Below are 141,798 nucleotides of genomic sequence, written 5' to 3'. Positions count from 1 at the left end.
TGTGGTCAGACCCCAGGCCCAGACTCCACCACCCTCATTGGGTTTGGTCTTTGGGGCAGAGGTGGGGTGAAAGGGTGGAGTGGATGGGCACCAGGCCCCGCCTGGGAATCTGCATCCTCTTTGCCAAGGGGCTTCAGGATGTTGCCCTGGGCACAGAGAGGCAGGGACGAGGGAGCCCAGAGAGTTGTGGGGCTCAGGTTTGCTCTCCCTGGTCAGATGGCAGATGGCATCCAAGGCACCTGGGTTTGTTCCATGTCGATGCCCCATTAAAGAAAACCTCACAGCTGTTCAGAGCAGGGGAGAACACAGCTGTGGGAGAAATAGCCTTGGCCCAGGCTATCTGGGTGGTGGGGGGCACTGGAGAAGGACCTGGGTTACAGGTCAAACCGAGTTGATTCCGACTCACGGCCATCCTTGAGGACAGGGCAGGACCCCCTGCAGGTTTCAGAGACTGTAACTCTTGGCGGGAGAAGACCGCCTCCTGTTTCTCTGATGGTATCAAACTGCTGACCTTGCAGTTAGCCATCAACCTCACAGTTGAAGGTGGTGACCTGTGAAATCAGCTCCGAGCTTCCTGACAAGCAAAGCAAAGAGGGAGAACGCTGCCCGCACCCCCCACCCCAGCAGGGAGTGCTTTTAAAGAGTTTTGGGTCCTGGGCAGCAGCTTAGGGGATACTGTTCAGTATCCATGCTCCAGAAATCCCTGCTACCCCCATCTCCAGGGAAGCCCCCGCCATGAGGAAGAGGGAGGGGCTACCTGCCCCAGCCCCTTTGGGTTCCTCTCGTCCACCCAGACTGCTCCCACACAGTTCACCCGACTCACCAGCCCTGAGTCAGGAAGAAGGGTGGTCGCCACTGTCCGGGAGGCAGCGGATCTGTGGCTCAGCCCCAGACCTCGCCGGGCAGGGCTTGGACCTTTCCCTGAAGTTCACACTATGCTGCTGACCACATGCTGCTGCTGACCACATGCTGCTGCTGACCTCTGCCTCTGGTGGGGCATAGCCCCAGAAAGTCTGGGCAGCTTCCTGGCCCTAGAGGGGAGGAGAGGAGCCAGGCAGCCCCTGGGCAGTGCCCGGGCGCCCTCGGGTTGGGGCTGAAGCGGCACGTTTGGATGGAGGACTGACAGGCACCTGCCCACCTCACCCCTTGCCTCTTTTCTTCCAGGTCCCGCCCCTGCTCCGGCTGTCTCCAGGAATGACTGGAGCCCCCTCCATGGCGCCCACCCCCAGGTAAGTGTGGCTTTGAAAGTGGTGGCCCACCACTCCTTCCTGGCTGGAACATGCACGTGTAACATGCATGTACACAGCACACACATACTCACCCCACGTACATGCATGCTATGCATGCTCTCGTCTACGGGACCCTGGGAGGCCAGGGTGCTTCTGGGAGATGGCAAGCCGGACCTGCTCCAGCGAGCACTTCCCCATACCTGGTGGCCCATGCCGGTGCAAAGGCTGCCCCCCACAGCCAGCCTGTCAGACCCGTTAGAGGATCCAGGCCTCCTGAGCATCCTGTGCCAGGTGGGGGGCACCAAGCTCATGGTTGGGGCAGACTCTTTTCACGGGGACCCCTGGAGTCTGCCCAGGGACCCGCTGTCCTCCAGGCCATTACCCTCATGGGTCGGTTATGTGCACCCCCCATGCTGATAGCAGTTGCCGGGTGGGGTGGGTGCCCAGGGTGCGGGAGCCAGCAGTGCTCACCCTGTGCTCCCTGGGGGGCTGAGTGAGCTTGCAGGAAATCCATGCATGTCGCTGGGCAGAGGACAAAAGGGGTCAGAGCTCCTGCCCCACACGTCACCCACCTGCTCCAAGCTGCTCCCGACTGCCAGGCAGGGGTGGTCTGGGACTTGCAACCTCTTCTGTGCTTGCCTAGAGGCAGAAGTTCACAGAGCTGCCCACGCTCTCTGCTCTGTCCCCCACTGGACACCAGCTTGGGCAGGGGCACCCTTGAAGATGCCCCCAGAAGAAGAGGCCTGATTTAAACCAACTGGACACTGTCCTTCGGCACAGTGGACCCTGAACCTTTCCCTGCCTGCCATGTGTACCTCGTCCTCACACCTCAGAGAGGCGGAATGCGATTAATGGCTGTGCAGTCCTCCGACCGCACCACCTACACTCGACCTGGCCTTCCAGGGCCTCCTCGGGGGCTCAGGCCCTGTGGGGCTGGCACAGAGAGGGCCCTGGGTCGGCTGCGTAGAGATACCCAGTCCATGGGCCCCAGAGACTGGTTACTGTGTGTCCTCCCAGCTGGGCCCCTGGGAGTTCGACCTTGTTCGCCCTGCCGACTGGAGCCTCGCTCCCTGTTGTACCCACACCATGGCCCAGCTGCCCGTGCCAGCATGGAAGGGCCTGGGTGCCCAGTGGGCCTGGGCAGATGAAGGAGTCAGGTGATACCAGGCCATGATGCCTTGGGAAGGCCACTGAACCCCGGGGGCAGGGGTGGCAGGGGAGCTCAGAGGACCTTGCCTCTCTTGGGGACTGAGTGACATTGGACTAGGTCCCTGACCTCTTGCTCCTAAAGCCCAAGGGGGGTAAAAACCCCATGGTGTAACCCCGAGCAGGTAGCCAAACCTCTCTGGGCCCCACTGTTGTGTGGGCAGGTCCGGAGGCTGGCCCTCTGTGGGTGTCTGCCCCAGCCTGGTCAGCGTAGGCAGTGTGCACCTAGGCACCAGATGATATCAGGCAGGTGCGATTCGAACCCAGGCCTGGAACTGAGGAGAAGGTGAGCCTGGGAGAGGCCCCGGCGAGGTTGCTGTTATGCTTGGGGTGGCCAGGGCTACATCTGAGGCAGGGACGGTGGCCCCCCTTCTCTGCCCCCTTCTGAAGACCTGCCTCAAAATGGCTTGGGCTCTTCTCACCCTCTGGCTCTGGTTTCTGACACAGGCCCTGCCAGCAACGCTGTCCAGCGGTGCCCAGACAGTGGCACGGCGATGTCCACCCACAGCAGTTCCCGTCCACGACAGCACCACCCACATCTGTACCCTGAGGCGTGTGATGTGAGTATTGTTCCTCCCTGGCCCGTGTGCCCAGCCCTGTGAGCACGAGGACGGGAGGGACGACCCTGGGCCTGTGGCCTGCACTGACCGCGGTTTCCCTGTAGTTTCAGACCCTGGGGGGTCAGGCGTCCGGTTCACGTTGGGGGAGCTGTGGGTCAGCCTGGTGAGACAGCATCAGAGGCCGGGAGGTGGCCACTCCCTCTCGGGGATGGCCCACTGTGTGTCTGTCTGCCGTGCAGGTGTTCCTGGGAGTGTTTGTCAAGTGCCCACTGGGTGCTGGCCTCCACTCGGGGGATGCTGGGATAGCAGAGCCCTGCTCTGGCCTGGAGCGTGTGAGGCGGGGCCTCTTGGGAGGGGCCGAGAGGGAGGGCTGAGTGGGGGTTGGCGTCTAATGACCCATGGGTCCAGGGGTCCTTCTAGAGAGGGAGGGGCTGTGTGTGCCCGGAGACAGCAGGGCTGGTGCTAGCGGGGGGTGCTGTGTGCTGCGGAGCTCGAGAGCCAGCGGGGATGGCAGCGTCTCCTTGGTGGCCTCTGTGGTTGAGGTGCTGGCTTGGCCTGGCCGGACCCGCCTGCTGTCCACTGGCTAGTGTGCGAGGGTGCAGCCCACCCTGACCCCCCTGTTCTGAAGGTAGCTCATGCCTCAGGCAGATGAAGACCCCTGTCCAGACCACTGGGCCCCGAGGTTCTAGGGGCAGACCTTGACTAGTGGTGGCCTCCTCAGAGGGGTGGGGGTGTTTCAAGGCTACTGCTGGGGGAGGAGGTAGCCTGGACTTTCCTCTGAGGCACTCCGGGGGTGGGGGGGGGCGGCTGAAACCTTCAAGTTATCCATGGGCACCGAGAACAGGACCTGGTTGCCCAGGGGGTTGACCCCGCGCCCACTCCCTCCATCCCCCGGGGTCAGAGCAGGACTTGGGTCTGGAGTCTTCGACAGACCCGCCGACAGCCACCCTATGACATCTCTCCAGGTGGGGTGAGCCCCAGCTGCAGCCCGCCCCACCTGGCCCCTCACCCACCCAGGCCCCCTCCCCACCCCTCCGAGGGCTGCTGGCTTTGCGGGAGCTTGGGTAAGGACCCCTCCCGCTCCCTCTCAGGCCAAGCCTGCCACGCCTCCAGGAGGGCCGGCGGCCACGTGTCCAGGCGGACTCCCCCCGCGACGTGGCTCCTCAGCTGCCTGCCCACTCCGCCTGGCTTTGTTGCCGATAGCACGACAAAATGGCCGACGCAGCCCTCCGCCATTTTGTGGCCCGGACTGGGCAGGCCGCTGGGAGTGGGGAGGGAGACCACTACCCACCCCATCCCCCGCCCACTGCCGGGCGGTCTGGACGGAGCCCAGAGCAGGCCCTCACCCCAGCCCGACCTTGGCCCCGGCTGCCTTTGTCTTGGCACCAGAAGCACTTGGCATGGCTGCCCGGGAGTGCTGGCCCCTCACCCAGCTCTGCCATGCCTGGCCCTGCCCTGCCCACCAGTCTGCCCTGCCCACCAGCCTGCCCTGTCCTGCATACCAGCCTGCCTGGCCCTGCCCACCTGCCTGCCCTGCCCAGCCCTGAGGACCAGGCCGTCGGACCCTGCTTCCTCAGGTACTTACCCTACTTGAGGAGACTACTGGGCTCAGAGTCTCCCTGGCTTCCTGCCGCACAGAAATACAGTGTGGACCTGGGTCGCTGTCCCAGCCGCCCTGTACCTTCCCGTCCCCTGCAGAGCCCACGAGCCGACTGCCTCAGTGCCCCACCCTCAGAGCAGTGCCTGGGATCTGGCATCCAGAGCCCTGGTTCCTCTCATTCTTGGTTGGAAAAGCTTGCCCTCCACCAGCCCTGCCAGCTGCACATCACCGAGGGGAAGAAGAGCGCCGGAGAGGACTCGGAGGACAGACCGCACCGAGGAGCACCGTGGTCTGTGGGGCCAGTGCCGGGCCAAGTGAGGCTAGTCCCATCGTGCGCCACAAGGGCACCCCACCCGCAGGTGGGAGAACCCACACACCCACCTTGCAAGCAACAAGCAACATGCCCAGGTTGCCCCAGGGTGTCAGGACTAAGGGACACTTGGTAGAACACCCCCCCCACCACTACCACCATGGTATCCGCACACCAGCATTGCTCAGGAAGATGTGCTCACGAGCTGATATGCAGAGGACAGAGGCACAGATGACCTGAGCCACGGTATCTCCAGTTGCCACCCAGACGCGTGAAAGGCAGACCTTGAGTAGGGAAGACCGACGAAGAGTTGGTGCGTGTGAAAGATGGGGCCGGAGAAGGATATCAAAAATACTGTGGGCTGCCGGGAGAGCCAACACGTCTGCCTGGGAAGAAGGCTCTGTGCACTCCGGGTGGAGCTCTTGCCCCAGAGGATGCGGAGGGCACCTGGTGGACTGGTCAGCCGGCCTGGGCCCTCTCTCTGCAGGCAGGGGTCTGTTCCTCGCCATCACAGGGACCCATTGGAAGAAGGCTCTGGGTCTAGAGGAGCACAATCAGGCCTCAGGAGCTCAGGGTCCCCTTCGCCGATCACCTGCAGGACCCATGTCAAGCCCCTATGGCCTGGATGTACCCCAGGACCTGCCTGGATGCCTTCTCTGTGTTTACCAGAGAGCACATTCTGTGGCCTCCAGCCAGGTCAGGATGGGGGAGATGAGCCCATCTGTCTGGCCAGTGCTACTCCACATGCAGGCCGGCCCTTGGCATCTGGGGCCCCCAGCATCAGCAGAAGGGCCACCCCTGGGAGGATGCTGCTAGGGGGACAGAAGCCTGGGACAGTTCTCAGGACCTGACCGCAGCTGTCCCTCTCCATCCCCTCTCCTGACGGACACGTGACCCAGACTGCAGCTTGAGTTGAGAATGTTCCAGAATTGTCCAAGGTCGAGACTGTTGCCTGATGCTGGAAGGCCAGCCAGAGATGCCCTCGGCTCCGAGCTCCAAGCCCCAAGCCAGTCCTTCCCCGTGACCCTGCAGCGCTCAAGAGGGGCCCTGCCATGGTGAATGTGCTCAGCTGCTGCTGGCAGGCTGCTCGGCGGTCTCAGCCTGCCCCAGGGCACCTGGGAAGAGAGGCCTGGTGACCAACTTCTGAGAAACCAGCCGTTGAAAACCCAGTTCTGCTCCGAGGCACACGCGGGCTCCTGGAGGCAGAGCCCCCTGTTGGCAGTGGGGGCTGGGGATGGGAGGGGTGGTAAATAGCAGCGAATCAGTGATACCCTCCTGATTCAGTGACACCCTCCTGAATCAGTGACACCCACAAACAGCCCCACTGCACTCAGGGCTCCAAACTCACACATCTGTAGCCAAGACCCTGGGGACCTGCCCGGGGGCACAGCCCCATGCCAGATGCCCACTGCCCTGTGCCAGGTGCCCTGGAGACTGTGGCCCAAGGCTGGCCCCTTGTGGTGGACAGAGGCCACTGGGCAGTGAAAGGGAAAGTAGGGGGGGACACAGCCTCCCTCCCAGCCCACATGCATGGTACAGCTAGCCAGGAAGGGTACTGGTGAGGGGACCCCAGAACTGACGTGGGGCGCCCCTTCCTCACCTGATGTGGAGGACCCCCGGCTGCAGAACCAGCGCTTGACCTTGGTGGGGTAGCAGCTGCTCCAGGCTCCGAGGGGTGCTTGTCTCTGGCTGGATCTGGGGTGCCCACCAGAAGTGCTTACCCTGGCCCCACCCTGCCTGGCACACCATGGGTGCATGTCTCGTCCTTGCGCCCGCGCACATGTCTTCTTAACGTTACAGGCGCCCCGCTCCCCCGGATGCACCACTCCCTCCCCCGTTTGTTTTCCCAGACTACACTGCTGGCACGGCTAGCTGAGCAGAAACACTGAGTGCTTTATGGGGGGAAACTCAATCGGGGGGCAGGGGGTGGGAGGGGGCGTCCGCACCCAGTGGCCCTGAGCCAAGCGTGAGGTGACTGTGGGGTGACGCCGTCTGTCTGCCCCACTCGCCCAGACATCCGCCAGACCCTGAAAGGGCCACCTGCCCACAGGACACTCCCCACCCCCCCCACACACCTGGCCCCACCGCCCTCCCCCACATTGCCACTCCCTGCCCAGCCAGTGCTCTGCTCGCGGGCAGCTGGCAGCTGCAGATGGCAGAGCGTCTGGTGACTGCTCACTCGCCGGCGGCCCTGCTGAGGGCAGGGAATAGAGGGGGTACTCTCAGGCCACGTTACTGTCCACGCCCCTCAAACCAGCTGGGAAGGGGGCCTGTGGTCTGTCCTAGGCTCCTGCCACCTCCCATGAAAGGGGTCTCCCATGGGGTGAGGCTTTAGGAGTGGTCTCCTGTTCTCCAGAGCACCTGACCTGCTGGGAAAGAAAGCAGGGATCTGGGGCCCCTCCTTTGGCTGGGCTGTGGTGGGGGTAAGGGGCTGTGAGGACCACAGCACCGGGACTTGCTGCTTGCAGGACCCGGCAGCAAAGGTGTCCCCAGAACCCCTGGGAGAGGGCCACCTGGGCCCAGGTTCCCCTACTCTTCAACTTCCCCCCTGCCCGGCAGGCACCTGGGAGACACCCTCTGTCTGCCCAGAGCCTGTGACCCACAGGCACGTGCTACCGTCCCTGTGCTCCATCAGGCTGGACAGAGAGAGAAGGGAGGTGGCTGGTGGGAGGATAGAGATGCGGGGTAATCCCAGGCCAGACCCGGGCTGCTCCGGCATTCAGGGGTCTGGTCGTTCAATGACGGTGAAGGGCACAGAGTTGGCGGGGTGGGGATCCCACAAGGGCTGGCTGGGCCAGCTGGGAGTGACCATGGCTACTTCCAGGGGCTGCTCCTGGCCACCACTGTGTTGTCTCCACAGGGTTCCAGCAGCCCAGGAGCAGTGTCCCATTGGTGGGACACAAGGTCGGGGCTGCACCCCACTCAGCACCCATGGGTTCAGTGCTCATTTCTCTCATGCCCACCCTGTGGGCCATGCCCTCCCTCCTACATGAACTCGTCTCCTGTCCCCTCCGTGGCCTGAGTGGGAAGGCATGCCAGGATATGCCAGGGGAGGTGGGCAGCAGCAGGGGTGGGCTTTGAGATCCAAGAGCCAGCCCGTGCTGACCCCAGGTGGGGCGCTGGCTCCTTTAAGCCCCACCCCCATCAGCCTGGGGCCTGGGAAAACCCCAGCCTCTCCTCCCCCAGGGCTCAGGCCAGGGACCCAGCTGCCTGACCCTCAGGTGCAAAGCCATGTCTGCTTCATCTCTGGTCCTGTGCTACCCAATGCCAGTCCAGGGCCGGCTGCTGTCAGGCGAGAGGCTGGGTCAGAGGCCAGGAGGGTTGGTCTGACAACCCTTCTGAGGCTAACACTGTCGCCTCTCTTTCTAAACCTACCCCGCAGGTCGAGAGCCTTCGTCTGCGGGCAGCTCACCACCACCCAGCGGCCACCTCCGCCCAGCCAAGCCACCGGCAGCCAGCTGGCCTCCCTTCCTGACCTGCCTCTGGTCACCATCACGGGGGACAGCAGTGAGAGCACAGCTTGGTGAGACGGGTGTCCCCAATCCTCACTCAGGGAAGTAGGGAGCCACGGGGTCTACAGAGAGAGGGGTGTGGCTATAGCCTAATCCCAGCCTGCCCATCCGCAGGCCCCACCACAGGCATAGAGGTCTCCCCTGTCGCCGGAAACCCTTGAATCAGGCCACACCCTTGCCCCCTTGAACTTACATCCTGGGGACCTTGGGACCCTGATGGTCTGTAGACCAAATGGTTCCACAGGGACACATTGTGGCCTCAGGAGGCGTGGTCCTAGAGGAAGAGGCAGATCCATTCCTTCCCCAGTGAGAGACACCCCCCCATCCCACCCCAGAGCCACAAGCCCCTGAGACAGCCCCACTTTCCCCTGAGCCACCAGCCTGCCCCTGAGAGACCTTGGACAACAACGCAGCGGTGAAATGGCAGCAGTAAGACGCTGCACATGGTGAGTGCAGTCCACAGGAGGGGCCCCCTCCTGACACCCCACCCCACTGAACTGGAAAGACTTGTGACCCCCATGGTCTCTCTCCCTGCCTCTGCCCTGCCCAGTTCCCTCCCCTTTGCATGGGTCCTGACCAGTGGTGTGGCCCGCAGCACCCCCCACCCTGACCTGGACCCTCCCCTCCCGGGGACAGCACTGCTGCCTGGGGGACAGGTCTGGGGGTGGTCAGGTACAGGTAGGGACACCCAGGAGAACTCCAGCTCTGGTTAAGGGCAGCCCAGTGAGCACCTGGCTGTGCCAGCCCCACATCTCAGCCTGGAAATCACAGCCCAGTGGGCTGGAGGGGCTCCCAGGTCAACCACAGGCAGGTCACCGCCCAATAGCACCTCAGCATGCTATGTGGGGAGCCTGGGGCCTGGTGGAGGGGTGGGGCCAGCCAGTGGGGCCCAGGGGCTGTCAGGAGTCAGACTGGGGACCCTCAGACCTTTGATGGTCTAGGTACTTCCCTGGGTGGGGTGTGGGCACAGCCTGGACGGGAGCTGGATCCTCCACGGAATGAGATTGACAGCTGAGTGCCCCATGGTGCCCCTCAGCAAAGTGCTAGAACCTTCCCCCTGATGGAGGCAGGGCCACAGGAGGCACATGGCCTCTTCCCCACGCCCCGTTGCTGCTGGCCAGCTCAGCCAGAGGTCTTGGGGGTGGGGGCTGGCCTGGCCTCTGCCCAGAGCATGATTCTGGGCCCCAGGGACCTCAGAGTACTCAGGCCCCTGCCAGGCCACCCAGGCTGATAGGGACCTCCCCCCAGCCCACTGCTCCCCAATGCCTGGCCTCCAGAGGGGCATTCTGGGGCCCCCCTCCATGGCGCCTCTGCTGCCTGCCACCCGCGCCCCTGAGGATGGTCTGGAGCGGACGTCGCCGGCGAGACGGACTGCCCTTTGGGGTGAGGTAGTAGGTTGTATAGTTTGGGGCGCTGCCCTGCTTTCGGATAACTATACAACGTACTGTCTTTCCTGAAGCGGCAGTAAGAGCGGCGGGGGACAGAGCAGCGGGGGACCCGGTGGGAGGGGCTCATGCGAGGGCGCGGGCAGTCAGACGCCCGAGAGCCTCTAGCTGCTGCTTGCAGTGAGGCTGTGGGCTCGTCCCTGGGCCTTGGTTTCCTCGTCTGTGAAATGGACACGTGAGAGGGCACTTTGTCTCTCCCTCTCCGCCTGCCACACTGAAGGCGGCTGGGAGGGGGGGCACCAGGCCTTGCGTAACCTATAGCTCTGACCTACTGCCCCCTCCCCAACTTCATACCCAGGCCCAGGGGAGGGCAGGGAGGTGGAACCTCATAGCACTTGCTCGTCCCATTCCCCACCAACCCTGCCCAGGAGAGGGCATGGGCCCCATGTCACAAAGGGTGGGCCATCCGAGCCGGCTGGCTGCCCCTCCTACGAGGTGGCATCTCCATCTTCCTCCCTGCCACTCGCACCCCCTGCACCTGCCCAGCCCTCCAGCCCAGCTCCAGGGCCACCTGAGGGCACCGAGCAGAGGCCTGGGCTGGGCGTGGTGGTAGGGGTGAGCCGGGCGCTGTCCCCGCAGCCGGGCACCACGGGGTGAGGTAGTAGGTTGTGTGGTTTCAGGGCAGTGATGTTGCCCCCTCGGAAGATAACTATACAGCCTACTGCCTTCCCTGAGGCGGCCAGTGATACGTCCCCGGGGGTCCGGGTGCCCCTCGCCACCCACAGTGTCCTAGACCTGGGGGGGCCAACCCCAGCTTCGGGCGGGCAGGGCGCCGCTGGGTCTGTCTGTGAGGCAATAAAATTTGTTCCCACCTGATATTGGAATTAGTGTGCATCTTCTTTCTGAAAGCCCGGGGCTGGGCGGCAGTGGGTATGGGAGGGGGGCAGGCCTTGTCTGCTGTGTGACAGTGTAGTTTCTGAGTGACCCGTGTACCAGCCTGGCATTGCAGGCTGTCCTGCTGGGCTTGGCCTAGCCTCTGACTCCCTCCTGCCCTCCCCACCCCTGGGGGACCATGGTATGCAGAGACCAGGCTTGCGGGAGGGGAGGGGCTGGATCCCACAGAGTTGCTCCCTGATGGTGTCCCCAGCCTGAGCAGCAGCTGGTGTGTTGCAGGACAGAGCCCGATGGGACCTGACAGCCCTGGCTGTGCCCAGTCCCCCCGAGACCACCACCAACTCAAAAAACCTCAGCCACCATCAAGTGTCTGCTGACTCACAGAAACCCCATGGGACAGGGCAGAGCTGCCCGTGGGGGCCCAAGACCGTCCCTCTATAGGAGTAGACAGCCCCGTCTTTCTCCCTGCCAAGTGGCTGGTGGTCTCAAACCGCTGACCTTTCAGGCCACTCCCAACGCCTCCCTACAAGGGTCTCTCCTGAAGACGGACCGCCACCCCCAATGCCACCTACATCTTTCCTGGGAGGCCTCAGCTAACAGACTGTCCCTTCCCACAGAGGTGGTATCCCAGCCTGGTGGGCAGAGGTCTGCCCATGAGGACATCTGGAGGGGAGGTGGCAGTGGCACAGCCAGGGCCCCTGTCCCTGGTGCCCACCCTGCATCCTGCCTGTGGGCCCTCAGAGGTAGGAGGTGGGTCTTAGAGGAGCCAGCCACTGAAGGACCCACTGCCACTGACAGTATGAGCCACGCAGTCCATGTGGGCTGAGGAGGGTACCCAGGTGAGGTGGGGGCTCACTTGTCGACACTGGGCCTGCTGGAGAGGGACCAGAGGGGCGTGTGGCCCAGCTAGGGCGGGGGGGGGGGGGGCAGGGACCGGCTGAGCTGACCCTCCTGGCCATGTGCACAGTAAGCAACCCTCTTCTCTGGCCTTGGCCCTGCTTCCCACTGCCTGCAGCCACCTCTCCATGTGTCCCTCCTGAAGGCCACCCAGCTGCATATCCAACCCTGAGGTCTGTCTTTCACTGTCCTCCCTGGTTTCTGCAGACCCCGTGCCCTGCCCTCAACCCTCCATACCTGCACACCCAGGGCTCGCTGCGGTGCAGGAGAGGGGCCGAGGGGCAGGAAGGGCTTTCAGAGCTGGACTCAATGCTTTGCAGGAGTTAGCCCAAGACAAGGAGGGCTGGCCTGGCTGTGGGACACTCCACGGCCCCTCTCTCTTCTCAGGGCTGGGCAATATGCCAGGCCCACCTCTACCTGCACAGCCTCCCTATGCCCCTCTGCATCGCTCTCACTCACCCCACACGCTGGCTGCGACACCCCAGGATTCAACCTTCTCCCTGAGTGGCGTGGGAAGGGACAGCCGATGGCACAATAGCAGTGACAGCCCAGAGCTGGGGGGGCGAGGTGGGGCTGGAGCCAGCGTGGCTGTCAGGGCCGTGGGTAAAGGGTCCCCTCCCTCCCATCCCTAGAGAAGGGTGTCAGACACTGCCACCCCAAGGTGGGCCTCAAGAGCTTGGGAGGGTCAGGGGTACCCACGAGCTGGTTGGCAGCAACATACCCAAGGGTTCCATCCCAGCCAGACTCCATCATGTCAGTTCCTCCCAAACAACCCACTGGCTATGCGACCTCCCTGACGGGGAGGCCCAGAGGGGTCACGGGACAGGGCCTGGATTTGGGGTGACCAGCATCAGTTTCCCCACCTCAGTGAGGGTCACAGGATCCTTACATCAGAGCCCTGGTGGCACCTCTGTTAAGCACTCGACTGCCAACAGAAAGTTGGCGGCAACTTGGCACCCAGTGGTATCCTCACCTTGTAGACTGGCGGTGGTCTCCAGCCAGCCATTTCCCACCCACGGGGACCCCACGTGACTTGGTAGAACCGCCCTCTGGGCGCCTGAGGCTGAGCCCTGCGGGGACAGACCCAGGTTTGTGTCCCATGGAGTCTCTGGGCCGATTCCAACTGCCCCCCTTGTGGCAGCGTGTCACCAGGGAGCAGGTCACTCATAGCGAGTTGCATGCGAGAGAATAACCCCTCGTTACCCACCAGCAACAGCTGCAGCGCTGGGGACTTACGGAGACCACCCGCCACCCATCACAGTGCCGGGGCACCCGAGAGAGGGCAGGTGCGTGCACCAGCCTGGGCCGCAGTCCTGCCCTGTGCACCCCTGCTGCCCTGTCCAGGAAGTGGCTGCAGCCCCGCTGAGGCCTCTGGGCCAAGAGGGAAGTGGTGAGGCTGCAGAGAGGGGGTTCCTGGCAGGTAGGAGCCCTCCCCCCGCCCCAACAGCACCCCCGTGACCTTGGGGTCACCCCCAGGTGGTGAGCTTGTCAGGCAGACAGGAGACACAGGATGTGGGAGACTCAACTTGAGGACGACTCAGCCGTGTGTGTGTGTGTGTGTGTGTGTGTGTGTGTGAATGCATGTATGTGTTAGGAGAGTATGTGTGTGTATGTGTGCGTTGTGTATATGTATGCGAGGGAATGTGTAGAAGAATTTGTGTGACAAGGACAGGATGAGCCATTCAGGGTTCCGTACAGCACCGAAGAAACACGCAACTTTCCTCCAGTTCTTTCATGCTCCCCTGCCCCCACTATCATGACCCCAGTTCTACCTTACAAACCCGGCTCGACTGGAGCATGCACACTGGTGCAGATAAGAGCTCTCGACAACCAGAATCCAGGACAGATGAACCCGTCAGGAACAACATTGAGAGTAGCAATACCATGAGGGTAGGGGAAGGTGAGAGGAGAAGGGGGGACCAGATCACAATGATCAGTGTACACCCCGCCCCCGGGGGGATGAACAACAGAAACATGGGTGAAGGGAGACAGTGGATGATGTAGAATATGAAAATTAAGATAATTTATAAATTATTAAGGCTTCATGACAGGGGGAGGGTCGGGGAGGGAGGGGAAAAAGAGGAGCTGATACCAACGACTCAAGTAGATAGGAAATGTTTTGGAAATCATGATGCCAACCTATGTACAATTGTGCTTGATTCGATTGATGTATATATGGATTGTTGTAAGAGCCCCCAATAAAACGAGTTATTAAACATTTTAAAGTGTGTGTGCATGTGTGTGGGTGAGTGTGTATCTTCATGTGCATGTGTGCACTGTGTGCGCATGTGCGGGCGTTTGTGCATCTGTGTATCAGTGTGAGCGTGCATGTATGTATGAGTGTGCATGTGTGCGCGTGTGTGCACAGTATGTATGTGTGTGAGTGTTCGTGGGTGGGTGCCTGTGTGTGCATGTGCACGTTCGTGCATGCGTGTACATGTGTGCGTGCGTGCGTGTGTAGTGGGGCAGAGCTTCCCAGGGTCCACGGGCTCTAGGGGAGGGTCTTCGTGATATGGCAGTGGGGTGTCCAGGGTGGCGCCTTTGAGAGGGTGTGCCCAGTCACCTGTGACCCTGCACCCCCAGCGGCTACTGCTGGGCCTCCAGGCAGAGACGCTCACCACAGAGCCCAGTCAGACTGATCTGACTGAGAGGTACCCAGGGCTCAGGCCTTTCAGGAGCCCCCCGCGGGCACACAGGCAGGGGCAGGGCACTGGGGTGGGCACAGGGGGGGGGCACGGGGTCTAGAGTCACAGCCTGGGAGGTTCTGACCTCTCAAAAGCAAAAGGACAAACACCAAATAATTTCACAAGTAAAATAATGACCTCAACTCGGGATCTGCTCGTCCTTACACCAGCCTCGTGACAAACCACGCTGCGTGGAGCGGAGGCCCCGGGCTGAAGAAGCCAACACCCTCGCCTCCCTGGGAGGGTGACCTCTGAGGTCCCAGAGGGAGGCCTTCCGCCCCCACCCTCAGGCCGTGCACTTCATAACAGCGACATCGTGTGGCAGCAGAAGCCATGGCAGCCGTGAGCCGCCGGCCCTTGGCCTGGAAGGGGGCAGCTTCTCTGCTGTCGAGGAAGGGGCAGCCCTTCTGCCTCCCAATCACCTGGGGGAGGTCCTGGAGCAGGTGAACCCTCTGAAAAGTTGGGGGCTCTCCTGGGATAGCTCCCCACACTGAGCCACTGGGCCAGGTAGACCGGGTTCACCTTTGAGACAAGGATCTGAGTGCCCAGCCGGCTCCCTCCAAAGGGGGCCAGGCCAGAGGGGATTGGGTTGATGACCCACTGTCTGCCCCCTCAGGCCTCCCTCCACCTGTCACACCCAGCAAACCTACAGGAACCCTGTGGAACTGGCCACGTCACCATCACTTGGCCCCAGGCACTGTCCCCTGGGTTAGGACGGTGAGGACCAGGTCATCTGCTCGCCAGGAGAAAGGGTACTGAGTGAAAGGAGACTCCAAGCACCCTTGGCTGCAGTCGGTGAGTGGGGAGGCCTCAGGAGGCCCCTCTCAGCCATCAGCCCCACTGGCTTGCTCCATTCCCAGCTGGGGGGCTGGGAGTCTGCCTCCTCCCCCAGAGTCAGTGGCCAGGGTTTATGCTGACTCCTCCCTGCCGGGTCCCCGGTGCAGAGCCCAGGCCTGATGTGCACACACAGTGGTTGTGTGGTCGGTCCCGGCCCCATGCATGTCACAGGATGAAACACTGCCCGGTCCTGCGCCCTCCTCACCACTGTCCCTGTGTCTGAACCCATCGCTGCAGCCGTGTATCCGTCCATCTCCTGGATAGTCTTCCTCTTTGTCGCCGACTCCACCAAGCATGATGCCCCTTTCTGGGAACTGGTCTCTTCTGACAACACAAGAAGCACTCTGGCTCTCCTTCTTCCAAGACAGGTTTGATTACTCTCTTGGCGGTCCGTGGTACGTTCAACATTCTGCACCAGCGGGAGATGCTCTATGAGGAGGTACCCACCCTCCCCCCCCAAAAAAAACCCCAGAATTTCCCCCCAAAGCTTTGTGTTTAAATATTTTTACAAAACAACCTTATCCCCTTCAAAGCACTCTCCATGACACTTAATATATTTGTCCAATCTGCGATTCCATTCTTAGAAGCATTTTTCAAATTCGTCTGTTTGGATGGCTGACGGCATCTCCTTCGTTTTTTTCTTCACCGCTTTATGTCGTCTAATCGCTGTTGTTTCATGTCCCTCTGCATTCTCAGAAACAAAACGAAGTTGCGTGGTGCGAGGTCATGTGAGGAAGGTGAGTGGGAGAAAGAGAGGCATGCTGGGGTTTTTGTTTGTTTGTTTGTTTGTTTTGCCAAAAACTGGTGCATTGAGCTGGCTGTGTGAGCAGGTGCATTGTCATGGTGTCAAAACGAGTGCCCACTCTGCCACAAATCAGGCCTTTTTGTCGCACACTGTTACACAATCTTTTCAGAGCCTCTAAATAGAAAGCTTCATTAATAGTCTGACTTGCTGGAACAGACTCCAAATGCTTTCTCCCCTCACTTGACAAGCTTTTGGGGAGCCAGGTGACAATGGTGTCTTCCACTGGCTTGATTGATGTTTATTTTCGGGGTCGTAAGAATAACACCGTGTCTCATCACCAGTAATGACCTTGGGAAAAAGTCTGGGTCACTTCGGAACTGTTGTTTCAAAGCATGGCGTGTTTCCACTCGACACTCTTCTTCCTGGTCAGTCAGAACCCGAGGTACAAATTTCCCAGCGACCCTTCTCACTCCCAAATCTTCCTTTGAAATTCGCTGAACTGCGCTCCAAGATTCCAAAGAACCTTGCCCATCTCTTCAGTGATCCATCATTGGTCTTCAAGCACAAGTGCACACATTTTGTCGACAGTTTCACCCATTCAGGAAGTTGACTGATGTCCAGAATGAGGTTTGTCGTCGGTCAATATTTGACCTTTTCTGAAACAAGAAAACCACTCCCCCACTTGAGTTTTCCCCGTAAGCACTGTCCTTGTTAGCTGTGCTCAACATCACAACAGTTTCTGCCACGTTTTTCCCTGGGCAGGAAGCAAAATTTCACAGCTGAACATTGTTCCCTTACATTGGCCATCACAAAGAAAACGAGGCTGGAGAGAAACTGCTTTTATGAAAAAATTCACTGTGACCAGAGAGAACCTTCCCAGCCACTGGGTGCACTAAGTCGAGCAGGTTGCTCGATGGATGCTCACCTGGTGGGGAAAACGCGTGCTACGAAAGCTCTGTTCTGCCCAGCAGAGCTGTTATCCGTTTGGGGGGATGAGGTGGGGGGAGTGAGTACCCCCTCTGTATAAATGCCCGTTCAATGTGCAAAGAGGTTGGGTGAGCAGGTGGTCTGGCTGCTTGGGGAATGGCCGAGAGAGGAATGAGATGGTCAGTAGCTGGAAGCAGCTCCTGTGAGCCCTGGAACCCCTGCGGAGGGACAGACAGCTGTCCCGTCACAGGACCTGGGCAGACACATCTGGCGAGCCGGCCGAAGTGTCCTCTGGGAGTCAACGGGTTGAGTCCATTAAGGCGCTGACCAGTCTGCAGGGATTCTGCCGGCCCTTTCATTGGTCTAGCCGCTTTCTCCGACAGGCCTGGCTCCGCAGGGGCCCCAGACACAGCGGGGATTGCAGGTCAGAGGCTGGCCACAGGGAAGCCATGGGGATGTGACATTGATGAGGTCTGGGGGCTGGCTGGGGTGGGGGTGGGGCAGTGGGGAGGTTACTGGTGGACAGTCCCTGATATTGGCGCCCATTTGGGAAGAGGTCCAGGCAGGCGCGCTTCCAGACACGCCCCGCAAGTCAGCCCCAGAGATTGGATGCCCATCGGTTGCCCACCTGGGCCTGGCCTGCAGGGAGCTAAGCCCTGTCACTGCATTCCTCTGCCCTCCTGTGGGCCCACCTTCCCCAGCCTCAGCCAGACTAAATCAGGTCATGGATGCCCGGCATTTCATCCGGGGCAGGGTGGGATACCCAAAGACGGGAATGGATGTGTGCGTGGTCTCAGGGGGCCTCACAGGGTGACCCCTCCCAGCCATTGTGGTCAGATCTCAGGATCTCCTGTGAAGATCCTGGCAACTTGGGGCCCTGGGGACAGCAGGGTGGATGCTTGAACAGCCCCTGTGACTCAGGTCCCTGCAGGGCAGGGATAGGCGTTCCCACGTCCCCTAGACACCATCAGCCCCTGCCAGCAGACCAGGGACCCCTGAGCACAGTGGAGCCCAGAGACACTCCGTAGGCCTCAATTTCCCCAAGTGCATCCGAGGGAGGGGAGGGGATGGACGGTCTGGTCCAGCCTCACGCTGAGCCCTGCATGCCCACCAGGTGGCGCCCGATGACCAGTCCTACTGGGATGGGGAAGGGCCCAGCCTGGAACTCATGGACCAGCAGAGGGAGGCGATGGTGGGACGCAGACAGCTCGGCACTGTTTTCTGGCCATTGAGACGGGGTGGGGAGATGGGTGTCTGAGCCCCAAGGGCACCCCCCTCCCCTTAGGGAACATTCTGTACCAGATGGTGCTGTGACAGGATCTCACAGCCAACCAAGCTCTCCCCTCCCAAGCACCGGACAACGTCCTGCAGGACTGGCGACCCACGTGTCCATCTGGACTCACTCCTGCTGTCTGTGTTCCTTAGCCTCCACCTTCCTGAACCTCAGCTTCCCCCTCTGCACAGCACAGGGAGTCACACCTCCCTCTCAATTCCCTGGTCGGGGAGGCCATCTCGGGTCTGCAGGCCCTCCCTGTGCTCCAGGAGCAATGCCCACTCAGACTGTCCCCAGTCTGTCCCCTGACCACAGTCAGCCCCTGCAGACATGGGTGCCCTGGCAGGAATGCTGGTAATGTGGGGGGTGGGAGAGGTGGCACCCAGTAGACATGCAGGCAGCAGAGGGGCCGGGAGGGGGCCAATCACCCATCCCTTACCTGCTGAGGGGTGGGGCTGGCTGGGGCCGCACAACACCCAATCTGGCTGTTCCATTCCCCTGCTCTGGACAGAGACACAGATCCAGGGATGGGGCCACCTCTGCATCCCATGAGACTGGTCATGGGCCCTGGGAACACCGTACACAGTCGGCATTGGCTAGATGTAGGTGCATGACCCCAGGCACCCCCGCCCTGGGGTGTCGCTGGATCTCAGCCCAAAGCTCTGGGCTCGCAAGGACAGGCAGCAATTGGGGGAGCTGATCAGGAGCCCCCCAAGGGCACAGCAGCTGCTGTTCCCCAGGCTGGGGACCCTTGGTAAGGGATGAGCTGACATCTGGCATGCCTCCTAGCCTTTATCCCTGGTCCCACTCTCTGGGCCTCCATGACAGCCCTCTCCACCAGCTTCTCCATAGAAGCTGGCCTTACACCCTCACCTTGGCCCATCACTGCCCCATTGGTGTTCTCTGCCTCCCATCACAATGGTAAAAGACCAGCCCCAGTCCCCCAGATGGGGAGGGCATCCACTGGCACAGACTCTCCCTGCCCACACTGGCCTCCACCACCCCAGTAACCAGCAGGCAGTGCCCTTGCACTACCGATACCTGCTCTCCTGCTCTGCCCCCACTCTGTGCCCTGATAGCCCATGTCCGGACACCCACCGAGGACAGCAGGGGTGGGTGGGTACATACAGCTCATGGCCCAGGGCAGCCTCAGACATTGCCTGCAGTTGGCTGCCGCCCCAAGAGGCCAGCCTCCATGGTCTCTGCAGACAGGCAGCAGCGGCACAGCATTGAGGAGGATTAGCTGGAGGCTTGGGGCAGCGCTGGACAGGGTGGGGTGTTTATGCAGAGGACTTTTAGGTGGGTAAGCTCTGTGCTGGGTTCTGTGGGGTGAATAGAGGTGTACCAGCAACAGTGCAGAAAAGGACACCTCCCCGTGATTGTAAAGGTGCTCCATGGGGACCTGTGGGGCCCTTGGTGTGGACTGATGGGGCAAGAGGACTAGGGGTCACTCATGTCCATGCGGGCAAGTCATTCCCAAAGCCAGTCTCTGGAGTGGTTCGGATGCTCAGGCCCAGAAGAGACTTTAGTGACGATGTAATGGGAAAAAGGTAGCAGAGGGATCAGCATCAAGTGCGGCTGGATCCAGGCACCCAGAGGAATCCAGGCTCTGTCCCCTTTGCTCACTGTTTCCCTTGTGTGGGTCTCGCACAAGGGAAGGCCCTGCAAAGACCTCCCTCCGGGAGTCACCAGAGAGGATCACAGGTCCTGTGACTGGTTTGAGTCACTGAAACAAGGTCAAGGCCAGGATGCCATGCCCTCAGGCCAGGCTGGGCTGGGGGCAGGGCAGACAGATGTGGCGACCAGCCAGTGTGAGTTTAGAGCTGGGGGCAGCACTGGAAAGGGGTCATACCTGTGCCCGACCACCGCCAATGTTAGCAGGGGGGCTCTGGCCCAGGCCAGATCAGAGTCTGGGAACTCCCACCTGATCCTCAGTGTGGCCTGCTGGGGGCTCCAAGCAGGCTCTGGGCTCCAAGATGAACCTAGCAGGGTTGAGCCAGGCCCTGCCCACAGGCCTGTTTGCTGCCCGTGGGACCCGGCCCTGCCCTGTCTCCTGACGGGCGCTCTCCCGAGGGCCGAGCTGCAGGTCCAAAGAGCAGGCTGTGCCAGCAGCTTTTGCCCCACACCCTGTCTCCCCAGGGCCCCGGCGCCTCCCCCCCATATTGTGTCTCAGCAGGGCGGGCAGGAGGGGACAAGAACAGTCCACCCTTGGACATCAGCCGAGCCAGGCCACAGGTCAGCTTGCTTTCCTTGGGGCCCAGGTGCCCATAGTCCCAGCGGGTCTAAGCTTCGATGTAGCAGAGATGCATGGCATGCTTCAAAGCCCTCTGGGGTCTCTGTCCCCAGGCCCCATGAATGGCACGCTGGCAGCCTGTCCACCCCAGCAGTCTGTCCACCCCAATAGTGTATTCATCCAAGTAGCCTGTACATCCCCAGTTGTTTGTCCACCCCAACAGTCTGTTCATGCCCAGCAGTCTGTCCACCCCAGGCAGTCTGTCCACTTCAACAGTCTGTTCACCCCAATCCTTGGTCCATTCCAACAGTCTGTCCACCCCAGCAGTCTGTGCTTTCTGGCAAAGACCAGTCTGTCCAAAGTCAGCAGGACCAGGCTCGACCCACGTGGGGTCCAGTCTGACTCTGTGGACAAACCCTCCCCCCAGCAGAGGGGCCGGTGTGGAACCCAGATGCAGGGTGAAGTGCAGCCCCAGAACCTGGCCCATAGTCCACCAGCACCCCAGGCCACAGAGACACCGGGCCTTCGGTCACTGGAGGCGCAGGCAGCAACGAGTGATCCCGGTGCTAAATGCAGAAACACGTTTGGACATTAGCCTCGCCGCCTGGCAACTCCCAGGGACAGCTGGGCTGCCTGCTGTGCCCGGGCACCTGGGAACACAGCCGCCTTGGCCCTGCCTCAGGGGCAGCCAGCAACCTTCCCAAGGGCAGACGGTCAAGCCTGAGCCAGGAGTGCCGTCCTCAGACCCACTGCCCTTCTGCTTCCCCTGGGATCCTCCTGGGGCCGCCTCCTGATGGGGTGCTAGGGGACACCCAGGCATCTACCATGCCCCATGCCCCAGAACATCATTCATTCACAGAGAGGAAGCAGGGGCTGGGTAGCGGGTGGGGATCCCACTCACATTCTCACCACTATATCCTACCAGCCCTGCACCAGGACCAGGCTGAGCCGGTCACCAATGGGGAAACTGAGGCAGGAGGGGCAAATGCCCCCTGACCGGACCCTGGATAGCAAGTGCGGGTGGTCAGTTCAGTACCCTGCCCTCAGTGGGCTGGTTGTCCCTACGGAGTCAGGACACCATCTCGTCCAGGGGACAGGCAGCAAGACTCACTGAGGAGGGTGCATGTGCACGTGTGTGACCTCAGCAGTCCAGAGGGTCATTGAGGGCTTCCTGGTGGAGGTGATGTGACTAAGAATCCAAGCTCTCAAGGACCAGGAGCAGAGGACAAGGTCAGAGGGGTGGGTGTCTCCAGGGACCCACAGTCAAGGAAGAGGTGGGTGAGTGGGTGGCCCAAAGAAGCCAGCCTAGGGGGCAGTAGGAGAGCAGCCTGGCCTCCCTAGCTGCTGTGTGGACACTGAGCTGGAGGGCACCCAAAGTGGGGCAGAGAGGTGTGTTGCGGAGCGTTGGGTGGGCAGGGAACTACCAGCCAGGCCGAGGTGGGCCCCGGGGTGCTGCCAACACAGGAGGCAGGTGCTGACAGACACACTGATTGAGGGGGGTGGGGGCTGCCTCCCTCTGGCCCAACAACATCCGACGATGCAGGTGTGAGTGTGACCGGGCCCAGACATTCACCTTTCTGCCTGTTTCCGTTTTCTAGTCAGCATTTTCTCTGGTCACTCGGAGATGGGCCTTGCTCTGCCCAACCACAGCCTTCACCGGCCTATTGGCCTGCTGGTCAGGTGTTTTCACCCCAAGCCAGGATGCCTGGAGGCAGCTGAGAGCCAGGGGAGGGGATAGGCTGAAGAGACTAGAGGAGTCCTGAGGGTGGGGAGACCAAGGCCAGGCCTGCCTTAGGGAGAGGGGGGCCTAGCCTGGCAGAGGAGGCCAAAGATATGTACAACCTCAGTGGGCGGCCTGGGACTCTCTGTGCCAGGGCATGGTAGGACAGGGTGATGTGGGCAGAGTGTGCTGGCCCAGTGTCCCCGAGAGTCACTGGGTCAAAGGGTGTGTGTGACGTGGCCCCGAGCTCCCATGGCCAAGGACACACCATGGTCAAGGCTGGGACAGGGCCTGCAGCTGGTGTCCCTTGCCCCTGTCCCTGGTAGCAGACGGGGTGGAGGCCGCCCTCTAGGGCTGAGAGGCTTGAGTGTGAGAAGGCACCTGAGGATGCCCTCGGCTCGCAGGGGTCTGTACCTGGGGCTTCGTCACCACAGCCCCCAGAGGTGGGCTTTAGGGGTGACTCCGGGCCGTCCCCTGTGGGCCGGCCCCACAGGGTATCCTCTTGGCAGCCCCCTCCCTGTCTGGCCTGGCACTGGGTCTCACAGTACCTAGGTCCGAGGGCTGCAGTGATGGATAGGGGGCCGCAGGGGACTCGGGCAGGGGCTTCCAGGGGCCCATGGAGCCAAGCCTCTTCTGTCCCAGACTCTCCAGCTAGAGGGGCCCTCACCCTTTGGAGGGCTGTGGGGCCTGCTGTGTCCCACCCTCACTCCTCCCTCAGACCGGCCCAGAGAAGGGTCAACACCTGATGGCCCATTGCCCAGGAAGAGTGGGCAGGGGGGAGGGAGCGACACACCATGGGAGGCCAGGAGCACAGGAAGTCTCAGTCTCTCTATCTGTCCAGGAATGGGGAGGGCCTCCCAGGGCGGGAGGTGGGAGGCTCATGGGGAGGGGGGTCACAGAAACTCAGAACTCCCAGCCATCCAGGATTGGGCACAACCCCCTCAACCCCTGGGCTGCTCCAGGGCCCTTGGCTGGCTGCTTGGCCCTGGGGCAGGGAAGGACAGCCCTGAGAAGTCTTTGGGAGCTCCTGCCCCACCTCTTCTAGTCTGGCCTCTGCCACACAGAAACCTGGTCCCACGGCTGGGAGTCTGACCTTCGGCCTGATGCTGGGTGCCACCCACAGGGACAGCCCCAGATCACCTCCTCCCTCAATGGAGGAGGAATGGGAGACTCAGAGAGGGTGAGCCATTCACCCTGGGCCCCACAGCCAAGCCCTGCTGGAGCAGGCCTCAGAGCCAGGGTCCAGCTCTCAGCTCAGGCCTCTGCCTGCCAACCTGGGCACGTGTGTGTGCCTGTGCATGCATGGAAATAAGGGTGCGCTTGTGGCTGTGCGTGCAAGTGTGTGCACCTGAGCATGTGTGTGTTGTGCGTCACCTGCAGGGCGCACGTGTCCGCGCGCCAGCGGGGGCAGGCCTGCAGTGAGCGAGTGTGGGGCCTGTGCACATGTGTCCTGTGTCCACGCACGGCTGTGTGCATGTGGGCACCTGTGAAGGCATGCAGGCCTGTCTGTGCACACATGCATTCTGGTCTGTGTGTGGGTGTGTGGCTGGGTGTGCTCCGGTGTCTGTCTGTGTATCTGGGAAGGTGTCTGTGTCAGTGTGTTAGGTACCTGTGCTGTGAGCAAGGCACATTGTCCAATAGACAAGGGACCCAGGGCTCCAAGAGCTCCTGACAGTGTGTGCAGGGTGACCGCCCCACCCCATCCCTCACTCCCTGAGACCACGTGAAGTCGCTCGCCCCAGGGGAGCAAGGAAACACAATGCAGCAGTGCTTACCTTGTTCCGAGCCTAGTGTTCCGCCCTGGTGAGAGGGTCTGGGTGAGTGTGCAAGTGCGTGTGCACAGTTCTCAATGTACATGCCAGAGCCCATCCCGCCTGCTCCGAGTCACAGACGCCCGGGGAGGTGGGGCCGGGCCGGGATGATTCCCAGGATGTGGAGCCAACACCTCTGACCGGCTCCCTGCTGCCATCCAAGCATCTCCCACTCAAGGGCACCCTGCCCGGATGCTTGGTCTCCAGCCTGGTCCCCACGCCAGTGGCGGTGCCTATCCCGGGACAAGCCCTGCCAGGCTCTTGCCACCAGCCTCACTGGCCCTTCCTGTGGTCAGCCTGGGTCCCGACCTCTGCCCAGCCCTTTCTCCTCTGGGGCTCCTGGATGAGGGTGGGTGCCTTCTGCCCCACCTGGAACAAGGCAGGGATTGTGGGGCTGGTGGGAACAGCCAGGGTGCCGGGCACAATGAGGCCATTTTCTCCTCGATCCCTCAAGCTCAGGGCAGGCCCATGGCTGTCTGGGAATTCACCCGCCTCAGGAGCCAGGGGTGGGGAGGCCATGTGGGTGGCCCCAGGATACCCTTCTGCTGGTGCTCCAACTGAGTCAGGCTCCTGGGGCTCCCCTTTGCCTGGGGTGGGGCCCCCAGGAGCCAGGCCCTCCCTAAGCTACCCTTTGGGGTGCCTCCCGCAAACCAGCTGCCTATTATCGTCATGCCCTGCATCTCCGGTTTTCAACAGCTGATTGTGCGGTGATTGCCAGGCCTTCCTTCCAAGGCACTTGGGTGTCTCAACCTTCAGCGTAGAGTGTGGGCTGCCCAGAGGTACCATCCCATGTCTTCCCACCATGGCCAGGCCATGCTAGCCAGGGCCCCGGGAGCCTTCTCCAATGCAGTTGCTGCTCACCACAGCCCCAGGCATCTCCCTGCAGGTGCAGGCACAGTAGCCAGTTAAGGGGGGCACCCGTCTCAGGCTGGGCACCGTCGCTGGCGTGGGGACCAGGCTGGAGACCAAGCATCCGGACAGAGTGCCCTTGAGTGGGAGATGCTTGGATGGCAGCAGGGAGCCGGTCAGAGGTGTTGGCTCCGCATCCTGGGAATCATCCCGGCCCGGCCCCACCTCCCCGGGCGTCTGTGACTCGGAGCAGGCGGGATGGGCTCTGGCGTGTACATTGAGAACTGTGCACACGCACTCGCACACTCACCCAGACCCTCTCACCAGGGCGGAACACTAGGCTCGGAACAAGGTAAGCACTGCTGCATTGTGTTTCCTTGCTCCCCTGGGGTGAGCGACTTCACGTGGTCTCCCCCCTGTCCAAGAGGGAGTGAGGGATGGGGTGGGGCGGTCACCCTGCACACACTGTCAGGAGCCCTTGGAGCCCTGGGTCCCTTGTCTATTGGACAATGTGCCTTGCTCACAGCACAGGTACCTAACACACTGACACAGACACCTTCCCAGATACACAGACAGACACCGGAGCACACCCAGCCACACACCCACACACAGACCAGAATGCACGTGTGCACAGACAGGCCTGCATGCCTTCACAGGTGCCCACATGCACACAGCCATGCGTGGACACAGGACACATGTGCACAGGCCCCACACTCGCTCACTGCAGGCCTGCCCCCGCTGGCGCGCGGACACGTGCGCCCTGCAGGTGACGCACAACACACACATGCTCAGGTGCACACACTTGCACGCACAGCCACAAGCGCACCCTTATTTCCATGCATGCACAGGCACACACACGTGCCCAGGTTGGCAGGCAGAGGCCTGAGCTGAGAGCTGGACCCTGGCTCTGAGGCCTGCTCCAGCAGGGCTTGGCTGTGGGGCCCAGGGTGAATGGCTCACCCTCTCTGAGTCTCCCATTCCTCCTCCATTGAGGGAGGAGGTGATCTGGGGCTGTCCCTGTGGGTGGCACCCAGCATCAGGCCGAAGGTCAGACTCCCAGCCGTGGGACCAGGTTTCTGTGTGGCAGAGGCCAGACTAGAAGAGGTGGGGCAGGAGCTCCCAAAGACTTCTCAGGGCTGTCCTTCCCTGCCCCAGGGCCAAGCAGCCAGCCAAGGGCCCTGGAGCAGCCCAGGGGTTGAGGGGGTTGTGCCCAATCCTGGATGGCTGGGAGTTCTGTGTTTGTGCCCCTCCTCCCCATGAGCCTCCCGCCGTGGGTGGTCCTCCCCTTCCCTGGACAGATGAGGAGACTGAAGCTCCCCGTGTCTTCTCACAGATGGGCCAGCTCTGTGGGTACTGGCCCCCCTATGGTGTGCAGCTCCCCCCCCCCCCCGCCACTGCCTGCTCTTCCTGGGCACCCCAGGGACTTTGTCATGGCTGCAGGAAGTGGACTGAGAAGAAACTTTCAGTTCCTGGGCTGAGCCCTGGTAGAGGGCTGTTGACCCTTCTGGCGCCAGGTGCCCAGGAGCACTGCAGAGTGGAAGGAGAGCCCAGGGTCCAACTCTTCGGGCAGGAAACCAGCTGGCCCTAGCCCCTAGCTCCCTGCCCCTCCCACCACCAAAGCAAACCCCCATTGCCTGCAGCCTTCTCCCCACAGTTAGAAATCATTGCCCTCACGCAGCATGCTGGCTGGGAAATGGAGGCTATTGGGAGCTGGCAGCAGTGATCTGGAGCCAAACACTCTCTGCATGGGCCGTACAAGTGCACACTCAGCCCATGAGGTGCCAGCGACGTGATGAACACTAAGCGGAGCACCACTCCCATTACTGGAAAGCTATGGGATCAAGAGCAAGTCCCACAGCCGCTCAGACCACTTTCCTGCCCTCCCTGCACTCCATATTAGTCTGGGCCTCATGAGCATGGGAGCTAGGGAGGGACACAGGGATGGACACATGGCTGGATGGACGGACCACCTGATGACTAGGGGGCGGACGCACAGCAGGATGTGTATGATGGGTGCGTGTGTGAGTAGGTGCACAGATGAATGCTGCATAGACGGATAAATGGGTGGATGGGAAGACAGGTGGATAGATGGAAAGATGGATAGAGAAATCATTAGATGGACTGATGTTGCATAGGTGTTTGGATAGGTAAATGATGGATGGGTGACAAACACATCGATGACAAATGGATGATGGACAGATGGGTGGATACTGATGCATGGGTGACTCAACAGATGGATGGATGAGTGGATAGATGGATGAGAGAATAGACTCATGCATGATGGGTGATTGGCTGGATGGATAGATGGTGGCTAGACACACGGAAGGATGGATGAACACATTAATGGATGGATAGACATAAGGATGAAAGAAAGGATGGACAAATGGATGGATGACTGTTGGATGATGGGTGCATGGATGAATGGATAGAGGAAGGGAGGATGGATGGGTGGACATTTGGATGAATGGACAGAGGAAGTAAGGATGAATGGGTGGACATATGGATGAATGAATGAGTGGATAGACAAATGGATGGATGGATGGATAGCTGGGAAGATGATGGCTGCATGGGTGGATGAACAGATGAATAATGGATATAGGAGACAAAGATGGATGAACACTAGTTACATGATCTGGTGTCTATTTGAGGATTAATAGTGTAGGGGTGGAGTCTAGCTTGTCAATCAAGACACAGCCAATGAGGCCTCTGTATGGGCCTGGCCTTCTGAGAATTCTAGGAACTCCTGTATTCCTACCTGGAGGCAGGAGACACATTCTCTCTCTGCTCACTTCCTGAGAGACTCTCTACTGACAAGACACATGGAACTACGCTAGTGCCCTGAGCTGGAGAAGCTACATGGAGACCCCCATCCAGCACTGAGATACTTACAACACCACTGAATCCACAAGACTTCCCACCCACTGGCCTGTGATTTTCCTGTGTTTGGTGTTATTGCATGTGTTGGGTGCATCAGAAGAGGACTTTATAGATTGCTATCAGAGATATGGACTAATATTAGACTTATGGATTTGATCTGAACTGGTCGAGGATGTTTTCTCAATATTCAATTGCTCTTGTGTATAAAACCCTTTCTTATACACATATGAGTGTCTCTGAATTTGTTTCTCTAGTCAACCTGGACTAACACAGACACACGGACAGAACAATGGATGGACAAATGGTTGGATGGAAAGATGTATGTCTGGTGAGTCCAGAGATGGGAGTCTGGGGGCCAGTATGGGCTTCCTCCTCTGGGTCTGGGACTTCCTGTGGGTCTGGGACTTCCTGCCTGCACAACAGGTCAGTAAACTCAACACATGTGGTCTCAGGGGCCCTGAGGTCGGCCCTTGGGAAATTGTAGTGGAGTAAAGGTGGGTGGGAAACCTGGGCCCTGGCCACACAGTTGGGGTGCTGAGCCGCCCCAGTGGGTGCTCGGTGGTGTGTCCTTGAGACTCCCGTCTAGGCTGCAAAGCACAGAGGGTCTCTCCCCCCAGGCCCAGTACCTCAAGTCCCCAGACCCCGTGCCCACCAGCTGGCTTTCTCTGTGGGCACTGTCACCCCTTTCCCTGCCCCCAGACTTCACTTCCTTCCCTCCCACTCATGCCGAGTGCCCAGAGCCAAGGGCAGGTAGTGGAGACACACCTGAGGAGCAGATCACTGCCCTTTGGTTCATGTGCCACCTCAGCACATTTGCCACCTCGGCACACCTGCCGCCTTGCCTGGGCTCAAGAAGCCAGGTGCCCCTTCAACAGGAAGCAGAGGTGGGCCTGGCAGAAGGAGTGCTGGGGGATCGGTCAGACTGGGTCAGGACACTGAGCACCCATGAGATCATGAAGGGCACAGATGGGGCATCTCAGCTGACCTGTCCTGGTCAGGGCGGTGCCAGCCCAGAAAGACAGCTCTGGAAGAAAAGCCAGCCTGGGGCTGGCCCTTGGAGCTTTTCGGGAGCCCAGAGCACAAGACACCGGTCATAAGGCGGCACCCAGCTCGGTGGGGGGACCACGTGCCTGCTCTTCTCCAGCCTCCCTGTGGACTCCAGGACCAGCGCCCCCCCCCTCCCAGCCACCCCCGAAGCCCAGCTGGAGGGGACACAGTCGGTACAGACGCAGGCCACTCCAAGGTCACCGTGTGGCGGCAAGCCTAAAGCATAGCGCAGGAGCCGAGGACCTTTGAGGAGGCGTGCCCGGGCATGGCGCCCAGGCCTGCACTGCCCGGGGACTCGGCCCGGGCAGCAACTCACTCTCCACCAACCCCACGTGGGACCTGCCACTGGCAGGGCTGCTGGGCTGACCGCTGGACTATAGCCAGGGACCGTGTGGGCAGCTGAGGCTGGGCCCCTCTGCTCACTGAGAAGGCAGTGACGTCTGTGCTGGGTTCAGTGGTGTCCCCTCCCTGGCCTCAGAAGGGGACCTTGTATGGAAATAGGGTTTGGGCAGATGAGCTTATGCCTGAGCAGGGCGGCCCCTGTGGCAATAGGGTGAAGCAAGGTGGCCCCGTGGCTGAATCTTCGCCTTCCAGGCAGGAGGCCCAGGTTTGATTCCCAGCCAAGGCCCCCCTGCACGGCCATCCCTGCCGGACCTGTGAACTCGGGACATTGTGACACGAAACAGGATTCCTCAGAGCTTCCAGACTAAGACCAGGAAGATCACTGCCCTTCAACTGGTGCAAACCCCACGGTACCTGTCAGTCTAATGGTGAAGCAGCTGTGGGTGGGGGTGGTGTCTCGGCCAACTGTGCGTCTTGAGTCAGGGTGGTGTGGTGGACCATGACAAGCCAAACACTCATTCTTGAATTTTAGCGTCTACTACCATTTGGCGGGGCGGGACCTTGTGTCCTAGTGCCAGAAAGACTCAAAAGAGACATCAAGTTGGGCTAGTAACTGCAAGGTCAGTAGTTCAAAACCACCAGGCTGCTCCCCGGGGGAAAAATGGGGCTGTCTACTGAAGAGTTACAGTAGAAATTCACAGGGGGCAGTTTGACCCTGTCTTATAGGGTTGCAATGAGTCCGCATTGGCTCCATGGCAGGGAGCTGGTTGGTCGGGTGGTCGGTTGGTCGGTCTCTATGGTGCTCCTTAGGACACTAGCCCTGCTCCTTCCTGCAGCTCCGTGCATCTGAGAACACGCCCCAGGAAAGGTCCCTGAGGCAGAGGCTGCTGCTACTCTTCTCAAGCCCTTTCCATGGCTCCCGCTGTCTGCAGGACCGGTGCGACCATCCAAGATCATCCCTGTGCCTGCCCTGACCCCCTCTGCAGACAGTTCCCTGGCCTTCCTGGGGTCCCAAGCGGAGGTGTGGGGTACTCCTGGTGCACCTGGAGGGAAAGTGAGGTCGTCCCTACTCATTTCCGCAGCCTGTGAGCCTTCTCGGTGCTGTGGCCTCAAACTGAGGAAAGGCAGAGACCTTCTTTGTCCCAAGAGAACCCTTCATGGGGAGGTGAGTCTGGGGTATGCCCGGACCCTGTGAACGTGGGGGTTGGCATAAAGTCTGGGGCTGCCAGAGTACTGCCCTGCGTGGAGAGCAGGTGCCAAGGCAGGGTAGTCAGGTGGTCAGGGGCCCCACAGCACACACCAGGGCTGCTGGGATGACGTTCTGGCCAGGCCCCCTTGAGAGCCAGAGCCCCCCTTCCTCTGCTGGAGACACTGTGAGCTTGGGAGGCACTTAGGACCAGCCTAGGCCTTGGCACCTATGAGAGCCCAGCAGAGTCCCCAGGTGGCACAAACAGTTCAGCGCTGTGCAGAGGGTTACACGCTGGGCTGCCGACCGCAGGGTCAGCAGTTTGAACCCCCCAGCTGCTCGGAGAAGGAAGTGTGAGACTCCACAGCTTAGTGAAGACATGCAGCCTCAGAAACAGACAGGGAGCTCTCCACTCTGTCTGCAGGGTGGCTGTGAGTCAGAAGGGACCCAATTGCCGGGGAGGTTGGTTTTGGTTTGTGAAGTGCTTCGCAAGAAAAGGCCTGGTGATCTACAAGTCCAGGCTGGGCTCCATGAGACCCTAAGGATCCCCTTCTATGCGGCACACCCGGGGTGGGGATGGGGAAGCACTAGGAGTCACCCTCACCTTGACCGCATCCAGCCCGGACGTTTCTTTTCCCGAGTCCCAAATCATCTTTTGTAAAATTTTATTTGTTTGTTTGTTTGCATGGGCACATAATGTTACTGCTGATGAAAATGTATTATTATTATTTTTGCACATTGCGGTGAAAGATGCCTAGGAAAACACACGCTGTGCCGGCCACTCCTGCAGTTCAGGGACCTGAATTCCATCCAGGGGGGTTCGCTTTGGAATGGGGAATCGGCACCGATGCTCGCCAAGATGGCGGGACGAACCCTAACCCCCAGAAGAGCGAAGAGACAGTTGGCAGTGCCCACACCTACCCTCCCCTGGACAAGAACCTCCCTGCCAGGGTGCTAGTCCAGTGGGCTTGTCCTGCTTCTGGCCACTGTCACCTGTGTCTTGGCCTGTAGAGTTTGATGCCACTGAGGCACCCACCAGCTCCTGCTCTCAGCCCCTTGGGGGTGCTGGGGACAGGAAAGCTCTGCCCCAGGCTGGGGCCAGGCTGGGAGGGAGGGTACCCAGTGGGGTGTGTGCCATGTGCTGTGTGGGTGGAACTCCTGCAGGCTCCCCAGGCGGCCATCGCCCACACCCCGCTCTGTGAAGATCAAAATCAGGCCCTCACGTGGGATGCTGTAGTCCACACCACAAGCCCCAACAGGACCGGGCTGTTGACGGGAAGAGCAATACCACAAGGGCACTCCCGGGGCGAGCCAGACACCTGAGGCTTGGAAAGTGCACTAGGGACGCTGGGCAGCACTGTGTGCGTTGAAGAGTCGGAGCCAACCCCAAGGCAAAAGGCTTTGCCATACTTATCAGCGAATCATGCTCACCGGGGCTGCGTCGAGCCCATGCCACCCCGAGCCGCTGCAAGGGACAGATGTGGGAGTTTTACCCACGTCTTTGTGTGGTACATACAACCCCATCTGTATCAATTACCACCAGCCAGTTCCTCACCTAAGACATTTCATTGAAAAAACCAGAACAAGGCATGTTCACAAGTACACGCTCAACTATATCTCAAAACGGTGGAGCCGCAGAAAGCAAGCTGGGTGGCTGGGCACTCAAGGGTGTCACCCGGAGAGAAAGCAGAGGATGGACAGATGGCAGGGAGAGACGGGGCACGGGTCTCCCAGATCTGTAGAAAACACGAACAGCTTCATGGCGAACAGGCGGCTCACCCCCCTGAAGAACCGCCTTGCGGGGGACGGACAGACACTTCAGCAGCAGCAAGCACATCCAGGCGGCCATCAAACGGACAAAGAAACACCATGCAGAGATGTCAACAGAGACAGTGACAAGGAATCTGCCCACCCCAGCAGTACTATGTTCTCACAGCCACCCAATAGGGCAGAGCAGGACTGCCCCTGTGGGTTTCTGAGAAGGCCCCCTCTTGATGGAAATAGATAGCCTCGTCTTTCTCCTAAGGAGCGGCCGGTGGCTTCTAACTGCCAACCTGCCACCGCCAGGGCTTCCAGACCTCCTGACTCACTGCTGACTCACAGCGTCCCCCTGTGGGCTTCCCAGACTGTTCACAGGAGTGGAAAGCCCAGTTCTTCTCCCTCAGAGCTGCTGGTCGTTTCAAACTGCAGACCATGCAGATCACTGCCCAACACATAACCACTATGCCACTGGGGCTCCCGCGTGCCACCGGGAAGCGCTGTTCCTGAGAGTAAAAAGGCGGAAGAGTGGATAGTCATGAGGCCCACACATGCGTGCATACACATGTACAGTGAAAGCCGTGCACACATGGCTGTGCGGGCCAGAGGCACGCACCGTACAGGACGGAATGTGAGAGGACAGCGATATGTCTGGGAAACATCTCAGGACATAGATGGACCCAGACGACCTGGTGCTGCATGAAGTTAGCCAATCACTGAAGGACATCTATTGAAGGAGCCCCACTCCCTGCCAGGGAGCCCATGCCCACTCACAGCGACCCTCTAGGATGAGTAGAACCGCCCCTGTGGGCGCCTGAGACTGTCACCCTTCGCGGGGATCCACCACAGGAAGAGAGTGGCGAGAAGTTTCGCACACAGAAAGAGCAGTTCTTTGAAGGTGGCCAGGGCTGAGAGGGGGAGGGAGGGTAAATCACTAACTGGAATGTGGACACATTAACTCAGGCAGAGGGAGAGGGGACAATCAGGAAGGTCACCGTGCGGTGAGGGGGGCGAGGTGGAACACTGTGAGGGACGCAAGCTTTCAAGGCAAAGCGGGAAAGCGATGGCATCCATAACCTTGCAATAACCGTAATAATAATAGTTATTATTACTACTATCCACGAGTGACTGCATAGACACGCCAACCGAATAAGATGTCAGACAAGGAGGGTGTCATCCGGGACTGTGCGTGTGTGCGAGTGAAAACTCACTGCCTGCAAGTCCTTGAGGCCTCACATCCACTCTGCAGGGCAGGGTAGAACTGCCCCCGTGGGTTTCCGAGGCAGTGGAGTTAAAAGCCTCATCTTTCTCCCATGGAGCGGTTGGTGGTTTCGAACTGCTGATCTTGTGGGTAGCAATGTGTAACCACTACACCACCAGAACTCCTATATGTGTGGGTGGGTGTGTTTGAAAGAGACTATTTCTACATGTATACGTTTGTGCTCTGCAAATATAGTCGTGCATGTATGCAAAGTAGAGCACACGGGGGCAAAATGATGCAGACTTCTTAGCCATAACCACACACCTGGAGGGACTGAGTCCCTGGACCTCGAGGCTGAAGACCATCCCCCTGGGGGACAGACGCCAAGGTCAGTTGGCATAATGCAGTCCACAGAAACAGTGTTTCACATCCTGCTTCGGGGAACAGCAAGTGGTGCCTTAAACGCTGGCGCTCGCCCATCTAGGGTACAGCGGCGGGGCTCTGCCCATCAGGAGCAAAGATGAATGAAAGGACCAACTGGCCAGGTGAACCCCAGTCTTTATGACCCCGAGAACAGAAGGACTACGTGGTGCCCAGCTTCCACTCCCAGCTTTTTGGAGAGAGTTCACGGGGGAGGTCCTACTGGGCCGAGTGGGAGAAACTGTGCAGCAACGTTACAAATCACCAAGAAGACCAGGCTGTCTGTTCTGACAGAGACGGATGGCACCCCCAGACAAAGGCCCTCCGACACCCTTCCGACCCAACTGCCAGCCTGCACTGGGAGGTGCCCGCCCCCTGGACCAATCCGCCTTAGCAGTGTCAATGGGCACGTTTGCCCAAGGACAAACCCCTTCTCAAAGGCAGGAGGGGAGAGGGAGAGAATGGACACAGCAGCACAGGGTGGGGGTGGGAGGGTGCTCATCTGGCCTGGGAACGACAGTAGGGGTCTGGAAGCAAAGCACTGTAGGGATTGCTGGGTGGAAAACCGTTTTTAAAACCGGAAAGGGGACGGTGGGTGGGGGTGGGGGAGCATTCCATAATGAACAGGAAGGACACGCTCTCAGGAGGATGCCCCTTCTTTAAAGAGGGTGAAGCAGCTTTAGAGAAAGCTTTCTACAATTTCCCTTCATCATCTTCTTCTTTTCCTTTTTAAAAACTCATCTAGCTGCAGACCAGGAAAACTTGATTAAGCACCACCTGTCCCTTCTAGAGCGGGAGAAGGTGGGGCTTTCTACTCCTGTCGAGTTCACCTCCTCTGGTCAGTCTCAGAAACCCAGGCGGCAGGTCTACCCTGTCCTGTAAGGTCACTAGGAGTGGGCATCGGCTCCCGGCAGTGCCTTTGTTTATTTGTTTGGGAGTCCTTTCAGGAGGACCCCTGGTGGCCTAAGTGGTTACACATTGGACTGCTAACGGCAAGGTCAGCAGTTCAAAACCATCAGCCTCTCCTAAGGCTTTCTAGGTTCCTGTAAAGAGGTACAGTCTCACAATCTCATAGGGACAGTTCTACCCTGTCCTACCAGGTCTTAGACATGAGTATCAATTTGATGGCAATGAGTTTGGTTGTGGTTTTGGCCCCTTTCACAGGCCCAGAACTCCAGCTGGTTCCTTATTTGAGCAGAACCTAAGTCCTGATGAAGCTGGCAAGTTCATGGGGCCATTGAGCCCAGAGCCTGAGTTGCTGGGTGTGCTGAGCATGGAGAGCCGAGAGGCCGGAAGCCAAGGCCTGCAGGTTGGTCTGAGTTCAAACTCCTCCTGGCCCACCGGTGAGCTTTTCCTCCGTCAGGGACACACAGGGAGGCCTAAGAGTCACGGAGGGAGCTTGTGGCTTGGTAGATTCGGGCAACATCCACGTCAGCTGTTTGGATGGCAAGTACTTGACGTTGTAAACACAGCCCTGCCTAGTGCCAGCCAGGAGGTGGTGGCAGCAGACAGAAAGGGGTGGTTTATCCAGGGGCCAGGTGCCAAGCAGGAAAGTCCTGAGGCAGAGCCCTCTGGCAGGTGGACACCCGGTGCCCAGGATATCTCCCCATCAAGCCCTTTCCCAGTGGCACTTCAAACCAGCACCTCTTTAATTGGTCTACCTGGGCCTTCACAAAGCTCGCAGGGTGAACTGGGCAAGGCCAGTCACCCAGTTGTGGGGTGTGCCTCCTGAGCTCAGGCCAGGAGACCCTGGGCTACTGGGCAAGTCGGTGGCCCTGAGGCCAGGACACATGGCAGGCTGGACTTAGCCTTGGGGGACCCGGTTCTAGCTCAATCCAGGCAACCTGGGCCCTCCTCGATTTGCCCCTCACTGAAATGGAGGGAACCGCTAACTTGTGGGGGTGGGGAGGCAAAATGACAGGGTTCACCTTCCTGGCTAGGACGTTGCTACATATGTGTCCCATGTCGGCCCCCTGCCACTCAGCTCCCCTTTGTCGGCCGGCCACCCCCACTACCCCTGGATGGGTACTGCCTGACCCAAGGGCACGGCTCCAGGAGATCAGAGGCCGCTGACCACTGGCAGCGCCGAGGAGCAAACACCGCCGGTCGGGAGGGCTTTGCTGTTCAGCAGAAGGCAAACAAGTGACCCTCGGAGGCCTTGGACATTCCTGGAAGAGGGCTCAACTCCCCGCAGAGCAAACAGGCCAGCCCGTCCCCAGCTCCAGGAAACACCGTGCCCAGCGGTCAGTTGGTCAGCGGCTCTCTCTGATCACAAAGGCCCAAACCCAACCCCACTGCTGCCAGCCAACTCCAATTCATGGGGACCCCACAGGCTGAAGAGAGTGTCCCTAGAGGGTCCCCAAGACTGCCATCTGTCAGGAGCGCTTCTGGTGTGGTGGCTAAGCTCTTGGCTGTGAACCGTAAGAATGGCGGTTCAAACCCACCAGCTGCCCCACGGCGAAGTTTGTGGTGGTCTGAGTCTGCCGGTGGTCTGGAGTCGGAATCAGCCCTTGAAAGCAATGGGTGTGGTTTGGGGGCCACTTCTTCCCAGAGCAGACTGCCATCTCAGTCTCTGGTTAACCCAAGAGTCGGGTTTGAACCACCGACCTGTGGGTTAGCAGTCCAGTGTTTAACCACCGCATGACCAGAACTCTTTTCCCTAGGCATCCAGGTCTCATCAGGCTTGGGCCAGAATGGCAGACCCCACCTCCCACAGGTTCCCTCCTCCTTCTCTGAATGTCCCAGTTGCCCTGGCACCTCTGGTCCCTGTGGGGCCGCAGGGCTGCAGGCCCTGGCATGGCTTGGTGGAGTGAGACCCCTGTCATGGACCCACCTTCACACCAGGCCTCCTGGTGCCCAAATTCCTTGTTGTCCAGAGGGCCAGTGACGTTGCTGCTCGGGACTTCTTTTGAGATGAGGAAGCCCATGGAAAGCGACCTGGGACCAGTTCAGAGCAAAGACGTGGCCACCTCGACCTCACTCAGATCCTCACGTCCCTGACACGCGGGCAATCACGAAGATGCAGATGGTTGACGTGCTGGGCCACTGGCCAGAAGTTGGAGGGTCCCTGTTATTGGCAGTGTGTCTTAGAAGAAAAGCCGGGCAATGAACTCCACCCAAGTCAACCACTGAACACCCTGTGGGGCGCCGATCCGCTCTGCACACACAGGCGTGCCAGCAGTTACAGCAGCAGTTCTCAACCTGTGGGTCGGGACCCCTTTGGGGGTCGAATGACCCTTTCACAGGGGTCGCCTAAGACCATCGGAAAACACATATTTCCCAAGGTCTTAGGAACTAAGACACCGCTCCTCTATCCATCTCCAGGCAGGTCCGCCCACATGCAGATACACCCACATACGAATACTCAATTGTTACCCATGCTACACCATGCTTCAAGACAAAATTTCATTTGTTTGTCATTAGAAATAACTATTTCACAATATAGAATGACATACTGTTTTTGTGATGAATCACTATGCTTTCATTACGTTCAATTTGTAATCATGAAAATACATCCTGCATATCAGATATTTACGTGACGATTCATCCCAGTAGCAGAATCATAGTGATGGAGTAGTTACGAACATAATTTTATGGTTGGGGGGGGTCACCACCCCATGAGGAACTATATGAAAGGGTCGCGGCGTCAGGAAGGTTGGGAACCGCTGAGGTAGAGTCACAGCACCGGTTCCTGTCTTCTCGAAGAAGACCCTCGGAGGTAGGACTCTGGAACTATTCCTCCTGTGCTCCTGGGTGACAAGGGCTTCAGAGTCCTCAGAGAGCCGCCTTCCCTTTCTCACCTGGACCTGGTTTCTCAAGAGAAACCCACAGTCCCCTGGAGGTGACAGGTACGGAGCCATCGCTGGTCAGGGCCACACACACAGACACTCCCTCTGCACTTCCTCCTCCAAGTGTTCTCTGAGAAGTCTCTCCATGTCCATGTTAACAGGGACATGTGGGTGTAGGTACAAATAGTCCTTAGAGATACGGTGACGGAGATACCTCACGTATAACCAACACTTTCCAAGTCTGGAGGCTCAGGGCTGGCGTTTCAAGGAGCAACTCACCCATTAGGCATAAAATAGTTCCTAAAGGTCTAAATTCCATCTCCTATGGAAGTGAGTCGCATCTGGGGCAGGGGTGGGGCCTAAAAAACGTACGGGTGACCATCTCTAAGATATAACAATTGACCTGTACTTGTCAGGGTCAAAAGAATGAGACCTGCTCACCCATTGCCATTGAGTGCATGTCCCTTTATAGTGACCTTTATTGGATTTCAGAGGCTATACATGCTTCAGAAGCATATAGTCTCATCTCTGTCCCTAGAAGCTGCTGGTGGGCTTGAACCAGAAACCCTAATGTTAGCAGCCCAACATCTGATCCACAGGGCCAACTCTCACTGCCATCGAGTCCATGCTGATTCATAGCACCCCCCTGTGAGTTCCTGAGACTGTAACTGTTCACAGGAGTAGAAAGCCTGGTCTTTCTCCCTCAGAGCTGCTGCTGGTTTTGAACTGCTGGCCATGCAGATCACAGCCCAACTCATAACCACTACACCACCAGGGCTCCTTAAAAGAATAAGAAGGTAACCAACAACCAAGGAAGGAATGCCCGTGCAGCTGCGAACCATGATCTCTATCTGCCCTGAGAGCAGAAGAATCTAGATAGTGCCCAGCTATCCCACAGACCAGGCCTTCGGGGTTCTCAGAAAGAATGGGAGAAAAACGCAGAATGAAACCAAATCCTTGGTGAAAGGCCAGACCGCCTGGCCCAGTTGAGATCAGAGGACTCCCTGCGACTGTTGTCCCGAGGCCCTCTTTCAATCTTGACCCCAAACTACCCTGAGAATACCTTGTAGTGAAGCAGCAGGTTAAAGGACATTAACCAGGAGGCAGGTGCTCCATTCACAAACGGTCTGTGTGAGGTGAAGATTGGGCAGACCTGTTGCACAAGACCTCTACACAGTGGAAGAGCAAGCGATGTCACTTTGAGGGCAGATATGCACCTGACCGACACCGTGGTGCTTTCAGACACCCTATAGGCCCATGAAAGCTGGAAGACCCTCAAGTGTATGGTTTGGCACCGTGGCTGAGCAATGGGCTCAAACATAGGACAGTTGTGCGGCTGGTAGGGGACCGGGCAGAGTTTGGTGCCATCGCACACCAAGTTGCTATGAGCTGGAACAGACTCATCGGCACCTACTGACCTCATTGAGATGAGGAGGCCGGCAGGCAGGAAGCGAGAGTGTCCACAAGGAAATAAGCAGCACACAGAGAGCATATTGGCACGTGGGGAACAATGACATTGCTGAATGCCACTGGAAATTGTCTGTTAGAACAATTCACTTGCTGGGCAAACTTTCGCCACAATCGCAGAAGACTATTATTAAAACAGAAAAACAAACACCCAAGGGTTCTTCTCCCTCTAAAGTCTTGGGAGCCCTTCGCCCGGCTACCGAGTCGATAGCGCCCTGACTCACAGCGCCCCTGCAGGACAGGGTCGGCTGCCCCTGTGGGTTCCCGAGACTCACTCTTTATGGGAGTAGGAAGCCCTTAAGTCCGTCTCCCACGCAGCCGTCGGTGGTTTCAAACTACTGATCTCGGCAGTCAGCAGCCCAGCGCATGTTTTTTTATAAAACAAGTGCCAGACAGAGATATTTATTTCCTCCACAGGTGTGACAACTCACACACGACACACACGGCGATGGAACCACGGGAGAGGACAGCATCCCTGGGCCCTGAGGTGCAGACCGGGTGTCCTCTCAGCTGCTGGCCTCATAGCTTGAGAGGGAAGGAGGAAGGTGCTTTCTCTCTTCTGCCTGATCTGGGGACTGAGGCTGAGGGTACCCCAGGGCAAGCCCCGTGCACCTCTACTTCTCAGCCAACAAGAAGCCCCTTATATAGAATACACTTGTACTATACTTGCAGCCACGTGCATAGTGCCAACCATTATAGTCGGGGAGAAGTGATGGGCCCAGAGCTGACTGTGACAGGGGAAGGTATACATCATAAATGAAGGCTTAGTTGGGATTAGGCCATGAAAGGGGGCAGGGAGCACCATCAGAAACATGTGGTGGGGCGTCAGTGGGCTTCTGGGCTGCCCCGTCTCTGGCTCAGCAGGCAGGGGGTTGGGGAGAGGGGAGGGGCTGATCGTTGGGCACTGGTGTTGTCCACAAATCTGAGCGGGAGGGATATGCCAACGACCACATCCGGCTGGCTTGCCGGCGTGGCCCGTCTTAGAACCTCCAAAAATGAGATGAGTGCTTCGAGCCACTACATCAGAGTCCTTGGACTTGAGCCATCCCCGCAGCGACCTCCTGGACCTGCTCAGGTGTTGCAGTCTTGCTGGCATGGGCGGCTCACACAGGTTCACATCCTGAGACGGTGACATCACGTGCAATGACCCTGGCTTGCCTGAGGACATAACCACAGGGCTGCCTCATGCTCCCTCCCCCTCCCCCGCAGAGTCATTTTCCTGGGTCTGCTGAGGATTCTCACTGCTCTGGTGGACCCCAGGCAGCCTCCTTGTCCTCCTTTGTCCTCGTGAAGAAAGACTCTCCAGCTTCTCAGCTATGTCCCTGTCACCTGCCCCAGTGTCCAAGAATGATGGCTGAGTGCTAGCTAGATGAGGAGCCCTGGTGGGGTAGTGGTTCCGTATTGGGCTGTGATCTGAAAGGTTAGCCGTTCGAAGCCACCAAGCCTCTCCAAGGGAGTCAGATGGGGCTTTCTACTCCCCTAAAGTCAGTCTTGGAAACCCACAGAGGCCGTTCCAGCCTGTCTTAAAGGGTCTCTGCGAGAACACATTGATTGGAGAGCAGTGAAGGAGAGAGAGGACAATCTCGTGAGGAGATTGCTACTTAGACTAGTAGTGACCCTGTAGGACAGAGAAGAAATCCTAGTGTCACAGTGGGTTAGGCACGGGAGTTCGGAACCACCAGGCCCTCCCCAGAAAAAGACAGGGCCTTCTGCCCCATGCAGATTTCCAGCCTCCAGGCTCAGGCAGTTCCCTCCGCCCCTTCTCCCCACAGTCCCAACAGGCTTCAGGGCAGCGAGGCCAGAGCACTGCTGCACAGGGTCTCTCGGGCTGTCATCTTCACGAGGCAGACAGATGCCTCCTGGACATCTCTCCACGTGCAGAAGCAGAATACAAATATTGGCTCGCTAGCTGTGCAGTGAAGCTGGGCAAGTGTGGGTGTGAGCCAAGTGTGGGTGTCTGCAGGGCAAAGATCAGCACAGGCACCCAGCTAATCAACAAGTGGCTTGAAGAGGTGGGTTCCAATCTGCCCCATGGCAGGGGCCGCGGGGGAGGGGATCTGTGTTTGGAGCTGCTTCCTTCGCCGCCCTCCCCCCCCCCCAGCCCCCAGGTCCTTCCTGGAGCGGGTGCCACAATTAGAACCGGGAGGGCTGAGGGTTGGCATAGCACACATTTCGTTCCCAGGGGAGAGGCGCCCGGATGCGCTGGCCCGTGTGGCTTTGCGCATTCCTTGCGCACGGGGAGCTCAGCGTCACCCCACAAAGCCGCTCTGTGCCCCGCCCTCACCGTTGGCTCCTCCGGAGGCCGCCCCTCCCGTGGGCCCTGGAGTCTCAGGGGCGGGGCCGAGTAGGGGTCAGAGCTGGCAGCGCTTGCCGGCGAGCGTCCCCGATGCCCTTCACCCCGCCCGTCCTGCGCTCAGGCACCTCCGCCACCTGTGGACGCGTCACTCCGCAGACCCCGATAGTGTCCCCTCACTTGGCCTCTTTGGATCCGGGGACCAGGTGCCCACCACCCCACGTTCTCCTGAGGTCCTAGCTAGCTTCTTGGGGAGCCTCGTTCAAGTGGCACCGGCCGGCCAGGCACCTCCCTGCGCCTTAGACCCCGGGTACGTGGGTCGCAGAAGCCGCCCACACGGTGACCTTGGTCAGCCCTCGTGCGCTCGGCCTCAGTTTCTCCGCCGGCCCTGCGGCCCTGGACACTAGGTGGGACCCGGCGGCGGGCCCCGCCCCCGCGCACGACCAATCAGGAGCCACCGCTCGGGGGTGTGTCCGCTGGAGTGTGGGCGGGGCTTCCAGGCGGCGGCGGGGCCCAGAGGGGGCGGGCCGGGGGGCGCGGGGCGCGGGCGGGGCGGGAACGCGGCGGGCGGGGCGCCGGCGGCCGGAGCGCCCTCCCGGCACCGCCTCCTCCGCGCGTCCGCCCGGCGGCGCGGTGGCGGCGACGGCGGCGGCAGCGGCAGCGGCAGCGGCGGGGGCTCAGGTGCCCGGGGCGCGGGAAGCGGGGTCCGCGGCGGCAGGACGCGCGGCGCATGCGCGCGGGTTCGGGCGGGGGACCCTGGCCCGGGGCGCCCAGCTCGGCCTTGGGGCGGGGGCTGCGCGGAGGGCCGGGCGTCACCGACCTGGGGGCGTTCCCGAGGCCCCCCGAGGCGGGTGACCCCGCGGGCAGGCCGGCACCCTCGGGAGGCAAGTGCGTGCGCCCAGTCCACCGAAGCAACTCCGGGCAACTTTACGCCGGGGCCGCGGGCTGCCTTGAAGGCACAGCCCCCTGCGCCCTGCGTGGGCCGGACAGGCGCTGTTGCCCAGCCTGGTCCCGACGGGTGAGCCGAGGCAGGCCCCGCCGGATCGGGTGGATTTCCGTAAAGGGCTCGCCATGGCGCCCTGAACCTTCCTCTGCCGCGGAGCTCAGTGGAGCCATAGGGCTTAGGGGCGCTGGAGGAACGGGGCACCCCAGCGCCCCAGGGACAGTTACTCCGCCCTGCTTTACTCGCCTTTTCGCATCTAGTGAAGGGAGATGTGTCCCGCATGTCAAGATTCTAAGAAGAGGACTGGGTTGTGTCCTGTTAAGTGCTTGGTGGGTGCTTTGGCAACTCGGGGCTGCATGCCAGCCTGCCCGCCCGCCCCAGAGGGACCAGGGAGCGCTCCTCATGTCCCACCTCCCAGGTGCTAGAAAACTGGGCAGACCGGAGAACGGGCAAGGGGCTTTCAGGGCAACGACACTACCACCCAGTAGCCTTTGCCCAAGACAGGGGTCATGGTGACTTTCCTCCTGCAAGGTGGTGGAGAGTTGGGGGGAGTCCAGAGAACATATCGTAATCATTGTCCTCCCTTACCTCCTTGCTGCCAAGGCTGAAGGGAGAGGCTGTCCCTTCTGTGAAGGAACGGGAGGCCTTCAGGACCAGGGCGGTGGCAGAGGCTGCGGCACAGGTAAGTGGAAGGCTGCATTCATTTCATTGAGACAGTTAAAAGTGCCCACGTCTTCGACCAGCCGCTTGTCAGTTCATGATTGTTACTATTTTCGCTTGAGGAGGCAGCAGTGCATGTCTTCAGTGCTTTCCCCTTAAGACCCATCTAGGCGTCTTCCTTTCTTATCAAGGTTGTGTGTCATGTTTCAGGAAGAACTACCTTTCCCTACGGAGGTTGAGATCACGCTCTGTCACCAGAGAGAAGGGAACTTTGGGAGATGCTTTTGGCTAATGGATGTGCTGGGATTATAGGCACCTGACGGAAGCAGCTTGCTTTTCCTCGATTGTTTTCATTCTAATACGGATGTGGAGCAGGTGGCTTTCGGAGCTATATTAAGAGCGTTCTAGAATCGCTACCAGTCAGTGCAGGGATAGCCTGAAGAAGTGGCCAGTCGATACAGATTTGTATGTGGACACTGCCCATGGGAGATCAGACACACTTCAAGTTCTTCAGAGGACAGTTGGCCTGGCAAAATCCATGCAACGTCGGGGCCAGAGTAAATGATAGGACAGTAAAATAAAGTACATTGTTTTACCTTTTCCCGCGTCCTAAACAAACATACAGTAAGGGACACCCTCACATCATAAAATAGGTCATATGCACCAAGCCTGTGAACAACATTCAGACGATTTACTGTGTGTGGTGTGTGGCGAAGGGCATGGGCATTCCTGCGTCTCGGGGGCTGGCCTTGCTGTGTGGCATTTCCGATAGTTTGGTTGCGCTCCGTCAGGGGAGGCGATCTTCTTTGGGTGGCATGTCACCATGTCAGTTTTGTAACTGTCCCCTAGATTTCCACCCCCCACACTCCCCAAAATGGCAGAGCTACATGTATGGGAACAGACGTTTACTCCTCCTACTGCGTTCGTCTTAATAATGGGCTAGAACAAGCTAGATGACCCCTAAGGAAAAGCAATTAGAGAAAAGTTAAACAAAACAAGCCCCCCCCCCCCCCAAACCACACCTCACTGCTATGGAGTCAATTCCAACTCACCGAGGCCCTGGGGGACAGGGTAGAGCTGCCCCTGTGGATTTCTGAGACTGTCCCTCTTCCTGTTTCTCCAGAGGAGCGACTGGCGGGGTCAAACGGCTGGCTTCTTGGTTAGTAGCCCACCGTGTAACCCCCCCGCACCACCAGGGGTCCGAGAAAAAACCCAGCGAAGACTGTTTAATTGACCGCTTGGCCGTCTGAGGTAAGCAGCAAACAGATAGAGGGCCGTGTCGTGCTGAGAGGTTTACTCGGCTCTTCTTCCAAGATGTAGGGCGGGTGCAGTGAGCTGGAGGTTGTGTGCAGAGGTGAGTTTTCCGGTCTGTTCCACAGGTCACAGATGGCCCCTTGCCAGATTTGCTCGTTTTTTTGGAGGTGTGTTCCTTCTTCGCTCTCTCGAGCTGCTAATTGCAAGCAGCATCTTCTCGTGAAGCTGGGGTGCGGAAGGGCTTGCATGCAGCCCACAGCGGAGGACTTGGTCCTTCGAGCCCTCTCCGTGGCAAGCCTGCATTGGCTTTGAGGTCGGCAGTCCCAGAGCTTGAGGGTTTGGGTTTGGGCCAATGGGGAAGCTTGATACAACGGGGAAGGTGTGAGATCACTTAATGCCACGTTTGGATTCTAGGGCCTGGGTGGCCACTGACCAGGCCCCGGGACCTTTGCCCTCACCTTTCCGCCGTGCTCTCTTCTCTGTAGAAAACAGAGCCCGACCTCCCCGAGCAGGGCGTGAAGCTTCACGGTGATGGCTGACTCGGGGACTCTAAGAAACACAGGGCCTCCACACCCCAAATGTCCCTTTCCAAATAGTGGGTGTAAGTTCTACCCCACTAGGAACCAAATGGGCCCCCGGGGGGCCCCGTTTTGAATGCTAATGTGACCTCAGCCCCTGGTGGGCTCACAGATTTAGCTGTCCTTCTCAGGTGTGTCTAGGTTCTTTGCGGACCCTGGCTAAGAGTGCTTCCTCACCCCGGGACTGCTGAGAGGCAGGCCAGGTGAGGAGGTGGGTAGACATGTTTGCATATGGGCTCAGCCAGCGCCCTCTTGAGCCGACGCTGGGTACTGCGGTGCACCTGCCTGCCTCTCCCAGCAGCCACCCCCTCCCGCCCAGCCTGAGGCCCTGTCATTCGCACCCTGCTTAGTTTGTGGTTGCGAGTTGCCATCAGCCGTCTGTAACAGCAGCCCTGGGCCATTCTCCTGACTGGATCTTGTTCCTGTTCTTGTTACTGGGTGTCCCCCGAGTTCAGTTTTTGACTCAAAATGCCCCCACGTGGCAGAGTGGGTGAGTGGTCCCATAGTGTCACTTCCAAAACAAACCCACTGGCATCCAGTCGGTGCAGACCCCTAGTGACCCTACAGGACAGGGTGGAACTGCCCTTGTGGGTTTCCTAGACGGTAACAAGTCTATGGGAATAGAAAGCCTCCTCTTTCTCCTGTAGAGCGGCTGGTGGTTTCAAACCGCTAGCCTTGTGGTTAGCAGCCCAATGCGTAACCACTACAGCACCAGGGTTCATTGTTGTAGAGTCTCTTCCAAACCAACTCACTGCCATTGAGTCCACTCTGACTCACAGTGACTGTCTCTCTCTTTTTTAATTATCATTCCATAGTTCAGTCGCGTCCAACAGAATTGTACATTTTCTAACACAAGCAGTTTCCCAACATTCTTTTTCTCTATGGACCCCTGACATCATGACCCTTTCACCCTGCTGCACCTCCGTGTCCCCCCTCCCCCAAACCCTTATTCCACTTCTTGACTCTATAGGTTCATCAGTCCTGGCTTTCAGACTCCCACTCTTTCTGGGAGTAGAAAGCCTCCTCTTTCTCCCGAGGAGCGGCCAGTGGTTTTGAACTGATGATCTTATGGTTAGCACCCCAACACATAACCACTATGCCACTAGGGTCCCTTATCAGGTCTCCAAGCCGCCGTTTTAGGTCCTTGCTCCTGCGGCTGCTGGGTGGGTTCAAATGCCCATCTCCGGGGCAGCAGCCGAGTGCTCTAGCCCCTGGGTCTCCAGTCGGCACTTGAGCATGTTCAGGGAGTAAGTAAAGGATGAACAGGTTCATTCATCGAGGATTTGCTGGTGGGGTCTGTGTTGAACCCCAGTATTGCAGTGTGGGTGGGAGTTGGCCGGGGTATACCCCCAAAACAAGGAGAGACGGTGGCCACCTCTTGCTACAGCAGGGCGCCCGTCACTTGGACAGTGGAAACCCATCCTTTTGTCCCTTGCCAGCAGCTCCCCCCTCCCCTCAAGAAGGCTCACTTCCACCTCAGCACTGTGCCAACAGGCTCATATAAATGGTGCTGACAGGTTCCAGACCTGGGGCGGATTCTATCTATGTTAAGTTTGATGGCCAGGAAATCTAACCAAGCAAGACGTGGTTTCTTTCTGCACGATCCTGAATTCACATCCCCAGACCGCTTTCCCTCAGCCCCACGCCTTGTCTTGTTGGCTCTGACTCAGGAACCTGTGGTGTGGCTGTTCAGTGCCTGGGCGGGTTCTGACTCTGAGCGACCCGAGGTGTGCCCTGCACCATCCTCACAACTATGCCATAGTTGAGCCCGGTGCCCCTACAAGACAGGCTGTTCCCTAGGGCTTCAGAGGCTGAACCCCTTCACAGGAGTCAACAACCCATCTTTTGGAGCAGTTGGTGGGTTTGACCATGGAGTTGCCCTCTGTTTCCCCTGGCTTGATGCTGAACACATTGCACTGAGCAGCCCCCGCGGTGGAGTTACACACAACTCTTAGCCCCTGACAGAGCAGGACTTTACACCTTCCCAGAAGCAGACAGCCTCACCTTCCTCTCTCACAGCAGCTAGTAGGCTTGAACCACTAACCTTGCAGTTAGCCGTGCACACCCCACTATTCCCCCGGGGCTCCTTCTGAGGAACTCGCTTCCTTTGGAGTCAATTCAGACTCATAGCGACCCTAAGGACAGGGCAACACTGCCCCTGTGGGTTTCCAAGGCTGTAACTGTGTGTGGGACTAGAAAGCCCTCTCCGGCTTCTGCTGATGGTTTCGAACTTCTGACCTTGCAGTTATCAGCCCAATGTGTAGCCCATTACCACCACCAGGGTTCCCCTTCTGAGGAGGACCCCCCCAAAAAAACCCCAAACCCACTGCCACTTGGTTGATGACCCTGAATAGCATTTCAAAGGCTGTCAATCTTCATGGGAACAGATAGCCGCCTCTGTCTCCCAAGGAGGGCCTGCTGGGTGTGAAGTGCTGACCTTGTAGTTAGCCTTCTAGCATGGACCTGGCAGGGGCACTAGGGCTTCTGCCAAACACAGCCCATTGTCTTATCCAGCTGGTCCCTCCGCTGCGACCCCCAGTGCCATGGGCAGAACTGCTGCAGAGTCTCCTTGGCTCACAGTCCTGGTGGAAGCAGCCTGCCAGGCCTTTCTTTCGCAGTGGCCACTGCTAGGTGAGTCCAAACACCAGCCTGTCCGTCCACAGCCTGTTGCCAATCGTATGCATACCCAGGGGCCTCGTGGAAAAGAGAGGGGCGTGTTCACCATGGCCGCTGGGGAGAACAGAGGTGTCCATGGGTCCTCGTCCTGTCCACTCCCTTAACCCCCCATTTGTGGAGGTGACACATGTGCTGGGGACATCAGAGAAGCCAGTGATGTGACACCTCCACTCGGTGTGCGCGGCTCACCTGACTGCTCGCCCAGGTTTCCTCTCATTTTGAGAGAGATGCTGGTGAAAATGAGTTGATGATTTCTGTTTATAGGTTTAACTCAAACCACACACAAAAACCCCAAAACACTGACATTCAGCCCACTCCAACTCCTAGCAACCCTATCAGAAGTTTCTAAGAGTGTAAGTCTTTCCAGGTACAGACAGCCTCTCCTTTCTCTCTGGGGGCGGCTGGTGGGTATGAACCACCAACTTTGTGGCTAGCAGCCCAACACTCAACCCACAGCACCACTCAGACTCTTTACAGACTCTTGACTTAAAAACCCAAATCAGGCTCACTGCTCTCAATTCTGACTCAGCACTCGTGCAGGCCAGGGTATAACTGCAACTCTGGGCTCGACTGCTAAGGCTTTCCCCTCCAGTAAAGAGATTGCAGTCTCAGAAACTCACGGGGGCAATTCTACCCTGTCCTGTAGGGTCACTGGGAGTCAGCATCGACTCCCTGGCTGAGAGTTTGGTTTGGTTTTGCTGGCTCCTTAAGAAGCCCAGGTGACCTGTTGGGTAAGCATTGGACTGTGAACCTCAAGGTTGGTGGTTCAAGCCCACCAGCCACCCTGTGGGAGAAAAGTCAGGCTGTCTGCTCCCGTGACGAGTTGTGCAACTTTGGAGCCCTCTCTATAGGGTTGTTGGGAGGCTGGACTCAACTGGATGGCAGTGGGTTTGGCTTTTTTGAGTCTTCCGGACCCCTGGGGTTTAGGCTCATCGAGGGGGAGGGCTGTGTTTGTATCTCCTGGTGGCCTTTGTTCCCTTCCCTTTTGTAGAACATTGTAGAGAAGGGTCACCAGGCAAAGGCCCTAGTGACCCACAGCAGGAGACAGCGCTTGGACATGCTTTCCAGGAAGGAAGGGAGGAAGGCGGGACCGTCACCCTCTCCGCATGGAAGTGGGCTCCCATGGTGGGTGGGTTTGGGAAAGAAGTACGAGGAGGCTGGTGGCACAGCTTGGAGCCAGCCACCCTGTCCTGCCCCTGCCACCCGCCTGCCCTCAGAGGGGGAGAGAGGGCATCTGTGGTTGTAGGCATGGCCTTTCCCAGGATAGGCAAACCCACGTGGGTGAGGAAAGCGGTTGCCACCACATTCCTCAGCCAGGGCCCGCCCTCGCCCAGTGAAGCTGGTGGGAGAATCTGAGCTCCTAGGAGGGCTAGATGGGTGAGGGCGAGGCAGGAAGCTGGGGAGGGAGGTGGGGAGTGGTGGCAGGGCACACTGAGAAGGAGGCTGGTACTGACAGGGTTAAAAGAAGCCCAGGGACAAGTGGTGGCAAGAAGGTGTGGGTGGACGCCTAGAGCAATTGATAAGGAGGATTCTAGGCACAGGTGAGGCCTGTGGTGTGGCGCTGCCCAGGGAGGGAGGGAGCCAGCTCTGAAGGAGATGCAGCAGAGAGCGAACACGCTGGCCAAGGAAGCCAAGCCATAGGGTCCCAGGCTCTGACTGAGCTCCTCCGTGGGCTCTCTGGGCTGCCACCTCTTTCTCCTGTGGCTCCTTGGAGTGGGTTTGAGCCCCCACCTTTTGGTGAGCCATCAGGCGCACGCCATTTGACCCAACCCCACAACCTGCCGGTCGGGAAGCCCTATGGTAACTCTGTTGGGGGTGGTGCCCCAAAGGGGCACATCCCGGGTGACAGAGGCAGCAGTCCATGGAAAGCGGTAAAGGCCTGGTGGCACCGTGGCTACGTGCCGTGGAAGGAAGAGCTGGTCGTCTGCTTCTGTGAAGGTGACACGGACGGCCCTGCGCCATCCCCCGGGCTGGTTGCATGTCGAGAACAACCCCAAGGCGCGGGACGATGTCTCTCAAGCCCCCGAGGTGCTGTGTGCAGCCGGAGCCCAGAGCATGCGCAGTAGCCCGTGGCTGTAAGAATACGTAAATAGTGGGTTGTTCTGTTTTCACCCGGGAAACCTACAGTTTTTGTTGTGGTCCCTTTCCCCTGTGCCCTTTCTCTTTGCTTAGGGGAGTCTAGCAACGGCAGCTGCTAGCGTCTGGGGTCAGAGGTCTGCGTGAAGGTGAATGTTTAACCACCTGCGAGGACAGCTGATAATGTTTCATACTAATAGGGCAGAGGGCTTCAGAGAAGCAAGTGGGGGTGGGCTCCAGGAGGAGGGAGGGGGAGAGTCAAGGGGGCGATGCAGGACCTGAACGGCTCCCCCGGAGCTTGCCAGCACGAAACTTCTGTGGGACCAGAGCGGACGGTTCCCTCAGAGAGGCTGGACGGGGAGGGTGTGTCCTTCATAGTTCATTTCTCATTTTCATTCTCCCTGCCTTCGGGTCTGTGCTGCCTCCCGGTGGCCCTGCAGGACAGGGTGGAACTGCCCCTGTGGGTTTGAGACGGCCCCTCTCTACCAGAGTAGGAAACTCCAACTTTCTCCCGAGGAGCGGCTGGCTGGTGGTTTCGAACCGCTGACCTTGCCGTTAGCAGCCCACTGTGTAAACCATGATGCCAAAGTAGAGTGATGAAATTCTAACGGGAGGGAAAATCCACCACCACCACCCCCGGTCCCGCCAGCCCCCGGGGTTGTTCAGTGAGCCATTGTTGGGGCCCACTGAGTTAATTTCGACTCAGAGCACTGGAGCAGCCCTGCCCGGGTGGGGTTCTGTCATCCTGGCAGAAGGCCTTTGCCAAGCCTGCCCTCCGCAGAGCCCAGGGCTGGGTGTGGACCACAGCAGCGGAGCGAGTGCCCAGTACCGGCACCAGTCCCACCGGGGCTTCTTCTCAGGGCACCTCCCTCCTGTTTATCCCGAGGAAGGTGGCTTGCCCCGGGGCCCAAAGGGCAGGTGTTTGGTTTACAATTGTGCCGCATGCCTGATCTGGAGCCCTCTTCTCTGCGCTAGTGTTGGCTCGCCACTGTGATGCCTGGAGCTGCCTGTCTTGTCCCCACCCCTTGTAGCCCCTGTACTTTGTCACCGAGCTTGTGAGCACTGGCCTCCACACCCACCTGCCTTCTTGGCAACTCCTTGAGGCTCACACACCCCGTGGGGTGTGCCATCCCCTCCCTGGGCTGGCCCGAGTGCCCTCTTTCTTCAGGGTTCTGGCGTGAGCCTGCAGCGGGGCCTGAAAGCTGGGGTGAGGCCCTGTCCCTGACCCAGTGCTTAGCACCTCTCAGCCTCAGGAAGGTTGCTAAGCTGCCTGGGTCTCTGTGCTCTGGTCTCTTTGCACATGGTGAACACCAGTACTGCCTGTAGTGAGTGCACCTGGCACAGGGCAAGTCTGCTTGATACTAGCTCCGCAGCCTGGGTTCTGACTCACCATCCCAGTACCTCTCACTCTGAGGGTGAATCAGGGAGGTGTGGCCCCAGCCAGCACCCTCTGCGCCACTTCTGCCGGGAACTCTCACCCCTTACCTGGGCCCTCCTTCCACCACCCTCCCTCCCTCGACCTTCCCTATAACCTGTGCCCTGGAGGGCTCAGCTGGAACCTTGTTCCTCAGCTGGCGTGGTCTGATGTAGTGGCTTACTGTGGCATTGGTGTCTGGGGAATGACCGTGTGCACACACTGGCCCGGGAGTCCAAAGCTGGGACTGCCTGTTGCCAGCAGGTGCTGTGTGCCAGCCCTGCCCCGCCCCTCCCAGGGACTCCTTTGCCTTTGAGTTGCCTTCAAGGCTCCAGCAAACCTCGCCTCCTCCCAGAAGCCTTCCTGGACCCCACCTCTTGATGGCTGCAGGATGGAGCTCTGCCAACACCTTGGCTCACTTGGAACCGCTTCAGGTGGTTGGTTACACACGGGGTTGCAATCTGGAAGGTTAGCTGTTCAAAACCACCAGCCACTCCTCGGGAGAAAGATGGGGCTTCCTGCTCCCGTCAAGATCGGCAGTCTCAGAAACCCGCAGGAGCAGGTCTACCCTGTCCTTTAGGGTCGCTGTGAGCCGGAATCCCCTCGATGGCCGTGAGCTTGGTTCTGGAGTGCTTGTTCAAGTGGGTAATATTGGCTCTGGAACAATCTAGGGATGTCGCTAAAGCAGATACCTACACTCTATTCTGGACTATGGGCTATGTCAGGAGCCCTGAGGACATAGCGGTTAAGAGTGGGGCTGCTAACTGCAAGGTCAGCAGTTCAAAACCACCAGCCGCTCAGTAGGAGAAAGACAGGCTTTCTACTCTGGTAAAGAGGTACAGTCTTGGAAACCCACAGGGGCAGTTCTGCCCTGCCCTATAGAGTCACCGTGAGTTGGCTTCGACTTGATGGCAGTAAGTTTGGTTGGGGTATGACCTTCACTTCTGCTGCCATTTGTTGAAGGTGCCCATCCTTTCTTCAGTCTTCACTCACTCACTCACTCACTCACTCACTCACTCACTCACTCACTCACTGATGTTTACTGAGCACCTACTGAGTGGTGGCTGCAGTCAGTCAGCCGTTCAGGGCCCCCTGGCAGTGAGTGCGTCGGAAGAAAGGCCTGGCAACGTCCTCCTGAAAAGTCAGCCACTGGTAGCCTGTGGAGTGCGGTGCTGCTCTGGCCCACGGGTCTCCAGTAGACAGAGCTGGCCGTCCCTGTCGTCATCACTGTGTTCTGTTCGCAGTGGCCCACGCTGGGAGAGGTGGGTCCCGGGAGGTGGCAGCAGCTGTGGGTACACATGTGGCATGACGTCTTGGGGAGAGGACAGGGTGCACAGGAGTGAGCGGGCATTTTCTAGCCTGTTCTAGTTCGATGATTATCCCGGAGGCATTAAGGGCTCAAGCTAAACTGCTGCCGACCCACTTCCCTCAGCAGAATTGAATCCCAGGTGATCATCAGTCGTGCCTTGGACGACCTGCATTCAGAGAAGCGGCAGGCTGAGCGTGGCCGGGCCCCCTTCCTGCTCACGCCCCTCGTCCCATCATTCTAGCATGGGCAACGCGGAGCCCCCAAAGCCAGGTGTATCATAGTCAAACAACGTGAGACCTGGCCCCCAAGAGGAGGCGGCAAAGAAGGAGGCTGCTAGCGCAACCCCAGGGCTGAAAAGAAGGGACAGGGGCAGATGCTTCCCAAGGTGCACGGGAGCCTTACGTCATGGCCCCTTAGCCAGGCGGAGAGAGGACTGGGAAGTGGATTGGTTCCTATGCGGCAGGCTGGCTGGAGAGAGAGGGGGAAGACAGTTGCCCGACCCTAAGGGGTAGGGGACCATGAGCCCCCAGCACAACATAGGAACTGAGCTGGCTCTCCCAGCATCTCTCACGCTCTCTGTATGATGCCCCGGATCGGCTTCCAGCCCCAGACTTCCACTCTCTTTTCCTAAAATTACTTCTCATAAATTATAGTAATGGCATGGGAGCCACATCTGGCCTCACACAGGAAAACAGAGTCACACAAACCCCCTCCATCGAGTCGACGCCAACTCAGCGATCCTATCGGACAGGGTAGTACTGACCATGTGAGCCTCCCAGACTAACTCCTTATGGGAGCAGAAAGCCTCATATTTCTCCCACAGAGCGGCTGGTGGTTTTGAACTTTGGACCAGCAGTTAGCAGCCCAACGTGTAAGCACTACCCAATAAGGAAAGAGGAGACTCAAAGTCAGCATCAGCCAGACGTGCCTCTAATCCTCCAACCTTCTTTAACAACGCTTTTTAAAAAATATGGTAATTGTTTTCTTTTTGTTTGTTTACCCATTTTGACATCACGTGTCTCTCCGGGGCACTCTCTACTTCTCTGCGGGGCCTCATAATCCATGGCCACACAGCTCATAGGCCATGCTCAGGATAATGGGGTTTGTTAGGGAGCTTCACAGGTTACAATTCAGGATCAGAAATGCTCAGGACACAGTTCTTCCAGTTGGAATACAGTTTTCTGGTCGGGACACAGTTCCTCCCGTCGGGAGCACCTCTTCTCACCTGTGCGTGCTTCTCTCTGGTTCTTGGCATCTCAACCACATAGCCCCATGGCCTCTGCCTGGCTTGGGCAAGGCCTCAGCACTCTTGGAACTACCACTATGTGTCCAGACGGGCCGACTGCTTCCCCATATGGTACTGTCCAAAGGATTGAGCTTGGGCTTCTTGGGTCAGCAAACCTGCCTCCCAAGTAAGTGCCTTGCGCACCCCACTCCATAAACAAGCCCCTGGCTCACTTGAGAAGCCCACCCTTGGGTGCCCCTTGTGCTGCTGTTGCTGCTCCTCTGGGGTCATAGCTGCCTCTCCGATGGAGGAGGGTCAGCATTCAAGGATCTTGGGATACAAAGGACTCCACTCCTGGCCCTTCTTTCTGGATGGTAATGGGATTCCCCACTCCCTGCTGCTGAGATGGCTCGTCCAGGACCCACCGGGAGGCAAACGGACCGGTCCTCTCCTTGGAGTTCCAGCCTCACCCCCCACCCCACCCCCAGTCATCTGGTGGACGTTCCAAAGGCCGTGGCTAAAAAAGTGCTTGAAAGGAACCCACTGCGCCAAGGAAAGAAGAGGGTACTAGTGTCGTCACAGACCCTGGGGAACCGGCAGGCGTGTGTGTGTGTGTGTGTGTGTGTGTGTGTGTGCGCGTGCGCGTGTGCGCGCGCACATTTGCTGTTCATCTGGGTCTAAGGCCCGTTTCCTCAGCTATCATTTACAAACAGCAAATTACATTTTATTTACTTTTTTTTTGTTGTTGTTGCGGGTTTTGGAAAGGATCCACAGTTGGGAGTTGCCCTGCTGCTTGTCAGTGTGTGTGTGTACGTGCGTACACACTCACCCACTCTCAGTCCCTGGGGACGCCCCACATTCCTTGGCTCATGAGAGCCCTCATTCCCAAAGCCAGCAATGGCCACCAGAGGCCTTTCCGTATTTCCAATCCCACTCACCCCCTTCTGCTGCCTCGCTCTGACTCCAGCCAGAGAAGGCCCTCTGCTTTTCAGGACTCAGGTGATTCGATTGGACCCACCATGGGGTCCCTGCCCTTAGCCATGCCTGCCGGGCCCCTGATGCCTTGTTCATGTGTCAGACTGGGTTGAGTAGAGAAACAAACCCAGGGACACGCAGACATGGATCAGAAAGAGCTTTCTATCAAGAAGTAATTCTCTATCGAGAAGGCATCCCCACCCAGTGCAGCTCCCGTCCCTGAGTCCAATGCCAGCCGGGACCTTCTGCAAGAGACTCGGGTAGGCGCAGGCCGGTGATGCAGAACCAGGAAGTAGGAAGCGGGAGGCTCGGGCTGGTGGGTGCAGATCGAAAGTCGATGGAAACATGGCCGGGGCCGACAGCAGTCAGCCCACGGAGGCCGACAGTGTCCCAGCCAGCAGGAAGGGGAAAAGGCAGAGAGAGTTAGGTAGCTCCCAGTGTCTCACTCTTATATGAACAGGCTTACGGTACAAGGAGGTGTCATCAGTCTACAACCCCATTTGATAGGTGGGGCCCGCCTGCCCTTCCCCCAGGACTGTCTCGCACCTTCTCTCACTGCCATCGGGTCGACGCCGACTCATCACGACCCTGTGGGACAGAGTGCTATGCAGGGCAGGTAGAGACCTGCCCCGTGGACTTCCAGACTAGCTCTTGACAGCAGCCGGGAGCCTGGTCTTTCTCCTGCAGAGCGTCCGGTGGTTTTGGACAACTGGCCTTGAGGTTATCAGCCTGGTGTGAGACATGATGCCACCAGGAGTGCCTCCTTGGCACAAGCCCTCACTGGCACATGCACACACGTGTTCACGGGTTCCAGGAGGAGGGCAGGAAAAGGCGGGGAGCTGGTCCCCGGCCAGTTGGGCTGCCCTCCTGGGAGTTACAGACTAACCGGTTGCTGTCATGTCTGATCCCCCTTGGCAACCCCGCACGTACCAGAGTGGAACAGAGCTCCCTCCAGAGCGTACGGCCAGGCCTTTCTGCGGAGGAACCTCTGTTTGTGTGGCCCAGTTGGTTCTGACCCATGGTGACCCTACGCACAACAGAAGGAGACACCTCCCATCACAGCTCCGCCCTCACAGCCGTTGCTACCGTCGGAGCCCATGGCTGCAGACACCAGGCCAATCCTTCCTGTCGGGGACCCTCCTCTCTGTGCGCCCCTCCACTTTCCCGAGCATGATGTCCTCCTCCAGGGACGGGTCTCTTTGACAACAGGTCCAAGGAATGTGAGACGAAGTCCTGGGAGCCTGCCTCTACGGCATGCTCTGGCCGTGCTTCTAAGACGGATGCTTCTGTGCTTTGGGCTGCCCACGGTACTTTCAGAATCTTTCTGTCAGCACCAGCTATCAAATGCGTCCATTCCTCTTTGGTCTTCCTTATTCTGTGCCCAACTCTCACATGCGGGGAGAGGGGGAGAATGCCCCTGGGTTGGGTCAGGCTACTTTAGTCCTCAGTGTAACCGCCTGAAAGTGGTCTGGTGTCGCTTGATCTCTGGCCTGCTGCTCCCATGGGCAGGGACTGTGGATCCAAGCAAGGTGTAGTCCTTGACCTCCTCGGCCTTTCCTCCATCTCTCACAGCGGTTCTCAACCTGTGGGTTGCGACCCCTTTGGGGTCGAATGGCCCTTTCACAGGGTCGCCCGATTCACCATAGTAGCAAAATGACAGTGATGAAGTAGCAACGAAAATAATGTTATGGTTGTGGGGGTCCCCACCACATGAGAAACTGTAAGAAAGGGTGGCGGCATGAGGAAGGTGGAGAACTGCTCTATCAGGCCGTCACTCGTTAGTTGAGTTGTGAGGACCTGGGTCTTCCTCACGTTGAGCCGTCGCCCACACGGAAGACTGCCGTCCTTGCTCTTCAGCAAGTGCTGCAGGCCCTCCCCCCGTTCAGCCAGCAAGCCGTGCCATGGGTTCAAACTACCAAGCTTTCATGTCTGCAGGCCCAGGGGCCCCCAGCCCACTGCAGCGGGGATTCAAACTTGTAGGGCCCCTGTTGGCCAGAGGAGAGCCGCCCCTCGGGGTTCCCTAGGCCAGAGCTGATTAGCCTGTGGTTGGAGACCCCCATCACAGAGTCTGGGGTGGTGAAAATGGGGCAGCAGTCACAGATCTCTGAATGCTCAACCGCCAAAAATTACTTCAAAACCAAAACGTCCTGAATCCGAGGTGTTTGCGGCAGCACCCACCCGAGGTGCATCATGTGACTTCACTGTGGCCTCGGTCCCAAGGACACAGCCCGGTCCCCCGTCCCAAACAACATCGCCAGAGTTAGCAGCTATGCTTTGCAAAACTCTCTCTATCCGCCACCTCATTCAAAGCCATGTTTGATTTGTATAGTGGAGCCCTGGTGGTATAGCGGTTATGTGTTGGGCTGCCATCCGCATGGTCGACAGTTCTAAACCACCAGCAGCTCCGTGGGAGAAATACCAGGCTTTCCACTCCCGTCAACAGTTACAGTCTTGGAAAACCCACAGGAGGCTCTGGGAGTCAGCATTGGCTCGATGGCAGTGAGGTTTTTTGTTTATATACCTGCATAGCCGGGGTGAATTTCTGGGGTGAAAGGGGCTGGTGAGCGGAAAGAACTCTGCTGATGGTGTGTCAGAGGTGACAGGGGAGCCACAGGTGGGAGTGACGATGGATGAGTTCAATGGAAAACTGAGCATTTGGAGTTGTGTGGTGTCCAAGCCCCTGTTCTGTGTCAGAACCAAGGTCACAGCCAAGTGTCCATGCAGCTGGGCCAAGCCTGCCAGGAACACCTGGGGTTCTGATCCATGTGATTTTTCCATTGTTTGTGGTCATTGATCACGCAGAGACCTTCCACGATGGCCGTTTTACTCTACTCCCGTTTTCAGTTACTGGACCCCATGTGAGCCGGAGCTGAGGAAACCCCACCGAGGCTGTAAGTCTTAAGGGAATCGGGCAGCCTCATCTTTCCCCTCTGAGCAGCTGGTGAGTTTAAACCGCCCACCTGTTGGGTTAGCAGTTGACGGAGGGCATAATTCACCTCTGTGTCTCCAGGGCACCTTCCCCAAACCCTGTGGCGGGACACTCTGTTCTGTGTGTTCTTGGCTGGTCGGTGGCCTCCATCCCGTCCTGGGCGAGGCCCCTCCCTGCGGGCAGGAGTGTTTGGCTCCTGTTCACTCTTGGATCCTTATTGCTGGAGGGTGACCCGCCCGGTTTACCAGGTGTCACCCGGCAAGCTCAGGGAGCCCTGGCTGCGCAGTGGGTAGGCGTTGGGTTGCTAACCATAAGGTCAGCAGTTTGAAACCACCTGCTCCCCTCCAAGAGGGAAAGGTGAGATTTCTCCTCCTGTAAAGAGTGACGGCCTCAGAAACCCACAGGGGCAAGGCCACCCTGTCCTATAGGGTTGCTGTGAGTCAGAACCGACCCCGTGGCAGTGAGTTTGTGGTTCGGGGCTTCATCCAGCTGGCTCGGACTCAGGGCACCCCTATGTGTTTAGTGAACTCTGATCTCACAGGGGTTTTGATGGCTGTCTTTGGGGGAGGCAAACGGCCAGACCTCTTCCAGGGCGCCTGTGGTGGACTCTAACCATCAACTCTTCACTTTACCCCACAGGGGTCTCACCCTGGCCTTGCATAGGAAGAGCCTGTTGAATGAAGGAGCCCCCCACCCCCTCCACATCAACCTACACTGGTGTTCTTGTTGAAAAGACCGTGCCGGTTCTGTCCTCAAACCTTCTTCCCATTATCTTAATTAGCAAGGTATTGCTTTAGCAGTATTAGCTGTTTATGGGGAGACCTTAAGACCAAAGGATAAAACTTACCTCTGCTGAGTCCCCTGGGCTCCAGGGACCCCAGGCGTCTGTCCCAGAGCAGAGAAGCCTCAGCCTTCTGGGCTGTCCTCTTTACAGAAGCAGGTCACCAGACCTGCTGTGATGCCCCTGGGTGGACTCACACTGGTCATCTTCTGGTGATACCTGAGAGCAAGTCTTCTGTGGCAGGCAGGGGGGGCCTCTCAGCCGCTGCAGCCCCAAGCCAACCAGACCTACCGTCACGGAGTCAACTCTGACTCCAGAACCAATCAAAGCTCACTGCCGTTGAGTCTGTTCTGACTCAGTGACTCCATATAACCTTGTTTCCTAACATGCGCGATGCTGCCCCCTGGGCCACTGGAACAATCCTGGCAGGCGGAGATGGGTAGGTGGCAGTGGGGGGGAAGGGGGCTGCAAAAGTAGAGACCTACACTTCATCTGGGGGTAACGGTTACAAGTAGGACTGCTAACCGAAAAGTCAGCAGTTCAAAACCACCAGTCACTTCCAGGGAGGAAGATGAGGCTTCCGACTCCGCCAAGAGGGACCGTCTCAGAGACCCACAGGGCCAGCTCTGCCCTGTCCTGTAGAGGCGCTGTGCATCAGAATCGACCCCATGGCAGGGAGTTTGGCTGGGGTTTTAAAGTACAAAGGTACAAAAGTACATTGCTGGGAGTGAGCAGAGTAATTTCTTTCTGAAAAGAGGGTGGTAGGCCGAATAAGTTTGGAAGCCTACGCTCTATCGGGTCTCCAAGATAATCAATCCTATGGGAAGCAGACAGCCTCATCATTCTCCCATGGAGTGGCTGATGGGTTTGAACCGCCAGCCTTGCAGTCAGCAGTCTAGTGCTCACCCTCCAGGGCCACCAGGCCTCCTCTGGTTCATGGCGTGTAAATAGTTAGCAAAGGAGGACACTGTGTAGCTTCCTTGACTCCCAGTGGAAACCCGACTTGACGCTGTGCAAAACGGAAAATCGGAAGGGAATTGGCCAACCAAGGTGAGCACGCAGCAAAGAAGTGCAGCGTTAATACCTACAGCCACGGAGTCGATCCTGACACACACACCGCCCCCTACAGGATGGAGGAGAACTGCCCCTGTGGTGTGTGCACAGCTGTACCTCTACGAAGGACCCCTGGTGGTCTCCTGGTTGCGCATAGGGCTGGAATCCTCATGGTCGGTAGTTCAAAACTACTAGCATCTCCGGGGGAGAAAGACTGGTGTTCCGGCCCCCGTCAACAGTTACAGTCTCCGAAACCCACAGGCATCGCTGTGAGTCAGCGTTGACTCGATGGTCGCGAGGTGGAAGTGCTTGGACCTCTTTACACATGGGGTCTTGGTGCTGCCGTGGGATTAGCATTTGGTCTGCCAACGATGAGGCTATCTGCTCTGGTAAAGATTTACAGCCTTGGGAACCCTCAGGGACAGCTCAGCTCTGGCCGGCAGGGTTCCTGTGGCAACCAGCACCCTGTGCACACCCAGGCCATCAGGTCTTTGCTCCAGTGGAGCTGGTTGTGGTTCCATCTGTCAGCTCCTGGTTAGCAGCCGAGCAGCACCAGGGCTCCTGAATCCAAGGAACATGGAGCTGTCAGAGAAATCACTGACCACAGGCACGGGGACACTGCCACCTTTGGAGGGTCTGTGGCCGGGCAGACCCGGCATTGATCAGCATGGACCCAGAGAACCATGTTGACGAAAAGACAGAGAGCCCAGCAAGAGCGGTGCCAACACATGACTGCCCATGGAAGGAACCCCCTTACCAGTGAAAGCCCAAAGGGGAAGCTGGCCCGAACTTAGGGAGGAGTATGACGATTGGCTAACTAAGGTCAAGAAGATAGGTTTTCTCTGTCCTGTAAGTTATGTCGCAGGAAGACCGACAAATGTGGTCTGAATTACACATGCCGAGGTTGTTTGCTTATTTGTGTGTTTGTTTGTTTTTAACAAAGGAATAGGTTGCATCAATTCTCAGCGTTCAAAGAAAAAAAAATTCTCAGCGATCCTAACTGGTTTCTAAGTAAACCGGTTGTGTTGAGTCAATTCCAACTCAAGGTAATGAACCCGTGTTTCAAAGTAGAACCACGCTCCCTGGGCATGTCAGAGGCGAGAACTTCTCTCCAGTCTTTCCCCAGGCCTTTTTGAGGTGTCTCTGGGTGGATTCGAAACACGGTTGGTGGCCAAGTGCTTTGTCATGTGGGGCCATCCCGGGGCTACCAGTGTACTCTCCCGTGCAGGCATGACCAGTAATGAAGAGCGTTTTAACCTTCAGACAAAAATGTTATGAAATCGCTGACCCCTTTCCCACTGACTGTTCAAATTGCTTCGAGCAATTCCCACTGGTTAGAGCTGGTCCTTGTCTTCCTCTGCCGCGCAGATGAGACATCTGTTCAGTGTCACCGCCCAACCAGCCAGGCAGGCACGTGAGGAGGGAGCAGTCACGAGCCAGCAGAAACAGACCATAGAAACAGACCCCCGTGGCTCGGACCATTTGACTCTCAGCTCACCCACCGTACGTCACTCTGCTCCCTGCAGTCATTGGGTCACACGGGGGATTGCCGCGTGGAGCCCTGCGCATTCCATCTTCTTAAAGGGGCCGTTGCCTTGGAGAAGAGCCATGTGGAAATGACAACACGGAGAAATGCAAAAGCTGAAATTACGCACTTCTTTGGCTAGGTGGCACCGGTGAATTGTAAGGTAGGTCAGAAAAGGGTCCCCAAAAAACGAAGCCCAGAGAGACAAAAGGGTGGAGCCACCAGGCGGAGAAGGTAATAGTGGGAAAATCCACCACACACGCCCCTTTCGTCGGGCTCCCGCGGTTGTCCCGGTTGGGTGCCGTTGAAGAGGTTCAGACTCACAGCGACCCTGACATCGCCATCCTCTCGGCTGTCCTCACGTTGGACGCCAAGGTCACGGCCGCTGTGTCAGTCCATAAGAACTGGTCTCTTCTTCACCGTCCTTCTGTTTTGCCAAGGACGATGTCCTTTCCCAGCACTGGTGAGATGAGGTCTCATCATCCTCCCTTCTAAGGGGCACCTGGCTGTACTTCTCCCAGGACAGAGGTGTTCGTCCTCTGGGTAGTTGGATTCCTTGGAGAAGACAAAAGCACTATTTGAAGAGATGGTGACTGAAGTTTTTCTAAGTCCGATTCAAGATATCAAGCCACACTCTCTAACTGTAGCGGCCTGAGGTGACCTGCAAAATGGTTCGCTACTCACTCGACCCAGAAAACCCTACAAAATCCTGCAAATCAAGAGGGTTGAACCTCCGGGTCCACTTCAAGAACACCCGTGAAACTGCCCAGGCCATCAAAGGCATGCACATCCGGAAAGCCACCAAATCCTTGAAAGACGTCACTCTGCAGAAGTGTTACAATGTTGCAATGGTGACGTTGGTAGGTGTGCCCAGGCCAAACAGTGGGGTTGGACCCAGGGTCGGTGGCCCAAAAAGAGTGCTGAATTTTTGCTCACGTGCTTAAAAATGCAGAAAGTCATGCTGAACTGAAGGGTTTAGATGTGGATTCTCTGGTCATTGAGCACATCCAGGTGAACAAAGCCCCCAAGATGCGCCGCCGGACTGACCGAGCTCACGGTCGTATCAACCCATCCATGAGCCCCCCTGCCACATTGAGACGATCCTGACTGAGAAGGAACAGATCATTCCCAAACCGGAAGAGGAGGTTGCACAGAAGAAAAAGATTTCCCAGAAAAAAAGTGAAGAAACCCAAACTCATGGCTCAGGAATAAATTACGCTTAAAATAATAAAAGCTAAAGCAGGAAAAAAGAAGATATCAAGCTACAAATTCAACATGGCTAAAGAGCTACAGGCAGGATTTTGTTTTTTTAATCTGGATTTCACACGTTATACTAAAACTTCTGAAAGGAAAAAGGGGGGGGGGCAAATAATATCCAGAGAAGGGAGAAGGAAGGAAAAAAGAAAAGACAGAACATGACCTTCAGAGGACCGTCTTAGGTGCCGTGCGAGGCAGAAGCCAATGAAAAGACGTCTCCCGCGTGCTGAAAGCTGCAGGCTTCACCCAGAAACACAAAGTTACTTTAACATTCAAAATGCAATCAAGAACCTTGCAAGGCGTAGGGGTAAAATATACAAGACCTGTGCATTGAAAATACTTGGCAACTTAATGTTTTGCTGATAAAAATGCGAGAAGGCCATAATACGGGGGGCGGAGTTAACACTACGTTTTGGGAACAGAAGACTCGGTGTCATTAAGATGCCATTCTTTCCCGGCTTCTCTAGAGTCTCGAAGCCATGGAAATCAAATCCCAGAGGCCATTTGTAGAAGCTGACACGCTGATCCTAAAGTTTCTATGGAGATGCAAAGAGCCGACAATATCTAAAACAACTGTGAGCGATAAGAACAGAGCTGGTGGACCTATAAAGTATTGATACGGAAACAGACAAATCCATCAGTGGAACAGAACAGGAAGCCCCTACACTGATGAGGACTTCCAAAAAAAATCAAACCCTTATTGTTCCGCAGACGTTTTCAATCCCCGCTGTATGGCTGTAACGGAGCCCTGGTGGCGTAGTAAGTAAGCATTGGCCTGCGACTGCAGCTCCTCCTCCAGTAAAGAGAGACAGGCTGGGGAACCCACAGGGGCAGCTCTTCCCTGTCCTGGAGGGTCTCTGTGAGTGGGCTTCAACTTGACGGCACTGAGCTTGTGTGTTTGCATATCTGGGGAATTGATTTTCGATCAAGTGACCAGCCAATTCAGTGGAAGGTGGGGGAGGCCTGTGAAACAAATGGTGCTGGAACAATTGGAAGGCTATGTAGGCAAAAAGAACCTTGACCCTTACTTCGTGCCAAAAGCAAACAAACAAAACCAGTAGAGCTTGAAATGGATCATAGACCTAATTGTACAAGTTAAGAAGAAAGCGTATTAAAAACATTAGTGGTTCAGGGTGTGGCCAAGCTTTCTAAAATATGATTTCAAGGGCATGAACTATCAAAGTAAACTGAACTTATCATTAAACACGTGTGCCCATGATGTTAGGCTGGGTGGTCTCGAGAAACAAATCCAGTGACATTCGCTGTATATAAGAAAGCGCTTTATATCAAAAAGTATTTATAGATCAAGAAGGCATTGCGGCCCAGTCCAACTCATGTCCTTAAGTCCATGCTAATCCACTCGTCCCTCTTCAGGCTCAGGTAACCACACGTGGTGACGCAGAATGATGAACCAAGAAGGTCACAGGCTGGTGGGTGCAGAGGCACGTGGATCTGGGGTTGGTGACGATGTGGCAGGGCTCCCACAGCTCTGAGGGTCAGGTGACCCACATGGGACTGTGGTGCTAGGCAGTCCCAGCTCCTCCACGTATAAGAAGGCCACGCCCCCAAGGAGGTGGACAGATCTGGCTCCACCCCCCATCCCTAAGTGTCTAGTTGACATAAAAACATCCAACTACCAAACCCAAACCGAACTCCCGGCCATCAAGTCGGTGCTGACTCTTAGTGACGCCTGTGGGTGGCCGAGACTGTCACTGTAGGCGGGAGTAGAAAGATTGGTGTTTCTCCCGAGGAGCTGCTGGTGGTTTCGAACTGCTGACCCACGGATCACAGCCCAATGTGTAATCACTGTGCCGCCAGGGCTCCTGTCCAACTACTACGCTCATCAAAGGTGTTTCAGCAAATGAAAATGCAGGCCATAGAATGGGAGAGAGTATCTGCAAAGCGAATATACGACAGAGGCTCGAATCTGGAATATAAACGGAACGCCTACAATACAATAAGAGAAAGAACCCCATTTTTGAAAGGGTCAACGATTTAAACAAACTCTTCAACAAAGGGTATTAAGAGGTAAGTACATAATTGGGAAAATGGGCAGCATCGTTAGTCGTTAAACAAGCAAACGACACCCAGCCAGCTGTCTTCAAGTTGATCCCTCCTCCTGGTGGCTCCTTAGAACCGTGGCACCAGATTTTTCCTTCGAGTGTCCTCTGGGTGGACTCTACAGGGCCCCTGGTTGTGCTTTTAGGTAAGTGTTGGCCAACTACCCAAGTTAGCAGTTTAATCCGCTGGCCACTCTGCTCCCATAAAGCTTTGCCACCTTGGACACCCTAGCGAGGGCCACAGTGAGAAAAGACCTGATGGCAGTGGTTGAGTGGACTTGAACCAACAACCTCTCCATTCATCGCCAACAGTGCACTCAACTGCACGACTAGAAACATTCTGCCTCACAGAGACCCTACAAGACGGGAGAAGTGTTCCTGTGGGCTTCCGAAACTGTAACTCTTCACGTGAGGAGAAAGCTTCTGCTCCCACGGAGCAGCTGGTGGTCTCACACTGGTGGCCTTGTGGCTAGCAGCTCAATGTATGCATCGCCAGGGCTACATTCTCATTAGCCATTTAGGAAGTGCAAATTGCTAGTAGATGTTTCCGTTATTAATTGACATCACCACACGCCCAAGAGCACCGTTAAAATTAAGACTGGCCAGGTGTGGATGAAGATACAGGACAACAGGAACTAGGGGTTCCTTCTGTTGTTCTTAGAGTCACTATGAGTCAGCACCCCAAAACAACAAGAGTTGCAAAGAGAGAGAGAAACCTTTTCATCTAATATCGAATATCCTCTGTTAAGTTCTTGTTTGGTGCCAGGCAACATTGTAGCCCTGGGGGATGCTGTTGGTGCCACGCGGGAGCCCTGGTGACATGTTGGTTACGCATTGGGCTGTGATCTGCATTGTCAGCAGTTCGAAACCACCAGCAGCTCCTTGGGAGAAAGATGAGGCTTTCTACTCTCAGGAAGAGCTCATCTGGGAAACTCAGAGGCAGTTCTACCTTGTCGTGTGCAGTTGCTGTGATTGCCATCGACTGGATGGCAGTGAGTTTGGCTTTGAATTTTGGTTGGGGGCTGAGGTAGTTTATTGTGTCAACCTGGCCAATAAACACACGTGGGGTTAATTGAAGGGCTGAGAGATAAATGGCTTGGTGAGCCTCGTCTTTCGAGTTCTCGGGTCTCTTGCTTTCTGATGGTTGGAACAGGGTGCAGCTGCCTTAGCCAGTTCCCTGCTTCAGCTGGCAAGCCTCACTTCCTGTAAGACGTCTCTGAGGAGAAGCTGCATGGACCTACCGCGATGCAGCCCTGGGTGCTGGAGCAGCCGTGTGGAGACCCCTGCGAGCGCGGAGATGCTTACACGCTCACCGATTCGGCTTTCCTCCTGCAGTCGGCATCATAGTGTGTGTTTTGTGAGACTGAGGAGGACTTTGTGGATTGGTGTTAGACATATGGGCTAATGTTGGACTTGTGGGCTTGGGCAGCACTGGGTTGGGATGTTTTCTTGATGTACACTCACCCTTTATATAAAACTCTCTCTTATACATATGAATTTCTGTGGATTTATTTCTCTAAAGTACCCAGACTAACAGGGGCCATCAAGTTGACGTCAATCTTTTCTTGCCAAGTGCCTGGTGGATTCGAACCACCAACCTTTCAGTTAGCAACAAGGTCTCCTTTCCCTTTTCTTGGTGGAGCTAGGCTCTGTTGAAGCCAGACAGAGTGAGGTGAAGTCTGAAGCCCCAGGGCGAAGATCAGGGCGCTGCAGGGGTGCCTCGGGGCGGGTGTAACATCTGAGGGAGGAGGTGCTGAAGCAGAGAGCGGGTGAGCAGTGTCCCTGGCAGAACAGGCTCTGGGCTCCTGGGAGCAGTAGCAGGGACATGTGACACGGAGGAATGGCCCTCCAAGGACAAGGACAGGAGGTCATGGAGTTGGGGAGAGGGTCATGTAGGGCCTGGGGTTTGGACTCTGCCTGGAAGCAGCTCCGCGTTCTTCCAAGCCGGGACTCGATATGCTCAGACGGTGCTGTTGACAGGTCTCTTCGGGCAGCTGACGGGGCCAAGGACAGGAGCCAGCAGCCCGGTTTGGAGGCCAGAGGGCTCAAGGGCTTGTGCACAGGGGAAAGCCCTGGGCTGTGTGGGGCAGGCGTGCCAGGCCTCCAGCCCTGGGCCCCGGTGGGGAGTAGCTGGGTGACCTTGCATTAGACATGCGCAGGCTGGTGCTGCACCCTCCGTGTTTGGAGTCAACCTGGTGACCTCAGGCAGACGCACGTGGCGGCCTTGCTTGAGACCCTTGAAAGGGAGAGCGGGCGGGGGTGGTTGGGGAGGAGGAGGACGGGCCAGAGTCCTGACTGGAAGGATGCCATTCGAGCTGAACACCTCCCCTTCCAGAACAGCCCACCAGCCGGCGGACCTGCAAAGGGCCATGCGCTGCTGTTTGGGGCTTCAAATACAAGGTCACCTCGGGGCATGCTGACAGCTGCTCTGGGCCTCCGAGCTGCTTGCAGGAGACTGTGTGGCTCCGTCCGAGTTTGGCCGTCATCACTTACCCCCGACCCAGGGCTAGCGGGGCATCGACAGCGCTGGGCTTTATGAATAAACCCTTAGTCGGCTTCTGTTTCTTCCGTTTCTTCTCGGGTGCAGAGCTTGACCGTACCGCAGAAAACCCCCTCTTTTCTTTCTTTCTTCTTTTTTTTGGGGTCTCAAACAGATCGCCTCTGTTCCCAGCATGTTCTCGCCACGGTAAGTCACAGCCGTCCTCCCTGTAGACGGGGGCTTGATTGCCAGCCACACGCGGGAGCTGCAGTAAAGTGGCTGGAGTTGCTGCACATCTGCACATCCAAATCGAGTTGTGCTGCAGGAAACCAGGCTGTCGGGCAGGGTGTGTGGGGCTTTGTGGTGGTTGTCATGTGCTGGTTGTGTCTGCCTCTCTCTCTCTTAACTTTCTCTAACTCTCTCTTTTTCTCGCTGTCTTTCTGTCTCTGTCTCTAATTCTCTCTCTCTCTCTCTCTCTCTCTCTCTCTCTCTCTCTCTCTCTCTCGCTCTCGCTCTCGCTCTCGCTCTCGCTCTCGCTCTTGCTCTTGCTCTCTTTCTCTCTCTCCCTCTCTCTCTCTCTTTCCCTCTCCCTCTCCCTCTCTCTCTCTCTGGGAATTCCAGAAGAACCATGGCTTCGGTTTCCTTTTCTTGTTCCCATTGAGTGGGGGATGGAAGCCCCACGGCCCTGGGAACCTCTCCATCCAAGTAGAGAAAGCCTTGGAATGTTCCCTGCTGGCGACCTGAGAGAGCCAAGTGTGTGAAACTTTCTAGAGAGGCTCAGTTTCCGAATGAGACGCCGGGTCACTTGAGTGGGGACTTTTGTAACGTGTTGAGTCTTGGGAGCAGATGCCTGCTGGAAGGGAAGTTACTGGGCATCGGTGGCGGTGCAGCGGCAGTCCCACATCCTGTCAAGAACTGGCAGGAAAGGGCAACTGCGCTCCTTAGGAAAGCCAGTACAGGGGCTGGGTGGCGGAGAGGGGTGGTGGGGAGGGGGAGGGGTGCGCGTGGTGGGACCGGTTTCTGTTTAAAAGGGCTGAAGAGAAATGACAACTGACGGCAGCACCTGAACCCAAACTGGACCCTGAACGGGGGCGCGAGGGAGGGAGGCCGTAAATAAAGAATCTTATTAGGTCAGCTGACAGGATTGAATGTGAATGACAGGTTAAACCACAGCCAAGCTCACTTGCCATTGAAGCCATCCGGACACACAGCCACCCTCTAGGACAGGGAAGAACTTCCCCTGCAGGTTTCCAAGACCCACGAGCTCGGTGGTTCTCAACCTGTGGGTCCAATGACCCTTTCACAGGGTTGCCCGATTCATCACAGTAGCAGAATGACAGTGATGAAGTAGCAACAAAACTCATGTGACGGCTGGGGGTCACCACCGCATGAGGAGCTGTGTGAAAGAGTCTCGGTGTGAGGAGGGTGGAGAAGCGCTGCTGACTAGCTCTTTTTGGGAGTAGCAAGTCTGGTCTTTCTCCCGCAGAGTGGCTGCTGGATTCACACTGTCCCACCAGGGCTTCCGGACGGCACATTCAAGGATGTTCTTAATGCTCCGTTTACTGAAATGCACCACTACCGAGACACAGGAAGAGAACCTCCCTACTCTTAGGAAATGCACTAAAGTGTGTAGGAGGACAGTCGTGTTGTGTGTAAGTTACCCTTAAATACCTCTACAGTTCTCCGGGAGTCCTGGCTCCATCTACCCTGAGACCAGAACACTACACGGTGCCTGACTCCAGCTACCAACCATCCCAATGTGGGACCCTGCTGCACAAGACCTCTCTGGAGTATGGGAACTTCAGAGGGGTTACCTTGAGAAGTGAGGTGCACCTGCCCTAACCCACGGCATTTTCGATCCCTGCACGCGTCTGCGAAAGTTGGACGTTGAATCAGAAAAACTGAAAAAGAATCAACGTGGTTAAATGATGGAGCTGGTGAAGAATCCGGCATGAAAGGACCATGAACTGCCACAGAAACAAGCGAACAAACCTGTCTCAGCAGGACAGCCAGAATGGTCCTCGGAGGCAAGGATGGGGAGACTTCATCTCATGTACTCTGGACTAGTCATCCGGAGAGACTCGTCCCTGGAGAAGGGCATCGTGCTTGGTAAAGTGGAGAGCAATAAAAAGGGGGGTGGGAGGAAGGCCCCCAGTAAGATGGGGGGACACAGGGTCTGCATTGAGGGGCTCAAACCTAAGAACGATGACAAGGATGCTCAGAACCGGGCAGTGTTTCGCCACGTGGCATGTCGGGTCACGATGGATCGGAACCGGCTTGATGGCACCTCACAAGACAACATGGACGGGCCCTGGTGGAATATGAGGGGGCTGTGAAGCAGAACCTCAGTTGAGGAGTCCCTGAAGCAGCCAGCCACCCACACTGCTCAGGCCTTGAGCTGAGGCAGCCCCTGACGTCACCATGGAGCTTGCTCACTAAATAATGACCGTGGGCCCGGAGTCCTGTGCCGCTTCTAAAAATCTCCAACGTAAGGCCATCCGGTCGGCTCCCTGCCATCGAGTTCGTGCCAACTCGTAGCGACCCAAGAACTGCCCCGGGGTTTCTGAGACTGGGGCTCCTGACCGGGGCGGGGGGGGGGGGGACTTGTCTTTCTGCGGCATCCAGTCAATCAACAGTGGTTGTGAAATGAAGAGGAAGGTGGAGGGACACAGAACAGGAGGAGCCTCAAGCTCGTACCCACCTGGTGGCATCGACCCAGTCATTGTACATCTTGTGCAAAATGGTTGAGTGGAGACCTCGCCTGCTGTTTACACCTTCACTTAGCTCCGCAAATTCTTGCCTGTTTACCGAGACGGCTTGCGCTCTGGTGGGCGCTGGCAGGCGTTGGCGTGCATGCGTCTGTCTGTCGCTGGGCCGGCTTGGGATTCGCTAGTTGCGCAGTTAAGTGTGCTGTGCTCTTTCCCCACTTTTTGGCAACTTCTCTGTAAGTGAAATTGTTGACAAATCAAAAGTTGGAGAGCATGCACCCAAACAAGCGATGGTCTACATTTCCGTAGCCTTTCTCGGGTCCTGTAAGCTGTGGGTTAGGAAATGTCACCGGTCCCCTGCTTTCAGAGCGCCACTCCAGATGGGCCTGCCCTGTGGTAACCAAAAGGCATCGCCCGTGGTGGCGGGGCTGTTAGCGGCCGGACACAGCGCAGCAGCCCCCTGAGGCATCGCCTCCAGCCTCAACCAGTCTAGCAAGTCTGTTCCTGTTGACTTCTTTCAGATGAGGATTTCTTGCACGGTCCCACTCGCCCTGTGTACACAGCACAGGACACCGCGTGTAGAGGGCCATTGTTCCGCCGCCGTGCCAGTCATTCTCCTGGAGGGCCGTCCCCGTTAACAAGCGTGATGTCCCTTTCCAGGGCCTGGCCCCATCTGAGAGCATGCCCCAAGCACACGAGAGGAAGTCTCACCATCCTGGTCCGCGCGGCTAGGAAGCCCCTGAATGTACTTCCTTGGTCATTCTCACTCACTCTAAGCCACAGCCAGCGGGTGGATACCGACTCCTAACAAGCCTCTGGGGCAGCGTGGAACCGCCCCTGTGGGTCCCTCAGACTGTAACTCTCTGCGGGAGTAGAAAGCCTTACAGCCCTTCTGAGGAGCACCTGGTGGTTTCGAGCAGCTGACCTTGAGGAGAGCAGCCCAATGCACAGCCACTCTGCCGCCCGGGCCCCCTCTGATGATGCAGAGGTCCCGTTTACCCATCACCGGTGTCCCCCAGGGAAGCATCTTGCAAAACGCCGGTGCAAACGCACCGCCGGGAGGTTGACATCCGTACTGCCATGCCACGGGGCGGTTTCATCCCCACGTCAGTCTCTGCTGATGTCCTTTTGTGGCCACGCCAGGTCCTCCTGCCCCCTCAGTGCCTGGCCAGTGACCTCTTTTCCATCTTTATTATTCTGCCCCTGGCAGAGGATGCTATGTGTTGAATTGCAGACAGTGTCGCCTCCACCATTCCCATAAGTATCCCTCCAAGTGACTGCGTGTATCGGGAGTGCATGTGTGTGTGTGTGTGTATGTGTGCATCTCCCTGGTTGAGCCCTGGGCCACCTTTTGCTCAGTCCTTCACCTGCGCAAGGACACCTGGGGGCCTCTTGTTTGGGGATATTATGACGTGTGCTCCTAGGAGCACATGTGCTCAGCCAATTTTAGTTTTGTGTTTAAAGGATGCCTTTGAAATGTAATTCACTTTCCATCCAATGCTCATCTTAAAGAGTACAGTTCAGTCGTTTCCAGGTGTATTCAGAGGGTGGTGCAGCTGTGCCTGTCATCTAATTTAGAATGGCAAGGAGCTCTCTGCCCCGTCACCAGCCAACCCCGTGTCCACCAGCCTCCTCAACCCAAGCTAGCCCCGTTGCTGTCAGTTCCAACTCATTGACCCGCCCTGTGTGGGGTTTCCCACTGTCAGTGGTTCTCACCTTCCTCAGGCCGCAACCCTTTCATAGAGGTCCTCCTGTGGTGATGACCTCGACCCATAACATTATTTCCGTTGCTACTTCACCACTGTCATTTCGATACTGTGATGAATTGGGCGACCCCTGTGAAAGGGTCACTCAACCCTGAAAGACTCGCGACTTCTAGGTTAAGAACCTCTGCTTTAAAATAAAGTCTCTATGGAAGCAGACAGCCTCGCCTTTCTTCCTCAGAGCAACTTGCAAGTTTGAACCATTGACCTTGGGGTTAGCAGCTCAGTATCTGACCCGTAGTGCCTCAGGGCTCCTGAAAATCCCCTTCAGTCCTACCAACCCCCCCCCAAAAAAAATCCAAAACAAACACTTAACATTAGTGCAGCAGTTCTCAACTTGGGGGGTTGCAACCCCTTTGGGGGTCCAACGACCCTTTCATAGGGTCGCCCTATTCATAACAGCAGCACAATGACAGTGATGAAGTAGCAATGAAAATAATTGTATGGTTGGGGGGGTCACCACAACATGAGGAACTATATTAAAGGGGCGCAGCATTAGGAAGGTGGAGAACCCCTGGGATTGACCGATGGCAACCTATCCTAGCGTTACCAAAACAAAAATGACTCACTGCCTTCCAGTCGACCCTGCAGGGCAGGGGGAGCTGCTCTGAGTTTCCGAGACTGTAACTCCTTGTGAGAGTAGAAAGCCCTGTCTTTCTCCTCCGGAGCAGCTGGTGGTTTCGAACTGCCGACCTTTCAGATCGCAGCCCAAGCCACTGTGTCACCAGGGCTCCGCTCCTAGCCTCAGGCAACCACTAACCGGCACTCTGTGTCAACAGTGTAAGTTGTCTCTTCTGTGCATTCCACGTAGATGGAAGCAGACAGGATGTGGTCTTCACGCCTGGCTCCTTAGCATTTTGAGTCGAGTGTCTAAGAACCGGCCACTTGGTAGCATGTGTTAGTACATTTCCCTTTTACTGACGTGGGGAGACGCCGTACTTCATTTATCCACTCAGCAGTCAGTGGGCTTTGGTCTACGGGTGAGGAATGCTTCTGTGAATGCTAGAGTACACGTCTTGGCATGCGTGCGTGCTTTCAGCTCGTGAGTACGGGCCCTGGCGGCACCATCAGGGGAGGGGTTGGCCCACTGACCACAAGGCTGGTGACTCAAATCCTGCATGGTGGGAGAGAAAGTCGAGGCTGCCTGCCACTTACTGCCGCGGGAACCCTCGTGTAGGGTCAGAGTGAGTTGGCGTCGACTCCGTGGCAGTGGGTCTGGTCTGAGCATAGACCAGGGGGTGGAGTCGTGGGGCTGGGCAGTGAGGCTGGTGTAACTCTTGGAGAAGCTGCTCGATTGTTTCCCAGAACGACGCCATCCTTTCAGAGCCCCACTAGCCCGGGCCTGAAGTTCTCATTTCTTCACATCCTCACCAATCCTGTTGTCTGTCTAACTAAGACAACAACAACACGACAATGACAGTGGAAAAGCTGAAGTCTCTGTTAAAACGAAAGCAAATCGTTTCTTGAAGGGGGAAAGTACAACATAAAGGTGGGCAGGCGGCAGTGCATAGAGGGGAAGCATTGCACTGCCTGCTCCCCACCCCCAAACTATTACTCCATTTTGGTGACTATGAGGGGGAAAAAACACCAACATGGCCAACAGATGGAAGGGTATCGAGATTGGCTGATAAATGGAGAAAAGATGGAAGTTATCAGACTCCCCCTTGCTTGGGCACACAGTCAGTGCTCCTAGAAGCAGCAGTCAAGAAATCAAAGGAGCCATGGGGCGGGGTGGGGGGGGGGAGTAAATCTGCCTCACGGGACCTCTTTGAAGTGTTGACGAGCAATGATGAGACTTGGAACCAAGGTGCACCTGACCCCAGCCACGGAATTCTCAGTCACCTCAAGTAAATGTGAACATTGGACATGGAATAAGAAAGACTGAAGAAGAATCGATGCATTTGAATTCTGGTAGCTGGTGACGAACACCGAGAGTACCTTGGACTACCAAAAGAACAAACTAATCTGGCCTGGAAGAAGTACAACCAGCATGCTCCTAGAAGCAAGGACGGCGAGACTTTGTTTCATGTACTTTGGACACGTTGTCAGGGAAGACCGGTCCTTGGAGGAAGACATCGTACTTGGCAGCCAAAATCGAGGAAGGCCCTGGACAAGGAGAATTGGCACAGTGGCTACATCGATGTTTCACCCATGGGAATAGTTGTGACGATGGCGCAGGGGTGGGCAGTGTTCTGCTATGTTTTGTGTAGGGTTGCTGTGGGTCAGACTCTAACCTGACGGCACGTCACAACCACTATAATGGTGTCCGTCCATAGAGAGAGGTTTTTTTCAAAACAATTTTGTTGTTAGTCTTCCCATCGTCTGAAAAAGCCTACCTGTGAGCAGTTTACACCCACACTTACTGTCCGTGATGAAAATGGACAGGGAGTGCTTCTCAGGATGTGGGTGGAAATCCATGGGTTTCCACACCGGTGGTGCCCCTGGTGACTCCGCATGACAACCCTAGTGCCAACACTGCCCCTGGTGATGCTGCCTCCCTGTGTGGGCAGCGCCAGGTCCTCCATTGTCTCCCGCCTTTGTTCTGGGGCCTGTGTGGGTTCTCACGTGAATGTTCTTTTTACCTCTCCCTCCAAGGGGGTAGGGGTGGTGGTAGGGCTTATTTCTAAGAAGGTGGGAATACTACCTCCCGGTGCCCGCTTGTCCCCAAATGTTCTGGACAACCTGGTCAGGTAGGTATTAGGAACAAAGGTACAGCGTTTAAAAAAGAGATTCCAGGTGCTGAGGTGACACAGTCAAGGGGTGTGTCTGTAGTTCTGCCCTCCCCCCTCCCCTGAGCATTGGACTGGCCTCCATGACCTCCTCCTGGGACCCTGCTGGTGAGGCAAAGCGAGCATGGCGACCGCCACTGGACCATCCTGCCTCCGCGGGGGTCGCTGGGTGATGCACGTGGTCCATACTCTCAACTGCTCACTAGAAGGTTGGAGGTTTTCTGATCCACCCAGAGGCACCCCACAAGCAAGCCTGGTGATCGAGTTCCCCAAAACAGCCAGTGGAGACCCAGTGGTGCTCTGACAGGCACATGGGCTCCCCGTGAGGCAGAGGGGGAGCACTCGGCGGCAGTGGCTTTACAGTCATCATTGGACCCTGAACCCAAAGGTCTTCTGCTTAAATCTGCCCAGCAGGGCGGCGCACGGAAGGCCCGGTGACCTCCTGCCCGATATTGACAAGCAATGGCAGCGCAATGGCAGCGGGTTGGATCCACTTCATAGCATGCTGGCACGGGAAGAGTCAAACTTCATTATGTGGGGCGCTCAGGCTGTGCCCGTTCAGAAGCAGATCCCAGGAGGCCTTGTGGGGCACCTGGGGGGGCCATCCTTTCCAAGTAACCACCTGACCTCCCAGGGACCTTCTGCAAGGTCAGCCATTGGAAGTCGTAGGAGGCACAGTTCTCTGGCCGCATGGCCGTGCCGTTGTCAGAACCGACCCGGAGGCACTGTCTGGTTTTGTGTTTTCCTTCCCAAAGGAGGAAATGAGGTTCCAAGAGGCCGAGCCTGCCCTAGGAGGCATCGAAAATGTGTGGGAAAACGGAGTTGTGAAAGATGATGGGATTCTTGCAGGAGCTTTCTGAAGCCAGGCCCTCGGATGGCCGCTTCACACTGCAACACTCGCTGAAAGATACACCTTCGTCTGCCCCAGCCTCAGCGGTCCCCACACCCCAAACCTACTCTTTTCCAACGGTTCTGGGTTTCACCCCCCCGGCCCCCTCCCCACAGTCACCCAAGCCCATGTGTGAGGTCATCCCCACTGATACCCAAATCTCTCTGGGGCTCCATCCTGCCTCCCAAAACCCGGAGCTGGCCTCCTTGCTGACTGTGACCGTCACAACAGCCCTTCAGTGGGCCTTGCCTTCCTTTAAATCCAGACCCTGCCTGCTGCCGGCGCAGCCTTGATGCGGATCTTCCCAGGATCCCTCCTGCTTCAAGTACACCTGTAAGTAAAGCCCAGGCTCTGTCATGTGCTTCTCATGATGGGCTCCGAGTCTCCCTCTTGCTGCAGCTCCTGCTCCTTCCACGCGCCTCTCTGGCGGAACACACCCAGTCCCCTGTTCTTTGAAGTGTCCTCCCAACCAGGAGTGGAGCATCCATACCTCTGAATCTGGACTGGCCTCTACTGCAGAACTTCCGGCTGAGGCTTGCAGATGCCCTGCTGTTCCCGCCTGGGGTGCCGTCGCTGCTGCGGCAGCCTGGGCTAGCCGCTGTAAGGAGGAAAGAACTTGTGGTCAAGACCACCCAGCCACCAGCCAGCACCGACCGCCGGGTGTACAAATGAGGCGACCCCAGAGCAGCCCGCCACCCCATATATGCCGACATATGAGTTCTTCCTTATCCACTGTCCGACTTTCATACGCGATTGAAAATGCCCTGGCTTGGGTCAGGGGGCGCTTGAGTTCTCAAAGTAACATCCTTACTTTTCAGCACTTGGAAGAGGTCTGTCTCATGCAACAGATTGACCCAGAGCAGTGCGTCCGTCCTCTGATCCCTTGATGGCTGCTTCCATGAGCACTGATTGTTGATGGATGCATTTCAATTATGCTGCAGATGAATATATTTTTTTCATAGTTATAATTTTATTTTTAAAAATTATTTTTAAAATCATTTTATTGGGGGCTTGTACAATGCTTATCGCAATGTGTCAAGCACATTTGTACATTTGTTGCCATCATCATTCTCAAAACACTTGCTTTCTACTTGAGCCCTTGGTATCAGCTCTTCATTTTTACCCCTCCCTCCCCGTTCCCCACTCCCTCATGAACCCTTGATAATTTATAAATTATTTTGTCATATCTTACACTGTCTGACGTCTACCGTCAGCCACTTTTCTGTTGTCTGTCCCCCAGGGAGGAGGTTATATGTAGATCCCTGTAATCGGTTCTCCTTTCTACCCCAGCTTTGCTCCACCCTCCCAGTATCACCACTCTCAGAACTGGTCCTGAAGGGATCATCTGTCCTGGATCCCCTGTGTTTCCAGTCCCTTTCTGTACCAGTGTACATCCTCTGGTCTAGCCAGATTTTTAAGGTAGAATTGGGATCATGATAGTGGGTGGGGGTGGAGCATTTAAGAACTAGGGGAAAGTTGTATGTTTCATCCTTGCTACATCGCACCCTGACCGGCTCGTCTCCTCCCCGTGGAGACGAATTTTGAAAGTGCCATGGGCTGCCAAAAGAAACTCATCCGTCTGTCTGGGGAAGAGACTGCCAGCATGCTCCTTAGGGGCCAGGATGGCGAGACTGTGTCTCACGTCCTTTGGGCCTGTGATCAGGAGAGCCCAGTCCCTGGAGAAAGGTATCATGCTTGTTAGAGAAGAGGGTGAAAGAAGAAGGCCTTCGACGAGATGAATGGACATAGTGGTGACGGTGAGGGTGATGACAGACGGGGAAGGCTTTGTTCTGGAATGGGAGAGAGCTTCAGAAAGTCTGTGGGAACCGTCCATGGTCTTCGCATTCCATTTGGAGTGACTTGTTCTGTAGTCACCTGTCAGCCACATAGCCGTCCAAGCGAGGGGCCCCGGGTTGGCCTGTCCTCCGACAGGGCCCTCGCCATGGCTCAGCTCTAGGTGTGCGTTTCAGGTACTCAGCCTTTGCTTCAAACTGTCCCTATCGCCTCTTTCTAGTCGCCTCTCAGGAGTCCCTGTGAGTGCCGTCCTTTACAGAGCCTTCCTTAGCCCCTCCCGGAGTCCCTGTGTCCCAGGATGCATCAGGCTGCATCTGCAGTCTTTGTTGATCGGAGTCTCTGCCTGTTTGCCGGGCGAGTCCTTGCCTCTTTGAGCCTCTGCATTGGTGCAGTGATGCTGCCTGCCCTGCCTGGTACGGGAGAGGTGAGGGGTGTTCGTGGACATGACGTTACCGCCCTCACTCTGCTCCTGCTGCCCACCCTACTGCTCTTAGGCGGGCGTCTCCACTTGCGCTTACAGCCCCGAGCCCCGGCTTCCTTCAGGAGTCAGGTGACCTCACACTCATAGCTCAGGTGACTGCTTAGTGTGTGTTCTGAATGTTCCTAAAACATCGACTCTCACCCCAATTGTGATGGTCACTTTGGCTCGGGAAGTGGGCAGCCCTCCGAGGTTTGTTGGACATGGTCACCTGACCGATGACACCAGTTCGGATCGTGTTCCCCACTCAGGGCGACACCGTGTGTCGGGTAGAGCTGTGCTGTTGGGTTTTCGGTGGCTAGTGTGTCCGAGGAGGACCTGCTGTAGGGTTTCCAGTGGGTGGTTCTGAGGGCATCAGATTGCCAAGTATGTCTAAGCGGCCTTTGGACACCGCACCCTGCCTGTTGGAGCCAAACGGGAAAGCTGGCACCGCTCAGGGACACCTGCGCGCGGCGTGTTGTTCCGGTGGTTTGTCGCCGCCCTCTCGATTCCGACTCACAGTGACCCTGCCTACAGAGAGGGGCTGCTCCTTGGGGTTTGCATGGCTGTGTGTGGGACTTTGCAGGAGCACGTCACCAGGCCTGTCTGTCCAGGTGCCCCCAGTGGACTGTCCCAACAGGGAACTCCTGTCTGCCATCGAATTCTATCAAAGTGCTCGTCATAGAAGGTCCCCAGGAAATGTCGCGGCATTCAGCCTCACAGCTGGCCAGCCCCTTGCACCCTGCCTGTGTTCAGGCCCAGGTCCAGGCCCGCTGTTCTTGCTGTGTCTGAGCACAGCTCCTGCTTCTCCTCCGCTGACTCGGTGACATCAAAGGAAGCCAGCTCTCTCCTCCACTTGTTGGTGTTGCACCCACAGAGCCATAGCGACACACATTCAGGAAAATGAAGCGCAGGATAGATGTACTGCTCTTGAGTCGATTGTGACGTATGGGGACCGTACAGGGCGGGATAGAACTGCCTCTGCTGATTTCTGACACGGTATCTCTTGACAGGAGTAGAAAACCACTGGTGTTTTGAATTGATGTTGTGGTTGGTGTCCCAACACGCAGCTCCCTTGGAGCACTGGACAGGGAATGGAAGTGGGACCGATGCTGTAGAGGGAGCTTTGTATGAAACCTGGAGGTGTTTGACCTTGGTAACGGTTGGGGAGCGTTCCTTGGGCTGCTTGGAAGGTAAAGGTACAGAGGCTCGGAGTTACTATTATGGCCCACGTTGGACCTTTAACTCATTTTTCACCTCGCCCAAATTCCTTTGATTATGAAATGACACATGGGACTGCCTTAGATGTTGTTGGGAAAGCTCTAGAGGCCTCTGGTTAAACCTGTGTGCTGGGAGCAGGGTGTTGGATGTGCTGGATTGAATCCATTACAATGCATACTCAAAACAAGCCCATTGGCACCTAGTCAGTGCTGCTGGGTGAGGACTCTATAGGACCCCAGGGCCCTGTAGGACTCTATGGGCTGACCCCAAAGGTTTCTTGGCTGTCACCTTTCTCCCGCGTTGACATGCATAGTCTCCTGCTCTTGTTCCTGTGTTGACTCTGACCTGTGTCTTCTGTTCAGGTGAGTGTCCTGGCAGTTTCCAGACTCGCCTCGTTAGCTCGTGAGTCGTCTGCAAGTGGGAACCATTAATCCTGTGCAGTGAGTGGTGGTGACGGGGCAGAGGGCTTTGGGCTTGCTTTTGCTCGCTCGGAAGTGTTCTTCTCAATCCAGCTCCAGCCCACGTAACTGAAGTGGACTCCCAGCTATTGCATACAATGTCTAAGGAGCAGACAGACAACTGTAAGGTGACGCGTGCAGAGTCAAGGTGGCGGGAAATCGAACAACCAACTCATTGTGTCCTATCTGCCACCCTGCCAATGGACAGACGGTTTGCCTTTTGCCTTTTCGTCACTGGATCCAGAGTGGTGGTGATTGTTGCCAGGTGTTGTCCAGTCAGCCCCAGCTCACAGTGACCCACGTACAGACAGCAGCAGGAAGCATTGCCGGTTCCTGCGATAGTCTCACACCCGCTACTGTGCATGAGTCCATAGTTGCAGCCACTGGGGCAGTCCTTCTTGGGAGGGGGCGGTGTCTTCCTCTTTTGGACTGCCCCTCTGCTTCACTGAGCAGGGTGTCCTTCTCCAGGGACTGGTCCCTGCTGAGTGCATGTCCACCTTACATGAGAGTTGTAATTGAGCCAATGACACCTTTCTGGAGGGCTCCAAGACTGTACATCTTTATGGAGCAGCTGGTGAGTTTGAACCGATGACCTTGTGGTTAGGAGCTCAGTGCATCCCACTACGCCACCTGGGCTCTTTTGGATTCATCTGAGTCATCCTTTCTTCTAGAGATACTTGTTCTTCAGGGGCTTCCGAATTCACCATCGTGTCAGGTGCTCTCCCAGGCCCTTACCTGCTGCTTCTCAGGTTGCCCCTGCACGGGCTCTCCTTTATCTCCCTAACTTCCTCAGCGCACAGGCATTCCTTTTCTCAATTGAGTGCCTGCCCCTGCGCCCCACCAGCCCAACTGCCAAGGCCTTGAGAGAGAGCAGGCCTTGGCCCTGGAGAAATGTACAGACAAGCGGTTGCTTCTGCTCTGCAAACCACCCTTCCTGGCATGGTCTCTCCGACTGATTTGAGGCTGCATTGTTCCTTCTCACCTAGGTGGCACGAATGGTTAAGCCCGCTAAGACCAGCTGAAGGTTGGTGTGTGACCAGGCCTGTGCTGCCTGCTTCTGGAAGGTCGAGGGTGGCTGTGAGCTGGTGCCATCTCCGTGGGAACCAATAGCAACACAATAGTTGCTCAGGTGTTTCCTCCAGCAGGGTTTATTATGCGGTCCCTGAGGTGTAATTCACTCTGAGAAGTGCCGCCTGCTCTTCCTACAGAGCATCCCTCGGGCTTGTCACACACCAACCACATGGGCCATGTGGCCACCCAGAAGACTGAGACAGGACCCAGTGAGTTCTCCCAGAAGGCTGCCTGGTTCTTCATAGAGGAAGTCATGGGCCCATACCCGCCGTGTTCCAAGCACTGAGCTCCACGTGAGCAGGAGCTTGCGGCAGAAGGATGGATATGGAGATTAGCCAGAGACACTCCCAACCCTGAAGGACTGCAGAACAGTGGCGCAGAGGTAGAATTCTCCCTTCCACGCCAGAGACCTGGCCTCCATGCCAAGCCCGTGTACAGCTACCATCTACCCGTCAGTGGAGCTTGGGGGTAGCTATGATCCTGAACAGGTTTGGGTGGAGCTTCCAGACCAGATGAACAAGGAAGAAAGGCTTGACAGTCTGCTCTTAAAAGTCAGGCACCCAACGCTCTGAATCGCAATGGTCAGGTCTGTGGCCGGTCCTGGGGATGGTGCAGGGCCAAGGAGCGTCTCACTCTATTGCACAGTGGGCTGTGCCATGAGGGACTGCTGACTGCAAGGTTGGAGGTTCCAGCCTATCAGCCTCCCAGGGGGGAAGCCAAGGCTCTCTGTGCGTGCTCCTGTGAAGAGCGCTAACCTTGGGGTCCCCAGGGAGCAGACCTGCGCTGTCCTCTAGGTTACTGCGAGTCGAGTCGGAATCAACTTGCCAGCTGTGGGCGTGCTTTGAGTGAGTCTAGGAAGCCAACCAGCAGTGAAAGAAATTCTGTATCTGTTTGATTGGTTTTCATTGACCTATCATTGTGCTTCATGGTTCTCAGCGGGGCATTACCCTGGGTAGATGGTCCTTTACTAAGAACTAAACGTGCAACTTCCATCTCCTTTCCCTGTGAGGGGTGACAGGCGGATGCAGGTGTGGCATTTACAGTGGATAGGAAGAGGGCCAGTGCCAGAGCTGGCCTGGACTCACTGCCCCGCCTCACGTCTCCATGGCTCATCCTGTATGGTCTTACCCTGTTTCTTTAGCGCTTCTGAAGAGCCCCCGCTTTGTGCCCCCATTTCGGATGAGCAAAGACCAGCTGCTCTCTGATTGGTGTGACAACTGGCCTCTCTGTTCAGAGGGCCTCGCTGGACAACGGCTTTTGTCTTGCATACTTGTTACTGAGAATGCAAAATCTCAGGAGTTCTGCAGGGCCCGGGCCGTGGAGAAGGACAGCTTGCTTGGTAGAGGAGAAGGGCAGTGAACAAGAGGAAGACCCCCCACCATAGGGGCATCAAACATTGCAGCCACTGTGCAGACGGCTCAGGACAGGGCCGCGTTGCCTTCTGTTGTGTGCAAGGTCGCTGTCAGTGGAACCTGTTTTGTCACCGCACCATGTGGATGGGGTATTTAACTCGCTAGTTGAACCGACCCAGCATGGTGTGGGTACTTACCTGGGTAGACTGTGTAAAACTATGAGGATTATATGCTACCCCACTACCAAACCTGGTGCCGGCGAGTCCGTTCTGACCTGTAGCAGCCTCGCAGGGCAGAAAATAAGGTCCCTGTGGGGTTTTCAATGCAGTAAGCTTTACGGAAGCAGACTGCCACATCTTCTTCTCCTGGGGCAGCTGGTGGGTAAGAACCACCAACCTTTTGGGAAGCAGAATCCTTTTACCTACTGCGCCCAGGGTGCCTTCAACATTTGCTGTCGTGCAGTAACTTTCCAGGAATAGCTGTGCAGGGTGACATTCGTAAGGCGTCCTGGAGGCAGTGCGCAGCGTTGCCCTGAGCAGTGAAGGGCCCATGAGAGAATGGTCTACGGAGAAATTGTGCTCTGCCCTCTGGGCTACTGTGAGCCAGAATGGACTGGGTGGCGGTGGGTGTTGGGGGACCCTAGAGGTTCAGGAGATCATGTGAGAGTGGGTTCATCCTCCCCCATTCTTATGTCTTTGGTCCTCACAATGGTGTGCGTCTACCCCAGGCCCTTTGTACCGCTGCTCACTTTGTCTGCGTGCTCTCCCCAGGGACATCAGCCCAGTCCCCAGGTGGACCCCAGCATATCCCCTGCATGCTTCTCGGGCCATGGCCCATTTCCCCATTCGAGTGGGTACCAAGGAGAGCGGCTTCAGCCATGCTCCAGCCTGGGAGCAGCTCTGGGCGCACAGTGGTCCCTGAGACACACGGGGGGACAAGGCTGGGATTGTCGTGGGTGCCTCAAAGTGGAGTGACTTCAGCATTCCTATTTTCTTAGCGGGCTCTCTGCGAGTCAGGCAGAGGAAAGATGGCTGAAGCCTGCTCTTTGGGAAGTTGGGTGTGTCTTCCGGCTCGGAAAGAAACTCACATTCTCATTGGTCCATATGACCCATTCCTTCTCTTTCCTCCTGCAGATTGGCTCGGGGTGGCGTGACCCACACTGTCCATCAAGATGGTAGACCTGGAAAGCCCCATTTGCCCGCTGTCCCCGCTTGAGGCGGATGACCTCGAGAGCCCGCTGTCCGAAGAATTCCTGCAGGAAATGGGCACCATCCAGGAGATCTCCCAGTCCCTCGGGGAGGACAGCTCCGGAAGCTTTAGTTTCACGGAGTATCAGTACTTAGGGAGCGGTCCCGGCTCGCATTGCTCCGTGATGACAGGTGAGTAAGTGGTCTCCTGGCAAGTTTTGTCCAGAAATGCCTTCCCTTCGGCAGGTGGGCAGACTAACAGACAAAAGCACATCTTTCTGCAAAGAGACATTCACACCATTCAAGCAGTCCATCACGTGCCCGGGGGTTGGACATGTATCCTCTGGGTATCGCTGTGCAGGGAACGCCTTCTGAGAACTGTGCACAAACCAAAGGCTGCTCAGGCCTCGGTTACGGCCGTCCAGCTGCATTTTAAAAAGGTTCTGATTATGGCTTTTCGAAAGTTTATTGTAACCACCTACCTACGTCCCATCTTGCATTAAGAACTCCATTAGGTGGAGAGAAGAGTGTAGGATACCTGGTGGGGCTTAGTCAAGGGCAATGTAACCGAGAGGAATTACTGAAACCCAAATGAAGGCTGGACATGATAGTAGGACAAAAGGAAAGTAAAAGGAAATAGAGGAAAGAACTAGGAGACAAAGGACACATATAGAGATCTAAATACAGGCATGTACATATGTAAATATATACAATGATAGGAAAATAGATCTATGTACTTATGTTGATATGTTACGTATTAAGGTAGCAGGTGGACATTGGGCCTCGTCTCAAGTACTCCCTCAATGCAAAAACACTTTGTTCTAATAATCTGGCATTCTATGATGCTCACCTTCTGGACATGACCACTGAAGACAAAGCAGGTACATAAGCAAATGTGGTAAAGAAAGCTGATGATGCCCGGCTATCAAAAGATATAGCATCTGGGATCTTAAAGGCTTGAAGGTAAACAAGCAACCATCTAGCTCAGAAGCAACAAAGCCCACATGGAAGAAGCCAACAAGCCTGTGTGATCATGAGGTGTCAATGGGATCAGGTATCAAGCATCAAAGACCCAGGACAAAAAAAAATCTTTAATGTGAATGGTGTGGGGCACAGAGTGGAGACCTAAAGCTCATCAGTAAACAACTGGATATCCCTTACAGAAGGGTCACAAGGAAGAGATGAGTGAGTCAGAGTGCAGAATAGCACTGATGAAACATACAACTTTCCTCTAGTTCTGTAATGCTTCCTCCCACCCCCACTTATCATGACCTCAGTTCTACCTTACAAATCTGACTAGATGAGAGGATGTATACGGGTACAGATAAGAACTCAACACAGGGAATACAGGATAGATAAACCCCTCAGGAGAATAGAGATTGAGATGGGTAAGGGGAAGGTGGGGGGAGAAAGGGGGAACCTATCACAGTGATCTACATATAAACCCTTCCTATGGGGATGGACAACAGAAAAGTGGGTGAAGGCAGACAGTGGCTGATGTAAGACATGGGGGGAGGATTTATAAATTATCACAGGTTGATGAGGGAGGGAGGATGGGAGAGGAGGCAAAATGAGGAGCTGATATCAAGGACTCAAGTAGAAAAATAATGTTTTGAAAATGGTGATGGCAACATATGTACAAATGTGTTGGACACAATGGATGGATGGTGACAAGAACTGTAAGAGCCCCCAATAAAATGATTTAAAAAAACAACCCATCAGGTATCAGGCCCGGCAAAAACCTGCTGCCGTCAGGTCGACCCCATGTGTGTTAGAGTCCCAGCCAGCCCTTTCTTCAGAGGTCTTCTGGTGGGACAAGGACCTCCAAGCTTCCAGTTAGCAGCCAAGCTCATTCAAGGTCGGCTGTCTAAGCAGCTACAAACAAGTCAAAGCAGCTACAAACAACAAGTCAGGGGATCTAGTCAGGTAGCCTGTGGTGTCTTTGGGGAAGAAGTTCTTCTCTCCAGGCAGTGTCCAAGCGAACCTCGGAGGATGTGGTGGGAACCTCGCCTGATTTGAAGCAAGCTCCGTCTGGAGCAAACCAGGCTGGTCAAGGCTCCTAGGTGGACATGGGTGTGGGTTGGGACTAAAGAACTTGGGTTTTGATGAGCCAGGAGGAAGAGTTAGTAGGCATTGAACAGGCTGTGTGCATGGCGTTCTCCTCCGAGGATGGACATCGGGGGCTGGTGCCCGGAGGAATGTGGGGAGAAGACTCTTCCTGCACCACATGGAGGAAGGACTCCAGTATTCCCTTGTCCAACTCTTTTCTCTTGCTTATGCCAACTCCAGGAAGATCATTGTGATGGTTGTGTATTCGGTGACGGTGAAGAGAGGGAGCCCTTAGGCTTGTTGGGGACATACCCACTGACCAACCCTTTATGGAGACAGTCTGGACGTACCCCCACCAGCCCACGGCAACCACTCCCAGAGAGACTCTCGCCCTGTATCAGAGGAGACATAGACCAGGATATGCTCTGCAGCACGGTGGCTAGTGGTGAGGAGCAGAAAGCCAGCCAAATGGCTGTCAGAGGGACACGGGTCCATTGTGGCTTTCATCCTGTGGGATTGTTGGCATTCGCTGCCTCTAAGTTGGCCCTACGTCACGGTGACCCGTGCACAGTGGAGCAAAATGCCGCCGATGCCTGAGTCATCACGTTGGTGGGCTGCAGATCGGACCCTGTCATCCATCTAGGGTTTCCACGAAGTAGATCTTCAGGCTTTTCTTAGTGTTAGTCTAGACAACAAAGCCTGCATTGACAGATGGGCAGTAGGTGTGCATAAGATGGCCAGGAAGATCTGAAGATAAGAATTCTACCATGGAACCTCCACAGGGCCCATGAACTGGCTCTTGATGCATCTACGTGAATCCAGTTGGAAAGGAGTGTTGAATGAAAATTGACAAGCTTAATGATAAATTCAATAGGATTTGGTTCATGTAAAACCACCAGCCCCCAACATTGTGGACACGCATGAGTTACACAAGTGTCTGCTAAGAATCATACTAGGATTATTCTAGTCCCTCGTGAGGAAGGTGCAAGACCAGCATACAATGATCAATTTTATTTCTATGTACATACCAATGAACAAGCACATATGGAAACTCAAAATTCCATTTACAGTAGCATCAAAAATGTGGAATATTTAATGATAAATACAACAAAATATGAAAACCACAAAACATTGGTAAGACAAACTACAGATATTTTGAAAAATCCACTATCATCGAATCGATTAGAAGCCATTTATTTGAAAATGTTTTTTGGGCAATGAATGTACAAATATGCTTTACAATGACTGTACAAATGCGTGATGTATGGATGGATTGTGATGAGAGTTCTATGAACCCCTAATAAAACGATTTAAACTTTTTTTTTTCAAAAAAGTTGTAAGAGCTCCCAATAAAAATATTTTTTTTAAAAAGAAAGTTTTTCTTTTCTATTCTGGTCATTTGTGGTTGGTTGTAAGTTTCCAACTATATTTTTTACCACCTGCCATAGCTTTTTTTTTTCTTAATAAATCATTTTACTTGGGGCTCTTACAACAATCCATGCATCAGTTGTATCAAGCACATTTGTACATATGTTGCCATCATAATTTTAAAACATTGTTTACTTGAGCCCTTGGTATCAGCTCCTCTTTTTTCCCCTCCCTCCCCCACCTACCCACTCCCATGAACCCTTGATAAATTATAACATTATTATTTTCATGTCTTACACTTTCAGCTGTCTCCCTTTACCCATATTTCTGTTGTTTGTCCTCGGTATGTGTAGGGGGGTTGTACATCGATCATAGCAATCAGTTCCACCTTTCTCCCCTTCTCCCTCCATCTTCCCCCTACCCTCATGGTATCGCTACTCCCATTATTGGTTCTGAGGGGTTTATCTGTCCTGCATTCCGTGTGTCGACAGCTCTTATCTGTACCAGTGTACATGCTCCAGTCTAGCCAGATTTGTGAGATAAAACCGGGGTTATGAGAGTGGGGGAGAGGAAGCATTAAAGAACTAGAGGAATGTTTTGTGTTTTGTCGGTGCTGTACTGCACCCTGGGTCCCTTGCTTGTGGCTCTTCTGTGAGGGGATGTCCAATTTCCTACAGATGGGCTTTGGGTCTCCACTACTACCCACCTCGTTGGTAGTTTGTTTTGGGTATTCTGATGCCTGATACCCGATCCCATCAATACCTTATGATCACACGGGCTGGCGTGCTTCTTCCATGTGGGTTTGACTGCTTCCCTGCTATATACACAGCTGTTTAATCTGTTTTCAGTTCCTTTCAGTTTAGAACATTTTCTCATCTCCCTTTTGATTTCGTCTTGCATCCATGGATTAGTTACAAGTGTGTTATTAACATTCCAAATTTTCTAGTGTTTCCAGACACATTTCTGTTATTATTGTCTAATTTAATTCCATTATAGGCAGAGAAAGGTTGCGTCCCTTAAATCGCTTAAAATTTATCAAAACTCGTTTTATAGCCCAGAATAGATCTACATTAGTCAGTGTTTGATTTGTGCCTAGAAAGAATGTATCTTCTGCTGTTTGGGGCTGTAATGTTCCATAAGTAAAGGTCAATTAGAACAGGTTGATTAATACTGTTTTTTAACTCTTCCATCTTTTTTTTACTCTTATTCTGCCTAATTTATGTAATTATTGAGAGAAAGGTATTGAAATAATTGTGGACTTGACTTTACAGTTGTCAGCTTTTATATTCTAAAGCTCTGTTATTAGGTGCATATACATTTAGTTTTGTTATATCCTCATTATTGTATCATTATGAAATAATCTTCTTGGTCATTCATAAATTTACTTGTTCTGTGCTCTACTATGTCTGATATGACTAGAGCCACTGTGGCCTTCTTTTGACCAGTGTCAACACGTTATGTCTTTTTCCATTCTTTTGCTTTCCTCCTAATTTTATGGGTTGATTTAAAGCTATTACCTTGGCCTCCATTTAACCTCTCTGGAGATTTTTTCCATTTTTTCTGTCTTCTCTTGGATTAGTTGGATTTTTAAAACTTCTGTTTTATCTCTTTTGTGTGCTTTATCCATTTTAGTGGTTGCTTTAGAGTTTATGTCAATGTTAAAGGGGCACCACTTCGCATGTTGCATGAGAGCCTCATGACAGTACACTTCCAGGTTTCCCTTCCTGGCATTGTGGTATTGCTGTCAACATTTCGTTTCGACAGAATGCTACGAGCCTCATGGTATATTGGGGTTTACATCTACTGTCGTCTTAACTTTACACAGTCTTTTGCCTTTCAAAGAATTTAAGAACACAGATACTTCTTTATATGTACCCACATACTCCACCACCTCTGTCAATCTGTCACACTGTGGTGCCTTGTGTGACGATGCTGTCACACTGTGGTGCCTTGTGCAATGATGCTGTCACACTGTGGTGCCTTGTGCAATGACGCTGTCACACTGTGGTGCCTTGTGCGATGATGCTGTCACACTGTGGTGCCTTGTGCAATGACGCTGTCACACTGTGGTGCCTTGTGCGACGATGCTGTCACACTGGTGCCTTGTGCGATGATGCTGGGAGCTTTGTCATTAGTACTTCCAATACCGGCAGAGTCCCCTTGGTGGACCGTTTACAGTGGGCCTTCCAGACGCAGACAGACTAGGAAGAATAAAGTCCACTTCTGAAAGAACAGCCGGGGAAACATTGCAGGGAAACTGCCTGCTGCAGTTCCAGAAGACGGGCTGGTCGCGGGGGCAGGCACTCCACAGCGGCTCACACAGGCAAGTGTGCAGGTGACACAGAACTGGGCAGTGCTTCCTTCTGCAGGGCAGGAGGGCTCCTCTGAGTCAGAGCCAACTCATCATCTCCTAGCAACAACCCACATAACTGCCTGGTCTTGCTCGCTCTTCCTTTAGGGGAATCCAGATTTTCGTTATCATTTTCCTTCTGCCTAAAGTATTCCCTGTGACGTTTTCTGTAAGGGGAATCTGTAATTTGTTCCCTGATATTTTGTTTCATTTTAACATCTCTTTAATTTCATTTTTGAAAGTAATTTTTGATGAGTACCTAATTCTAGGTTGGCAGATTTTTTTTTTCCCCTGTCAACTTTTAAACATTCAGCCCATCTGCTGCTCATTTCCATTATTTCCTATAAGAAAGTAGATACCGTCCTTATTTCTGTTTCTCTGCATGTCCCTTTACTGGGCTGCTGATGAGATTTCCCTGATCGCTGGTTTGACAAGACTTGACTATGAGGTGCCTCCACGTAGTTTTCTTCATATTTCTGGCCCTTGAGGGTCACTGAGCTGCTGGAATCAGCGAGCTTGTTGTTTTCGTCACAATGGGAGAACATTAGGCCATTAGGTCTTTAGGCTATTAGGTCTTCAAAGGGTTGTCTGATCCCTGTTCCTCTTGCTCCTTTGGGAGCGCCAATTATATGTACATTGGGCCCCTTGAAGTGACCTGACAGATCGCTAAAAGTGTGCTGATTTTGTTCTCCCAATCTTTCTGTGCGTTCCATTTTGTAGAGTTTCGATTGTTGTCTGCAAGTTTCTTGGTCTTTTCTTCGACAGTGTTAATCTACTCCTAACCTACCCCAGTGTGTTTTTCACGTCGGATATTGTAGTTTTCATTCCCTCTCTGGAAGCATGCCTCCCTTCTCCCTCCCCGAGCCCCGTTTCTGTTTGTACCTCACATGCTCAGTCTTCTAGCATCTTAGGCATTTGAAACATGGTCACAGTAATGTTTTAAAAAATATTCCTGCCTACAAATTCTATCATCTCTGTCATTTCTGGGTCAGTTTTTAGTGCGTTGATTTCTTTTTCCTGATCAAGGTTCCTATCTTCCTATATTTGGGGGTGCCTTGAGAGTTTTTATTGGATTCCCGTGATTGTAAACTTTGTTGAGTGATGGATACTTTTGTATTTGTATAAAGCTTCTTGGGCTTTGCTTGGGGAAATGGTGATGTTACTTGGAAAATGCTTGATCTTGATTTTAAACTTTGCTAGATGGGACCAGAACAGTGTCTATTCTCAAGCTAATTTTGCCTCAGTATTAATCCTTTACCTGAGGCTCAACAACTGGAGACTTGCTTCTGCCTGTGGTGGGAAGAAGAAGACAGACAAACCTATGGGAATCCTGCTATCATTCCCGCTCATTATTTTGGGTGGTTCTTTCCCCAGCAGGTAGCCACTTGACAGGTAGACGCTGGTCAGTATTCAGCTGAAGACTCCCTCCAGAGCGGCCCTCTGCAGACCCTGTGCATCAGCTCCCGGCTCTGAGCACTCGAGCTGCTGGGTCTCGCTAGCCCAACGGCATCCTCACTGCCTGGAGGCCATTGGACCTGCCTGGTGTCCTCGCTCTGTGTGCTGTCTTCACAGTTGTGTAGAGGTAGCGCACTGTTTTTATAATTCACGATTCCCTCCTGACAATTGACGTTGAGCATGTTTTCACATGTTGAAGTGCCATCTCTGTAACATCTCTGTGGAGGTGCCTGTTCAGAACTTTTGCCCATTAAAAAAATACTTTTATTGGGGGCTCTTCCATCGCTTATCACCATCCATGCATTCCTCCAGTGTGTCAAGCACATTTGCACATATGCCGCCATCATCATTTTCAAAGCATTTTCTTCCCACTTGAGCCCCTGATATCAGCTCCCCATTTCTTCCCCTCCCTCCCCTGCACACTCTCTCTCATGAACTCTTGATAAGTTATAGGTTATTATTTCCACAGCTTACATCGTCCTCTGTCGCCCCTCGCCCACTTTTCTAATGCTCATCCCCCTGAGAGGGTTTTTTTTTAGATCGATCCTTGTGATCACTTTGCTCATTTTGTCTTGGGGGTGTTGGTTTTCTTGCGGTGGAGTTGGGGAAGTTCTTTGTGTATCCTGCATCCAAGTTCCTTATCAGACAAGGATCTCGTTCCTCGTCTGTGTCCTGAGTTTTCATTCTTCACGGTAGAAGTCTTTCGTTTGAATGAAGTTCAGTGTCACTTTCCTTTTTTTGTCCTTTCATTCATTGGGGTTGATTGATTGTACTGAAGGTGTTGCCCCTGTGGGTCATGAGACTTTGTTCTGGTGACATTTGCTGAGTTCACCATTGCAGGAGACCTGGAAGGAAGCAAACGTGAGTCTGTGTTGGACACGTCAGAGGGACAGGGAAGGTTGAGGGAGCCCTCCCGATGGAGCTATCTGTGACACAGCTGCATGACTGGTGATCCAAAGCCCAGGAAAGAGTTGAACAGGAGCAAGCAAGGAAGCGCCTTGGGGCCGCAGCACAGCAGTAGGCAGAGGAGTACAAGGGGGTTCAGGTGACTCAGAAAGGGGACAGATCTGCAGGCTACCTCGCACCTCATCACGAAATACCTCAGACGCCAAACCACTGTCTCTTAAGTCTGACTTAGACACAGGCTGGCAATGCCTTGAACACTCATGAATCTGTCCTCTCTTCCCCAGATACCCTGTCCCCAGCCTCAAGCCCTTCATCAGTAAACTGTCCTGTGATTCCTGGCAGCGCAGAGGAGCCGTCCAGCAGGGCATTGAACATTGAATGTAGGATCTGCGGGGACAAGGCCTCTGGCTACCACTACGGGGTGCATGCCTGTGAAGGCTGCAAGGTACAGTGCACACTGGAGCGCAGGCGGCAGAGGGGTGGTGAGAGACCATGGCATGGTGTCTCACTGGAGTTACTTCATGGGAACTTGGCTAAACTATCCAAAGAGCGTCTCTACAGTCTGTGAGACATGCTGGTACTTGGGCAGAGCTGGGTGAAGTATGAACGCAAATGAACTACATGAAGAACAGCCCCTTTGTTTGAATGCAGGGTCAGAGTTTTGTCCACCTTCATTTGGGACCTCCAGAGTCAGGGACCGGTAGGCCGAGGTGTAATGTCTTGTTTGGGATCCTACAGTCAGCAGCCAGGCGGGGACAGAAACCGTGACTGTCTCCTCTGACTTCCCCTAACTTCCCGGCCATCATTTCCTGCAGGTCCACGGCCACCGTGGCTGAGTCGGCAAGTGTTTGCACATCCTCCTCCCACTAGCCCATGACAAGAGTCGCAAGTCCCTGGACCTGCTCAGAATTCCTAACCAGGACCCTGAGTCCTCAAGGTCCTGTCTCTGAAGTCTTCTGCCAACTGGACCATGGGCCCCTCTGTGGTTTTCCAGCACAGGCTGGGAAGAATCACACCCGGTTCCATCCTGGATGTCTGCTGAGTCACATGCCTTTAGTGTTCCATCTCCTTGACAGCTTAGGTGCCGAATGGGCACTGAGCACAGCAGGTGTGGTCGTCTGAGTATTCGGTGGAAATCAGAAATCCTGCCACAGCCATGAAACCATGCACTCACACATCTGCTCCACCCCAACAAGGCCCGGTCTGGAGGGAAAACAGGCCGCATTAGTCAGAGGATCCTGCACCCTCGGGTTTCCAGTTCTCTCTTTGGCCTTTCCTCTTCCAACCCCTTACATATTAGGCCATCCCCCTTTACAAACTCACCTAAATATGGCAGGTGAGGGCACCAGCCTGCCTTTTTCATCCCCAAGAATGACAATCTCCTTAGTTGAGGCAGGCAACCCTCCCGCACCAGAAATCGGAAAAAGTGGTTTAAAAGCAAAGAGGATGAAATACCAAAGCAAACCACTACTGAACACCTTTCATCAACAGTTCTATAGAAGAATCCCGATCCAAAGGGGAGAAATGTAGAACAGAATTTTATGGAATCCAGACTTTCTGGAGCCAGGGAAGCTGTGTGAACTCCTGAAACTATTGTTCTGAGATCATCTTTAAACCTTCAACCAGAAACAGCTCCTGAAGTCTTCTTACCACTAAACAAAGGTTCATCTAGGTGATTAAAGAGCGTCTGCCATGAACTCAGTGCTCTTTAAAAAACTCATCATCTGAGGCCCATTGGACAACACCAACTCCAAAGCCCTGATCAGAATGTTTGGGGTGGAGTGGGGTAGGGGTGAGTTCATGGGAATGGAAAAGAAACAATTTGGACAGGGAGGGTTAGATGGATGGCCATTCATCAGTGTACAAACATACATACATACAAGAGTGTTCCCCCCAGAAAAACAGAATTTCACCGGGCAGAGCGGAGCTTTTGTAGTACACATTTTTCCTGCTAGGTGAGCACTGCGCAACTTGCTCTGGGTTAGTGCACCCAGTGGTGCAGCCTGGGAAGGTTCTCTGTGGTCACAGTGAATTTTCTGTAGTTTCACTCAAGCCTCAGTTTTTGTGAGGGACGATTTAAGAGAACAGTCTGCGGCTATGCAACTTTGTTTCTTGCTGGGGAAATATGCCGCAGAGACTGTTGTGATGTTGAACACAGCCTATAAGTACACAGCACTATGGGGAAAACTCAAGTGTCCGAGGGTTTTTCTCATGTCGAAAAAGATGAAATGTCGATTGATGCCAAACCTCGTTCTAGACATCTGTCAACTTCCCGAATGACTGGAGGTGCATTTGGAGTTCATTCCACCAAGTCAGACTATTAGTCAAGCTTTCCATGTAGAGGTTCTGAAAAGATTGTGTAAGTGTGTGACAAAAATGGCCTGATTTATGGCAGATGGGGGACTGGTTTTGCCACCACTACAGTGCACCATCTCATGCCACCATCTCGGAGCGCCAGTTTCTGTGAAAACAAAAACCATGCCTCTCTTGCCCTACACCCCTGACTCACCGGACCTCACTTAGTGCGAATTCTTTGTGTTTCTGTGAATGAAGAGGGACATGAAAGGACAGCAGTGTGATGAAGTAGAAGAGGTGAAGGAAAAACCAAGGGAGGTGCTGTCAGCCATCCAAACAGATGAGCTTGAAAAACTGTTTCCAAGAATGGAATTGAAAATATAACAAACTGTATTAGGTATAATGGAGAGTACTTTGAAGGTGATATGGTTGTTTTGTGAAAAAAAATTAAATACCTAGCTGAGGGGGGTGGCTCTAGATTTTTGGGGGTCCCCCCTCTGAAAGTATACAAACAGAATTATACCTACAAAAGTGATTACATGGGGTGGGAGGGGGAGAAAAGAAATAATTGAATGGGTGTGTGTTCTGCTGTGGATATTTTCAGCATCAAAAAATAAAATATTTTTTGAGATCCAGAAAAAAATGCCCAGCAAGTATAAATTCCATCCTGAGTTTCTCCCCAAAAGCTGTAAAGTCAGTTGAAAAAAAGTTACTTACAGAGTGGCTGTTTTCTTCAGGTCTTTTATCTTGGGTGCTGTGGGTTTAGACATCATGAGCAAGGTGAGGTCTCTACTCCCACAGAGAACTGCAGTCTCAGAACCCACAGAGGCCGTGTTGCCCCAGCTCACAGCATTGCTTTGAGTTGGAATTGACTGGATGGTATTGAGTTTATTTGCTTTTTGTGGGCTTAACAATAAGACTTTTTCTACCAGGGTAAAGTTTAAGAGTTTCTTTTGAAGCAAGAAATTATTTATTCTTGGTTTCCTTTTTACTATAATATTTTTAGGGAATTAATATTCCTTTCCAAGATTAAAGTCCCACATAAAAGGGGGTAAACGTGCATTTGTTAGAAGTCTTACTAGGACTAAGGGACTCTGGAGAACTGGAATCGTACCTGCTCACGTCAGATGGGGACATTGTGAAATTCCTTTGAATTGGGCCATGCTACTATTAAGTTTTTGTTGGTTGGGTTCAAAAGTCAAGCTTCAGATTTTTCAGTTTGTCCTAATTACACCAGACTTGAATGTCCTTCCTCTTAGGAGACACCACACGAGCCACCAGAAGCAGGAATGACGTAGTGGCACATTTATCAGTGGCTCATGTTGTTGTGGTCTGTGGCCCTGCAGTTGGTTCCCACCAGTAGAGACCCTGTGCACGGGAGAAGGAAACGCCACCCAGCCCTGTCCCAGAGCCTGCCACGAATTGTGTATTACTCTTTCTCTCTCAGGGTTTCTTCCGTCGGACTATTCGGCTAAAGCTGGTTTATGACAAATGCGACCGAAATTGCAAGATTCAGAAAAAGAATCGAAACAAGTGCCAATATTGTCGTTTCCACAAGTGCCTCTCAGTGGGGATGTCACATAATGGTAGGTAAGGCCAGCACCACGCCTCCCCACTTGCCCCTCAGCTAGTCTCCCTTCTGTGAGCCGGTAGTGGCGGGGGGGGGGGGGAGCGGGGGTGGACTTGGTTGCCTTTCAAATGAGCAGGCTCTGTCCTGCTCATGTTAATCACCAAAGGTGAGTCTGGAATAGCCAGGATTCAGCAGGACCTTGCAGTGAACGCTAGCCCGTCAGTGCTAGCTAAGGCTGGGACCCAAATTCTGAAACCAATTGGATATCGTATTTAAATCCTACATGGGAAGCGTGTCGCTTCCAACATGTTACTGTACAAGAGGCTTCAGACATTCATGGGATCCCATGATCTCCTCATTCTGCTTTCCCACAGAGCTTTGGACGCACCTCGCACTGACTTTCATTCTAGATAGCAGCCCTGCTAAGGCTCATGCCAGAACGTTATCCGTAGGACATGGCGGGAATGGCCAAGTGCCAACCGCTAGTAACTCACCCACAAGTGCCTTGAGACACGGGTCTGGTGATCTTCTGGAAGGTTCCAGCCTTAAAAACCCAGCAGTTCTTCTCCGTACACATGGGGTCGCCAGGAGTCAGCATCAACTCAGGGGCAACTAAGTCCACCCGGTACTTTAAGAAGCAAATGTAGACTAAATTACTCGTTCGTTTGAGTTGACCTTCACCTTCTGGAGAAAGATAAGGACATGATCCGTAGACTCGTTCTCAGGCTCGTGGTCCGCCTCTTACGGGCTCAGTTGTCTAGCTAAGAGTTGATAACAACCTTAACTTATCCGCTCGTGGTGTCATGGGTTGGGTGTTGGGCTGTGAACCGCAGAGTCTGCAGTTTGAAACCAGCAACCGCGCTGCAGGAGGATGAGGCCTTCCACTCCTGTCAAGCTTTCTAGTCTCAGAAACCCAGCGGGGCAGTTCATACCCAGTTCAATAGGGTCGCATGAGTCGGAAGGGACTTGATGGCAGTGAATTAGTTAATGAAATGAGAAATGGTGTTCCCCTATGGTGTGTAAATGTCTGTATATGATTTTGGAATTTTTTGTTCTCTCTCCAAAAGTGTGAGTTGAGTAGCAATGAGCCAGGGTGTGGCCTCTGCTGTCGGGTTTCATTTGTAGTGTAACTCCTGGTTTGAGCCCATCATTCAGCCATTAGTCACCGTCTGTGTTGCTTCCACCACTGTGTTGTTCATTTCTGTTTGTCTCCCATTATTCCATCTCCCCCTTCCCACCCTTCCACCCCCAGCAATTCGTTTTGGACGAATGCCCAGGTCTGAAAAAGCCAAATTGAAAGCAGAAATTCTGACATGTGACCATGATGTAGAAGACTCTGAGACGGCAGATCTGAAATCTCTTGCCAAGAGGATTTATGAGGCCTACTTGAAGAACTTTAACATGAACAAGGTCAAAGCCAGAGTCATCCTTGCAGGAAAAGCCAGCAACAATCCAGTAGGTGTCTTTGCTGCTGTTTTATTGTCACCCCTGAAGCGGCCCATTCACACTGACAACTGCAGCCCCAGAGGAGGCTCAGGGACACGTCTGTGACACGTTGCGACAACAGCATGTGTGCAGAGGCTAATGAAAGAGTAGGGAAAGAGATCGGCGCTCCTCCCCAGACTCTAAAGAGCCCTCACTAGCAACTCCTATACAGGTGCCCTTAAGTTAGTTCACCGGAAGGAAACACTGCCGGGTGGCCCTGTCCCACCCTCACAACCGTTGCCGTGTTGGAGCCTGTTGTCGCAGCCGCTCCTGTGCCAGTCCATCCTGGGGTGGGCCTTCCTGTTTTTCACCGACCCTCCACTTAACCTTCTTGATGCCCTCCTGATAGGGTCCACGGGCTGCTGCAGAACCAACCGAGTCTTTCTCGTGACTCTGTAAGTAACAAGGAGCCCTGGCCATGGAGTGGGTTATGTATTGGACTGCTAACTGCAAGGTCAGCAGTTTGAAACCACCAGCCTCACTTCCGGAGAAAGATGAGGCGCTCTGCTCCGAGCCATAAAGAGACACAGTCTCAGAAGCTCACAGGGGCAGTTGTATGTTAGTGTTGTCTTTTTGGGGGGTGGGATGGGGACATTTCCCGACCCCTTCAGTCAGAACTAAGGTTGCCCACCGAAGAACCTCCTTATCTTTCCCCACCCACCTGCCTAAGCCACACCGTCCTGCGTCCACCCACCAGCCAGACAGGCTTTGCCTCTCAGAGTGGAACTCACCTCAGAGCTGCCTTCAAAGACAGGGACAGCTGGAGGTCGGGGATAAAGCTATTTTGTCTTTTTCCTATGAACATGGCCAAACCAGTTTAATTCGTACTAATGAATACTTCCAAGCAGTTCTCATAGGGGGTAACAGCTGGAGTTTTTAGTCAGAGCAGAATAAAGTATTTCACAAGCTACTGACTGCTTTCATCAACAGACCTTTTTTTTACTGAGTCAGTATATCCTCCAATTAAATCTGCCAAGAGGTTTTGGAAGAGTTTGCGCAAATGCTATGAACTTGGTAAAACCGCATGCATGCTGAGTATGCCCAGTGGGACAGACAGGTCAGACCCTTTCTCCGTAAGAAGGGTGAAAGCAGCTTTCCTGAGAAAGGGGTGGCCTAAGTCAATCAGGGTAACCAGAGCTTTTGTCCGTGTACAGTGAAACAAAACCCTCTTACTCAATGTGAATCTGGTTTCCATGGGTGGCCCTTGGCATCCCCCCCACTGAGACCGAAGACGGCCCGAGGGGGCAGGCTGGGAGGGACTCACACAGGGCGGAGGCAGTGTGTCAGGTGTGTCATTACCCTCGGGAGGGAATCAGTCATGGTGTCATGGTTGGGACTGAACTGTTGGTTATACTTCCAGGAGTCAGGTGGCTCCTGCCCCGCCCCTTCAAACCTGGGACCCCGGCCCCAGGCTCACAAGCAGCGCCCGTTGGGGAGGAGGCCCACTGCAGGAGCTAGCCTCGGCTTCAGGCCAGCCTCCTTCCTGCACTGGCTCCTTTCCCCACCAGAGACCTGGCCCGCTCTCTCCTTGCCCACCTGCCGACTGCTAGTCCCAACCAATGCAGGGCGCCAACCTCCTCTCCTATAGGTGTATAGCCCAGTCTGAAAAAGACCCTGCAGGCTGATGTCCCACCCGCCAGGATGCAGTACAATGAATCCCTCCGGTTGAGTCCCAACAAGGGGCGGCTGAGGACCACATTCGGTGTCTTGTAGGTGACTTAGAAGCAGCTCAGTGTCCGAGGGGTGCCTGGCATATCAGACTTGATCAATGAACCCCATTGTTCCATAATCATTCCACTGAAAAGTTCTAACCAGGTGACACAGTACTTATGAGGGAGGTGGGGTTGGCTTTCTCTTAATAACCCAGCCGTCGGGTGTGGGGAGCTTTTGTTGAGGGGACATGGAGGTCGACAGTTTGGTGACTTAACACCAGCCACTTCTGAGGGGGCCCCTTGAGAGGGGAAGGGGGATGACTTAGGTGTTGAGACTGGCCATCAGATGTGGTCACAGGGCTCTGGTGAAGGTGGCCTTGTGTCCCAGTGAAGAACACAATGGTACAGTCATGCCAAGACCCAGGGCTGAGCCTGCCGCCCTCTGACCCGGCCTCAGCCTCAGGAGCAGCAGCAACCCCTCAGGCCTTCCTGGAGCTTCTGAAGCTCAGGCCCCAGCTGGGCCTTGAAGGTCAGAAACATTCTGGAATGTCCTAGACAGTTTTAATTTTGAAGTAGCCCTTTGGTTTGCCAGGAGTGGAGACTGGGATTTCCCTTCGAAGTAGACGTCTCTGCTGCACTGTGTCAGGGCCTGGGTTGCCCAGGAGGGAGAGCAGCATTTGGGCTGGGAGGATAGAGAGCAGGACCTGGAGGAGGGCAGGAGGAGGGAAAGGACAGGAAGTGACAAGTGTCTGCTTCTGTCTGGCTACCAGGACTGGACTGACGACCATGCAGTCAGTACTCTGCACCTGAGTGGGCAGGTCAGCACTTGTGTTAGGCTGGGTTGATTAGAGAAACAAATCTAGAGACACTCACATATGTGTGATAAAGAGCTGTATATCAAAAAGCATGTGGAGAAAACATCGCAGCCCAGTCCAACTCAAGTTCATAAGGCTGTTATTAGTCTACAAGTCCTTCTTCCGATTCACGCAGCCACATGTAATGATGCAGAATGCAAGAAGATCACAGGTCTCACAGGCCGGTGGGTGCAGAGTCTTTTGGTGGTGGAAGCATCACAGGGTGCTGGCAGGTCGTAAAGTGGCCCGCCAGCAGGAAGGTGATGGCAGAGAGAAAGGAGAGAGGTTCCCAGGACCCTCCTTTTGAGGCCACACCCACAAGGAGTCACCATCAGGCTGTGACCTGATTGAAAGGCTAAACTCCACCCCTGCACTTTTCTCTATCTTCAAGTTGACAGGAAATTATCTAATGACCACAGTGCTCAGGTGAGGAAGCTCACAGTCCCACTGGTTTGAGGTAAAACCAGTGCTTTTGCCGCAGTGGCTTTAAAGAGCATTTGTTGGCTAGTCAGGAGCTCAGAGGATCAGGAAGAGACTTGAGGAGCGGCCTGAAGAGGAGAGGCTTTGGGGGGTGTAATCGAAGGCCAGGTCTTTCCTGTGATGCCTGTGCCTCACTGTTCCTGCTTCTGACAAACCTACTGGCTGCACTTCTCCAAGACAGTTTCGTTTGTTCCTCTGCAGTCCATGGGAAAGATTTAAAAAGAAACAAACAAACAATGTCACTGCCATCGAGGCCATTCTGACCCACAGCTACCCTATTAGGGGCAGAGTAGAACTGCCCCTGTGGGTTTCTGGGACAGGGGTAGAAAGCCTCATTTTTCTCCCCCGGAGCAGCCATAGCCTTTGAACTGCTGGCTCTGTGGTTAGCAGCCCAACCTGTCACTCACCATGCCACCAGGCCCACTGCCTATAAGACCTCAGGGGCCAATTCGACGCTGCCATGTAGGGTGACCATGGAATTTCTGTATAGCTTCAGTCAACGTCGGTTTTCTGGATGCTGAGCAACTGTTTTAAATCCACCTGGTTTTTCCATGATGTTTCTCTGATGGCTCTCAAGATGTTCCCTTTGTCTTAGGGTTGCAGCAGGTGAGCCTTAACGCGCCTCTGACTGTCCTGCCGGGGGTCCTTGTCTCCTGTTTCCAACATCTGATCATGTTGGTGCTAGTCTCCACTGGTGGATTTTTCCCCCCTTTCTCAAGAAGGGACACATTCCTCTGGTTCTTCATGTGCTTCTGGATTGTAGTCTAGACATCCCGAACGTTCTCTGGTGGAGACTCTGAACTCAGTCATACTATGATGGAGAGTGTGGGCATGTGTTGTTTTGTTTGAGTGGGCAACCCTCCTTGGTTGGTCTCCAGCTGCAAACACTTCCCCTGTATGGGGAGGAAGTTCACATTTCAGCTCAGTTTAGCCCCAACCCACATTCACCCCACACTTGCTTAGGGCTCAGGGGTTGACTTTTGGACAGAGCTTACACCCAGAATTTGAGGCTCCCTGCTCTAGCTCAGTTCTACCCATATCTTATGCCCCCATGGAATCCCGTGGCTGCAGTTGGTCCCAGAAAGCCCTCTGGCTCCCCAGGCCTGCGGGTCTTGGGTCCTCCTGCCCTTGTGCTAAAAGCTGGGCAGACGAGAGCACTCGGACCTGGCGCTGTCACCCTTTCCGAGGCGGGCTCCCTCTAGATTCTGCCTGCTTGCATTTGTCCTCCACTGCCTTCGGTCATTGGATTTTTTTCTTTCATCCAGAGCTCACGGTTATCTGTGGGAGGGCCCAGTCTGATAGGAACCACTCTGCCATATTGCAGAAGCCTCTTGGGTTTGATGCTGTTGTCCATCGCCTATTCTTCTCCCTTTAAGCTGAGCTGCCCCCAAATGTGGTCATCTGGCCCATTTTTAAGGTCTTTAAGGAGAGTCTTCAAAGGCCTCCCTAAAGGTGCCCTGAAGTGGGTGGGACTTCCCTGGGTGCTTGCCTAAATCCCAACAAGTAGAGGCTACTTCCTGTCCCAGGTCCAGTCACATGGGAGTGAAGTGCCCCAGTGACCTGAAGAATGGATTTACGCTCCTGGAGTCCAGTAGGGATTGGGAACCTGCCTCGGAAACCCATGGGGGCAGTTCAACTCTGTCCTATAGGGTCACGTTGAGTCAGAATCACGGTGGCAGTGAGTTTGGGAGAAGGAAAGGTGGCTGTAGTCTTCTTTAGTGAGTCTTCGAGGGTAAGACTGAGCTTTCTCCTCCTGTAAACACTTATACAGTCTCAGAAACACACAAGGGGTTGCTATGAGTCAGCATTGACTTGATGGCAATGAGTTTGGCTTTTGGTTAATGAGCCTTGAGGTATCTGGAAAACGTGACTTTGAGTTTTTACTTCTTCATGGACAATTTTAAAATATCCCCTTTCCTCCAATGTGGCATCGGATCCTTTTTTCCCCACTATGAATTACAAGTTCTGACTCTGTTTAAGCATTCCAAGAGATCCCTTTGATGTTATCAACTCCAGCACTCTCCCCTGGCCTCCCACTCAGCACCCCCCCGCAAAGGCGCCCTGAAGTGGCTGTGTGATGTGACTTCTTTAGGTGCTGGCCAGAGCCCCAACAAGGAGAGGCTGCTTCGTGTCCCAGGTCCAGTTACATGAGCAGTGAAAGCCCTGGTCATTTTAAGAATTGTTTGATGCTCATGGGTCCAGTATGGCTTGAAAACATACCTCAAACCATGACCTTGAAAGGTAGTAAAATGAAAGAGAAAAAAAACCATGATCTTGAATGAACAGCTATAAGAGCCTTGGGGCTGCAGTGCTTAAGCTCTTGGGGTGCCGACTGGCCGTTCAAACCCACTCGCAAGCCCATGAGAGGAAGAAGTAGCAGTCTCCTGTATAGATATAAAACCTCATAAACCCAGTGGGGGCAGTACCACTCTGTCCTGTAGAGTCTGCATCAGTCGGAATTGACTCAGTGGTAATGTATTTGGGGGTAGGGGGGTTTGGTATCAAATAACTGTGGATCTCTGATAGTGCAATATTTCAGCACACAGCTGCTAACCAAAAAGTTGGTGGTTTGAACCCACCCATGCTAGAAAACCCTGTGGGGAAACCCCACTCTGTTATTTAGGGTTGCTACGAGTCAAAAGTAGACTCCACGGTCCTGACAACATAAGTAAAGTACCTTGTAAATCAGAATCATGTCTTAATTGTGTTATTTCTGCTGCTCAACACCAAGATGGAATTTTAACCAGCAGCAGTCTCCATGCCCCACCAGACATACCATGATCTCTTCCTGATACTATGGAGTAGACGTTGGGCTACTAAGCACAGGGTCAGTGGTTCAAGTCCACCGATTGCTCCACAGGAGAAAGATGAAGCTATCTGCTTCTGTGAAGATTTGCTGTTGTGGTGGTTGATACCTTTAAGACGCCGTTGAGTTGGTTTTGACTAATACTGACCCAGTAAACAACAGACTAGAACACTACATGATCCTGAGCCATCCTCACCATTGTTCTCGTGTTGGAGCCCGTGTTACAGCCACTGTGTCCACCCACATTGTCAGGGGCCCTCCTCTTTTTGGCTGGTCCTTTACTTTACCAAGCATGATGTCCTTCTCAGATAACATGTCCAAAGTATGTAAGATGAAGAATCACCATCCCTGCCTCTAAGGAGCATCCTGGCTGTACTGTTTCCAAAGCAGACCTGTTTGTGGATGATTTACAGCCCCAGAAACCCAATATAGCGTGGTCACTATGATTCAGAATGGACTTGATAGCACTAAGTTTGGTTTGGTCTGGGGGCACATTAGCTCCAAGCAACATGGCCAACCATCTCTTCTTTCCACCACTCGATCTTTCTGAGGTGACGGGACCAGAGGATTCGGGTGTAGAAGGCCTGGGAGCACATGGAGAGCTGCCCCAAGGGGTTTGTCACTTATAGCAAGACATGATGTGAAGGCTTCAGTCTGGTGCCCACAGAGACAAGGTTCCTTCGAGGCTGTTTCCGTGGCTTGTGGGAACACAAGGGTTTATGCATGCCCAATGTGTCCGCCCAACAGTCTGTACCAATGATGGCAGTTCATGCCAAGGTTCGTAGAAGAGCTAAAATTGAGACTGAGTGTCTAGAAGGTGGCTGCAGTAGTACCTGGGAATCCAGAGATCACTGTAACCTGGGAAAGGTGCTCTGATGTTTGTCCCTTGTCTACTTCCCTGCCAGCATCAGTCCTTGAGCTCCTTAGCAGGGAATTCCCGCCCGGAGTCAGACAGTGGTCATCTATACTATTGGCTTCCCATGACTGTCCCCTTGAAGGGTCTGAGGACTGTGTCGGGCACACCTTTGGAGTCCTCTGAGAGACCACGTGTGATCCTTTGGATGCAGTGATGCTCGGTCGTTGGCTGGTCGTTCCGTGTGCTTGGCCATAGATTCTGTTGACACTTACCCTAGCATCTATCCTTGCAGCCTTTCGTCATACATGACATGGAGACACTGTGCATGGCTGAGAAGACACTGGTGGCCAAGCTGGTGGCCAACGGCATCCAGAACAAGGAGGCGGAGGTCCGCATTTTCCACTGCTGCCAGTGCACGTCGGTGGAGACTGTCACGGAGCTCACCGAGTTTGCCAAGTCCATCCCCGGCTTTGCCAACCTAGACCTGAACGACCAGGTGACTTTGCTGAAGTACGGTGTCTACGAGGCCATATTTGCAATGCTGTCTTCGGTGATGAACAAGGACGGGATGCTGGTTGCATACGGAAATGGCTTTATAACACGAGAATTCCTCAAGAGCCTCCGGAAACCATTCTGTGACATCATGGAACCCAAGTTTGACTTTGCAATGAAGTTCAATGCCCTGGAGCTGGATGACAGTGACATTTCCCTCTTTGTGGCTGCGATCATTTGCTGTGGAGGTGAGTGACCATCCAGCCTGTGCACACTCCAAACCCGACAGGTTCCAGTCTTAAGAACTGAGGGGGCTCCAGTGTCCCCTCAGCTGGAGCGGGTCCATGGTGTGAGCACAGAAGGGTCAGTGCATTTCCGCTGCCAAGGCCTCAGTGACATCACAGGCCCGACAGTACTGTGATGTCCCACTCACTCACTGCCACCAAATCCATTCCAACTCAGAGAGACCCTATAGGGCAGGGTGGAACTTCCCCTGTGTGCTTCTGAGTCTGTGAGTCTTAACAGGAATAGAAAGCCACGTCTTTCTCCCTTGGAGTAGTTGGTGGGTGCAAACTATTGACCTTGTGATTAGCAGCCCCACCCATAATCTATGGCCAAGACTCCTGGAAGTTCCAGACAGGTATTAGTCAAGTGATTTTCAGGATATTTCATCCTGAAAAATGCTAGCATCCAGCTGGTGATGGTACTGAATCTGCTGTGCCCGAGGAAATGAATCCCCGTGGAGGAGAATCTGGGCCGCTCTGCAGGGAACTTGCCTCCAAAGCCCTTTTTTTGGCTCCAGAAGAGGGTCCTTTAAATAGCTCTGCCCCAGGGCTGGGAAGGTCATGCCTCTACTGTGAACTCAGCAGACCTTCTGTAGCTTTGGCAGAGGCTGACTGGGAGGTGACCTTGCCATGGTACTGGAAACCACACCAATTCTCCTGGTTCACGGATATCTAGAACGAGGCTGCTGGCAGCCTCCTACAGGCCTGGAGTGGGGCTGCCTGGCATCTCCAAGCTGCTGCCCAGCAGGCCTGCAGTTGGACAGGAAGCACTTATGGTACCTGTACGTTAAGATGAAGTGTTGTGCATAAAAGCAATTGTGGAACTTTATATGAAATAGGGTCCTATTTTTTTTAAAGGTAATTTTTTAAAAACATTTTATTAGGGGCTCACACAACTCTTATCACAATCCATACATATACATACATCAATTGTTTTTTTTTTTGTTCCACCAGGTCAGACTATTTATTTATTTATTTTTAAATTTTAACAATTTATTAGGGGCTCATACAATTATTATCACAGTTCATACATATACATACATCAATTGTATAAAGCACATCTGTACAGTCCCTGTCCTAATCATTTTTTTCTCCTCTTTTCTTTTTTTACATTTTATTAGGGACCCATACAACTCTTATCACCATCCATACATATACATACATCAATTGTATAAAGCACATCCATACATTCCCTGCCCCAATCATTCTCAAGGTATTTGCTCTCCACTTAAGCCCCTTGCATCAGGTCCTCTTTTTTTTCCCCCTCCCTCCCCTTTCCCCCCTCCCTCATGTGCCCTTGGTAATTTATACCTCGTTATTTTGTCATATCTTGCCCTATCCGGAGTCTCCCTTCCCCCCTTCTCTGCTGTCCCTCTCCCAGGGAAGAGGTCACATGTGGATCCTTGTAATCAGTTCCCCCCTTCCAACCCACACACCCTCCACTCTCCCAGCATCGCCCCTCACACCCTTGGTCCTGAAGGTATCATCCACCCTGGATTCCCTGTACCTCCAGCCCTCATATGTACCAGTGTACAGCCTCTGCCCTATCCAGTCCTGCAAGGTAGAATTCGGATCACGGTAGTTGGGGGGAGGAAGCATCCAGGATCTGGGGGAAAGCTGTGTTCTTCATCGGTACTACCTCGCACCCTAATTAACCCATCTCCTCTCCTAAACGCCTCTATGAGGGGATATCCATTGGCCGACACTTGGGCCTTGGGTCTCCACTCTGCACTTCCCCCTTCATTTAATATGGTATATATATACATATATACATATATACACACACTTATATCGTTGTTTTTTTTGCATGATGCCTTATACCTGGTCCCTTGGCACCTCGTGATCGCACTGGCCGGTGTGTAGGATCCTATTTTTATGAAAGGAATTATACCACACACACTTTCATCGAGTGAGTTCCAACTCAGAGTGACCCCGTAGGATTAGGTAGAACGGTCCCTGTGGGTTTCTGAGACTAGCTCCTGATGGGAGTAGAAAGCCTCCTCTTTCTCCTGCAGAGCAGTTGGTGGGTTCTAGCTTATGGTTAGTCGCCCCGTCAGGGTTCACATATAGGTGTGTTGTGGTTGTGAAATGCCATGGAGTCCATCTGAATCACAGGCATCCATGGGCAGCAGAATAAAACACTGCCCCATCGTCGGCGGTCCATGCTGCTCTGTCAGAGCCCACTGTGACGGCCACTGTGTGTCATGGTAATCTCAAGAAGGAGTCTTCAAAAAGCTTGTGGAAAGAGGAATTCAGGGATAATGGAATTCTTCCATGAACTTTCTGAAGCCCCCCACCCCCATATATGTAAACGCAGATTGTGTGATAAACATTAAATCTATATCAGTTAAAATTATGAATGGTGTCAGGGACTGAGTTATATCCCACCCCAAAATATGTGCTAGTTTGGCACTGTCACGATCCTCTGGCTCTTCTGTGATAACATACGGGGAACTTATGTAATGATCCCACATAACAGAATCTTGTGAGATAACCAGCCAACTCTAAAAGGATTGATGGTGGCATAAATCACCTTTAATCCCATCATATCTCTAGTCTGGTGTAAGATGTCTACTTAGACTGTGGCCTGAGATGCCTTTACCTTACAAGAGATAACGGGAGAAAGAAGTGGGCAGAGATTGGAGGGAACTGCTACCACACAAAAGCAGAGACCGGTGCACGGCACTTCTGTTGGACCCAGGGCCCTACACTAACAACCTCCCGACTCAAGGGAAGACGGATGCTGAGAGACACAGAGGTCTCCAAGGAAGGTGGATCAAATTCAAGTGGAATGGTGTCGAATTCATCAACAAAAAGAATACTTCAATAGCTCTTGAAATACAATACTGTCTGATACCTACACACCTACCAGAAAGTCCAGTTAATACCTGTTACTCAAAATTAGGCACCAACCACTAAAACCAGTGATGAAGAAATGGAAGAATTTATCAACTTCTTTAGCCTGAGGTTGATCAAACATGCACTCAAGATGCATTGATAATCACTGGTGATTAGAATGGGAAAGTGGGAAACAAAGAGGAAGGACCAGTGGTTGGAAAAAATGAATGGCCTTGGTGATAGAAATGAAGCTGGAAATTGGATTTTGCCAGACTGACTTCTTTGTTGCAAATTCCTTTCTTCAACAACATAAGCCGTGACTGTACACATGGACCTTACTAGGTGAAATGGACAGAAATCAATTTAACTACATCTGTGGGAAGAGACAATGGAGCAGCACAATATCATCAGCCAGAGTAAGCCCAGGGTCTGACTGTAGAACAGACCATTAATTACTCATCTTTAAAGTCAGGGCGGCCCTGAACAAAGTTAAAAAAACAAAAACAAAAACAAAAAACCAACTGCATAAAAATATGACCTTGAATATATTGAATTTAGGTAATACTTGAATTTAGGTAATATCTCAAAGGCAGATTGATGCACTGAACACTTAGGAGTGAAGAGCTGACAGTTGTGGGATGACACCGAGAACATCATCCGTGAAGAAAGCAAAAGGTCACTGGAAAGACAAAGAAAGAAGAACTAAGGTGGGTGTCAGAAGAGACTCGGAAACTTTCCCTTGGACATAGATTATCTAAAATTAATGTGAGAAATGAAGTAAAGCCGGCAAACAGAATGTTTCAAGAAGCCAAACTAAAGTATTATAATAAAATGTGCAGAGACCCAGAGTTAGAGAAGAACATGGTTATCATATCTCAAGCTGAAAGAACTAAATTTAAAAGTTCAAGCCTAGAGTTGAAATATCGAAGGATTCTGTGGGCAAAATGTTAAATGATGCACGAAGCATCAGAAGAAGGTGTAAGAAATACATAGTCACTATACCAAAAATAATTCAGGCATTTCAATAGTATATGACCAAGAACTAATGGTATTGAAAGACGACGTCTTAGTTGCACTAAAAATATTTACCAAAAAAAAAGGATCCCTAAATTGACAAAATACCCATTGAAATGTTTACCAAAATCAAACAGATACAGCACTGGAAGCACTCACTAGTCTTCAGCTCGTTCTTAGAGAAGCCAAACCAGTTAAGTTTATAGATGTTATTTACATAGAGATTCCTATCAAGAACGCAACTCACACAGTTGTAGAAGCAGAGAAGTTCCAAGTCCATGGGTCACATATGAGCTTGGAAGTGTCTGCGGATTGGGCGAGCTCCCACAGCTGATGAATCCAAGAATGTCACAAAGATGACCTGCTGGTGGCTGGAGAATCCAAGCAGAGCAGCGAGGCCACTGAGGAGGACTCCAAGGGTCAGCAGGCACTTGGTCAGGCCATGGCTTAAGTCCAAAGAACTGCAGATTGACAAGCTAGATGCAAGATCCAGACCCAGCAAAAAGCAAGCAAGTTTTCCTACAATAATTGTCTAAGTATATTGGAAGTGGGCCACACCCCGAAGGTCTCATCATGGAGGGATTACTAGGTCTTCACCGCCAAACCATTGAGAAAATTAATCCAGCCAAGGTGGCACAAAACCTTAACTAGGACAAGGACTAAGGTGTGTCTAGCCCAACCTAGTGTATTTTTCCAATTACGTTATAGGCATATGAAAGCTGGACAATTAATAAGGAAGACAGGGCAAGAATCAATGTTTTTGAATTACGGTTTTGGCAAAAATATTTAAAGTACTATGGTCTGCCAGAAGACCAAATAGAACTGCCAGAATGCTCTTAGAAGTGCAGATGGTGAGATTTCATCTCACACACTGGGGACAGCATATCAGGAGGGTCGGCAGGAAAAAAAGGAAGACAAGCTGGATTGACACGGTGGCTTCACTGATGGGCTCAGACATAAGAGGCATTCCGTTCCATTGCACACGGGGTGGCTCTGAGTCAGAACTCAAACATCACTCCAATAGTGAGGGCGGCACAGGACCAGGGAGGTCGCTAGGAGTCAGAATCCACTTGACCACCCCTAACAACAACATGGAGAATCATAGGGCTATAAAGAAAGCACTAACTGGATTCAGGTGGTGTTTTCTAACCTCGAAGGTAGGATGCATGGCCCCAGGTGTTCCAGGAAGTCCAGTGCCCTTCCCGCAGGGTGTTCACCTGCATGGACTCTCAGTCCTTCCCTGTCCCCCTCGCCATATCCGTCCTCTGGATCAGAGTTCATTTTGCTCTCTCCTCCTTGGATGAAAAATAGAAAAGTCACCGCCATGGGGCTGATACCTCCATGGACGAAGTCTGACATCAGAAACTCATACAGCCCACTGCCATTGAGTCTATCCCAGGAATCGTGGTGACCCTATGGGACAGAGTAGATCCCTAGAGGTCCCAAGGCTTTGAGTCTCCACAGTAGCAGACAGACTCATCTTCCTCCCCCAGTGCAGCTGGTGGTGGGAAGCCTAGACCTTCCAGCTAGCAGTGCAACCCTTCCAAGCCTCGGCCTGACAGCCTGTTGTTGGTAGCTGCTATCAAGTTGGTTCCGACCCATAGCAACCCTATGCACAACAGAACCAAACGCTGCCCAGTCCTGCACCATCCTCACACTTGTTCCTGTGCTGCAGGCATGTTGTAGCCGCTGTGTCCGTCCAACTCGTTGAGGGCCTTCCTCTCGGGTGCTCCCCTCTACTCCGCCAAGCATGCTGTCCTCTTGGCATCCCAGCACCATTTAAATACTTCTGACAAACTAGGAACCAATGCTTAGTTTTTATTCAAGAGGAAGCAGTTGATTTCCTATGACATGTAAGATTGGTTGACGTCAACATCAGAACATATAATTACTGGTATTTTGGGAGGGTTTTTCTGCTAGGTAATATCCGAGAAGTGCACAACAGTGGGTCAGCATTTTCAGGTAGATAGGTGACTTTAGGAGGTACAGAGCCACGTGTCAATACTGAGGAGCAGATGCCAGTCCTGTGAGGCTTTGCAACTTCGGAACAGTCTGTTTCTAGCACTTAGTCAAATTGGAAATATCTAAAGGGAGCCAGGGTGCTGGTAATGGAGTAGGGACAGAGGGGGCAGGCAGGACAAAAATGAAACCTGTGCCATCAAGCCGATTCCAACTCATAGTTGCCCCCGTGTGCTAGAGGGAGTAACTCCATAGGGTTTTCATGGGTAGCGCACATGGCTAAACACTTGGCTGGCAGTTCAAATCCACCCAGAGGCCTGTAGAAGACAGGCCTGGTAAGCAGTTTCCAGATGGCCCCACTGTCTTGAAAACTCTTGGAAGATGTTATGCTCTGCATACATGAGTGGTCGTGAGTCAGAGTCAACAGAGGGGCAACCAACAACGACAATAACCATCTTTACAGAAGCAGGTCACCACACCTTTCTTCCCATGCACTGCTGGGCGGATTCCAATGACAAAGCTGGAGACTGGAAGCTGGTCACAAACTGAGGTGCCATCCAGAGCCCTTTTAGCAAGAAAACTAAAAGCCAAACTCATTGCCATCAAGTGGTTGCAAATTCACAGCAACCCTATAGGACAGGGTAGAACTTTCTCTGTGAGTTCCCAAGACTGTCACTGTTGACAGGAGTAGAAAGCCCCGTCTTTCTCCAGAGGAGAGGCTGGTGGTTTCCAATTGCTAACCTTGCAAATCCAAATCCAATGAGTAACGATGCAACTGGGACCCCATGCTGATGCATAGAGACTCTATAAGCCAGGGTCAAACTGTCCCTGTGAGTTTCTAAGACTGTAGTCAATAGGAGTAGAAAGCCCCGTCATTCTCTCTCTAGTAGGAAAGGTTGTGTAAAATAGGAAGGTTGAGTGCTCACGCGGGTGTCTGTGATCTCTAGTACTGTTCTAACCAGAATTCCATAGGTGGCTGCCTTTCGCCAACAGAAATGGAATCTCTCAGTGTTGGCAGCGGGAAGTGGAGTTCAGTGGGCTGGCTTTATGAGGGGAAGAAATGCTTTCTCTCTGTGTTGGATCTGAAGGAAGGTCCTGGTGTCTTTCAGCTTCCACTCCTGCACCAGCTTCCTGTGGTGAGACATCTGCCTTGGCCCATCTCTGCTTCTTAGCTTGCTTGGTTAATCTCTTTACATCTCAAGAGAGATGAACTCTAGACATCGCTACACTACTCCTATGTCATTAACCTAACAAAGACAAGCAATTCTCAAGTGGGATTGATTACAACCATAGACAGGGAGCGATGGTGACTGTTAGGTGCCAGAGTCAGTTTGGGCTCAAAGTGACCCCATGTAGAACAAAAACACTGTCCAGTTCTGCCCCACTGTTACGTTAAGCCCATTGTTGCAGCACTGTATCAACCTATCCCATTGACAGTCTTCCCCTTTATTGCTTGACCAAGCATGATGTCTGTCCCCTGGTACTGGTCACCCCTTAGAAGATGTCCAAAGTACATGAGATGAAGTCTCACCAGCCTCTCTCTTAAGGAACATTCTGGATGTACCTCTTCCACACAGATGTGTTTGTTCTCCTGGGGGTCCCCAGTACATTCAATATTCTTTGCCAACCCCGAATTCCAAATGTATCCATTTTTGTCCAGTTTTCCTATATTCGTTGCCCAGCCTTTACATGCATACGAGGCGATTAAAACCATTAATGCTTATAGGCCAGGCACACCGTAGTCCTTAAAAGCATGATTCGAATTCACCTGCATCATGGTTTGTATTCACAACACGTTATCTCAGATAGGGAGGTCACAGTTCAATCTGGCCAACACTTGATAACCCTCCACTCAAACCTCTCTTTTTCTATTGAGAACAGATCGCCCGGGGCTATTGAACGTAGAGCACATCGAAAAAATGCAGGAGGGCATCGTGCACGTGCTCCAGCTCCACTTGCAAACCAACCACCCGGACGATAGCTTCCTCTTCCCCAAACTGCTCCAAAAGATGGCGGACCTGCGACAGCTGGTTACGGAGCATGCGCAGCTCGTGCAGATCATCAAAAGGACGGAGTCGGACGCGGCGCTGCACCCGCTGCTGCAGGAGATCTACAGGGACATGTACTGAGCACGCACGTGCGTGCACGGGAGACGCGAACTCCGCGGGGGAGACCGCGCTGGCAGCACTGCCAATGGGAGATCGGAGCCACGTGACTTTGCACAGACACCCGCCACTTTGACCCCTGGGAAGGAAGGTGTCCGTCATCCGGGTTCTGCCGCGTTTCTCTAGTTCCTGACAGCTCACCGAAGAGGCATGCCAGGTGCCCAGGTTAGGGCAACATGGCTGCTAGGAATCTGGGAGGTGGAGGAGCGAGGCATTCAACATTGTATCGCCACGCGGGTTCTCTTCCTTGCATTAGTGGTTGGCCCTGCCTTTCTCTGGTGACGTCAGAATGATGCGGCCCGCCTTCCCTTACTACCCCCCCTTCCCTGACGCTCTTTTCGACCCTGATGCTCCTTTGCCATTTTGGAAACTAATCAGCACTTTCTAACTATTTTGAAAATCTTATCTAGATATGATCCAAAGGCTATTAGATAAGTAAAAAAAGAAAGAACACAAACTATTTATTTGGAAGACACTCAATTCTCTCTCTGCTGACCTGCTGGTTTAGACTCATAGCATTTAGGCTTTTAAAGATGCGTTTGGGTGGCTGTGGCCCTGAAGCCTTGGCTGGGTGTTCCACAGGAGGCCTGGAAGACAGGCTTGTAGACCTTGTGCAGTGCCCACCCTGCCCTGTAGGGTTGCTATGGGTCAGAATTGATTTGAGGATGGTAGTTTGGTTTTACATTGCAATTAAACATGTCTCAAGAAGACCCCTCCCACTCCCAAGATTCGAGGCACCTTCGAAGGAGCAGCATCTAACAACTCTGATGGGCTAGGTCCTGTTCCTCTCTCAAATCCAAACCAGTCCACCAGCTCTGGACGGGCACCCTCCTGTTTTGAAAGCCAGCAGACAAGGGATAATCAGAAGTGCCATTTCTTCTTTTGCTGATTTAAAAAACATTTTTTTCTAACACATGAAGCTTTACTATTGGTTTGTTTCTTTAACCCTTTATGGCAAATGCTCGCTGCACTGTACGTGGGGGCATGGTGGGAGTCAGCCTGGAGGATCAGAAAGGCCTGGACTCCCCTTCAGATGGAGGCTGTAGTTTGACTCCAATGCATAGCCGCTCAATGCCTTGAACAAACACTTAGAAGAGTGTTTCCCAGCGTGGGTGATAGGGGGTGGTGTTGGAATGACATTGGAATACCTACACTTTATCCTGGATTATAAACTAGTGTTCACATTTTTCAGTGTGGGGAAAGTGGGGAGATGGTCTGGGTTTTTGTTTTTTTTCTCTGAAAAGAGGGTGGTAGGCCTAGCAACTTGGGAACAGATGGCCTAAACCAGGAGCGCCCCCTTACAGACTGTAGGTAAGGCAATGGTTCCGATGTGTAAAGGTATTTGAGCCTTCAAGGTAAACTTATCCACCTCAGTCCAGTTGGGAGTACAGCATGACAGTGGGGTTCTTCTGTCTAGGAAGATGCACCGAGAAATACTAGGAGTGCTCCTAGCCCCCACCCTCCAATCAATCATGGCACCTTCTAAGAATTCCCCACGCAGTACTTCAAGGCCAGACCCTAGCTGAGCTGCCCCTAGCCTCCTGGAGGTAGCTGGGAACCTCTCAGGCTCATGCCCTTCAAAACTGGGTGAGCTATGGGCACCCCTGTTCCTCTGTGCTGGGAAAATTTGGCTCTTGTCAGGTCTTTACCCGGTGTTGAAGGATGACTTGGTTGAGGAAATCCCCAAGGTGAGCGTGCTGAAAATGTGAAAGGAGGAAGGCCAATCTAACTGAGGCTTCTGCTAGGAAAAAAACCCAGGTGACTGTTTCCAACCAGGGCATCATTTCGGCGTGACACATTTTGTGGGTTTTGTTGTCTTGTGTGTTTTCGTTTTTAAGAAGCCAAGGCCAAAGTTGTACTGTCTAGCAGATGCACCAGTCAGCTGGTACTAAGTGGCAGGTACTAAGAATTGGGAACAAGTAAAAGCTTTTCTTCCTATGAAATTGGTCAGGAGGTCGCCCTCACCCAGAAAAGATCTCACCTCAGTCAGCAGGTACCCCCTCAGATGTCTTTTCCTCAAATGAGGCTGGTTGGAGGCTTGGGGAGCCGCGCACTCTGAGGAGCTGTTTTGGACAGAAGCTAAAGGCTCCGTGAGTCTGATCTACTGGTCCGCGTGGGCTGAAAAGGGAACAAAGACTGAGAAACCACGTTTGTCCCGCATGTGCCGTGCGATGGTGGCTCCCACACTGGCCACTGCACTGAGGACTTGTCCACGGAGCCGCCTGCTCGCGGAGGACAAGCAGAGCCATGCTGAGCACTGTCTGCACTGGGGGAACTGGGGCTCGAGGGCTTTGAATGCTTGACTACTGAGCAGACCCGTGGTTCCCACCCACCAAGGGCTCAATGGCACAAAAGGAGGGCCTGCTCCGGGGCAGATTTACAGCCATGGAAACCAGTGGCACAGTTCTATCCCATAGGGCCACCGTGAGTCAGCATCCGCTCCACGGGAAGGTGTTTGGCTTACAGGATCTCTGTGAGTCAGCAGTGACTGCAGTGTGGTGGGTTTGGGTAGGAGTTTTTAAAAGAAATGGTGGCGGCACAATGGTTCAGCCCGAGGCTGCTAACTATAAGGTCTGAGGTTCAAACCCACCAGCCGCTCCTCGGGAAAAGACTGGGCAGTTGGCTTTTATAGAGATGTCTCAGAAAGAGTGTGGGAGCAATTCTGCCATGCCACAGGGTCACTGTGAGTCAGAATTGACTAGAGGACAACAGTTCATAGGTTTGAGCTTACTCAGTAGCTGGCCTGGCCCACAATGTCCAGTGATTTGTAATATGGCCTCAGTTAGCTTTCTGATATAAGCAGTGTTTGCTTAGAGTCAAATGGGATGAGTTCCCATGTTTTCTTCTTGAGTAAGGATTGGACCAGCCTCATCCTCTCTTGCATCTCTTTCCCGTCAACCCAGCATCTAAAATGTGTTAATACACCCGGCCAACACAGCATCTTGAAAGGCAGTGTCAATCCCCAGAACTTGGGTCTCCTCTGGAAAGACGAGAACAAAAAGTCAGGGCACAAGGGCCATCCAGTCTCCTAGTCCAGTGGGACACCTTTGGGGGGGGGGGGATCTCAACTTCAACTCTGCGCCCTCAAAAAAAAAGGGGATAAGGTTTCAAGCCCTTCAGAAGCAGTGAGTGAGTCAACTTCCCAAGGGCCAGCCTTCCACCCATTTCTTAAAAATGTCTTCTCTTTGGGACAATCTGTTTCATTTTCAAGCCTTAACATTCAACAAACAAACACAAAATTAGGAGTACCTCAAAAAGGATAAATACCACTTAACTTTTCGGTTAGATGTCTGTATCCGTGCTGCATATCACAATTTTTATTTTGTTTTCTATACTGTGTGTTTAAAAGAACTGTGCCACTAGTTAGGTCTTAAACACTGTGATTTGAGGTTCTAAACAGCATCCTAATACATTTGACTAATTGACAATCATGCACCTAGTAACTAAAGCTCGGATTTTCTTGAGATCAGTGTTATTGGATGGAGTGGACAGCCTCACTCAGAAGTACAAAGAATGTTCACGTGTGACTACACAGAGAGAGAAAGAGATACAGCATGCTTCTTGTTCTCCTGAGGCTCGAGAAATTGGTGCTTTCTGTATAAGTCTGTCCCTGTTCACCAAGCGCCAGCCATGCTGCCCTGACAGCAAAGCCACCTCAGATGCCGGGGAGAGAGGTCATGGGTTCTGTACAGCCGTGTTTCCCCTGAAGACCCATGATTCCTATGTCACTAAGAGCTGTGTACTCTTCGGGTAATGACTGCTTGTGGGGCGTTACCGGAGAACATTAGCAGTCGAGTCCTGTGGTAGAAATGCTGTGTGCTAACCGGGCTCTGGCATGTGGCAGGATGCCTCCAGCACAAGGCAGGCCCCATTGCCAGTGTTCCATCGTAGAACTGCTGCTGGGTGTGCATGGGAACGCCCACTAAAGCGCCACTGCCAGCCTGCTCAGACCCCATGATGGGGGCCTGCAGGGGCCCTTGGAGGAAGGACAGGAACTTCCCAAGCAAAGACTGACCTCGCTTCTCTGGACCTGCGTTCATCAATGCGGTTCTCGGGTGCCTTAAACTCCCGTGCAAAGCACTTAGGGGCTTCCAGACCCCAGTTCTCATGACTCAACAGAGGCCCTGACAAAGCAGGCACTGCCACCCAGAGTTCAATGTTCTCTCTCCACTCAGACTCACAAGGAGCGGGTCCAGGAGCCCAGGCAGCAGGCATGCTGGATCAATGGTGAGGCAACTGGTCGATTCATGTTAACTGACCAGCAGGTTGGTTCCAAGCTATTGGAAAATGACTTGGAAATACTGTCACTTCCATTCTTTTTTAAATCTCGGGTCTTACTCACTTTCCCCATAAGAGATTGAGTTCACCATACGTGCTGATTCTATTGCCTGAATTTATGGGAACTTCTGTCTGGAATGTTCTACTGTTAAGACTGATGAATGTGAAGTTAATTTCAGGGTACAGTTTTGCCTTAATGGTTTTAAAAAAATAAACTATTTTTTAAATTAGTTGGTGAGTTTTCAGTGATGTCTGGTGCCCACTCTGCAACCCTGGCCACCTTCCCCTAGACACGGATTCCCCGAGTCCTTCAAGGTCAGGTCCAACCTGAGAAAATGAGGCCCCCAGGTGCTCTCCTGGCACAAACAGTATGGAAGACTTGACAGCATGGGCATTCTAAAACAAAGTCCAGCCCACTCTCCCCTTCTCTCGCCAACCCTGTTCCCAACATTGTGAAGACCCAAATGTTGGCCATCCTGTTGTGACCCTGAACATGCCTGCCTCTGTCCTAGTGGGGGTATCCTCAAAAGTTGTGCCTGTCATTTCTTGGTCAACCCTGAAAAGGAATGAGCACCAGCTCCCTAACCCTTTCCCGGGGCTGGGAGTCGGGTGGAAGGTGGGAGATGGAAATGCCACAATGGACTTGAAAGAGGACCCTTCCCACCCTGGACAGCCTGCTTCTGGATTCACATACAGAGGAGGAGTAAGCAAATGCCCCTTTCCATTAGTGAGGTCACTGAGTTTGGTTGTCTTAGTGACAACAGCCTAGATCGCACCTCTGGGACACGAGGCCCCATTCCTGTGGTCTTGGAGGGAGTCACTGCCAAGGACAGATCAGGGAGATGTGGCTCTCTGTCTGACAAGAAGTTGCAGGTTCCTCAGAGCTGGATAGACCCCCAATTCCCAGGGGCGGGGCTACACTCTCCTCACCACCTGGGCTCCTCCCACCCTCTTTCCCAGAGTTGCCCCCCACCATCCTTAAGTACTGCTGACCAGGGTTGCCACAGACCACGCCCAGCTCCCTCCCACCTGGCCCCAGGCAGACCTCTGAGATGGAGCCTGACTTGAAGCACGGTCTGCCTCAGCTCTCCTTGCTAGTCACAGGTCCTCTGCCAATAGGCAGCCAAGGGTCTCAAACAGGAGGTTCGGCGAGCAGGGCCCACTCTGCCTCTCAGAACCTCAGAGCCCTCAGTTTTACAATGGGTGCAGTGTGCTTTCTCTGACAAGCTGTGGGGGGATGGATGAAGCCTCATCTGTGTGACAGGCCCCAATCCCGCACCTGGCACACAACAGAGATCCAGGAAGAACACATGCTCCTCCTCACCTCACCCCCAATCCCAGGAGCAAGGATTTTGTCTCCAGACCTTAGCAATGTGGGAGCCAGAGACCACTGAGAGCATGGCAGAGCCTCCAAGAATCAGTTTCCCAGCATTCCACAGGTCACATAAAAATCCTCTAACGGGTCCCTCCCATGCTGTCTCCCAGGCCTCACCCTCTCAGGGCTGCAAGGCCCCATCTCTAATGGAGAAGCCTGACTGCTCTCCCAAGGTGAAACAGGCTGGTGCTCACCACTCTTGACAAGGCTCATCTCCCTGGCCACCGATGGCGTAGCAGCCCTGAGTCGCTGACTTACTGGGCCCACACACAGCAACCTGCTACACAGGGTGCATCCTGAGCTGAGGACCCAGGAATTTGACCTTGTAGGCAGTGAAGGGGTCCTTCAGGACATAGCTCTCCTCCAGCAGGCTGCAGAGAAGGAGACAGCTGGCAGAATGGTCAGTCATGTGCCTTGGGGATGGTGGGGACTAGTGACCCAGGACACAGAGGGAGGGGAGAGCAAGAAGCCCACGGATAGCATATAAATTAACTGGAGCTATACAAGGAGCTCTGGCAGCATAGTGGTAAGCTTAGGCTGCTAATCACAGGGTCTGAAGTTCAAAATCACCAGACACTACTCAGGAGAACGACTGGGCTTTTACTCCCATAAAGTTACAGTCTTGGAAACCCACGAGGGCAATTCTACCTTCTGCTATAGGGTCACTATGAGTCAGCATTGACTCGATGGCAGTAAGTGGGGTTTTTTTTATAGCCATACAGGAGAAACCTAATATATTCAGGATTCGTGCACTCTATTAGTTTTGGCATTATTTAAGACTGATCTTGACATTGGTATTCATCATTTAAGAGCAACGTGGAGTACCGGCTGCTATACTGTCACTCAACAGCGTGGTCATGTATGGCCTTAGGACATTAAACTTGTCCAGCAGGAAATGTGGTTTCTTCTGTGAGATTAGCAGTGATTCCCCTGTGGGGGTCATTACAGAGATGTGGGCAGGATAGGGCCCTGGGTTTTCCCCTGGGTGGAAACCAGCAGCTTTGGAGTAGGCGCTGTCTTCTGGGGTGCAGGGGAGGATTTAGGAGGCTCCTCAACACCCCTAGTGAATCAGGCTGTGGAAGTGCACGGTGGTTTCCTTCACTGTGAGCTGTCACCAAGTCTGCTTAGGTCACACCTGTGGGATTCATGGCCTGCGCTGGAAGAAGCCTACACCACCTCACTGCCTGGTACCTGCAGGCAGGTGCTTCCTAGGCCACAGGCTAGAGAAGTATTAACTCACCAGGCAGACCAGGTGGTGGGGGCTGGTGTCCCACATGGTTGTACGGAGCTGACAAAGCACAGAGATGACATTCGAACACCCCCAGGGGCTGGTGCTTTCCCTCAGGCGCCATCTGCAAGACATAGAAGCAGGTCAAAGAACTGTCTCTTTACCTTTGGTTAAAGTTGGGGATGGGGGGGCGTATCTTGCTGTTTTTAAAATATTATGTAACCTGTGCTGCTCAGGGTAGAGTCTTAGAATTTGATATTAATTTTTAGAAAATTGCGGGGGGGCATTATTACTTCAAATACTTCTGCCCCATCTCTATCTCTTCTTCTGGGAATCCAGCTGGAATGGAATCCTGGGAGTGTTGAAACTCCATGAAACTGTCATGTTTTTCTGAGTCTTACAAGCTTTTCATCCTCAACAGGTTCACCAGTCTGTATCATCTGACCACTTTTCTATTAGTGGAAAACATCTGTGTTTTCCTTCCCTGGCACATTACTACCTTATACAGGTTCCACCTCTTACAGCCTTTACCATCTATTGGGCCATTTAATGTAGACCCAGTCCTTGAATACTTGGTTCTACTTCCCCACCACTCTTTCTCTTTGTTTTTCACCCAAATGGAAGTATTCCGTTTCTATGGCATTATCTTCAAGTTCATTCATTTTTACCTTCAGCTTCACCACTGATATATTCTTTGAAGGCATTCTTCATCTGCTGTTTATTTTCAGCACACCCACCTGGCTCAGTTTCCCTCTACTGAAATCCCCATCTCTTGATCCATGTAGTATACCTTTAAAGTACAAATTCTATTTACTTTAAACGGTCTGATCATTCAAATATGACCACATGTGGTTCAGCTCCTAATGACGGTTTTGTCTCTTGACAGTTGAGTTATTGTTCTTTGTCTCAATTGTGGCTGAACCCTGCACATCATTTGTAAGATAGTAGAAACCAAGAAGGTAGTATTTATGCCTGGAAATGGTCACTCTTTCCCTGCTAGGTCTTTAGTGTGGAATACTGAATCATTCTAGTCAATTCAGGTGGGTTCAGCATCAATGGTTTCAGATTTTTCTAGCACTGCCTTACGCATTGTGATTGGATTCATTCAGATGGAGGTTTCTTATGTGGGGTACCCTCCAAAGAAAGGAAAAAAAAGCTCCACTGGACAGCTCTTTGGTAGTAAGCATTTTTTTCCTGAAAGGCAAGCATCTAGCAACTCACTCTGATTTAGTGCACCCAGTGGCGTCACTTGGGAAGGTTCTTTCTGGTCAGTGAATTTTTTCGTATAAGCAATTTCGTTCAAACCTTGTTTTTTTGATGACCAATTTAAGAGAGCAGCATGTGGCTGTGAAATTTTGTTCCCTGCTCAGGGAAAAATGCAGCAGGAACTGTTATGATGTTGAACACAACTTACAAGGACAGTACTATAGCAAAAACTCAAGTGTACAAGTGGTTTTCTCATTTCAAAAAAGTTGAAATGTCAATTGATGACAAGTCTCGTTCTGGATGTCCATCAACTTACTAAGTGGAAGAAAATGTTGACAAAATGTGTGCACTTGTGCTTGAAGACCAATGATGGACCACTGAAGAGATGGGGAAGTTATCTGGACTATCTTACAGCTTGTTCAGGGAATTTTAATAGAAGGTTTTTAATGGGAAAGGTTGCTGCAAAATCTGTGCCTCGGGTTCTGACTGATCAGGAAAAAGAGCATCAAGTGGAAACATGGTATGCTTTGAAAGCAACATGGAATACCAACTGTCACTCAACAGCTCTAAGGCAGCCCAGACTTTTTCTCCCCCAAGGTCGTTACTGATGAGGAGACACGGCACTATTCTTACAACCCCTAAACCAAACAGCAATCAAACCAGTGGAAGAATCCATCATCACCCCACACAAAAAAGACTCGTCAACTGCAATCGAAGATCCAGATGATGCTCATTTGTTTGTTGATGTGAGGGGAATAGTGAATTTGGAGTTCGTTCCACCGAGTTGACTTTTAAAGAAGCTTTCTATTTAGAGCAGTTCTGAACCTGTGGGTTGCGATCCCTGGGGGGGGGGGGGGCGGGCAAACAAGCCTTTGACACGGGTTACCAAATTCATCACAGTAGCAAAATGACAGTTATTAAGTAGCAATGAAAATAATGTTATGGCTGGGGAGGTCACAACATGAGAAACTGTATTAAAAGGTTGCAGCATTAGGAAGGTTGAGAACCACCGATTTAGAGGTTCTGAAAAGATCCTGTAACCCTGTGGGACCAAAAAGGTCTGATTTGTGCCAGACATGGGACTGGTTTTGCCACCACAACAATGCACCTGCTCATTTAGCCATCTCAGTGTGCCAATTTTGGGTACAAATTCAGTTTTTTTGGAGGGTACCCCTTGTATTCCTCAATCCCTGCTTACATAGCAGTGGTAGGTTCTCTGTTGTCTTGATCCAGCTTCAGTCTTAGAGACCTAGGTCTCTGGGTGTTGGGTGAAATTTCCTAAGGAATTCTGCAATTTTGGCAGTTTCCTTCCCCCTCCCCTAGAGGTAAAGAGGGTTTTTCTCTTCTTTATTCCCTAGCTGCAAGAGATCTTCACTTACACCCACAGGGTAAAAGGGTGTGCGGTCCATCCCTGTATGGTTGAAGGTTTTTGTTCCACGAGGGAGAAGTATCTGGGCTGTGCAAAAAGGCCCAGGAAGGATCCAGCCAGAAGCAGATATCCACCTACTCCAAGCCTGCATCAATGGGATTACTCCAATCTTCTTTCCCAACCTCTCCAAGGAAGGTTTGGGGAGAAAAGCCTATCAGTGAATGCAAATTACCCAGGTCTGTGGTTCCAAGTTTCTACTCTCTCTTCACATGCACTATAGAGCATTTTTTAAGATGGAAAGATTTGTATTCGCTTATATGGAATCCTCCCTCATTGGTCTCAAAGGCACCTGCCTTTCTTCATAAGTGTAGCTAACGAGGTGTCATATTAAGGAGCTCTGGTGGTACAGGGATTAAGCCACTTGGCTTCTATCCAACTGGGTACTACCAGGTACTCTTGGGGAAACCTGTAAAGCTTACAGGACAGGAAAACCTAAGAGACAGTTCAACTATGAACTAGAAGGTCACAATGAATCAGAATCCACTCAACGGGTAGAGGTATGTTTTCTGGGGTTGATCTGTCATGCCAGCTCTCAACCAAGTTCAAGTTATGATTTTTTACATTGTACATCTTTTCTTTGGCCTGTGGAATTTCTACTCATCTTTTAAAGTCCTCATGAGATTTCACTCTCTGCTGTGATCTTTCTACTCTTCTGGATCTGAGTATGTGAAGTACATTACTCCTTGAGCTTTGGAATTGGACAAACCCACACGTAAACCTGGAAGCACAGATTATGAAATGCCACAGCAGCTCACTTGGACTGACAAAAACTTTTAAAAATTACAATCACCAAACCCACTACCACGGAGCTACTACAATTCAGCAACCCTGTAGGTCAGAGAATTGGCCCCACAGGTTCTCTATGCCTCTGGGGAGGTTGATCATAGCAGACTGACACATCTTTTTCTGAAAGAATGGTAGGTTTCAATAGTCAACCTTTTTGTTCACAGCTGAGCATTTTCACGACTGCACCATGTATGTGAGCTTCAATTCTGAAAAGCCAGTTTGCAAATGTCTATGAATGGTGGTAAACTCCATTTCCAGAGTCCTCACAAAGAGTAAGCCTCCACTGAATTCCCCCTACACATTAACCAAGCACAGAAATCATCCTAAATCAGAACCTCAGAAAGAGAGCATTGGAAAGTGGATCACTTCCACCCTTTGGCAGCCAGCCCAAGTAGCAGCAGCCTCTTTTAGGAGCTCACCTGGGTGTGTCCTTGATGGAAATCATGTTCTTGGGGGTCTCAGTAGTCTGAGTTGTAAGTCCACGGATCAATCTTGAAAGTTCTTCTAACATAAGGTACATGTCCTAATCATGATCCCTGACTAAGGGGCACCTGACTCAAGCCACGGTATTGTCAATCACTTCATATGCATGTTCAAGTTGAACAATGAATAGGGAAGACAGAAGAATCCAGGCTTCTGAATCATGGTGCTGGAAAAGCATATTCAAAGTACCAGGGACTGCCAGAACAAACTATTCTATCATGGAGGAAGTCCAGCCAGAAAGATCCTTGGAATCCAGATGCCCAGACTTTGCATCAGGTTCTTTGGATATGTTATCAGGGGAAACCAGTCCCCGCAGAAGGGCATTCTGCTTGGGGAAGGGTCGGTGATAAAAACAGAAAAACCATCAAGGAGATGGACGGAGTGGCTGCAGCAATGGGCTCCAACACAATTGTGAGGATGATGCAGGATCAGGCCATGTTTCCTTCTGTCGTACATGGGGTCGCTGTGAGTGTAAACCACCTGGACAGCACCTAACAACATCATGGTGCTGTCCCACGTCTGCAGTCCCACCTGTAAGGCCATGTATTGATCGGCTGTCAGTCATGAATCTGTGAGTTTCCTGTGTTGTCCTATTTACATAGCTGTGTGATTGCATAACTTGGCCACCATCACAACCTCATGCTAAAGGTCTCCCTCAGAGGGATATTTGTTCTATTTTTCCCCTTTTTACTATTTAAGGTATATATTTTCCTTAAATCTGACTTAGGTTCTCTTTTGCTCCCTAAAACAACTATCAGGGTTTCCCACTTGAGCTCAAAGGAAAAGAAAATCCTATTCTATGTGGTTGCGTGTAAACTCAATTCCACTCCGCGGCTGTACGATGCGGCTCTTCTGCATGCGCGGTCCTTTACCGGAAGGCCGCCTCACTCCGGCCCTCGCACACCAGGACCCGGAGGTACACGGAACCCGTGTCCGCTGCCCGCTCTCTCCCACCTCCGCACGTGCGGCCGCTCTGGCCGTTGGCCTCACCCACTGAAGTTCAGGGCTCCGAACGCTCGCTGACGCGCTGAGGTACAGCTCAAGCAAAAATATACAGAGCCTTCAGTGAAACTCCTCCCTCTTGCCGCACAACGGAGGGCGCATGCGCAGCGTGGTGGGATCGGGCGCATGCGCAGCGTGGCGGAGGGAGGTGCCTCACCGCCGTCTCAGCCTCCCAGAGACCCGCGCGGAACTGCTTCTTCGCAGCCACAGCCAAAGCCACGGGAACGAGTCTCAGGCGCATGCACAGAACGGGTTTTCTTGTTAATTATTTTGGCCTTTTTGGTAGCGCACGCCGGGAGGGGCGGGGCTACGTTGAGGTCCACCCCTAGATCACTGAGCCGCGGGCGCCCTGCGGCCTTAAGCAGACAGAGACTTGGTTCCCGGCTCCGTCCCTTCGCGCGCTTCACGCTTTCGTGGGGCCCACCTGGGTCCTGACGGGGGAAACCGAGGACTCAGCCTGAGGGAAGACTCGGGCCCTTGCGCGAGCGCTGGGTCTTGGTGTTCTCCCGGGGCCGCGCCGAAACGGGGCTCCCTGCGCACGCGGGTCCTCAGAGTCGTCGTCCAGCACGCGCCTCCAGGTGCACGTTGTCTGCTCTAGTTCGCCAATCGCGGCTGGGCCCCTCAGGAAGGCTGCTGGCTTGGGGGGACCTCCTTAGGGACATTTACTCCCCCTCAGTATGAAGTCCCTCCGTAGACAAGTAGGGCCTAGAACTGCACTATGGTCAGAGGTGTGGGAGCTCAGCAGGGGGCCTCTGTCTGATTCCCCTACTTGGAACCAGGAAACACCACCACATAGGCCAACCTCACCTTACTTGACCCTGAGGCACAAGTCCCCCAACCAGGTTCAATCCTCGACCCAGCCCCTTGGACGTCCCCCGTGGGGAGGTGACGAGGGGCAGGGGTGAGAAGGGCATGAAAAGGTTAGCAGAACAGACAGTGCCAGTGTAGCACGAACACTGAACAGCTAGCTACACAAAACAATGACCCTTGCCCAGAAGCGTCTGCCCACCAGATGTTGCCCAGGGGCCCTGGATGTCCATGGAGAAGGCATTTATGCATATTTCCCTAGGAAGCACTGCAAGTCTCAGACTTTCACAGAAAAAAACACACATTTAATGCTGACCAAGCTTAACGTCCTAAGGATATGTAAGCACGTTACAGAATGTCACCATAAGGGTTGGTACCCCCTGTTGCTCTTAATGATAAATACCATTTATCCTTCATAAATAATCAAGCACTTAAATTTTGTATGTAGGGCCATAGTCAATATATATAAAATATTCAGTGTGAACTGACACAGACAAAAACACCTTTGGGTCATTTGCCAAAAGCCATGCTTTTTGGGCCAGAAAGTGTTACTAAGTTTGACATCTTGAACTAGTAACTTTGAAGAGTGGAGAGGAAGCGTCAGCTATTTGATCCCCTTCCCTCAAGTTCTCATCTCCCTACTTCCAAGCAGGAAGATAAATAGTGGGAAGTTCCAATAGGACTTCTCCAGTCCTGGCCTTGCTGAAATATGAGGAAGAGGACGACGTGGAAGAGGTTCAGTAGCCCTGGTCTGCAACAGGCCGTCTGAGCAAGGCTGAGGAGCCCAGCACTCTATTGTCAAGAGGTCAGAATGTGCATTCAAGCCTGGACTGAGCATAGAACGTGCAGGAGAATTGTGCCAGGGTTAAGATGTCTTCAGCTCTCTCCCTCAATTCTGGTTGTAAAAATATGCATCTCTAATCCATCTAAATGCAGCACAGTCAACAAAAGAAAGGGTTACATCTCTACCAGGAGTTAAACGATTTTCTGACAAAGGGAATTCAATCCAAAAATTGAAGACTGATTCTCCTCTACCAAGATACTACAGTCCAATACAATCCTTTCACATGCTTCAGAAGAGTCCAAGACTGGGGATACTATGAAATGTAGAAAATATGAAATCAGGAGATAGGCACTATATATGCCTGAAGCTCTCTGGCTGGAAGTGGGTGAGTGTGAGGTACCTTCCTAGAGGCTCGACATTTTCATCGATCAAACAACAAGGTAAACCATTTTCTTCCCATTAATGTTTCTGGTCTTCAGCCCCAGATACTGGCGGCTCTTCTTCTCTGGTTGCCCATACAACATGTCAGTGACAAACTCAGGTTCCTCTTTGGTCCTGGGTTGGCAGGTAAGGAAACGAAACAGCATTCTTAGTTTACGACACAAATAGGTCATTGCTTCTGCTTCATCAGATGGTTCCTCATAGACAGGCTGCTTCATCTCATCATAGGCAGATAGAATCACAGCTTGAAACAAGTTGACCAAAATGCAGATCATGATGAGCATAAAAGATGAGAGGAACAGAACACCGAGAACCCTGTTACTAGAGAATTTGGTGTTCTGAAAAGCTGAGACACAATAAGAGAATACTGTCTGCGTAGCATGAATCAAGTTACAATAGTTCCATTCATACTGACCAAATACCAGGTAGCCAAAAGTCATATATACAAAAAAATAAACTGACACCACAAAGGCCATATGGCTGATGCCAGGAAGAGCGATTTGGATGGCCCTCTGTGCCAGTCGCACATCATAGAAGACTCTGGAATACCTGAGGGTTTTTAAGATTGTCAGAAATAATAGGAAACCCAAAATTATCCACATGACATGATCTACTTGAGCAATGGCATGAAATGGAATGAAGTTCTTAGGGTTTGTCAAGTATAACTGAATGAGATCAGTGGTCAAGAGGAGTTTCCTGAGAAAGAACACAATCAGAACAGTAAATATGCATTTTAAAACAAAGTTAAGTAAATTATACACACTTCTCACATAGGACGCTCTTTCTTGCGCAATGATACAGGCCTCGTCAACAATATAAGCTAAGAAAAATATGAGAACAGCCAGGTACAAGTAGATTTCCACAGACCTGTTCCAGTTAAGATCAGAAAGTGAGAAAGAGTGTACAGATGCACTTGAGTTTACAACTCCTAACTGAGAGACTTCAAAGATGATGGAAACACAACAGAACAGATTCACATCTGGATTGAAAGTTGTAAGTTCCAAAATCACGGCCCAAGTCTTTTCATCGAGCCAATGATTTTCTTGGAGCTCCTTCAGCCTCAAAGTGGAATTGAACTGCTGCTGGTCTGGAAAGAAATAGAATGCATATCCCCCTGACCCATAGGTATGTAGCAGTCCATAGGAATGATATGGCCATTTATTTTCGTGTGGCTTATAAGTAAACCCATTGGGATTCGTGCTGACAGCCTGCTTACCAACATCTTTCCAAAAGCTGGAATAGTTTTTTGTGTCTTCTGGGTCAACACCATACTTGGGATGACAATGCATTACATTCTTGATGCCATTCAGGATGAGGTTTTTGTCAGACAGACACCTTTTTGCATCAGGGGTGGCCCGAACTTGCCGCATCAGTGGAAGGCCTAGGATCTGAGATGAGCTGTCGTAAAGATACGTTGGATTCAGATCATTGTGGAACAAAGGCAGTGGTACTTTACTGAGCCACCTGTAGATGTGTTCGAGCTTAGTGACTGTGGTAAGGTCCATGGAAAAATAATCCCGAATAAACTGGTTATAGTGAAAGCAGTCAGCGTGGCGCAAACGCGAGATGAGGCCCAGCAAAAGGGCTAGGAAGATAAAGTGCATGAGCAGGTAACTCAGGAAGAGGAAGGCTCTTCTCTTGATCCTCTTCTGCCTTTTCAATATTCCAATTTCTACCGGGGCGAGGGGCTGATACATCCTTGAGCGCCGGAGGCATCTGATGTGCAGATGCTGCCTGTGCTTTTCAGCTTTACTCTTCCTCAGCCCAGGAAGCGTGATCTCTGTGTAAGGATAATTCACTGTCCACGGAAGGCTTTTACAGTACTGGGTGTTATTTGTTCTGAAACTTGTCCAGAGTAAGATTTTGGCCGTCTGCACCAGAAAAATTGACTGAAAAAATGAAAACACTGATGTGAAAAGCCATTGCTTTGACATGTTAGAGCCATAAGTCAGTCCATAAAACACAATAAAGAATGACGATATGCTACAGATGGCAAAGACCAAGAACCAAGCGATGTAAACACACCACCGAGGTAGAAGAATCCTGGTCTTAGGCTTAGGATGCTCTTGGGAAGGGGGATCTTCAGAAAGCACATCTTGATTATATGTCGTGTCAGCATTTTTGTTGTTAGAATTGATATTTTTCTTGGACGTCTGAGGGGCCTTGCTTTCTTCTTCTTCAAGCTGTTGATTTGTTTTGGAGGTTGTCTGCTCAGAAGCCTCCTGAAGTTCAGCACTGCCACTAGATGCGAGCTTTTCGGCCTGCCTGGTCTCCTCCTTGTGAGTGGTTTCATAAGCGTACCACTTGACCAAATGTTCATCCCAGAATCCGCCTTCTTCCGACACCACAGGATGATGTTCTTGCGGTGCTACTTCATCTAGAGTCATGTCAGTAGGTTTCTTCTGAGAATACGTGAACAGAAAACTTAGCAATAATTGTACGGGGACTGTAATTAAGGTGCTTTGGATTGCAATCATCATTAATCTGATTTGGTATAACTCTTTTGACTCAATCTCTTCTTTGCGATTGGCGTTAAAGAACATAATATTACACAGAAGAGTGCTGAGCAACACTGCTAAGCAGCAAGACAGTCTTTGTAGCCGGTTGACCGGTTTAGCAATGATACCAGCAAAAATAGAGAACCACATGTGGCTTTTCCAAAGCTCATAAGTTGAAGTGATCAAGAAAAAATCGATTTTGTTCAGAGGCTTCTCTGGGTTGGTTATAGGAAATGTCTGGTCCAAAGCGGTTTCAAGGGAAAGCCATTTCCGGCACAGGAACAACCAAATGCGTCTTTGGAACAGGCTTTCCACTTTAATTCGACTTAAATACCAACTGGGCGCTTTGCCCTCATTGTTGTGCCACAGGCGAATAGAGTGGATGTCACCCAAGTCACTTTTTGTCGTTAGGAGGAAAGTATTGATGTTTCCTCGGTAGAGAGTTTTATACTCCGGATGGCTTAAGCAGTGCACATCACTGGCACCTTCGGATCCCATCAGCTGAATGAAGACATCAGCCCTGGTCCCGGACCCCCAACGGCTTCCTGTAAAAATAGTGATCAGGTAGCACTTGTTATCATAAGGGTCATTATCAGGAAGAACCACCACTGGATGTCGCCGAAATTGGTCCATTTCATCCTTGTGCAAGGCCCAGAAAGCAAGGACACTGTAGATGAGCAAGATGAACAGCACCGTGAAAAGGGTCACAGGCTTCTGGTTGATTTTCTTCACCACCTCCAGCTGAAGATCCACAGGATTAGGGATCACAATCACTTTGGCTGTGATAAAGTGCGTACGCAGCTGAATTCTATTCAGGTTTAAAAGGGAGTTCACCTGCCGCCTAGCCCTCGCTTTGACCTTACAGATACAGTGAACTTTGCGCCAACTGGTGTTCTTTCCCAGGATGCAATTGCCTTCTCGCCAGTCACTCTGGGTGCCAAGCATGTCCAAGCAATGAACGCTGAAAACAGAGATCCTCACTAGCCTGTCACTGGGTGTCAAGAGAAAACGAGGGGCCTGCAGAACAACGGTGACAGCACACTTGGGAGAATGGTTGAGCTGCCCTATCAGCAGCAGTAGTGATTGGGAAAGGCAAACCACTCGGGCCTCCTTCACGGAACAGGCCAAGTCTAACAGACCGCTGGGGCTGGCAGTAGGAGGAATGTCATGGGGCACTAGGAAGGTGGCCACCAGAGCAGTGGGGGTGACCTGACTGCCTGCGTACACCAGCACCTTGAAGACCACCGTCACTTGGGTCTCAATGTGGATCATCAACTCCTTGACTACTCTGGTGTCCACTTCAAAGCGAAATCCCCCTGTCGTCTTTTTCAGTGACTTGTCAACCTCATTGGGCTCACCAGTGGGTCCCATCATAAGGTTAAAAGCAGCTGAGGCAAAGCTTCTCCTGCTGAGGTACACTTCCACCACATCAGGTCTGACATCGACCACATCACCATTAGGTTTGGTTCCTGTCATTCTATATCCAATCACCTGGTCTGAAATCTGCCCACTGTAAGTTAACCAAGGAAAGGGGTCATCGGCAAACTCACAAAACATCGTCGAGATTGGAGCACTGGGAAGCAAATCAGGAACACTGTGGGCCTTCAGGGTTGGGTACAAACAATTTTGGCAGTGTGGCTCGTTGGTGTAGACTCTGTGAGCATCCCGCAACTCAACTTTACTTACACGGACATTCAAGTTGGAGATACTCAGGGTGGTGGCTTCACTCCCTGGCACTTTAATACCCAGCATTGTGTCGGTTAGAGCTTCCATGGTATAGAAAGGATCTTGAAAAACTTCATGAGGAGTAATCTGCATCAGGACCTTAGACAAAACAGTAAAGATCCCAGAACTCACGATCTCCATTTGCTCAGAGCGGAAATTTTTGTCGTTTTGTTGATAAACCTGGAGTGCTTGGGCTGCTTGCCGTATCCTCACAATGGCCAGTCTCTGATCAACTTTGGTGAGCTCAGAAATTTTCTGGGTTAATTCAGTAATAATGGTGACGACCTGGTTAATTTCTGACAACGTTGTCAGAGGAAGAAGGAAGGTTTGGTTGACAAGGTGTTTTCGGAGACTGTTTTTCTCACCTATCAGGCTTCTGTCATTTCTCAGGCTGTTCAAAACTGAAGCTACTATATGCATTAAGTAACCTGCAGATAAAAATTCCTGCTTCTGAAGCAAAGTCAAAAGCAATGAACCGTTTCCTTTGGTGTCATTGAATAACTGCTCAATCACGGTGCTGGGTGACTGCTCATTCGTAGGGGGCTGCACCGTGGCATGCAAAGTCACCTGGGAAAAAGATCCCAGGGTATCATAAACTTGGACATAGAGCTTCACGTCAAACTGATTGGCCATTATCCCAACTGGGAGATAGAAAGAGGGTGTTCTAGGCCGAGTCCCCAAGTACAAGATGGCCCCCAACGTATTGTTTTCTAAAGTAGTTATTTCACCAAGATTGTACAAATCAGAAACTATGACTTTATATGTCAGAGGGAGATTCGAATCTTTAAAGCGATGGCAGTGGATGACAAATTCAGTAACAAAAGCGATTCCGTTCCCTGGGTTGATGTCACATTGTCCAATTAGAGGGGCATGGTTAATAACAAAGCTGTACCTAAAGTTGGCCACCATGCCACCCCATGTTTCCAAACTCAAAGAAATCCAATATTGATTTTCTAAAAATGTCAGAAAAGTGAAAGCTTTGATAGACAAATAACTACGATGTCGCCCAGTTACCGTTTGTCCCCCCCAGTTAAACGGTAAGCCTGTACCAGCTGCTGACTCAACAGACCATGTATACCTGTCCATCCAGTTGCTGCCACAATTGGTGCAATTTAAGAATAATGAAAATCGTTCAGATATAATTAAAATGCTACCACAATTTTCAAAACATGAAATTTCTGCTGTGGGTGTCGGTCCTGGGAGCACGTGCACACTTCTATCAGCAAAAGCTGTCCTGTCGTTTTTCTCTACCACCATTCTGATAAAATACACAGCATCCCCTTTAAGCATTTCCGGTGCTATTTTTAGTACTGGGCCCGTGGCCCACGTCCAGCGCAGGTCAGTCTGCCCTGGATGACAAGTCTGGCTACTTGCTGCGTTGATGTAACTTTGGGCGTAGTTTTGTGGATTTGTGGTGCAGTACCAACGGAAATGGAGTCCCTCCTGTGGGTTGTCATCCTCTAGGTCTGCGGACTGTTCACCATTCAGAACCAGCTCATCGGTGAAATTCACTGTCATGCTGGAATACCCAAGGATGAGGGCCTTTAGGGGCCTTCTGTAAACCTCGATAGAGATGTAATCTAAGTCCTCTATGATTGGCATGGCTGGATCTGTGGTGGTGATAGTCACGGTCAATCTAACCACATAAACGCCCCAAGTGACAGAGTACTTAGGGATATGTAGAGATGATGAGTTTGTATTAGTCTGGAGCTGTGGTAGGTACAAAGGTGCTGCCCAGTTGGACGATTGGTTCGCCTTAGACACATTAAAGATTTCCCAGAACTGTGTGAACGACTGGGCGTCCGGGCAGTAGATGGCCACGGTGGCGTTTATGGTGTGGTCTTCCTTCCAGTTCAGCCTCAGTGGGCCCTTGCTGCCGGGCCTGTTGACCTTTACCTGGTTGATCTGGCAGCGTCTCATGTGACATGACACCGAGGACTCAATGGCTTTGGGGGGGTGCAAGTTTACAGCCTCTAGAATCACGGGTGTGGGGCCGTCCGTGGGGCACTTGGTTTCAGCTGTGAAGCCAGCACGGGGCCTGGGCCAGGTGAGTTGGGCCAGGGAGCGGGGGTGCCGGTTCTGTGCAGAGCCTGGCCCGAGCAGCCGCAAGAGGAAGGTCCAGCGCAGGTGGCGTGGCGGGCGTAACAGTGGCGCAAACCAGGCCAGTGAGAGGCGGCCTTCAGGTGCAGCCAGACGCAGGTGCAGGTGGGTGGGCGCGGTGGGCGGGTGGCTGGAGCACAGCAGGGCGTGCAGGCTCAGGCAGTAGCTACGCCGCGCCCGCCCCCATGCGCCCCCAGGTTTCGTGAAGCACAGGCTTCGGCTGCCGCTCAACACCACGCTGCCAGCAGGTCTCCCGCGGGGCAGCAGGCGGAGCTGGACATGGCCGCTGGGCACGTTGAAGCTGGGTCTGGGGGGCACCTCCTGAAGCTCAGAGGCCACGGGGACAACGGGCGGCCCAGGCAACGGCCAGCGGAGCCTTCCAGGCTCAGAGACCTGGGTCCCACGCAGAGCAGAGAGCAACTGGAAGCCACCCAGGCCCAGGACCAGGAGCAGCAGTGTGGGCCCTGGCCTCATGGCTCTGCCGCAAGATGGACAGAGAGGCTGAGGGTCAGCCCAGTAGTGGCTCAACGGGCGCGGGGCACCCGCGCCACTCTTAGTGGGGGAGGGGCAGTCGCAGGAACAGAGGGGGACAGGGGGGGTGAGGCAGTGGTGGCCTTTCAGGCTGGAAGGTGACAGGTCGTACAAGCCTCGAGAGCACAGCTAGCTGGAGAGCAACTAGAGACAAGCTGGCCAGGGTATAGGCATGGGGACAGCAGGGTTGGGAGGGCACGGAGAGCAATGTAGATGGGGGGGGGGGCGGTGCTGGCAGAACTAAGGCTGTTCTGACGCAAAGCCACCCTACAAGACAGAGTAGAACTGCTCCCTCTGAGTTTCCCATTCTGTAAATTTTTCTGGGAGTAAACAGCTTTATCTTTCACCAAGAGCAACCTGGTGGGTTCAAAATACTGACATCACAGTTAACAGCCCAATGCTTCATCCTCGGTGCCACCAAAACCCTCAACCTCACTGCTATCCCGTCAGTTTTTTCTGAGACTGGAAAAGGAGTAGAAATCCCCATCCTTCTTTGGAGGACTGGCTGCTACCTTGAGGCTAGTAGCCCAACACAATGCATAAACACTGAGCCAGACACCAGGGCTCCTCACCCAGGGATTGGTAAATGGGAAGAATTCACTCAGTTTCCTGGTCCACTGAGAAAGCCCAGTAGCTGGAATCCCATCCGTTCGGAAAACATCTTTAAAATGTCAAGCAAATCAGAGACTGGACTCCCAGGAGAAGGGCTACCTGGGGGTGGCTTTCTTTGGATTTACTTTGCTCCTCGTTTCTAATTTTTCCCAATCCAGAACAAAGTAGAGAGAAGAGAATCAAAGAAGCGTGGAAACAATTAGTCCAAAGGAATAACTGACCAGTAAGCTTCAGCCTCCAGGACTTGAGACCAAAAGAACTAGATGGTGCCCAGCTACACTGCAGCCTGTTCTCAAAGCAATTGTACTTAGAAGGTTTTGAATAGAGTGGGAGAAAAATGTGGAGCAAACCTCAAAATAGTACTAAAAAATACCAGGCTTACTGATGTGATGGAGACTGATGGCACTTTCCAGATTATGGCACCTAGTCACCCTTACAGACAACAGGGCATTTGTGCACTGCGTAGCACAACCAAGGGTAGTGTTTTCCCAGAAAGTGGAGGAAGTGGAGAGGGCTGTGACATCCTGTGGACTGCAGTCCACATCCTGATTCTAAATGTATAGGACTTATTGAATGGAAAACCAATTTACTCTCTAAACCAGTGGTTCTCAACCTGTGGTCGCCACCCCTTTGGGGGTAGAAAGACCCTTTAACCTGGGTCACCCGGTTCATAACAGTAGCAAAATTATAGTTATGAAGTAGCAACAAAAATAATTTTATGATTGGGGGTGGTCACCACATGAGAAACTATATTAGAGTCGCAGCATTTGGATGGTTGAGAACCACCGTTCTAAACGTTCCTCCAAATCATATTAGGAAGGACTTGAATATTGATGGTAAAATATTTTAAATGTACCCAAAAAGAAGCCAAGTAAAGAACACAGATGTACCCTCTTTTCCCCAAAACCAAACTCATTGCCATTGAGTCAATGCTGACTCTCAGCCAGCCCATGTGGGTTCCTGAGACTATTGCTGTTGACAGGAGTAGAAAGCTTGGTCTTTCTCCTATGCTGGTGGTCTGGGACTATGGACTATGGGGATCACACCCTTTACATGTGTAACCGTTACATCACCAGGGCTTCCCCAAGAGAAATACAAGTCTAGTATGTTTGAAGGCCCCTCTCAGAGGGGTTTCCTATGCAGCATTCACATGCATTTAAGATTTACTACCTAAGTTATGTGTCCACTTTAGAAAGAGTGGTGCACCTAGTGGTGCAACAATGGCGTGCTAGGCTGCCAAATGAAAGGGTGGGAGGGTAACGATTAAAAAAAAAATAACCCTCCCTGTCACCCAGTCTATTGTGACTCACTGCCTCCTAGGAAATCCTACAGGGTAGTTGTATTCTGTCAATATGGGGTCACTTCAAGATGGGACAGAAGGGCTTCGGATCACCAGGCAGGTTTTCTTTGTCTGCATTAGTGGGTTGATCTTTGCTCTCTCTGGTGATGTCAGAATGATGCAGCCCCCTCCACCTTCCTAGCCTTCTTCCACCCACCCTTTGGACCACTGTTTGCCTTGGCCTTTTGGAAATGAATCAGCATTTTCTAACTACTTTGAACATCTTATCAATCTAGATGTGATCCAAAGGTTATTAGGTATTAAAAAAAAAGCAAACTATGTATTTGGAAGACTTCCCATTCTCTCTCTTAGAATCAATAGGATTTGGGGTTTTAAAGAAGTGTTTTAGGGGCTGTGACCATGCAGCCTTGCTTGGGAGTTCTGAAGGAGTTCTGGTTCAGAAAGACTTTGAACAGGAAGAAAAGGAAGGCAATTGGGGCCCACTTGTCAAGCCCCAAGGACAGGGGATGATGTGGCATTTGGTAAATCTGATAGCCTCTGAGACCTGTGCAGTGTCATTCTGCCCTGTCCTCTTGGGCTGCTATGGGTCAGAATTGTCTGGAGCAGGGTGGGATTAGGTTTTTGTTTGTACTCACTGTGGTAGCAGCCATGGGGTGAGGGGGGACATTTCCAGAATAGGAGATGCTTGAAAATTGTTGCAAGACCCCTTTCTGCCCCACCGGCTTGAGAGACAGCTTTAAGAAGGAGCAACAGGTAACAACTCTGACAGGCTACTAGGTCCCTGGTTCCTCCCCTCTTGTGCCCCACAAATCCAAACCAATCCAACTGGCTCTGGCTGGGCACGCTCTTGTTTTTAATGCCAGCCAACAATGGATTTCCAAAGATGCCAAGGCAGTTTCATTTGCTTCTTCTTAAATTGTAAAAAAAGAAAAAGAAAGAAAATTTAGTATTAGTTGTTTGTTGGGCTTGTTTTAGGTCTTGATGGCAGATGCTGCAGGGGACATGGGGCATGGTGGGAGACATTTTGGAGCATCAGAAAGGCCTGGACTGCCCTTCAGACGGTGTGATAGGTTTATTGTGCCAACCTGGCCAATAGGAACATGTGGGATTAAAAAGGTTGCAGTATGATTGAAGGGCATAGATAAATGGCTCAGCAAGCCCCACCCCTAACTTTCTATAATCAGACCAGTATGCAGTTGCTTTAGCTAGTTCTCTGCCTCAACTTGTGAGCTACACTATCTGTAGAACAGCTAACCTGTGGATCGTTTGCTAGAGCTTGAGGTTCCTTTGAGACCTGCTTCACCATGCTACTGATGTATACATCGATTGAGCTTGAAGCTGTTGGAGCCTGTCATCTTGCATTGCATTTGCCTGAGTTCATTATCCTATCTGGGCCTGCTTCACTACGCTCCTGAGCTGCTGACTGTTGGTGACTCGCCCTGTTTGCTGCTTGTGCCGAGACTGCCTACACTGTCCTAAGGAAGATCCAGCTATCTGCTTCCTTGACCTTGGACCCAGCAGCCCTGAGAGTTGAAGGAATTTCAGTACATTAACGGTTCAACAGAAGTGAGTTGAACTGAGCTCCCTGTATTGCTGTGTGGACTAATTAGCTGGTATATTCCTTCATGCTGTACATATGTGTGTGTGTGTCCTGATTTTGTTTCTATAGAGAACCCTGTCTAACACAATTGGTAATGAGAGTGGGTCTAGAGAAACAAGATCATAAATATGGGCTTCTCAAATTGGCTCTCCTGCCTGATTAGGCTTAATATCACTGAAAATGCTATCTCTCCCCCTAAAGGCATGGATAAGTCTGCCACTCTTACTAGAGTGGGTGGTGTTAATCCATGTTGTGAAGTCGCAAAGCTAATGTCACCACCAACAGATGAAGTGCTGGGGAGAAGCTCTGGGTGATCATGTGTTTGATATTTTCCAGCAGTTTTGTCAGGATGAGAAGTATAAGAAGCTGGTAGGCTGGTTCCCCTTACAATAGAAAATGTGATCAAGGAAAGGGATAATCTCAGAATCTCAGAAGCATGTCTCAAGTGCCAAATAACAGACCTGAAAGCTTCTGCATGTGCTACAAAGGAAAGTCTTCTCTCCTCTAGTAAGAGCTGACATTGCTGAAAACTAAATCTAGAGTCTCATTATACGAGTAGCTAAAGTACAGCATCAGCTGAGTTGCAGGTCTAGAACAGTGTCTGATATTAAAGTAAAAACAATAATCGAAAAGAATTGGGACCCTGAAACATGGGATGGGAACATATGGGGCTGATGATCCAGAAGTCGATTAAGCCACCCCAGTCACCCCTCCCACCTGAGGGGATTAATCCACTATCAATAAAACAACCCACATCTGAGCAGATTAACCAAAATGTCCAAGCTGAAATGCCAGGTGGGGCTGCATCTGCAGCATTGCCCGGGGGAAATACCTTACAAGATATTGCTGAGAGCCCCCAGGAAACAGCCCCACCACCCATTATTTCCTTTAAAACTGTAACTAGAATTAAGTCTCAGAAAGTTCCTAAAGGTGAGGTTTAAATGATGACTCAGGAAGACGTGCGCTATACTCACAAAGATCTGCTTGAGTTTTCTAATATGTGCAAGCAGAAGCCTGGGAAATATCCCTGCGAATGGTCACTAAGGGTGTGGGGTGCTGGTGCAGGGAATGTAGCATTAGACCAGTCTGAGTTTCTGGATATGGGACCCTAAGCACAGATTCCTCCTTCAATGTCTCAGCAAGAGAGGTTCAGAGAGGATCTAGTTGTTTATTTATTTGGTTCACTGAAGCATGGGCTGTCAGAAGACCGAGATTAGACCTACTTGGGGTACCTGACCTCCCTGGGTACACTGTAGAAGGCGGCATCCAAAAGCTTAGGGAAATTGGTATGTTGGAATGGATCTATCAGAATAATCCCAGAGATCAGTAGTTTTCAACCTTCCTAATGCCGCGACCCTTTAACAGTTCCTCATGTTGTGGTAACCCCCCAACCATAAAATTATTTTTGTTGCCACTGCATAACTGTAATTTTGCTACTTTGATGAATCACGTGACCCCTGTGAAAGGGTCATTCAACCCCCAAAAGGGTCACGAGACCCACAGGTTGAGAACCGATGTCACAGACCCCAAAAAGGGAGTACCCCAAGGACATACCTATCACCACAACCATAAGGAACAAGTTTGTGAAGTGGGCCCCAGCATTTCTGAAGACTCCTGTGATTGCTACTTTATGTGCACCAAGATTTACAGTGGGAACTGTCCTAAGTGAACTCCAACATTTGCCTACAATGGAGCTGACTGGTCCCCATGGTAGCAGAGGGAAGCACTGAGACAGTGGACTTGGTTGTTAGTTATTGTAATGGACAGCAAGGTTTCCATAGTAATCAAAGCAACCTGTCTCATGTGGACTTATGACATTGGCTATTTTGCCACGGTGTCCCTAAGAGTGAAATACGGTGACCCTATAGCCAGTGTCCCTAGGAATGAAACCTACTGAAGAGTTACATGATCGATAAAGGCAGAAGAATGCTTCATCAAGTGAACAGCAGAAGAGAGTCACGACTGCTCAATCAATTCCCATACTTGAGTCAGTTTACAGACCCACAACCCCCTGAATGAGGGGAAGGACAGGTCCCTTTGAAGAAGGACCCTGCTACATCACTGAAGGTTTATACCATGAGTCTTTCTTCTAGCCTTCCCCAGAGTGAGCTGCAATCTTTCATAAGAGTGATTGTTCATTGGGGAAAAGGAAAGAATCAAACCTTTCAGGGATTACTGGATACTGGCTCTGAACTGACACTAATTCCAGAAAGACCCAAAATGTGTCCAAAGCCCACCAGTCAGATTTGGGGCATACGGAGGTCAACTTATTGATGGAGTTTTAGCTCAGATATACCTCACTATGGGTCCAGTGGGCCCCAAAACCCATCTGTCATTTCCCCAATTTCAGAATACATCATTGGAATAGACATACTAAGATAGTTCAAGGTTTGTGTGCCAAACTTGGCCAGTAAACATGTGGAATTAATTGAAGGGTGGAGAGATAAATGGCTTGGTGAGCCTCACCTTTCTAGTTCTTGGGTCTCTTGCTTTGTGATGGTCGGACCAGGGTACAGCTGCCTTAGTCAGTTCCCTGCTTCAGCTAGCAGGGCCCACTTCCTGCAAGACATCCCCAAGGAGAAGCCGCATGGACCTCCCCTGATGCAGCCCTGGGTGCTGGAGCAGCCGTGTGGAGACCCCTGCCAGCGCTGAGATGTTACATGTTCACTGATTTTACTTTCCTCCTGCATTTGGCATCATAGTGTGTGTTTTGTGATATGGAGGAGGACTTTGTGGATTGGTGTCAGACATATGGGCTAAAATTGAACTTGTGGGCTTGGGCAGCACTGAGTTGAGATGTTTTCTTGATGTGCACTTACCCTTTATATGAAACTCTCTGTTGTACATAAGTTTCTGTGGATTTGTTTCTCTGATGTACCCTGACTAACACACATACTTAGTAACTGGCACAACCCCCATGTTGGATCCCTCAAATGTGGAATAAGGGCTATTCTGGTAGGAAAGGCCAAGTGGGCACCATTAGAACTGCCATTGCCAAAGAAAATAGTAAATCAAAAGCAATACAGCATTCCTGGAGGACCTACAGAGATTAGTGCCACCATCAAAGACTTGAAGGGTGCAGGGGTGGTGATTCCTACCACATCCCCGGTTTAACTCACCTATTTGGCCTGTTTAAAAAAAGAAAAAAGAAAAGATGGATCCTGGAGAATGACAGTGGATTATCATAAATTTAACCAGGTGGTGACTCCAATTGCAGCTGTCATTCAAGATGTGATTTCATTGCTTAAGCAAGTTAATACTTCTCCTGGTACTTGGTATGCAGCAATTGATCTGGCCAATGCCTTCTTCTCAATACCAGTCTGGAAGGACCACCAGAAAGAGTTTGCCTTCAGCTGGCAGGGGCAACAGTACACTTTAACAACTCTCCCCAAGGAGTACATCAACTCTTCCACCCTGTGCTATAATTTAGTCCGAAGGGACCTTGATTACCTGTCTCTTCCACAAAATGTCATACTAGTCCTTTATATTGATGACATTATGCTGATTGGACCCACTAAGGAGGATGTATCACAGACTCTAGATTCATTAGTACAATATCTGCATACAAGAGGTTGGGAAATCAAACCAACAAAGATTCAGGCACTCTCCGCCTCAGTAAAATTTCTAGGGGCCCAGTGGTGTGGGGCCTGTTGAGACATTCCTACTAAAGTGAAGAATAAGCTATTGCATCTGTCTCCCCCAACAACTAAACAGGAGGCACAATGCCTAGTGGGCCTCTTCAGATTCTGGAGGCAACATATCCCTCACTTGGGTGTTCTACTTCAACCTATTTATCAAGTGACACAAAAAGCCTCCAATTTTGATCGGGGCTCAGAACAAGAAAAGGCTCTTCAACAGGTTCAGGCTGCCGGGTAAGCTGCTTTGCCACTGGGACCATATGACCCAGCTGACCCAATGCTGCTAGATGCAGTGTGGAGTCTTTGGCAGACTACTATTGGTGAATCATAGTGTAGACCGTTGGGATTTTGGAGTAAAGTTCTGTCATCCTCTGCAGACAACTATTCCCCCTTTGAAAAACAGCTCTTGGCCTATTACTGGGCCTTGGTGGAGACAGAACCACCTCACCATGGGCCACCAAGTCAACATGAGGCCTGAGCTGCCCATCATGAACTAGGTATTGTCTAACCCACAGAGTCACAAAGTTGGATGTGCGCAGCAACACTCTATTGTTAAATGGAAGTGGTATATACAAGATGGGGTCAATGCAGGACCTAAAGGTACAAGTAAGCTGCATGAAGAAGTGGCCCAAATGCCCACAGTCCCCACTCCTGTCACAGTGCCTTCCTTCTCCCAGTCTGTGCCTATGGCCTCCTGGGAGTTCCTTATGGTAAGTTGGCTGAGGAACAGAAAATCCGTGCTTGGTTTATGGATGCCTCTGCACGATATGCAGGTGCCATGGCAGCAGCACTGCAGCCCCTTTCTGGGATCCCCCACTGGGCAGAACTTCGAGCAGTGCATGGGGCTTGTTTGCCTGAAAGGAGAAATGGTCAGATATGAGACTGTATACTGATTCATGGGCAGTGGCTAATGGCTGGGCTGGATGGTCAGGGAACTGGAAGGTACATGATGGAAAATTGGTGACAAGGACATGTGGGGAAGAGGTATGTGGATAGATCTCTCTGAATGGGCCAAGAAAGTAAAGATAATCATGTCTCATGTGCACACTTACCAAAGGGTTACCTCTGAAGAGGAGGACTTTAACAATCAAGTGGATAAGATGACACGCACTGTGGAGACTGGTCCTCCTCTTTCCTCTGCCACTCCTGTCATTGTCCAATGGGCATATGAACAAAGTGGACATGGTGGCAGGGATGGAGGTTATATGTGGACGCAGCAACATGGACTTTCACTCACCAAGGCTGACTTGGCCACTGCCACTGCTGAGTGCCTCATTTTCTACCAGTAGAGGTCAACTCTGAGTCCAAGATATGGGACCATTCCTCGGGGAGATCAACCAGCAACCTGGTGGCAGGTTGAGTACATAGGACCACTTCCATCATGGAGGGGACAGCATTTCATTCTTACTGGAATAGACACCTACTCTGGATATGGCTTTGCCTTCTCTGTACGCAATGCTTTTGCCAAAATTACCATTAGTGGACTTACAGAATGCCTCATCCACCGGCATGGCATCCCACATAGCATTGCTTCAGATCAAGGAACTCACTTCACAGAAAATGAAGTGTGGCAATAGGCAAGCCCCGCCCTCTCTCTCTTGCTCTCTGGTGATCAGAGAGGGACAGCTTTTCAATAAATGGACTGATCTTTGGTCTTTTCATCACAAACATAAAACATACTCCAGGCTAACAGCATTTTCCAAGCTCTCCACAAGAGCCTGAAGGAAATGTTCCACCTGCCTGGCCTTCCTTCAGACTATTGGTAGGCAAAGATTGAGACTCTGGGACTCAGAGTGCCCTGCGGCTTCCACAGGACTCTGACGCCTTTCCCACTGACACCACAGGCTCTGTTGTGGTGAGCATCCTGGTCCCTGCTTCATCAGAGTTGTCTCTTGGGCACTCTCTAATCCGACACACCCACTCGACATGCCCTGCATCAGCCTTGCCTCCTCACGTGATGACCTGCATCCAGCAGGCTAAGGGCACCTGTATTTTCTGAGTGAGCCCTGCGGAGAGCAGAGGACCTCCAGATCTGTGTGTCAGCAAAGTGGCCACAGTGACTGAAAGACGCCCTCCACACCAGCCAGCAGCTGTCTTTGTTTCTAGATCCCGTGGGCTAGCCACACTGGGCCTGGATGCTGGAGGTACTGGGGAGGGCACCTGCTGGACTGCTCAGCTGTCGGTCCCAAGACTGGGCATTGCTGATGCATGCCAGCCTCCCAGGCGGCAGACACAGCCCAGGAGCAGGGAGGCAGTCGTTCCATGCGGCTTCTACTCAGGAATGTCTTTCAGGAAGTGAGCCTTGCCAGCTGAAGCAGGGAACTGGCTAAGGCAGCTGCACCCTGGTCCGACCATCACAAAGCAAGAGACCTGAGAACTAGAAAAGTGAGGCCCACCGAGCCATTTATCTCTCCGCCCTGCAATTAACCCCAAATGTGTTTATTGGCCAGGTTGGCACAATAAACTATATCAGATGGCCACAGGGTATCTTCCCTAAGGTCTTCTGCTTCGTCATGTCTTGCCAGATTTCTTAAGGAAGAGCAGCAATGTTCTCCCAGACACAGGGAGGTAGACCATCTTAGCATAGAACAGACTGCACTCCTAAAGACAAAGGGGCTGAGTATGTGGGCTGAGGGAAGCCTTGCCCAGAACATGGGCTACCTGGTACAAGCAAGGGAAGGGTAAGGGGGAATAGACGGTGGGCGGTGGGAGGGGGGGAGGAGGGGAAACCAGGTTAAAAACAAGAGAGGTCCTGGCAAACTGCCGGGAGGTTTCACTTTGCTGACCAGAAAAAGAACTTGGTGACAGTCTGAAAAGGGGGTGACAATAAAGCTGAGATCATATAGGGAATTGGTAGGGGCACATACAGACAGGAAGATGGTAGAGGGATAATGTGACCAGAAGTGACAAGGTCACAGTCAAGCAGGTGGGAGGTCATGTGACTGGCAGGGGCTCTGTTGAGGAGGAAGAAGCAGGAGATTGCTGGGGGTCTTAGCTGGGGCCTGTGGGCACCCAGGGAGGGAGGATGCTGTGAGCTTGTTTCTTGCAAGGTTGGGATACCAGTAGGTGGGGGACAGCCTGAGACAGGTCACGTTCACACAGAAGCAGATTCTTGCTTAAAAAGAACTGCCTTAAAGGTCCAGTAACAGCAGGAAGCTACAGATGAATAAGGCATAAGAGGCCCCCTTCTCAGGGATAAAGCAAGACACTGGACCCAAAAAAG

The 141,798-nt window shown here is 53.2% G+C and overlaps 2 protein-coding genes and 1 long non-coding RNA gene across 5 annotated transcripts; 1 reads left to right on the top strand and 2 right to left on the bottom strand.

The window, feature by feature from the left end:
* Positions 1 to 42,596: 42,596 nt before the first annotated feature.
* On the top strand, positions 42,597 to 115,245 carry PPARA (peroxisome proliferator activated receptor alpha). 2 transcript variants are annotated; one of them, XM_075553500.1, is made up of 7 exons: positions 42,597 to 42,676; positions 81,821 to 82,066; positions 90,287 to 90,447; positions 93,745 to 93,883; positions 95,120 to 95,322; positions 102,293 to 102,740; positions 110,469 to 115,245. In XM_075553500.1, exons 2-7 carry the CDS (start codon positions 81,859 to 81,861, stop codon positions 110,714 to 110,716), a joined length of 1,407 nt encoding a protein of 468 aa, XP_075409615.1. In that variant the 5' UTR covers positions 42,597 to 42,676; positions 81,821 to 81,858; the 3' UTR covers positions 110,717 to 115,245. The 2 variants fall into 2 exon arrangements, with proteins under 2 accessions (XP_075409615.1, XP_075409614.1); XM_075553499.1 differs by lacking the exon at positions 42,597 to 42,676 and adding an exon at positions 43,781 to 43,905.
* On the bottom strand, positions 89,525 to 122,617 carry LOC142451788 (uncharacterized). Of its 2 annotated transcripts, none has more exons than XR_012784996.1 (3): positions 121,474 to 122,617; positions 117,646 to 117,757; positions 89,525 to 89,941 (listed from the first exon to the last, which is right to left on the bottom strand). It is a non-coding gene; the product is annotated as an uncharacterized LOC142451788 (long non-coding RNA). The 2 variants fall into 2 exon arrangements; XR_012784995.1 differs by lacking the exon at positions 89,525 to 89,941 and adding an exon at positions 104,242 to 112,870.
* Positions 122,618 to 124,558: 1,941 nt separating this feature from the next.
* Positions 124,559 to 131,368, bottom strand: LOC142450617 (polycystin family receptor for egg jelly-like). The gene has a single exon (XM_075552604.1). It carries the CDS (start codon positions 131,366 to 131,368, stop codon positions 124,559 to 124,561), a length of 6,810 nt encoding a protein of 2,269 aa, XP_075408719.1.
* Between the last annotated feature and the right edge of the window lie 10,430 nt (positions 131,369 to 141,798).

Source organism: Tenrec ecaudatus, chromosome 6 (assembly GCF_050624435.1).
Source record: "Tenrec ecaudatus isolate mTenEca1 chromosome 6, mTenEca1.hap1, whole genome shotgun sequence".
Lineage (NCBI taxonomy): Eukaryota > Metazoa > Chordata > Mammalia > Afrosoricida > Tenrecidae > Tenrec > Tenrec ecaudatus.
Note: the sequence above shows the minus strand (reverse complement) of the source record. Positions and strands in the feature narration are given on the sequence as shown.

Coding starts and splice junctions, on each gene's coding strand:
- PPARA (XM_075553500.1), top strand. CDS start 81,859: ATGGTAGACCTGGAAAGCCCCATTTGCCCGCTGTCCCCGCTTGAGGCG. Junction 95,323..102,292: donor GAAAAGCCAGCAACAATCCA/GTAGGTGTCTTT, acceptor CTATCCTTGCAG/CCTTTCGTCATACATGACAT. Junction 102,741..110,468: donor TGCGATCATTTGCTGTGGAG/GTGAGTGACCAT, acceptor TATTGAGAACAG/ATCGCCCGGGGCTATTGAAC.
- LOC142450617 (XM_075552604.1), bottom strand. CDS start 131,368: ATGAGGCCAGGGCCCACACTGCTGCTCCTGGTCCTGGGCCTGGGTGGC.